A 144179-nucleotide genomic window follows, 5' to 3' on the forward strand; every position below is an offset into this window, starting at 1 on the left:
CATGGACTGTAGCCCACCAGTCTCCTCTGTTGATGGAACTCTCCAGGTAAGCATACTGGAGTGGGTTGCCATTTCCTACTCCAGGGGATCTTCCCGACCAAGGGATCAAACCTGGGTCTCTTGCATTGCGGGCAGATTCTTTACCATCTGAACAAACAGAGAAGCTCAGAAAAGGGGTTGAGAGTGCATTTTAGGCTGAAGAAATGAATGAAGCAAAAGCTGGAGGGCAAACCAACATATCAAGTTTAGAGAATAAGGTATGGCAAAGGCATGGATAGATTAGATATGAGACATCCTATAGGCAGGGTCTCACACAGCATGCTAAGTCATTGGTTCTTTTTTTTTTTTTTCCTAGAAAATATAGTTAGCAATGGGGAGAGAGGTGTCTTCATTGAATATATGGAGACTGGAGCCAAGAAGCCAGTTAGGAAAGTATTTTAATAGTCTGGTAATAAATGGTGGGGTGAGAGGGTACGAGCCTTGAATGGCCAGCTACTGGAAATACAGGATGATCTTCCAAGGGCATGGAGATTTTCTTTATGACCCTCCCTCCACAGTCTATGGTGGAAGACATGCTGAGGTTACTGCAGGTAAAATTAGGTCATCATCTCTTAAGTCAAAAAAATATAGGCTGTAAAGCATATAGTGAAGGCAGGGTCTGCTGCGAATCTGAAAGCTTACTGCTTTTGGCCCATTGTTTTCTAGTTTCAAGCAAAAGGGTTAAGTTAATGAAAGAGTCATCTCACAGGGAAGTGAACACAGGCAAGGGGCAGTTTTGGGGAAAGATGACATGCTCACTGAGATTCCTGTGGGGCATTTAGGAAGAGATACTTACAGGAAGAGATGTATTCTAATTAGTCTGTTATTAATATAGCCACCATCACTTCATGGGAAATAGATGGGGAAACAGTGGAAACAGTGTCAGACTTTATTTTTCTGGGCTCCAAAATCACTGCAGATAGTGACTGCAGCCATGAAATTAAAAGACACTTACTCCTTGGAAGGAAAGTTATGACCAACCTAGATAGCATATTCAAAAGCAGAGACATTACTTTGCAAACAAAGGTCCGTCTAGTCAAGGCTATGGTTTTTCCAGTGGTCATGTATGGATGTGAGAGTTGGACTGTGAAGAAAGCTGAGCACCGAAGAACTGATGCGTTTGAACTGTGGTGTTGGAGAAGACTCTTGAGAGTTCCTTGGACTGTAAAGAGATCCAACCAGTCCATCCTAAAGGAGATCAGCCCTGGGTGTTCTTTGGAAGGAATGATGCTAAAGCTGAAACTCCAGTACTTTTGCCACCTCATGCGAAGAGTTGACTCATTGGAAAAGACTCTGATGCTGGGAGGGATTGGGGGCAGGAGGAGAAGGGGACGACAGAGGATTAGATGGCTGGATGGCATCACTGACTCGATGGACGTGAGTCTGAGTGAACTCCGGGAGATGGTGATGGACAGGGAGCCCTGGTGTGCTGCAATTCATGGGGTTGCAAAGAGTCAGACCCAACTGAGTGACTGAACTGAATTGAATATAGTCACTCTTGTCTTATTTGGTGTCTGTGTGTTGTATTTTTATATTCCTTTATTTTTTATATTTCTAGAGAGTATAAAGTTGGGTCTTTTTTTAAAAAAAAATCAAATCTGATAATCTCTTCTTTTTGATTAGAATATACAGACCATTTATATTTAATATGGTTATTGATAAAGCTAGATTTAAATCTGCCATTTTGCTCTCTTATTTCTATTTACTCCCTCTGTTCTTTTTCTCTGTTTCTATCTAATTTTGGAATAATTGAATATTTTAAAATTTCACCTTATCTTCTTTTTTTGGGTTATTACCTATAAAAATATACTTTGTTTCGTTATTCTAGTGTTTTAGGATTTATAGTATACATTTTAAATTTATTACAGTTTACCTTCAAGTGGTGTTATGCCACTTCACCTACAGTATAAGATACTTACAATAGTCCACTTCCATCTTTCCCCTCCAAGCCTCTGTGCTACTGTTGTTTTATATTTTACTTTTATACATATGATACATGTGTTTAAATAGTCGATTATATTTTAAAGATAATAGTTTATTTTACTTTTATACATATATGCTCAAAATTCTCCAAGCCGGACTTCAGCAATATGTGAACCGTGAACTTCCTGATGTTCAAGCTGGTTTTAGAAAAGGCAGAGGAACCAGAGATCAAATTGCCAACATCTGCTGGATCATAGAAAAAGCAAGAGAGTTCCAGAAAAACATCTATTTCTGCTTTCTTGACTATGCCAAAGCCTTTGACTGTGTGGATCACAATAAACTGTGGAAAATTCTGAAAGAGGTGGGAATACAAGACCACCTGATCTGCCTCTTGAGAAATTTGTATGCAGGTCAGGAAGCAACAGTTACAATTGGACATGGAACAACAGACTGGTTCCAAATAGGAAAAGGAGTACGTCAAGGCTGTATATTGTCACCCTGTTTATTTAACTTATATGCAGAGTACATCATGAGAAACGCTGGACTGGAAGAAGCACAAGCTGGAATCAAGATTGCTGGGAGAAATATCAATAACCTCAGCTATGCAGATGACACCACCCTTATGGCAGAAAGTGAAGAGGAACTCAAAAGCCTCTTGATGAAAGTGAAAGAGGACAGTGAAAAAGTTGGCTTAAAGCTCAACATTCAGAAAACGAAGATCATGGCATCTGGTCCCACCACTTCGTGGGAAATAGATGAGGAAACAGTGGAAACAGTATCAGACTTTATTTTTCTGGGCTCCAAAATCACTGCAGATGGTGACTGCAGCCATGAAATTAAAAGACGCTTACTCCTTGGAAGGAAAGTTATGACCAACCTAGATAGCATATTCAAAAGCAGAGACATTACTTTGCCAACAAAGGTCTATCTAGTCAAGGCTATGGTTTTTCCTGTGGTCATGTATGGATGTGAGAGTTGGACTGTGAAGAAGGCTGAGCACCGAAGAATTGATGCTTTTGAACTGTGGTGTTGGAGAAGACTCTTGAGAGTCCCTTGGACTGCGAGGAGATCCAACCAGTCCATTCTGAAGGAGATCAGCCCTGGGATTTCTTTGGAAGGAATGATGCTAAAGCTGAAACTCCAGTACTTTGGCCACCTCAGGCGAAGAGTTGACTCATTGGAAAAGACTCTGATGCTGGGAGGGATTGGGGGCAGGAGGAGAAGGGAATGACAGAGGATGAGATGGCTGGATGGCATCACTGACTCGATGGATGTGAGTCTCAGTAAATTCCGGGAGTTGGTGATGGACAGGGAGGCCTGGTGTGCTGTGATTCATGGGGTGGCAAAGAGTCGGACATGACTGAGCGACTGATCTGATCTGATCTGATATTATACATATGTTTAAATAGTCGATTATATTTTAAATATAATAAATAGTTAGAAGAAAATCTCATGCATTTGCCCAGGTGCTGCTGTTTCCAGTCTCTCCATTACTTGGTGTAGGCCCATACTTCTGTCTGGTATCACTTTACTTTCACCTGAAGAAGGTTTTAAAGATTTCTTGTAAGTCCAAGTCCTCTCATCATAAATTTTCTAAGGCTTTATATTTCTGAAAATTTCTTTATTTAACTTTCAGTTTGAAAGATATTTTTGCTGGGTATAGGATTCTAAGTTAGTGCTTATATGACTATTTTAAAATTTCAGTACTTTAAAGATGTAGCTCCACTTTCTTCTTGAAGTTGTATTGCTTCCAACATGAAATCTGCTGCTGTCTATGTCTACGTGTCTGTTCTCTTGGGCAACTTGATTATTATATATTTTATTCATGTTTCTTCTGCTGCAGATTCACTGAGCTTAGAACCATGGGTTTATAGTTTCCCTCAAATTTGGACAAAAAGTCAGCTATTACTTCTTTCAACTTTTCTTCCTTTTCCTTTTGGGAATTCTAATCACACATATATTTGATAACTTCAAGTTTTCCCACAGCTCATTGTTCATTTTAAATTGATTGTGTTTTATTTTGAATTAGTTCTACTGGTACGTGTTCGAGATAATTGATCTTTCAGTCTTCTCTTCGGCAACGTCTAAACTTCCACCAGTCCCACCCCATGTAATTTCTACCTCAGATGTTAAAGGTTTCACCTGAAGTTTTGTTTGAATCCTTTTTTATAGCTTTCATATCTCTATTTAACTTTCTGGACATGTGAACTGCAGTCATAATAACGTTTCAATGCCCTCTGCTAATTTCAACATATGTACCAATTCTGCCCATTTCTTTTGATGAATGTTCTCTTCATTATGGGTCATACTTTAATGTTTCTTCACCTGTTTCATAGGCTTTGACTGGAAGGCAGTTGTGAATTTTACATCACTTGCTGTTGGAAGTGTGTGTCCAGTCTGGCTACTATGAACAGGCACTTTTATCAGTTCTGAGTGCTCTGCACTGTTTACTCTTCTTTGGGTGGTATAGCCCTGAGTCTTAGGTAGTTATTAATATCGCATGCAAATGTACTGACAAGAACTATTCTAAATAGCTAAGCATGGTAATGGTCCAATTTTTTAATTCCTTGGTCTTCTCCAAAGACTTTAGAAAACTTTAAAAGTAATTTTTGATATGCAGTGAATAGAGATGTCTGGTATGGTCAGGATAAAGGGCTCAAATGCCACATCATGTGCCCCATATCGCTTGCATTCACTAATTTATATTGGGATGGGAGATCTCAGTAGATAAAATACTTTGACCTGAGCCCCAATGAGGTTCAAGGATATAGTCACATATCGAGTGGACCACTGTAACTCTAACGGAGTCCTTTTCAGGAAAGAAAATAGGAACCCTGAGAGAGATTTCATGACAAAAGACATCTGAAATAGTGAGCCATGATGTTTCTCATACATCATGAGAAACGCTGGGCTGGAAGAAGCACAAGCTGGAATCCAGATTGCTGGGAGAAATATCAATAACCTCAAATATGCAGATGACACCACCCTTATGGCAGAAAGGGAAGAGGAACTAAAAAGCCTCTTGATGAAGGTGAAAGAGGAGAGTGAAAAAGTTGGCTTAAAGCTCAACATTCAGAAAACTAAGATCATGGCGTCCAGTCCCATCACTTCATGGGAAATAGATGTATTCCACATCTATTTCCCATGGGAATACAGTGGAAATACATGGGAATACAGTGGAAACAGTGGGTGACTTTATTTTTCTGGGCTCCAAAATCACTTCATATGGTTATTGCAGCCATGAAATTAAAAGACGCTTACTCCTTGGAAGGAAAGTTATGACCAACTTAGCATATTCAAAAGCAGAGACATTACTTTGCCGACAAAGGTCTATCTAGTCAAGGCTATGGTTTTTCCAGTGGTCATGTATGGATGTGAGAGTTGGACTGTGAAGAAAGCTGAGTGCTGAAGAATTGATGCTTTTGAACTGTGGTGTTGGAGAAAGCTCTTGAGAGTCCCTTGGACTGCAAGGAGATCCAACCAGTCCATTCTGAAGGAGATCGGCCCTGGGTGTTCTTTGGAAGGAATGATGCTGAAGCTGAAACTCCAGTACTTTGGCCACCTCATGCAAAGAGTTGACTCATTGGGAAAGACTCTGATGCTGGGAAAGATTGAGGGCAGGAGGAGAAGGGATGACAGAGGATGAGATGGTTGGATGGCATCGCCGACTCAATGGACATGAGTTTGGGTAAACTCCAGGAGTTGGTGATGGACAGGGAGGCCTGGTGTTCTGCGGTTCATGGGGTCGCAAAGAGTTGGACATGACTGAGTGACTGAACTGAACTGAACAGAGTGGGCAGAAGGGAGAAAGGCAGTACTGATTCTCATATAGCTATATGCCTGTCACCAGAACTCATTCTAATCCAGCCATACATGGGGTGGGTGAGAGGTAGGGATGGAGTGGGGGAAGACCTGAATGTAGCTACCTGCACACACTAATCAAAAAAGCTGAATGGATTTCAGACAACTTTGCTGGGGACACATTTTAAGGGAACATAAAATAATATTAACAAGGTTTCTTACTGTATTACCTTTGCCCAAGTGAATGAGTGGAGAGCTTCATAACAATGTAAAATAGGCAGTTTGATCAAGTAGCACTTTTTTTACTCAAATGATCACAGCGAGTCAGCAACACTAGTAGCAATGTTTGTGGTGTCATTGGTTCCCCAGCTGCAGCCACCGTGGTTGTGGCTGTGATGAGGGCTAATGCTGGAGGGAATAGTTGACAGCAGCCATGGTGCTAAGAGAGAAAGTGAAGCCACTCAGTCATGTCTGACTCTTTGTGACTCCATGGACTATAGCCTACCAGGCTTCTCCATCCATGGGATTTTCCAGGCAAGAGTACTGGAGTGTTTGCCATTTCCTTCTTCAGGGGATCTTCCCGACCCAGGGATCAAACCCAGGTCTCCTGCATTTAAGAAAGGAGAGTAAAGCAGGCAGATGCTTTACTCTCTGAGCCACCAGGGAAGCGCAGCAATGGTGCTAAGTCTTAGGCAATCAGGTACCAAAAAAGCAGTAGCAAGGCTAGATGGCTAGATATAAGTAGCATGTCTGTGGGACTAACAGAACCTGGACTGCCAAGCCATGGTCTTACTAACTGTGATGGTGAGTGAAAGTTGTTGATGGCTGCTATAAAACTTTGTGATTCTGTATTCTAATTAAAGGGCTCATGCCCACCCTGCCTTCACTTCCATTAGTTAAGCATGATGCAGAAGAAAGTTTCTCCTTCCCACTTCAAAAACCAATGAGAAGGAGTTGTGATCTCCCAATTATGGCAGTGGCAGCAATTGAATTAGGAATAGAATTCCAGCCTTGAAGGGCTCCTTAGTAGGATGGTGGTGCCTAGGCTGCATGATATTTACCAGGAAGCAGTTGCATGCAGTGACCATCACGACAGATTCACAGACATTTGTCGGCACTGTTGGAGACTCTCAGAAATAATGGTGTAAGAGAATTCTACAAATATTCAAGAGGTGAGGCTTTTATATTTGGAGCTTTGATATTTGAATGCAAACATGAATGGCAGAACATGTATATTCAGCCTAGGGAATGCTCCATACTTGATCTACACAACTTAATATATAATTAGATAATTCAATAAATTAGATAAACCTTGACTGAGGCCTGTTTTATATAAATCATGATAGGCCCCTTAAAGCATTAATCAGTGAATGTAATGCCCTCTGTCTAAAAAAATTTTTAATTTCCTAGAAAGCACTAGATGAGAGCACCTGAACATGGTGTAATGTCCAGAACAAAAATTTTCCCTCCTGGAAATTCTGGTTCTGTCCATGCCTGAATCATGACTAAGCCTGCCATTCTCTTGAAAAACTATGGACACCATAATATTCTCCATATCTGTGGGGTTCTGTCTTGCTTTCAGTGACCAGCCTCATGGCAGTTTCCATTTTTCTTTCTTTTTTTTTCATCTTATTTGCTAAAGAGTCATCCATCTTGGATTCGATTCATAAAATATAAAAATGATGAAAATACTAATTTGGCAGCAATGTAGGGGATGGTCTAATAGGAAGCAAGACTGTGGGAAGGCAATATGGGCCTGAACTCAGACAGCATTTAGGGGAAGGAAGAGATAGAAAGGAATCGTCAGGAGAGAGAATGGGACATATAAAGCACTTACTATTGCTGAATTATTGAAAAGAAATGAGAGATTTGTGAAATTAGAGTGATTCAGGACTTGGTAACAAGGCGCAGGGGCTGATGGGAGAGGAAGTGACCTGAATGAAGTTCACACACATGGGTGACTAGGAGAGGAGTGATCTGAGCTGTCAGAGCACTCAGTGGGAGACGCCAAGCTCAGAAAAAATGAACTTGGGAGCCATGTAATGGAGCTTGAATTAAACTACTCTCCTTTGAATAAAGTGAGAAACTGGAGAGTTTGGAATGGGACATATTGACCTTAGTGACATACATATAAATATATATGTATATATATGTAAGTATATTTAAGCTTGGAGGAATATTTGAGAAAGAAAGGGCAGGCCTCATTTCAATCCCAAAGAAGGGCAATGCCAAAGAATGTTTACTGCACAATTGCACTCATTTCACATGCTAGCAAGGTAATGCTCTAAATCATTCAAGTTAGGCTCCAACAGTTAATATGAACTGAGAACTTTCAGATGTACAAGCTGGATTTGGAAAAGGCAGAGGAACCAGAGATCAAATTGTCAACATCCGTTGGATCATAGAAAAACCAAGGGAATTCCAGAAAAAACGTCTACTTCTGTTTCATTGACTATGCTAAAGACTTTGTGTGGGTCACAACAAACTGTGGAAAATTCTGAAAGAGACGGGAATACCAGACCACCTTACCTGCCTCCTGAGAAACCTGTATGCAGGTCAGGAAGCAACAGTTAGAACCGGACATAGAGCAATGGACTGGTTCAAAATTGGGAATGGAGTACATAAGGCTGTATATTGTCACCCTGCTTATTTAACTTCTATGCAGAGTACATCATGAGAAACGCTGGGTTGGATGAAGCACAAGCTGGAATCAAGATTGCCGGGAGAAATATCAATAACCTCAGCTATGCAGATGACACCACCCTTATGGCAGAAAGCAAAGAGGAACTAAAGAGCCTCTTAATGAAGGTGAAAGAAGACAGTGAAAAAGCTGACTTAAAACTCAACATTCAAAAAACTTAGATCATGGCATCCGGTCCCATCACTTCATGGCAAATAGTTGGGGAAACAATGGAAACAGTGACAGGTTTTATTTTTGTGGCCTCCAAAATCACTGCAGATGGTGACTGCTGCAGCCATGAAATTAAAAGATGCTTGCTCCTTGGAAGAAAAGCCATGACAAACCTAGACAGCATATTAGAAGCAGAGACATCACTTTGCCAACAAAGGTCTGTTTAGTCAAAGCTCTGGTTTTTTCAGTAGTCATGTATGGATGTAAGAGCTGCACCATAAAGAAGTCTGAGCACTGAAAAACTGATGCTTTTGAACTGTAGTGCTGGAGAAGACTCTTGGACAGTAAGATCTAACCAGTCATCTATCCATTCCCCTAAAGGAAATCAACCCTTGATATTCATTGGAAGGACTGATGCTGAAGCTAAAGCAGCAATGGTCCGGCCACCTGATGCTCAGAACCAACTAACTGGAAACTACCCTGATACTGGGAAAGATTGAGGGCAGGAAGAAAAGGGAGCAACAGAGGATGAGATGGTTGGATGACATCATTGACTCAAAGGACATGAGTTTGAGCAAACTCCAGGGCATAGTGAAGGACAGGGAAGCCTGGCATGCTGCATTCCATGGGGTTGCAGTCGGACACAACTGAGAGACTGAAGAGCAACATGGAGCATATATGTTGATTTGGGAATCTCAGATCTTGGTGTGATAATGAAAGTCATTGTGGTAGAGGAAGAGGTGAACTGAAAAAAAATAAAGCCTCTACAGCAAAATCTAAAAAAAAAACACAACAAAACACACATATATATTTTTAGTTATGTATTTGATAGAAGGAATGACTGGGATCAAGTGGCAAGGATGGCTAGGTGAGAAGAGCAGGAGGGGAGCATTCCAAGCAGTTGTGTGGACTAAGTAAAAACAGTGTGTGTGCTAAGCAAATGACGCTTCCCTGTAAATTTCTTACATGTCTCCACCCTCCACCAAAATAACACTTCTAAGTCTTATATAGAAATTCTGTTGTCTTATATAGAAATTCCATTGCTAACTGGCTTCCCAAGCCCCCAGAGTCTATGATTGTGTTAGACAACATAAAATTGCCATTTTAGTAGACTAAAAATGGTGGAGCACTTGAAGATTTTATATGGCTTCACCTAATAGGGTCATATAATTTTCCATATAAGTGAGTTTCCAATGGAGGCATGCACAACAAATAAACCTTGCCTGTTCTCAAAGCCCAGCTAGCTCTTGTATCCTGACAAATGGGCTGAACTGTTTGTGAAATCCAAGAGCTTATTTTCCTTGAGAGGAGAGATCACTGCCTTAGGCTCAAGTAGATTTCCGTTTGGTTCCACTCATTGCTGCCTTCCTGTATGTCATGACCCCATGCTTCTTTGTCTTGAAACCTCAGGTAATCAGGGTCCACTCATTGCTGCCTTCCTGTATGTCATGACCCTGTGCTTCTTTGTCTTAAAACCTCAGGTGATCAGGGTCCATTCATTGCTGCCTTCCTGTATGTCATGACCCCGTGCTTCTTTGTCTTGAAACCTCAGGTGATCAGGGTCCACTCATTGCTGCCTTCCTGTATGTCATGACCCCGTGCTTCTTTGTCTTGAAACCTCAGGTGATCAGGGTCCACTCATTGCTGCCTTCCTGTATGTCATGACCCTGTGCTTCTTTGTCTTGAAACCTCAGGTGATCAGGGTCCACTCATTGCTGCCTTCCTGTATGTCATGACCCTGTGCTTCTTTGTCTTGAAACCTCAGGTGATCAGGGTCCTAGTGGTGCCTGTGGAGAATGGGGAGAGGGGTTGGTTCTCAAAGATTTATTTTAGTGGAGACCCAACGTATCTGTGGACCTGGATGAGCATCACCCCAGCTAGGCTATCTCTGGGCAAGTTGTTGCTTAGAAGTAAAGAGAAATTCTCTCCAGAAATAACAGAAAGTACTCCAGCCTGACAGTTGGTGCATGGGATGGCTGAGTGGTCTGCTGTGTTGATCTAGTTCCCAGACAGCTTCTGGATGCCCAGACCATGTCTGTCAGGAAGATACAAATGCTCCCTACCAGTCATGCTTGTAAAGCAGGCATCCACTCAGGCACCCACCCTGGATTTTCTAGATCTATCATAACAGCCCTTCCTCATTCTCTCTCTTTTCCTTTCCCTCAGCCAGGCAGAATCTCTTTCTAGGTTGACAAGGAAGCTCCTTTCCTCTCTGCTTTTGTCTAAGATATTTTGTTTAAGTATTTTGATCCTTTCTTTTTTGCCTTTTCCATAATACCTCACCATTGGTTTGCAACAGATTGTGCCGAGACTTTGTAACCAAAGTGAATCAGAAGATAATTTCCTTCTCCTTGAAGGCAAAAAACACTACATTTTAAACAAAATTCTGCTGCGACAAGGGAAGGAAAGAAAAAGTTTAATTTCTGAATCCAAACAAACTTTAATGTTCACAACGTGCCACAATAGGTTGTCCTGAAAATGGTTAGTAGCAACAACTACTTCATACCCTGTGGGCAAGGGTGCTTCTTCAGATACATTCTCTTGCACACCTAAGAGCTAGAAGAGTGTAGCTAGAAAAGTTTTCTCTAAGAGTTTACTAAATAAGTAGGGAACACAAGGACAATGAAATCTTCCTTGTGGTCAACTGTATTTATCATGTAAAGTTTGGAGAGACTCTGTTCTGTTTATTGAAGAGCTTTGTCATTCTTCCCGCTTCTACTGTCTGATTGGCTACTAGATGATGTCTTCTGGAAATTTTCAAAATTGCAGTACTTAAAGAAATTGCTGGGTATTTTTACAGCAAAACTGACAAAACACGAGGCTATTGTGTAAGCACCGATCCTCTCAGGAAATGCACAGGCCTGAGGATTTGGGCTTCAAGGGCTGAGAGGCAAATTGTTTCCATCCATCGCCCTAAATTTAAACACGCCTACCATGATGTGTTTCCTTAGAGGAAAGAAAATGTGGCATTTTAGTTCTGCTGGTTATCTGAAAGGAAAGGCAGGGTTTTTAATGGAGGGAGATAAGGTCTGCTTTATGTATTACGAAGAACTGAGACTTAAGCAGTTTAGCTATACTGCTTTTTGTCTGGGGGCGAAGGAGAAGAGCCAGCTCAAGTTTTATGTGGAGGAAAGGTGGTCCCCATCTCCCTCCTACTCACTTGTTCCTCTAAAACATACACGTGTGTCCCAGGACACTTCCGTGGTTCTCTCAGCCTTGCAGTTGATTTTAGTGCCTTTTGTGTGAAGTCAGATATACAGTGTTCATTATTATTAGCTAAAACAATTGATTCTGATGCACTGGAGCAAACCTGAGGGTAATTGGTTGACTTCAGAGCAGTTGGTCGCTGGGCTAAGCCACTCGTGTGGCACTATATCTTCCCTAAACCTTTTTATGACTCCTAGTCAGTGTGGTCACATCCTGGTATGCTATGCTAAGTCACTTCAGTCGTGTCCGACTCTGTGCGACCTCATAGACGGCAGCCCACCAGGCTCCCCTGTCCCTGGGATTCTCCAGGCAAGAACACTGGAGTGGGTTGCCATTTCTTTCTCCAATGCATGAAAGTGAAAAGTGAAAGTGAAGTCGCTCAGTCATGTCAGACTCCTAGCGACCCCATGGACTGCAGCCTACCAGGCTCCTCTGTCCATGGGATTTTCCAGGCAAGAGTACTGGAGTGGGGTGCCATTGCCTTCTCCGGGTCACATCCTGAGAGCCTCCTAAATATTTTCTGTGGGACTTATACTCCTTTTTCTCAATCGTGTTTCAGTTTCCCTTTGGTCCTGGGGAGTTGGGCTTTGGTCAGGGAAGACAGGATTGAGAATGGGATTTTACCACATCTGGAACTCAAAACTCTCCACCAAGCCTACTGCAGTTACTGAAACCCCAGACATGTTTTATCGCGGGAATAGGCCACAGAAATCCAGTAAACAACATAGTCATCACAGGGACAATTTTCTGGAAAAGATGTTTTTGAAGAAGGTAAGATCTATGATCAATCAAGTTTTTACCTCTCAAGCAAAACAATTGTTTTCTAAAGCAGGAATGTGGCTTCCCCACCCCCAATATTCCCATATACTCTTAAGTGGCTGAATTCCAAATATTCTGCCATTATCCTTGAGTTTACAAATGGACCTTTCTGAAGGTCAACTAAATAATCCTTTTGAAGCTAAAGAAACTAGCAAACTGTAGAATCATTTGCAGTAAAAGGTAGCATCAGCCAAATTAAATGAAGCTGCATAATGGGGGGATGACTCCATATGAGGGGATGACCCCACATGAGGGGAGATGTATTAGATTCGTTCAGCTTGTGCCACTGCCATGAAGCAATAGCGATCTGGCAGCATCTCAGATGATGCTCTTCTTTGGCACATGTTCCTCTGGGGCCTCTGGATGTGCCCTCTCCTCCATATGGACTTTAGTAATTATTTGCAGAGCTAAACTTTAATCTTAAAATGAGGCAGGCATCTTAGGATACTAATATGTTCCTAAGAATGCTCCTAAGAATTGCTGGCTTCTCTCTTGTCTCAAAATTTTCTCTTCCAAACAGAATGGTTGTGGGGAGGGCTGATGGGGCTTGCGTGCGCAGAGGTAAGCATTGGAGATGGGAAGGGTAACTGGGAAGACAGTTCTTTTCTTTTTCTCCCAAGATGCTGACAGTGCCTGGATATTCTTCCCAACATAGTATGGTTCCTGAGAAAGATATTGAAAATAGAAAAAGGAGAGTTCTAGAAGATACTATAGACAATTTCTAGTCCATATGGGCACGCGTGCTCAGTTGTGTTCTACTCTTTGAGACCCCATGAGGACTCTAGCCTGCCGGACTCCTCTGCTCATGGAATTTTCCAGGCTAGAGTGGGTTTCCACATAGTTGAGTAAATCAAGGGAACCAAAGCAGCTAGGAGTCTAGTCTGGTGTCTTGTCTCTTGTTCATAGCTGAGTCACTACAAGAATAGCAGTCTGTTTTCTCCCAGGATGATTTTTTTCTTTTTTGTTTTTTATAACTATAGTAGCCTACTTGGAGAAAGGTAAAGAAAATGAGTTGGCTCTACTACTGTGAACGAAATGATTTCAGGCAAAACAAGTGGCTCCTCTGAGCTTGCATTTTCCATTCCGAAGACGGAAATCATTAATGACCATCTTAGAGATCTCCTGCTACTGTGGTGATGATAAAAAGGCATGGTGTGAAAGCAAGCTTTTCTGAAGACTTTAAAATGCTGTACGGATATTAGAATCCCTTGCTTCAATTAAACCTTTTGGGTACTGGGCATTTTGGGGATCATCTGGAGACTGTGTTTGAGCTTTTGAAACAGAATCCTTGACAACATGGGTAAGCAGCACCAATCCTCAATGTGTATTTGAGGCAGTATTTCAGGGTGTGTGTCTGTGTGTATGTACAGGGATGAAAGTCTCAATCCAGCCCAGCTATCACACAGACATGGGCACCTAAGAGTAAGATGTGTCACTAAAGTGAAAGCCTTACTTAAAAACAGAGGGCGAGGGGAAAATGCAGGTCTCTGTTCTTTCTTGGCTAAGTGGGCTGAGTGTTTTCTAGGCCTGTGGGTTTCCTTGGAGCTATGCCTCTTAGTGGCCATCAGTACAGCAAAAGCAGCTGGGAACATCAGACACTGGCATGTTCCAGATGGGGGATGATAGACAGAAGCATCAGAGGGCAAGTTTTAGGATAGCTAGAGAAACGGGTGTAGTTTAAAAAAAAAAAAAAAAAAAGATTTGAAAATCTTTTCATCTACTCAGTTTTATCCAAGCATGCCAAAAGGCAGGGCTGTCTACTTGCATGTAGAGTCAAAATCCTGGAAGAGAGTGCCATTTCCAACTCTAATATGAAGACACCAAATACAAGTAAATGCTCAGGCAGGCAGAGTTCACAATGACTAAAAGAACAAAGGGAAAAAGGAGGAAGAGCAGGGCGTTTTGCAAGCAAACAGCTTTTATACCTTTTGCAGCAACTATCTCATGTGAAGACCTTGGGGTATATGCTATTTGTTTATATTGAAACAGGCAGTAGGGCATTTCATATATAAAATGTTTTAGTGATGAATTATAAACAGGGAAGGAATGGAAAAGGCCAGTGGAACTCTTTTGTTGCCATCGGATGACATATAAAATATTCCTAGACATCAATTCTCTTGGAAAGTCTCCAATTTGGAAGATTATTTATTGGGGAGAGATGAATACTATTAGAAACAAATAGAGTCGGGAAAACCGTAGACTGGGAATGAATACTATTAGAGTCAAATGGAGTCAGGAAAACAGTATTGCCATACTTCTCCTCCTAAATTTAAACTACACTCTCTGAATATGAGCAGAAAATAGAAAAGATGGCATGCGGAGAGCAGGCATTCGCCCGACCATCCTGATCCATTCGCTGTAAGAAAGCACCGGCTACACGCCATAAGATCTAATTACCCAGAATTGCCTTTCCTGCCCCACAGCAATCATTTTGATGACAGGCTTCTCTGCACTGTAAAACAAGATGGGGAACCTGTGCTGTATAAACTGCCTCGCGCTTCCTTCCCTTCCTCTGCTATCAGCGTCCCCATCTCATTTATTTTCCACACATTAATGGTAGCAGTCACCTTGAGCCGGTGATGCAGAGTAATTTTCACAGAAACCTTGATCAGAAACCATAAATCAGCCTGATGTGCTTTTATGGTCTAATAACATTCCGGTTGCTCCTACAGGCCTTTATGTAAAACTGCATTGCAGTGAGTCCTTTGGTTACCACCCCCACCCCCCACCCCCTCCTTTTGTACAGCGCATGCGCCTGCCCTCTCCAGCACCCCGCCCCCACTATCCCTTCTCTTCTCACTCTCTTATCTCTCTAGGTAGATACACGTGTGCATGTTCACTTAAGTCACGTGGATTCAGTTCATTTGTGACAAAACCACAATTGAATGGCATTATACATACTCCTCACGGTGGCAGGAGACGAAAATTCTTTCAGGAGCATAAAATGATGTATTCCTTGGATTTCTCAATGCTGTATCTTAACAAATGAAGGGTCTGTAACTCAAAATTACATAACATTTAGGGGCTTGGGTCTGTTAAGTGATTCTATATATATATTTCTTATTAGAACAATGGATGCTGCATCCAGGTAGACTCTTGCTCCATTGTTGGCAGATACGCTGAGGCTTGGCTGGCTCGAAGCTCAGTGGTATCTGACTCTTTGCACTATGGCCTGTGGTCTGCGGTACCACTGACCACCTAATGGGCCCGCACTCCCACTACTCCCTAGGAGGCTGAATTAATATGGAGCAGTGGGATTAATGGAGAGGCAGGGAGCAGACTGGTGGGTTTGCGTTAGCGCGTGTTGGGGGGCTCTGCTGGGAGATGGAGTACTGGACCTGTCGCTAGGGGATGATGGTGATACTGCAGCTGGCAAAGAAGCTCCAGTGTCTAACTGAACCAGTATGGGATTCGAGGTGGAATTAAGCAATGCATCTGAGTTCATCATCTGGGGTGCCTTCACTCCCTCCAGCCTGCCTCAATAATCTAATCGGATCTGTGCACTTCAGCTCAGAGCTAACAACAACAGCAAACCAAACCCATCTCAGGTCCAATCCACACCTCCTTCACCTATCAAGAGCCTGCGAGCTAGACATCCCCTGGGTGTGTGTGCCTGTCTGGAGCACACAGAAATTTTTGGTTTAGAATGGTTCAAAAATACAGCTTCTCAGAACTGTGTTTTCCTCAGCATGGAAATACCTGCAACAGAAACCAGTTATTCCTGCATTGCCACTTGGTGAATTAGTGCAAGAAATTAATAAAGACCATTTGACTCAATCTGAGGGAATGTTTAGCCTTGCCTTGGAAGTGAGGAAAGCTGGCAATGATCTCTGATTTTTCACTGCTAATGCATTGAGTGATAATTACTCCCCAGTAGACCTACATAAATTCCAACCTTCTTAACTGGTGCTTCATGAATATACCAAAGGGAAAAAAGAACCCTGGGGCATTAATCAAATTTGCCAAGATACTACTCCATGCTGGTTAAAAGATACATCTGCAATATTTATACATAAATCTATTTTTATATGTCCACTAACGTTGCTCATGCATGCACTCACATGCTCATTTGTCGTGACAACATGGCCAGCATTTGTAAGGATGCTCCAAACGTCAATGCAGGGGTAATTGCAGAACCTGGCTCTCACCTTCATCTAAGACTCTTTGTTTTCAACTGTAAATTGTGATGTCTAATTTCCTCACTTTATATATAATGGTGACCAGGTTAGGCAGTGGCCACAGTGTTTGTTAAAATGTGTTTACTGGAGACTTAAATTTTTTATTTTTTTGCTGCTAGTATTTCAGAAGCTGCAACCAGTTCAGCACCCCAAATCTTCAGTGAAAGCTCAGTATTGAATTTTTTAGAAATTGACAGGCAATTTCTCCTTTTGCAATGGCCTGAGGTTTTCAGGATTGCAGTGGCAAAGGCTAAATGTGAAAAGGAAATGGGGGTGAGCAAAAGCCCTTTCTCTCCACAGTGTCCACTGCCCTTTGATGCAGAGAACAGCATTTGTTGTCTGTTTAGTAGCCATTTCTAAACCCTCCTAGCTGGAGGCAATGTACACCAGACCAGAGGGGTGGGAGCAATAAAGGAGAAATGCAGTAAAGAACAAATCCTTTTCAGATCAGCTGATTGGCAGTTGTGAATCACGCAGCTCTAGCACTGAAGCAAGAAAGAGCAGCTTCGCCCTTGGCACTCATTCTTTTGCTGTAAGCCTTTCTTTGCTAGGAACATTTTTCTCTTTCAAGTCTTAAACTATGTTAACTCCTTATGATCCAGCCATTTGTCCAAAAGGGTGAACTATAAAGACCCTTTGTAGAAACCTCTAACTTGTGGATGTGAATTGATAGCAAGAAACACTGGCATTTTCAAATATTCTTCTACCTGCACTGAAATTATAACAGAAATTCACCCTGTGGGTTAAATACCTTTTATTTTGCATCAGATCTGAAAAACATTTTTGAAAAAAAAAAAAGGATTAAAGAAATGAGGTACATATTTGGTTTAAGTATATGGCTACATAAAGAACTTAGATCATTAAAAATGGGGAGAAGGTATATGAAATGATCATTTGGTGATTTCTAAAGATACTTTCATTCTTTGCAGTCATGAAGATATAGCCCACCAGAGTGATCTTTAAATCCTGTGACCTAGTTCTAAAAGTAAATTATCAGAACAATTATAGGCTGGATTTATTTCAAATTGTTATAAAAGAAGCACAATATAAATTAGTCTTTTTTTTCTGAATTCTTTCTGTGATTTAACAATAATACATTTGTGTTCAATTAGGACATTTATTGAGAGAAGCAATTTTTTTAAACAAAATTATTTGTCTCTTCATGTATTCTCATTGTTCATTTTATTAAAATATTTCTTTCCAAATTGTTAATTTTTATCCTTTAGGTCCAGTGATTATGTTATAATTTAAAAATGCAGCTGTTGTTTTCCTTATTATAAAATCAATAAATGTTTTGATAAAATACTAAATGGCAAATATATTTGTCTAAAAGAAAATTTGAATTCTCAGATCCTTCAATTGTTAAAAATAAGGGATTACCCAGTTTCAATGCTGTTAGTGGCAGTATTTGTTGAAACAATGGATGTTTCCTTAGTAAAAACCTTCCACTGTGTTTGTTTTTTTCCCCCTGCATCCTAAATTGTGAAGCTTTATAAGCGGGAATCCTATCTCAGTTATCTTCATAATCACCTCAACCTTTTTTAAAGCCTGACTCATATTTGGCATTCAATATGCCTGTTTTGAATAAACACATACATCAATAATAGGATAAGTAGTTAATTGCTAGGATAATATACTATGTATTCTTAAACTATGCCAGTTTTTTTTTAATTATACAATACAATAAAATAACACATTTCTAGAGATCGCACATAAAAAGCAACTTGGGAAAAATATCAAACTTTTCTAAAACTATATTGTGGTATTGTGATTTATAATAAGAAATATATATTTGACCTTTGTCCCATTTCTGTCACAGAACTCTCCAAACCCTTGGGATTTTCTAAGTGTTGAGAGTGATAAAAGTATCTTTTGCTATATCAATGAACAGACTTTTGGAAAGCACCTACTTTCCAAAGTAGTTGGGGGTTGGCTGCCAATGGAGCCAAGCATGTGATGTGAGGGTTAGAACTTTTGTTCCACCCTCTGACATCTGGGGAGAGGAGAGGGGCTAGAGGTTGAGCTGATTGCCAATTGCCAACGACTTAATCAATCCCACCTATGTAAGGAAGCATCTGTAACAACCCAAATGGACACTGTTCAAAGAGCTTCTGCCCCAATGAACACAAGGAGATATAGGAATAATGGTATGCTTCAAGAGGGCATGGAAGCTCCCTGCCTTTTCGCCATGCCTTGCCTTCTGCATCTCTTCCATTTGACTGTTCCTGAGTTACATCCTCTTATAATAAACTGGTGATCCAGTAAGGAAAATATTTCTGAGTTATGTGAGCTGTATTAGCAAATTAATCTAATTTGAGAAGGGGGTCATGGGAACTTCTGATTTACAGCCAGTTGGTCAGAAGTACAGGTAAAATTTAGGCTTTTTACTGCCACCTGAAGGGAGGCTGGGTGAGAGGGAGATGGCAGTTTTGTAAGAGCTGAGCCCTTAACCTGTGAAATCTGATGCTATTTCCAGGTAGATAATGTCACAATTGGAGTCGAATTCTCGGACATTCTGCCAGTGTCCAAGAATTGCTTATTGTGTGAAGAAGCTCTCCAACATACACATATTGGAACTGGATCCAAGAACCTAATTTATTTTTGATCAGGCTCCTGTCTGGTATGGTTGCTAAGGAGTTTCAAAGCTCTGGTTTCTGTGAGCTAATGTGCAAATATCAGAGAAGGCTCTGAACTTATTTTTAGTTTGTAGCTGATATTTAGTATAATTTATAAGGCTCACTAGTCTGTCAATAAATAATTATTTAGCACTTGGTATATAACATAAACTTCTCAATTTATGAAGAATGCAAGACATATATACAACTGACTCAAACTCCTTCCTCCTAAAGAAACCCATTTGAGGTTTTAACCACCAGCTGGTGTCACACAGGGGCTTCTACAGAAAATCTAGGAAGAAGTATTCATTTCTTGAGGTTCAGTGGTGGCACAGCTTCTGGGATTCTAGCTTTGATAGAGTCCTATCAATTTTCCACTCCAGTCTCCTGGCCAAGCTAACAACTCAAAGGACTAAGCCCTTCCTTACATTCCCCTGCGTGTCAAAACTTCTGATGGCCCTAGGTTTTTTTTTTTTTCCTCCATATGCAAGATTACATTTCTATCTTAATGACATTTCATTCATCCTTGCAGGATCATTTAAAATAACACCTCCTTAAAGGAATTCCCTGACACTCCAGTGATTAAGACTCCTTGTTAGCAATGCACGGTGGGGAGGTGGGTAGTGGGAGGTGGGGTACAGGTTCGATCCCTTAGTTGGGAACTAAGATGCCACATAGTGTGGCCAAAACAAACAAAACAAAAAGCCCTTCCCTCAGCCAAACACGCTCCATCTCTCCCTCTGAACTGAAAAAGCTGTTCACTGCATACTTACAGCTCATGTGTATGGGGCTATGGTGCACTCACGGTAGATGTTTGTTTCCTTTGGAGTTGACTAATGTTGTCTTTTACATACGTGCCCATAATTACACACACAGGAAAGTGAAGAATGACTCATAATATGCTTGAGTCTAATTCTTGTTCTAACTCTGCCCCCAAGCCAAAACTTTCATCTTTATTACAGTTAGTGCACAGTTTATTTTTCCCTTTAGACTTTTCTAAAGACAGCTTTCTTTTTTTTTTTTTTTTTTCCTGGAGCGTGTAGCACAGTGTCTTGTACATGACTGGAGTTCTAGAAATATTTAGTTTAAATAAATCAAATACAGTTTTTGTAGAGGACATAAGGGAAGACACCAAAGACATCAGTTCTTCAATTGTAAGTTACTTTCCAAAGACCTACTATGGTGATCAGATGGTTAAAGGTACAGTAGTACATAGAATATAGTAAGTTCTTGAAGGAAGGAGGCTATCTAATAGAAGGAGGCATGCTGATAATTCTGCAGCTGCTGTGTCGCCTCAGTTGTGTCCGACTCTGTGCGACCCCATAGATGGCAGCCCATTAGGCTCCTCTGTCCCTGGGATTCTCCAGGGAAGAACACTGGAGTGGGTTGCCATTTCCTTCTTCAATGCATGAAAGTAAAAAGTGAAAGTGAAGTAGCTCAGTCGTGCCCAACTTTTAGCGACCCCATGGACTGCAGCCTACCAGGCTCCTCCGTCCATGGGATTTTCCAGGCAAGAGTACTGGAGTGGGTTGCTATTGCCTTCTTCAATGCTGATAATTCTAGGCAACTACAATTCAATGCTAATATTAAGATGCTGGGACAAACTCAGTCCTTTACTGCAACTCATAGGGGCACATGTGTTGGAATTGTTTTTCATTTATTCTCCTCTCCTTTTCAAACCCTCTAAAGGTGCTTCAGGCTTGTGAAAAACAGAGTGGAAGAGAATTATGAAAAATATAAGAAAAAATAATAAAGGAAATAATAAAAGGATGAGTGGGCAAAACCAACCTTGGGGAGACCTGCACACACTGTGTTCATGAGGGAGAGAGTGAGCCCAAGTACCAAAAACCAAGCCTCTAAGTCAGACTGTGTGGAAGCCATCCTAGGAAAAGGCTCACTCCTGAGAACTCAGCAAGAACAGCTAAGCAGAGCAGCTACCGCACTGTGATTTTGCATCCCTGGTGTCAATATTTCCTTCGGTTGCTGATAACAACTTGGAGCTGTGTGTCTATTCCCCATGAAGGTTTGGTATGAAATTAAAGAGTACCGTTACCTTCCCAAGGCCTTCAAATTGTATCCGGGAAAAAAAAAGTTCCCTTCATGGCTTGATGATTATCATCTTTCACGTGCTGTGTTTTGTTTAGGCTAAATTCCAAGCAGCCACAGCAAATTCAGCCCTGTACCAAATGCTTTGCCCATAGTGCCATTTAAGAAATACATGTTGAAAAAAATAAATAAATGAATGTAAAGATGAGACACACCAGCCTATTTAAAGGGGTAATGCATACATTTTCCATCTTGGCACAGTTCAGGTTGTGGGAGAGAGGAATCCAGTGTTCTTTATAATGCACCTAGCAGTCATTATGATTGCAGGCAAGTGTGCATATGGCCATTTCTCAGGATGAATCAGGCCACGTTTTAATAGTTAGTTCCGGCAGTTCAAAGTGGAATGGATTTATTTCAAGAGGCTCAAGAAAACCTCATTTTGAAGGCTCTAATAAAAAGTAAGGATGATAAAGAACACTGTTTTTCATGATAAGGAAAATTCTGCCTTTCAAGAGAGACATCATAATTTCTTCTAATTATAAGAAAAATGTTGCTGCCTTGAGTGCTCTTATTCATGTGTACAGCCAAAGGGATTTTCTGCATAAAAGAATAATTAGGTTCTATCCCTTCATACTAAAAAAAAAAAAAAAATCAGCTATCTTTCTTTTCCTTTATACCTTTCCCCCCTCATATTCTTTGACCTCTACTCTGCTGAATCTTTTATATGTCATGGAAGGAAGATTTAGAAGGGCTTTGATTTCTCCCATTCCTTTGGTGGCTGGCAGGGTTTGCTGTGCTGAATTTGGAAGTGCCTAATTTGGGAGTTCTATTCATGTTGGGCTGTAAACTGATCAGATTTCATTTTATGTGTGAAGATCATTTTCAGTCTGTGGATTTAAACATTTTTATTTGCCTGAAATACACAGTACATAATACACTGTGGGCTTTTATTTAGGAAAGCTCTAAAGCAACTTCATTTTAAGAGACAAAGGACATTCTGGGAAGCTTTGCCCTTTAACCGTGTGAACAGTTAAGAGTCGGGGTCACCCCACTGTTCTGGGATGGTGGCTGCAATCACCTCTGTTGTTACCACATTATAAAGGAAGGTATAGAAAGAAGACAGCTGAGCACAATTAGAACTTTTCATTGACCTGATTTGTGTGGTCCATAATTCTCAACTGCGTGGATAACGGCTGTGAGAGGAAAGATGCACAGCAGTAATGGAATTAATTCAACCCCAAATGTCAGCAAAGTAGAAAGAAAGATGGCTCAAACTCATAGTGAATGATAATATTGTTTGAACCTTCTGAGAGATTAGAATTTGTTAGACTTCAAAATGGAATATGATCTTTGGCTTTAAAATAGAAAAATCAATGTTAAATATAGACAGGAAAAGAAGTCTTAGGGATTAGATTTTTCGAAGAAAGTTTAGTGGCTTTTTGAAATCACGTTGATAATAGCCACCGTTTCCTGACTGCTAATTCTGGAACAGACCTGGTTTGGGGATATTAATAACATTATCCAGCAGCTGTGGACAGTGGAGAAACTGAGAGGGAAACAACTGGTTGGCTAAGAGCACATGGTCAGACACTGGTGGGCAGACTTCACTTCTAAGTGGTTATACATCAATAGACTATCCAATCTGGCACCAAAAAGAAAAAAAGAAAGAAAGCTTGAGGTTTTTTTCTTATAAAGAGTTTCATCACATTAGCTAGACGCTACCATATAGATAGGCAGAAACAAGTTTATTTTGGTTTAAGGGCTCTTTGAGATATTAACTGCCTAAGATTATTAGTCGACCATTGAGTAACATCCAGTTCAATCATAAACACGACCCCTGCATGTGCTTGGAGAGGGGATGACTTCCAACCAATTGTTGAGGAGGGTAGATTCTTCCTTCCATAGCTGCCCTTTAAAATTTTTTATTCTTCCATCTCACAGAATTTTTTCTTACTTATTAAGCTAACAGTTACCTGTAGTGTTTCAGGGGCTATTCCTTGCATATGAAAAAGGGAGATGAAATAATTTTGCCCACAAAAAGGACGAGACCCACTTGGGCGGCAAGGTGGCAGCCTTAACACACTGAGTGCTATGCTTAGTGTGGCAGCATAGCATGGCCGCTGACAGAGGGCTTAAGAGCCAGACCAGCCATGGCCGCCGGTTATATACATGTATGAATTTGTACAAGTTATTTAATCTCCTTGTGCCTCAGTGTCTTCACCTGTAAAATGACTATGATGACAAAAATAGCGTCTACATCATAAGCTTGTTGGGAGGATTAAATGAGTTCACACATGTAAAGGGATGAGAGCATTGAAGGCATATAGCATGATGTCAGAGTAAGTAGGATATAAATATGGGCAGAGTACTTCAGGCACATTCTCTTCATTTAACCTTTACCATATCCCTGTAATAAGGTTATATTACATTTATATTACAGATTAGTAAATGAGTCTAATAGAGATTAACTAACAGATTCATAGTTGCTTTATGGATGTGAAAGTGAAAGTCACTCAGTCCTGTCTGACTCTTTGCGAACCCATGGACTGTATAGTCCATGGAATTCTCTAGGCCAGAATACTGGAGTTGGTAGCTGTTCCCTTCTCCAGAGGGTCTTCCCAGTGCAGGGATGGAACCCAGGTCTCCTGAGTTGCAGGCAGATTCTTTACCAGCTGAGCCACAAGCCCTATGGATAGGCAAAGGTTAAATGAATTCTGCCAAGAGAATGCATTGGTCATAGCAAACACTGTTTTTCAACAATACAAGAGACAACTTTACACATGGACCTCACCAAATGGTCAATACTGAGATCAAACTGTTTACATTCTTTGTTGCCAAAGGTGAAGAAGCTATGCACAGTCAGCAAAAATAAATAAATAAATAAATAAAAATAAAACAGATCTGGAGCTGACTGTGGCTCAGATCATCGGCTTCACATAGCAAAATTCAGGCTTAAACTAAAGAAAGTAGGGAAAACCACTAGGCCAGCCAGGTATGACTTATATCAAATTCCTTATGAATATGCAGTGGAGGTGACGAATAGATTCAAGGGATTAGATCGAGTAAACAGTGTGCCTGAGGAACTATGGATGGAGGTCTGTAATATTGTATTGGAGGCAGTGAACAAAATCATCCCAAAGAAAAAGAAATGTAAGAAGGCAAAAGGGTTTTCTGAGGAGGCTCTACAAATAGCTAAAGAAAGAAGAGAAGCAAAAAGCAAGGGAGAAAGGGAAAGGGAAAGTTTAGTTCAGTCGCTCAGTCGTGTCCGACTCTTTGCGACCCCATGAATCATAGCACACCAGGCCTCCCTGTCCATCACCAACTCCCGGAGTTCACTCAAACTCACGTCCATCGAGTTGGTGATGCCATCCAGCCATCTCATCCTCTGTCGTCCCCTTCTCCTCCTGCCCCCAATCCCTCCCAGCATCAGAGTCTTTACACCCAATTAAATGCAGAGTTCCAGGGAATAGCAAGGAGAGACAAGAAGGCATTCTTCAATGAACAATGCAAAGAAATAGAGGGAAAAAACATAAGGTGAAAGACTAGAGATCTCTTCAAGAATACTTGAAATATCAAGGGAACATTTCACCCAAAGATGGGCACAATAAAAGGCAGAAATGGTAGAGGCCTCATAGATGGAAAAGAGATCAAGAAGAGATGGAAAGAATACATGGAAGAATTGTACAACAAAGATATTAATGAACCAGATAACTATGATGGTGTGGCCGGTCTCCCAGAGCCAGACATTCTAAAGTGTAAAGTCAAAAAAAAAAAAAAAAAAAAAGTGTAAAGTCAAGCAGGCCTTAGGAAGCACTGCTGTCAATCAAGCTAGTGGTTGTGATGGAATTCCAGTAGAGCTTTTCAAAACCCTGAAAGATGCTGCTATCAAAATGCTGCACTCAGTATGTCAGCAAATCTGAAAGACCCAGCAGCAGCCACAGGACTGGAAAAGGTCAATCTTCATCCCAATTCCCAAGAAGGGCAGTACTAAAGAATGTTCAAACCACTGGACAATTGCACTCATCTCCCATGACAGTAAGGTCATGCTTAAAATCTTGCATGCTAAGCTTCAGCATTATGTGAACCAAGAACTTCCAGACATCCAAGCTGGATTTAGAAAAGGCAGAGAAACTAGAGATTACCTTGTCAACATTCTCTGGATCATACAGAAAGCAACGGAATTCCAGAAAAAGATCCACCTCTGTTTCATTGACTGCACTAAAGCCTTTGACTGTGTGGATCATAACAAACTGTGGAAAGTTCTGAGAGAGAAGCGAATACCAGACCATCTTACCTGTCTCCTGAGAAACCTGTTTGTGGGTCAAGAAGCAACAGTAAGAACCCTGTATGGAACAACGGATTGGTTCAGGATTAAGAAACAGGGCTGTCTACTGTCACCTTGTTTATTTAACCTATACACAGAGCACATCATGAGAGATGCTGGGCTGGATGAGTTACAAGCTGTAATCAAGATAGGCAGGAGAATTATCAACAACCTCAGATATGCGGATGATACCACTCTAATGGCAGAAAGTGAAGAGGAACTAAAGAGCCTCTTGATGAAGGTGAAGAAGGAGAGAGAAAGAGCCAGCTTAAAACTAAATATTAAAAAAATTGAGATCATGTCATCCAGCCCCATTACTTCATGGCAAATAGAATGGGGAAAGGTGGAGTAGTGACAGATTTCCTTTTCTTGGGCTCTAAGATCACTGCAGATGGTGACTGCAGCCATGAAATCAGACGATTGCTTCTTGACAGGAAAGCTATGACAAACCTAGACAGTGTATTGAGAAGCAGAAACATTCCTCTGCCAACAAAGGTCGGTATAGTCAAGGCTATGGTCTTCCCCCTGGTCATGTACAGTTGTGAGAGCTGGACTGGAAAGAAGATAGAGCACCGAAGAACAGGTACCTTCAAACTGTGGTGCTTGAGAAGACTCCCGAGAGTCCCTTGGACTGCAAGGAGATCAAACCAGTGAATCTTAAGGGAAATCATCCCTGAATACTCTCTGGAAGGACTGATGCTTAAGCTGAAACTCCAGTATTTTAGTCACCTGATGCGAAGAGCCCACTCATTGGAAAAGATGCTGATGCTGGGAAAGATTGAGGGCAGGAGGAGAACAGGGGAATAGAGGATGAGATGGCTGAATGGAATCACTGATGAAACAGACATGAACTTGGGCAAACTTTGGGAGATGGTGAGGGCCAGAGAGGCCTGACATGTTGTAGTCCATGGGGCCATGAAGAGCTGGACATGACTGGGCGACTGAACAACAACCATAGTCACTCAACTTGTAATAATTCAAACCTTGGTAAGTTGAGGTACTAAGCCAGACTGAGATATGAACCCAGGCTGTGTGATGTGTGATTTTATTCTTTATATTCCTGGTTGAGAATTTTGCCTTTGTGGTTTTAATATGCCCAGTATCAATATGTTAATATATTCATATATGATTTGATATATACATATATGATACTGTATTCTGACTCCATAGAGGGCGAGAGTGCCAGCTTTACTAAATGTACAGAGTCCCTTGTCTAATTATCCGCACCTTTAATAGTGGGGTGATGAGGTACAAGCCCTCTGATTCCCAACTGCCTAAATTTGAATTCTTGCTCTTCTACTTACTCTGTATATACTGGGAAAGTTATTAAATTTCCCCTTGCCTTAGTTCCTTTATATTAAAATAGAGATAGTGCTAATAATCTTTGTCATAGAAATAATCTTTGTGATCATAAAATGAGTTTATGTTTAAAGCAGTTGAACCTGACACATAGCAAATGATGCATACTTTGTATTATTATTTTTACTATTCTTCTTCTATGATTTCAGATTAGGATGGTTTTTAGAAGCCTTGGTTGACTATGCTAAGATCTCTAAAGCAATAACAATAGGAATATGAGAGAATTAAACAATGTTCCATGGCTGGTAATCTGAAAGATTATGAAAGAAGGAGGCAGACTTAATTCAATAAGGTTAGAATCAAAAGCTTATTCATGGGATTATTTTTTGGTTAAGAATTATCATTTTTTAAAGAGTCTTGGGTCCCTTCCCTCTACCAGAATTTAAACTATCAAACAATTGAGTTGAATCAATATATTTTCAGGGAATTTTCCTAGATTTTTATCAAGTATATTTAAAGGGAATTTCAGATTCTCTACAGCTAGCCAAAGAGATAGCATGAGTTAGGAGACAAGGGAGAGAAGGGATGATAGTGTATATAATGGGAAGGTATACAGCCTATTGAGGAGGGCATGGCAACCCCCTCAAGTATCATCGCCTGAAGAATCCCATAGACAGAGGAGCCTGGCAGGCTATAGTCCATGGGGTCACAAAGAATCAGACATGACTGAAGTGACTTAGCAGAGCATACATCCTATCCTTGGAGTTTCCTCCTAATGATAAAGATTGTCCTCTACCCATATTTAGCTGTGAAAGTAAATATTCCATGCTCTTCTCTTCACCTCTTCTGTCCAGCAGTACTGCCTATTTCTACCTTTTAGCTTTTTGTATAGCCTAACACTGTCCTCCTGTACAAGTCAGAAAAATCAGAATATATTAATTTTTTCTTCCCCTTCACTTGCCATGTCACCCCCAGGAATCAAGTCTTCTCCTTTAATGAAGCTTTACTTGGTATAGCTCTCCTTTCCCACCACCATTACTTTAGATTACGGCCTTGTTAGGTCTCACTGAAATAATTTCCCCTCCTCAGTATTCTCCCTGCCCCCAGAATTGCTCTACTCCAAAGTATATACAAAGTAAATTTTATATTCATCATGTGGAATCTAGTATTCAATATATTTCCATGGCAAGATTTCCATCTATGGCTCAGTTTCGGACTTCACTCGTTTCTTCCTCTCTCTCGCCCACCATTCTTCACCCCTGAACAAATGTAAACCAATTGTGTTAAAATTCTGGTGACTTATCATGTGGGTCGATACTCTTATCTTTGTCATTGCTGCTGCTCCTGTCTGGAATACCCTCGAGAACTTCCATTTCTACTCATAAATGATCACCTAACTCCTCTTACTCATCCTTCAAAACTCTGCATGCTATCAGTTCCTTTAAGAAGATATCCCTGATCCCTTCAGCTTCCACCAACTACATCTACTAAATCTTCGAACCTTGTAAGTCCATACGGTAATTATTTGACCATCTTCTTTCTAGGATGTGTGCGGGCGTGCTGACACTTTGGTCATGTTCGACTCTTTGTTACCCTTTGGAATCTAGCCCACCAGGCTCCACTGTCCATGGGATTCTCCAGGCAAGAATACTGGAGTGGATTGCCATGCCCTCCTCCAGGGGATCTTCTGGACCCAGGGATTGAACCTCGATCTCTGGAATCTCCTACATTGGTAGGTTCTTTATCAATAGTATGACCTAGCATGTAAACCTCTGAAACTCAGCTATTGGATACTTCCTCTCTGTTTCTTAGGATGTAGCTCAGTGTCTTTCACTGATAAGTGCTCAATAAATGTTTGTAGACTAAGATCTATAGCAATAAAAAAACATAATCTTGAGTCACCTTAAAGTGAGATTTTTGTAGGTAATTCAAATAATTTAATAGCAATACATTAACATTTTCTGGTCAAAAGTTTGGGATGTCCAGAGTGTTCATATACTGATATAAAAAATAAGTTTGTTAACATCTCCTATGAGTGAAATGAAGTGCTTAATATTTTACATTTTAAAAGAACTTTCTAGTTATCAAAGCGTTGTAACATGCATTATCTTTGAGGCATATGACAGCTGTGAAGTAAATAACACAGGTATTATCCTCATTTTACAAATGAGAAAACTGAAGCTCAGAAAGAACTGCCATATATAAAATCACTCACACTGAAATAAGGTAATTTGAAACCTATTTTAAGGCTCTAAAAATATGAACATTTAAGCCTTTACTACATACATTTGTTATTCCCACTGTATCATACTGTTCTCACATTAGTTACAATCAAGCTGGGAAAATACAGAAAAAAAAATGTGTATTAATTTACAGAGCAGTGTCATGAACTTTATGCATATATTCTAGCACAATCCTCAAAATAGCTCTGGCAGATAGAAATTATTAATCCATTTTACAGATCTAGATTTTACAGATCTAGAAAATGAAGTCAGAAAGGACAACTTTTTAAAGGTCTCAAAATGATTAAGCAGTAAAGTCAGATTTTAACCTGAGATTGGTCTAACCCCCAAATTCAAACATGCTTAATGCAAAAAGGGGCTGGCCAGTGGGCCAAGGAAGCCTGAGAGTCTTGAGTTCAATCTGGAATGGTATTTATAGCCATGGTTTGTGGAAAGGACCCAGCTCTAGGAGTTTTCAGAAAGAACTTGAAGGTAGCTTCATCCCAGGAGAAAATGACTGGGTTGTAGCAGGACTCCAGTCATCAGCTGATGATAATGGAAAAGTGCCCAGTCTTCTAAAAAGGGACTTGTTTGGTATGGGCTTACTGACTTTTTGGTTACCAACAAGGTAATCTCAGGGCTTAGAGCAGGGCAACCATTCAAGCAGGGAACTGGAATGGGAAATGGGAACCAGGACAGGAGACGAACCATTCTGCCAAGATAATAAGGAAGAGTGGAGGAAGATGTACTTCCCAAGATAGACTTCTCTCTCTCTCTGCACAGGCTTCAAGTTTCCTTCTATCTTTATTCTCAATCCTCATGACTTCATTTACCATCTCTATGTTGACAACCTCCAAATGTCATGGTTCAGACCTGAGTTCAGACTCCTAGAACCACTACCTGATGGACTGCTCCACTTGGGATGCCTGCAGACACTTCAGTGCTGCTGTTGCTGCTAAGTCGGTTCAGTTGTGTCTGACTCTGTGCGACCCCATAGATGGCAGCCCACCAGGCTCCCCCATCCCTGAGATTCTCCAGGCAAGAACACTGGAGTGGGTTGCCATTTCCTTTTCCAATGCATGAAAGTGAAAAGTGAAGTTGCTCAGTCATGTCTGACTCTTCACGACCCCATGGACTGCAGCCTACCAGGCTCCTCCATTCATGGGATTTTCCAGGTAAGAGTACTGGAGTGGGTTGCCATTGCCTTCTCTGACTTCAATGCTAAATGTCCCCAAATTGAACTTAACCTATTCTGTCTTCATAAAACCTACTGTTCATATAATATATATTTCAGTAAAACATAGCACCATTTACCCATTTGCCCAAGAAAGAAACTTGGCGTTTTTTACTTATACATCTGGTTAATTTTCCCTCACCATATCTGATCTATCCCTTAATCTTACAATTCTGTCTCTTTAATAACCCCTGAAACTGTCCCATCCCTTCTACTACTCCCAAGGCTTGGGCTTTTGATAGACTAGATGATTGCCTTCAGCCTTGCTCGTTTCCACACCATGCTCCACAGTGAACTCAGCGTTATTCCTAGCGATCCCATCTGGTCATGTCTTCCCTGTGCTTTAAACCTTCCGTGTATTCCCTGTTGCTCTAAGGATGAAGTCTGGGGTATAAAGGGTTTTCTTGTTTGGTCTCTGCCAACCTTCTCACCTCACAGCTTGCCTCCCAACCACAGAGTTCAGCCATACCCCTGATGCTTCAGTAAAATATTTTAAAGTCCTTGAATGTGTTCCCAGACCATTCCTTCCCTACCCCCCAACTTGGTTGGGTATCCTTCATATTCCTACAGCATTCTTTGTCACACTTACCTCTAACATAGCACCTGCTATATTTTGTTAGAACTGTTCAAATTTTATCTCCTTAGTGAAATTACAGTTCTTTAAAGGAAAGAATGATAAGTTTTTCACTGTTGTTTCCCCACAACCTCTCAAGGTAATTGGCCCATAAAGGTGGTCAACAAATATAAGATGAATAAATGAGTCCCAGGGGGATCATCTGAGCAGGAGATCATGGGCCAATTCCAAAGTCACTGTTGGTGGGAGGATAATAAGTCTAATGACAGACACGGTTTTCCCTGGCTCTGGACCTTCGATTAAATCTGTAGCTAGAAGATATGCAGTACCAGTGCCTGGCCAAAGATGCCCAGGCAGGCACAGCTGATTTTAGGCTCAAAGCTGGAATCTCTGACCTAACTTCAGACTTTTATTCCTTTGTGTTTATCCCTAGGATGATGAACACAGTCTTGCCCCTTCTTGGGGCCCTGATCTGTGCAGAATCTAACAGGCTTCTTTGGACTACCTTCCTTTGGCTGTCTTATCCTTGGTAATGAAACAAGGCCTGGAGAATTCCATGGAATGTATAGTCTATGGGGTCGCAAAAAGTCAGACACAACTGAGTGATTTTCACTTCACTTACGGACCTCACAGGATTTATTTTATTTGGACAACTTTTATTATTCTCTTCAGATTGATTCTCAAATAATAAATTAGTAGGCTCACTTAAAAATAACAGATTGGTATTTCTAGTTTATTAGTGGACCATATATCCAAAATCTGACTTTGGTACACATAAAAGCACCATGGAGAAAATCCATCCATTGGCACTGGGTAGCTTATGAGTTTCCTTTTTTTTTTTTTTGCCACATAATCCCTTGGCTGTTCCTTTGATCAGCAGCGCAAATCCTAATTAAGGTTTCATCTGATAATTTGATTTCACGATAAAGATCTATTCTCAGTCAGGAGCTTTGCCTCCTTAAATTCCCGAGGTTAATGAAAATCACTAATCCAATGGATAAACAGGCAATGGAAAAGTCAAATCATAACTTTCATATTTTCAAAAATACTGTGACTTAAGGGTTTTTGGAGGCTCTTACAAGGAAGAGAGATTGAGATGCAAATTTCACTGAGAGGGAACAGAAAACTTCCTAAGTGGGAAAGGGAATTATGTAAATGACACTGCTGTTTTAAAAGTACAGAGTTTTCTAGTGCCACAGATCTCACAGGTGTTGAGGCAGTTCCCTTCCTAAATGACAGGAGAGGACAAGAAGGTGAAGTCGAACCTTGCAGAACAAAAACACGGCAACGGATTCTGAAAATGAAAACTAGATTCTTGCTTCAAATCTGTCTGTTGTGTGGCCCCTGACTTTCTGGGAAGGCCCCTCAACTCTGAGTCTAATCAATGTCAAGTTCATCAAGAACAGGTCACTTTCTTTCATCAAGAAACCAACAACGAACAAACCTGGGAAGTAAATGGGTGGATTTTTCTTTTCAAATCCTATTAGTTCTGGGAAAATTCCACAAGACTTTGACAACATTCCCCAAATGGTCTGCGCTAATAGCAGAGTTCAACATATTACCATTCAGCAGGATGAATCCATATTTATTTCATGAAATTTAATTATACACCAGAAGAAAAAAAAAAAAAAAAAAGGAACCAAGAGGGACATAGAGGAGATAATGCCAACGTACTGAGAAAATAGAGAAAGAAGAACAGTTACATACATAGATGAGAAAAGGCAAGAAAGAGAACAAAACAGAAGCAGAATTTAAATGTGCCTGTGACCACTTATTCTGAACACTACTGCTCTGAAATACCAGAAGTCATCTCTTGAATTTAAGGAGAATCTGTTCTACGTTTGTTTTATATCATCGAATTACAACAAACCATCTGTGCAGAAAACAACATATACAATACACACGCACAAATGTGCCCTCAATGTCCAGATAAAAAGTAAACTAAGTCTGTTTTTGTACCCTTTACCCAGAAGGTCATTGGTTCTCATTTTTCTAACCCTCTCTTGTAGTAAGAATGTCTATGATGCTGCTGCTGCTGCTGCTAAGTCGCTTCAGTCGTGTCCAACTCTGTGCGACCCCATGGACTGCAGCCCACCAGGCTCCTCCGTCCACGGGATTTTCCAGGCAAGAGTACTGGAGTGGAGTGCCATTGCCTTCTCCGAAGAATATCCATAGATAGTTCCAAATCATTTACTAGAAAACTGGTTTTTTTTGAACAGAGTGGATGGGAAATAGGATACCAAGTACAATTTCTATTTAGAATTATCGAAAGATCAGTAATGATGGCAAAGCTGCTGCCTACTGCCAACCCTCAGGTATGCTTTTTGAAAGAAGTTCGTGGCTCCAGGCTATTTTGAAGGGAAGGCAGATCATCAGTCATTGAAAAATCAAGTACTAATTGAGTCTCTAGTCAAAATACACAGTTAAGAATCTCACTGCTTTCTTATTTAAAAATAGTGGCTCTCTCCTAGCAAGGTAAAGAGGAAGAATATCTGGAGTATTTGACCCGGTAATGAAAAGGAATTCATTCTCATTGTTATCATTCATCAAGCTGAAAGATAGCCTTCACTGTGAACTTGAAACTGAAAACAATGTGTGTGTGCGTGTGCGTGCGTGCGTGCGTGTGTGTGTGTGTGTGTGTGAGATGTAATGCGTTTGGAGAGTGCAGAGGAAGGGGTATACATACACATCTTTCTGAGCCAAGGGCTTAGGGTCCTGTCTTTTATGGAAAGAAAGCCACAACAATTTTGTTCACACAGCACGTGCAGAAGTTTAGCTCTCTATTTAAAAAGGTGGTTTTATTTTTCTTTCTCTATCAGATACAGTCCAGGGCCCATCTAAACCTAAAGGACTTAAATCACATACAGTGGGCCTAAATAGCACACATCTAAACGCAGAATGGTTATGGGAAGGGAACAGCTGGGTTGTATAATAGATCCTTCATTTCAACCTAGAAGTAAACAACTCCCATGTAAATATCAGGTCTGTGAGAGCCATCCCCTGAACCACCCTCCACCCCAAGAAAAACTGCTTACATTTTAGATGTAAGAATATTTGCAAATTGAAGAATTTTCATAAAGTTTGAATAATTGATACAATGACCTGTGTATCAGTATGAGAATAAAGTGAAATAATCAACATTTGCTGAGATTTTTCTATAGACGAAGCATGCTACTGGCATGAGATAGGAATAGAGAGAGTACAGTGTCAGCAACGTTCATCCTCTAATGAGACAAGTTTGTTCTAAGGCAAATGCTGTTCCCAGTTACTACAGTGGCTATACAAATAAAAAGAAAGAAATACAGCAGGTGTACACTTGTAAGAAGTATACACACACACACACATACATACATAAAAGCTACGTAAGAGGATATATAGTAGAGGTCTGATAGCACATCCTTGAGACAACTGCCTTTATTTGAATTACAGCTCCACAGCTTTGTGATCTTTTGGCAAGTTATTTAACCTCTAAGCATCTCGATTTCTTCATCTGTAAATCAGACACAATAATATCATCTATGAGATGAGAGTGTTGTGCATAAATAAGTTAACCCATGTGATGTGTTTATCTCAGTGCCTGGCATATGTAAGTGCTCATATTATTATAATCCCACGGCAAATACCATACACACATACATACATGCCACACACAAGAGCATTTAGGACAGTATGTCCATTTTACAGAGGTTAAATCAATTAAAAAAAGAGATGCTATAAAGACAGAGGCTTTAAAAGAAATCTAAATTTAAAAATGAAACCTAACAACAGTTAGAGATGGCAGGCTGAACTCCTGTATTTATTTCTGTACCCTCGCAAAAATTCAGTGAAAGGCATGTAAAGTATTTCTAAAAAATATTAATCAACAAGGACAAAGAGAAAGGGAAGAAGAGGCAAGGTATCTGTGTAAGTAGAAACCAACAAGAGCAAGCCAGCTAATGCTGCAGAACTCCAGAAAAACTCCAAAGTTGAGAAAACCAGGAATACAAGAAAGGCTAAAAGTATATATAAGGAATAACAGGATCCCCCCTTTTTCTTCTCCAATACTTGAAAACAGGTGACCAGCCTTTTCCCATTTTCTCCTCTAAGACACATACATAAAAAACAGAACCAGAAAAAGCCAGAAATAGAACCAGAAAAGCCATGGACTTAGCACATCTAACATACTGCAGGGCAAGTGAAATGAGGACTGAAAATGGGTATAAATCAGTCTACATATTGAATCATGAGCTTCCTAGCTCCTTATACACAATCTTACCTTCATCATCCATAGTTCTGCTCCCAGGCTTATACCCACAAGTGAGAAGTTATAGGATCCCTCACTCACAAAATGAAATTGAAGATAACGCTGCCAAGAAGGCCTCCAATGAAACGGGCAAGTTCTGTTGGTAGAAAGCTCTAGGGACTGACACACACCTTCCAACTAGCTTTTGAGTACTCCACTTTTCAAATATAAATGGGGAGCTAGGTTTTACCAGGTAGTTGAAGAATAACTCTACTAGCTATGAGACAACCATAATGAAGAAACTTGGATAAAATAGAGCCAAGGAAAGGAGTAAGAAAAACCTTCAGGAAAGTATACATATTCTCAGAATGATGAGAAAAGATATTTCATTTATGAAATAGTAACTGACAATTGCGTACGTAGAAGGCAAAAATAAAGCTAAACACAAAACAAGGCAATTATGGAATTAGAATCTGAGGATTAGTGGTGAATATTCTCAGCTGGCACTTCCACTGGGATACGAAAATCACTGTTAACAAAATGCACAGCCTTTCCTTCTCCCTAACCCCAGTGCATGCAGCCAAAAAGAGTGAACATGCAGAGATATAAATCACAACATCTGTCCTAAAGTTTCTGGAGAGCCAAAAATACTCTTATGTGTACCTCCAAACAGAAAATTTACTTCCTAAGACAGGGGTAAAAATACATTTTAAGTAATGAAGACATTAGTAGAACTCCTTCCTTTGCAAAGGAGTTTTAAGAGAGGACTGATTCTTTGAATGGACTGTTTTAGAGATAAATTATCAATAACCTCAGATATGCAGATGACACCACCCTTAAGGCAGAAAGTGAAGAGGAACTAAAAAGCCTCTTGATGAAAGTGAAAGAGGAGAGTGTAAAAGTTGGCTTAAAGCTCAACATTCAGAAAACGAAAATCATGGCATCTGGTCCCATCACTTAATGGGAAATAGATGGGGAAGCAGTGTCAGACTTTATTTTTCTGGGCTCCAAAATCACTGCAGATGGTGATTGCAGCCATGAAATTAAAAGACTCTTACTCCTTGGAAGGAAAGTTATGACCAACCTAGATAGCATATTGAAAAGCAGAGACATTACCTTGCCTACAATGGTCCGTCTAGTCAAGGCTATGGTTTTTCCAGTGGTCATGTATGGATGTGAGAGTTGGACTGTGAAGAAAGCTAAGTGCCAAAGAATTGATGTTTTTGAACTGTGGTGTTGGAGAAGACTCTTGAGAGTCCCTTGGACTGCAAGGAGATCCAACCAGTCCATTCCAAAGGAGATCAGCCCTGGGTGTTCTTTGGAAGGAATGATTCTAAAGCTGAAACTCCAGTACTTTGGCCACCTCATGCGAAGAGTTGACTCATTGGAAAAGACTCTGATGCTGGGAGGGATTGGGGCAGGAGGAAAAGGGGACGACAGAGGATGAGATGGCTGGATGGCATCACTGACTCAATGGACGTGAGTTTGAGTGAACTCTGGGAGATGGTGATGGACAGGGAGGCCTGGAGTGCTGTGATTCATGGGGTCGCAAAGAGTCGGACACGACTGAGTGACTGAACTGAACTGAAGGAGATATTGCTGGTATGAACCTGGCAGCTGCCATTAGCCAATGTGAATAGCTGTCCCTAGAAAATGGGTAGCAGGCAACCTTAAGTGTTTATTTCAGTGACAAGACAGGAAGGTGTACTTCTCTGTTTAAAACAAGACCATGGCTGTGTCATAGTGAGAGCTATCACATCATAGTATGTGATATAGGTGTCATTAAAAAAAAATAAGAACTAAAACTGCTATACTCATCACTGCCAAATTATACTTGTTGGGGAAAACTTGATTCAATTGATTAAAATAATTTCTTTTCCCATATAAACTTGTAAAAAAAAAATATTTTCCTGGATAAGATGACTTTATTCAAGACTGTTGCAATAGGGGAGAGAGATTAATGTTACAAGGGAGAGACTGAACTCAACTCCACTGACACAAGGCAGATGGTGGTTTAGTCACTAAGTCACGTCCGACTCTTGAGACGCCATGCACTGTAGCCCGCCAGGCTCCTTTGTCCATAGTATTTCCCAGGCAAGAATGCTGGTGCAGGTAGCCCTTTCCTTCTCCAGGGGATCTTCCCGACCCACAGATCAAACCTGGGTCTCCTGCACTGCAGGTGGATTCTTTACTGACTGAGCCACCGGTGAAGCTGTGACACCAGTCAAGAGGAGTTTTTAAGTGTCAAGGTGAGTTGGTGGACAACTACTGGAGGAAGTTGACAGGGAAGTTGGTTCAGGTGTTTGCTAACTGGCACGTATTGAATTTAGGCTCCTAACCTCCCACAGAGAGTGGAGGGGGCACTATCTTTCTTGATGACATTTTAAAGAGATGGTTCCCAGTCCTTGAGAAAGCCACTTCTGGATTGTAAAACTGGCAAGAGGCTGGAACAAGAGTTACATCCCAAGGGGTCAGAAAAAGAATTCACAATTTTAAATTTTCTAAAGTAAATACTGAAAGAAAAGGCAGGTGGGGCCTAAAGTTAGGAAGAATCTATCTGAAATTTAGTAAAACTGAGGGGAACATCAAGGTTGTCTTGGTCAAGGCTTGTTTTCAGTACTTAAAAACTCCCTTTATTGTAAATAAAGTGAAAAAAGCAAGGCATTTGGAACAAAAAAGACAAGGGGATCAAATTCCAGACTTTTATCTCACTAGTTGTGTGAATCCCCATTCAGTTAGAGTGAAAACAAATATGGAAAATTAAATTAGATAATATATAGAGAGTGTTTAGCTCAGATGCAGACATACAGCAAGAATTCTTTAAATGTGAGAACTTATTACTAAAATGAGACTGAATTTAGATATAGAACATTTCTGGTGTTTCACTGTAAAGAACACAGTTTCATGCCTTTGATATTTCTGCCAAAATGTATAATCTGAATACAATCATGAGAAAACAAACATACCCAAATTAAGAGACATTTTCCAAAATAACTGACCTGTACTCTTAAAGTCATCCACATCATAAAAGAAAGAATAAGGAACCATATCAGATCAAAGGAACCTAAAGAGACAAGTTAGACAGCATGATCTGAGCCTATGATCTGGCATCTTTTATTGTAAAGGACATTATCATGATAACTGGCAAAATCTGAAATAGACCTTTAGACTAGCTAGTAGTACTTTACCAATGTTAATTTTCTGATTTAACATAAATTTGGTGGTTGCATAAGGGAATAAACTTGTTCTTAGGAAATATACACTGAGTATTCAGGGGTAAAGTGGTATCATGTCTGCAATGTATTTTCTAAAGGTTCAGGAAAAAATACTATGTATATGGAAAGATAGAAAGGAAGAGAAATATAGAGACTAATGTGGTGAAATTTTAACATCTGGGGACCCTAGAAAAAGGATATACAAGAATTCTTTATTCCATATGTGGTAGCAGAATAATGCCCAATCCTCCCAAAAGATGTCCACATCTTAAACTTAACATGTGGTTATGTTAACTAACTTGGCAAAGGGGACAATGTAGTTGTGAATAAGTTAAGATCTTGAGATAGGAAGATTATCCTGAATTATCCAGATAGGTCCAATATAATCACAAACATCCACAAGCGAAAGAGGGATTTCAGAGGCCAGAGTTAAAGACAGATTGGAAGATGCTGCAATGCAGGCTTTGAAGATGTAGGAGGGGGCCATGAGCCAAGTAATGCAGGTGACGTCCAGAAGCTGGAAAAGGAAGAAAACAGATTCTCCTGTAGGTTCTTCAGAAGGATTGTAGCCCTGCCGACACCTTGGGCTTCACCCTGAGACAACACATGTGTTGTTGTTGTTGTTGTTGTTTTGCTAGGAAATGAATACACTATTCTTATCACTTTTCCATAAGTCTGAACTTATCTCAAAATAAGTTTTTTTAAAAGCTAATGGCAGGTATTTCTTAAGAGAGTATAACCTTTTAGCTGTTTTGGTCTAAACATTCAGAGGTGGAATTTGAGTTAAAAATCATGGAATAGCCATAAAAACTAAAAAGTAATTACACCAGAATCTCAGTAGGCAAGTCAGTAAAAGTCTACATTGACATGTAGCACTAAGCATGTTTTTCAGCTATTTTTAATTTATTTTAATATAAACCAGCATGCTAAAATTATGGACAATGGATACTGCCATTCTAATTAGCATATCAGAGGTATTTATAACCATCTTATTATATGTTTTCTATTTCTTTCAAAAGAGAAACTGCTTGGGATAAAGTTCCATTTACCATTACCAATTTCTCTTTCTTCTCCCAACCAAACCTTTTTTTTTTTTTTTTTTTTTTTAATCAAAGCTGTTCTTTTCAGCACCAGTTAAAACAAACAGCAATTTCTTACCCTCTCTTTTCAACCAAACAGGGGAGATTATATAATCAAAACTACACAGGTGAATACTAAAGAGATAAACAGACACAAGGGTAAAATAATTGTTTCAATATGTTAAAAAAAGGTGGGAGCAAATTCTCAATATTAACTGGGCAGGGTTTTTAAAAAATGTTAGCTTTGACCTATGACTTGAAACAGATTAAGAGTGTGGTTTAGCATCTAATAAGATGGTAAATTGGTGAATTTTATATAGGCTTGGAAAAATGCTGAGAGGTGGCTGAAAGAATTGAGTTTAGGAGAAGATAAGGTTAGCTGATTCTAGGGTTTTACAGGCGTATATCCAAAGATAAAAGCAAATACAGGGTGGGATTAATGCCAAAAGAGACTTAAAAGTTAGAAGTCAGGATTGATTTAGAGGTCAATGGGAATTTAAAACCTGGAGATTATTTCAGCTTCTGAAATCATATCGAAGTATTGACCGCATCAGGAGATCTCATTTGTACTAAAAGTCTAAATGGCTTTGTTGTCATTTTGCTATTTCGTCCTAGAGTCACAGCTAATTACCTATTAATTACAGGGGACTGAAACGAAAGTATTTACCAAGTTGGTCTGTGGAGAGTAGCAGGCTACTACTTCTTTAGCGTGCACTTCAGCTCTGTCTCCTTGAAACCTGGACAGGTTCTCAACAGTGCCTCTGACCTCCCAAAGTAACCTTGGCCCCAAAGAACAAATGTGAGCAGGAACAGTTTCGCTTTCTATGGGGATGTTTGAGTCTTTGTTGGTTTAGGCTAGACCCTTGATATTATTTAACGTGGTTTATTGTACATAATTAGATTCTAATTTCTGGAGGGAGAGACATTTATTTTCAGCACTGAATTGGTAATTCGGGTGAGGGTAGTTTTAAATCCAGTGTGAGCGTTATTCATGCTGTATACTAACATACTTTAGAGGTAATTGTTTCTACTGCTTTTTAGGACACAGCTTGATGAATAAAATAAATTTGGAGAAGGAGAGACACAAAATGCAGAAATATAGACCATTAAAAAGCTTATAAACCCACAACAAATACTTTAATTACATTGGATGAATGTAAATCATGAATGCCGAGCAGCTGGATGCTATGAAAATGTAAATGCAAACTAATCAGTGGAAGTCGAATAAAGCTGGAAGCGGTATAAATCAAAATATCCATTGGGGAAAGCAGAGGGGCTGCCATCAGGCATTTTTATATAACCACGTACTGGACATTCCAGCACATATAGACACACACATATGAGATAAAGGAAAGATTTTGGATCTAGCATCAACTTTAAAATGGCTCTGTGGATTCCTTATTTCCATAATGAGCTTACTCAAAATGTGTGCCTGATTTAATTTTTATGAAGCCACTAAGCCACCCCAGCTATTTTAATGATTTGGCTGGACCTGAAATTTAAAAATTGACTTTTCCTTGTGGTACCCTGAACTATGTGAAGTGAACAAAGGAAGAAAGCGGGGAGGGTTTTGGAATATTCTTTATCTCATCAGCACACCTTTGTAAATGCTAGTCATAAGGGGAATCTAAATAAATATGAGGGTTAACAAAATTCTTGTTAGCCTCTCCTGTGTCATTTTAACCTTCAAAACAAATTCCAGTTCTTCAAAACCCAAATGAGATCTCTACATGAGCCCCTCTCTCCAAAACCTTGCTTCTCCTCTGCTTTTTAAGTTTAAACCTTCTTCCTTCCATCAGCACAGGAAGCTATTTCCTTCTTTCCCTTGTGCACCGAAAAGTCGATCTTTCCTCCCCTTGTCCCTCAGCCCTGGCTGAAACATAATGAGTGAGAATAAAAACAAACACCAAAACCTGTTAGATTTCTGCCTTACCACACTGAGCGCACATCTTTCCCTCTGCATTTCTGCAGTACTTAGTGACTAAGCAACAACAAGGTAATCTAAGTTGTGTCTGACTCTTCGCAACCCATGGACTGTAGCCCACCAGACTTCTGTGTCCCTAGGATTTTCCAGGCAAGAATAACTGGAGTGAGTTTTCATTTTCTCCTCCAGGGATCTTTCTGATCCAGGGATCGAACACTTGTCGCCCATTTCTCCTGCATTGGCAGGCAGATTCTTTACCTCTGAGTCATCTGGGAAGCCACTTACACTGCCTAGTGATTCCCAAATCTGGCTGGACATTAGAGTCATTTGGGAAACTTTTACAATTACAGATGTTTGGACCCCATCCATTAGAGACTTTGTTATCAATCAGTCTGTTGTAGGGCTTAGAAATCAGACATATATTTTTTAAAACTCCCTATATGATTCTAATGTGCCCTGGAGTTGAGAAAACTACTTTGGGTCTTGTGTCTTACAGCCATGCTTATGAAAATTATGTTTGTAGTGCATTCCGGAGAAGAGAAACTTCATTTTCCTTCTGATTTCATATTCCTAGGAAAGATGTTTCTACCTCTGTCCAAGATATTTCAATCCTTTCTCTTTGTCTGTGTTTCTGACAAGCAAACTTTGTTCCCTATGCCTAAAATGACTTCCATTTTTTTATTTTCATTTTTCCTAAGCACATCAGTAACCCAGGATCTAGAGACCCAGCCAATAGATGCTTTGATATCTATCACAAATTATACCTACTAAATACACTTCAGTACCAGCCGGGACCTATTACCATATTGGCTTTAGGGATCTTGCTCCCCGGAGTCACTTGGTTCATAAGGATGTAAGATTTGAGGATGTCTTTCCTTTCTCCTCCCTTCTAGAGCTCTGACCAGTAGGGTTTCAAAATTTTTATTAATAAGCAGGCGAATGCCTTATAACTCCTTAACTGCTGTGCTTCTGTTAAATTTTGCTTGACCAAGAAGCTTAATCCTAAGGTTATTATGAGGGCCTACCCTTATTATTTTGAATCTAAGAGTTCATTTAACATTGCTGTTTGTTGTTCAGTCACTTAAGTCATGTCCGACCCAACCCTTTGCAACCCCATGGACTGTAGCATGCCAGGCTCCTCTGGACTCTACCATCTCCTGGAGTTTGCTCAGATTCATGTCTATTGAGTTGGTGATTCTATCTAACCATCTCATCCTCTGCTGCCTTATTCTCCTTTGCCTTTTATCTTTCCCAGCATCAGGGTCTTTTCCAATGAGTCAGCTCTTCCTGTCAGGTGGCCAAAATATTGGAGTTTCATAATTAGTCTTTCCAATGAATATTCAGGGTTGATTTTTTTAGAATTTACAGGTTTTGAATATGCAATAATATACACCATAGATCTCCAGAAGACAAACCCTGGGCCCTGTTTGGGCATGTGGACTTGGGGGACAGAAAGTGGCCACAGGCACCTGGGCACAGGAGGTAAAAGAGTCGACAAGTACTCCCATTGGTCTTTAAAGTGAGGGCCATGAGCACTGGTGAAATATGGTTCAGAGAATATTCTGGACTTTGGCCACTTAGACCAGTTGCTCCTTCTATGGGAAGGGCTAGACGATTGGCAGAAGTTTCCTCCTCTGTAAGATGAAAAAGTAGAGGAATGAGGAGCCTTGTGTCTTACATAGTGGACAGCCAGGATTTTGAAAAATGATAAAACCCTTGACACATTTGAACATGCAATACGTATTTCTCTCAAAGAGCATAGAGGAGTTGATAGAGCAGGGAAAATAATCCTTTGAGCCCAAGATACAAGACTTAAAAGTTGTAATAAATTACAACTGAAGGAGACCTTAACGTTGACCTATTTTAGTGATACTTCAATCTGATCTACTGAGCTGTAGGGTCTCCAAGAAACTCATTCTGGGAGACCCCAGAGAAGGAATGGATGGGTGCTAGGCCCCTTAACCCTCTGTTTTAAGTAGAGCTGCTCCAAAGTCAACTTCAAGAATATCTCTTCTAAACAGGGATATGTCTTTTAAAAGGAATTTGAAAGACCTCTATTGAAGAATGCCAAGCTAACTATCAAGAAAGTTAGAAAATGAATTATTCTATCAGGAGCAATAGAAGACTCTGAGGGACTCTGCAGTGCATGCCAAACATGGTTCAACATTAAAATACCGAGCACCACTTGCCCACTTCAGTCAAGGAACAGTAAGGAGGCAAGAGATAAAGTCTCCTAGTTTGCCAGAATCCCATTACCTTCTGATTGAGGGAGCAAGATGGACTTTTACCTAGATGAAATCATAGGAGGGTGTGAGGTATAGCTCTGATAATACAAAGAAATCTTAGTGAAAAAAGCTGATTCCATCTAGAAACAGTTTCTTCCTTTGATTTACAGGAATTATACCATCTTGGCACTTATTCTTGCTACATAAGATGAGCTATGGCATATATTTAAGATACGAGATTTCTAAATGATGCTTTTGGGGCATTGTCCATACTAGGAATTAGCAAACTTTTTTCTCTGAAAGGTCAAACAGTAAGCACTTCAGTTTTGCAGGCCACATGGTCTCTACAGCAACTACTCACTTGTATGGCAGTAGAGAGATGTGGAAGAGAGTAAGCATGGTTGTTCACATGGAAGAGTACGGACATGGCAGAACTTGGCCATGATTTCTGCTGTTGATGCTGCTAAGTTGCTTCAGTTGTGTCAGACTCTGTGCGACTCCATAGATGGCAGCCCACCAGGCTCCTCTGTCCCTGGGATTCGCCAGGCAAGATTAATGGAGTGGGTTGCCATTGCCTTCTCCGTGGACATGATTTTTGACCAGATTACTATTGGCCAACCCAGACAAACCTGGCATGTGTTCAGTTCAGTTCAGTCGCTCAGTCATGTCTGACTCTTTGCGACCCCATGAATTGCAGCACACCAGGCCTCCCTGTCCATCACCAACTCCCGGAAATCACTCAGACTCCTGTCCATCGAGTCGGTGATGCCATCAGCCATCTCATCCTCTGTCATCCCCTTCTCCTCCTGCCCCCAATCCCTCCCAGCATCAGAGTCTTTTCCAATTAGTCAGCTCTTCACAAAGGTGGCCAAAGTACTAGAGTTTCAGCTTTAGCATCATTCCTTCCAAAGAAATCCCAGGGCTGATCTCCTTCAGAATGGACTGGTTCGATCTCCTTGCAGTCCAAGGGACTCTCAAGAGTCTTCTCCAACACCACAGTTCAAAAGCATCAATTCTTCGGCACTCAGCTTTCTTCACAGTCCAACTCTCACATCCATACATGACCACTGGAAAAACCATAGGCTTGACTATATGAACCGTTGTAGGCAAAGTAATGTCTCTGCTTTTCAATGTGCTATCTAGGTTGGTCATAACTTTCCTTCCAAGGAGTAAGTGTCTTTTAATTTCATGGCTGCAATCACTATCTGCAGTGATTTTTGGAGCCCAAAAAAATTAAGTCTGACACTGTTTCCACTGTTTGCTCATCTATTTCCCATAAAGTGATGGGACCACATGCATGATCTTAGTTTTCTGAATGTTGAGCTTGAAGCCAACTTTTTCACTCTCCTTTTTCACTATCATCAAGAGGCTTTTTAGTTCCTCTTCACTTTCTGCCATATGGGTGGTATCATCTGCATATCTGAGGTTATTGATATTTCTCCCGGCAATCTGGATTCCAGCTTGTGCTTCTTCCAGCCCAGCATTTCTCATGATGTACTCTGCATATAAGTTAAATAAGCAGGGTGACAATATACAGCCTTGACGTACTCCTTTTCCTATGTGGAACAGTCTGTTGATCCATGTCCAGTTCTAACTGTTGCTTCCTGACCTGCATACAGGTTTCTCAAGAGGCAGATCAGGTGGTCTGGTATTCCATTCTGTTTCAGAATTTCCCACAGTTTACTGTGATCCACACAGTCAAAGGCTTTGGCGTAGTCAATAAAGCAGAAATAGATGTTTTTCTGGAACTCCCTTGCTTTCTCCATGATCCAGCAGATGTTGGCAATTTGATCTCTGGCTTCTCTGCCTTTTCTAAAACCAGCTTGAACATCTGGAAGTTCATGGTTCACATACTGCTGAAGCCTGGCTTGGAGAATTTTGAGCATTACTTTACTAGTGTGTGAGATGAGTGCAATTGTGCAGTATTTTGAGCATTCTTTGTCATTGCCTTTCTTTGGGATTGGAATGAAAACTGACCTCTTCCAGTCCTGTGGCCACTGCTGAGTTTTCCAAATTTGCTGGCATATTGAGTGCAGCACTTTCACAGCATCATCTTTCAGGATTTGAAATAGCTCAACTGGAATTCCATCACCTCCACTAGCTTTGTTCATAGTGATGCTTTCTAAGGCCCACTTGATTTCACATTTCAGGATGTCTGGCTCTAGGTGAATGATCACACCATTGTGATTATCTTGGTCATGAAGATCTTTTTTGTACAGTTCTTCTGTGTATTCTTGCCATCTCTTCTTAATATCGTCTGCTCCTGTTAGGTTCATACCATTTCTGTCCTTTATCGAGCCTATCTTTGCATGAAATGTTCCCTTGATATCTCTAATTTTCTTGAAGAGATCTCTAGTTTTTCCCATTCTGTTGTTTTCCTCTGTTTGCATTGATCCCTGAGGAAGGCTTTCTTATCTCTCCTTGCTATTCTTTGGAACTCTGCATTCAGATGCTTTTATCTTTCCTTTTCTCCTTTGCTTTTCGCTTCTCTTCTTTTGACAGCTATTTGTAAGACCTCGTCAGACAGCCATTTTGCTTTTTTGCATTTTTTTTTCCATGGGGATGGGCTTGATCCCTGTCTCCTGTACAATGTCACGAACCTCGTCCATAGTTCATCAGGCATTCTATCTATCAGATCTAGTACCTTAAATCTATTTCTCACTTCCACTGTATAATCATAAGGGATTTGATTTAGGTCATACCTGAATGGTCTAGTGGTTTTCCCCACTTTCTTCAATTTAAGTCTGAATCTGGCAATAAGGAATTCATGATCTGAGCCACAGTCAGCTCCCAGTTTTGTTTTTGCTGACTGTATAGAGCTTCTCCATCTTTGGCTGCAAAGAATATAATCAATCTGATTTTGATGTTGACCATCTGGTGATGTCCATGTGTAGAGTCTTCTCTTGTGTTGTTGGAAGAGTGTGTTGGCTATGACCAGTGTGTTCTCTTGGCAAAACTCTATTAGCCTTTGCCCTGCTTCATTCTGTATTCCAAGGCCAAATTTGCCTATTACTCCAGGTGTTTCTTGACTTCTTACTTTTGCATTCCAGTCCCCTATAATTACCACATACTAATGATAAAGAGTCTCCATTAGTAAATACTGTCAGAAAATCTGATTAGCATATTTGCAAAAAAAAATCTTGACCATATCACTTCTTTCTTTTCCTTCCTCCATTCTCCCTACTGAGCCCCAACTTGTCTCTAGGGTAAGAAGGATGAATTACAGACCAGTTACTAACATTTGTCTTCCTATACTGCTAGGATGTGAGCTCTGTGAGGTTAGGCATTTTTCCCATATGGTGTTACCCATATGGTGTTGTGGGTGTTGGTGATTTGTGGTTTAGTCACTCAGTCTTGTCTGACTCTTTGCGACCCCATGGACTGTAGCCTGCCAGGCTCCTTTGCCCATGGGGTTCTCCAGGCAAGAAGACTGGAGTGGGTTGCCATTGCCTTCTCCAGTGTTGTGGGTAGGAAATGTAAACTCATACCTGGACTATGTGTCAATTCCATTCAATATGTATCACTGCCTGTTTCAGAGTACAAGTGGCTGGTTGGCCTCCTCAGTGGATGGTGGCATGCTGGGACATCACTGTCAGAGTCTGCTGCTGTAATGTTGGATACTTAACAGTGGCAACAGCTAAGTCATCCTTGGTTAGTGGGAGTCCTTGCTGGCTGACCCATGGCACCTCCATTCATACATCCAATTTTTTAAGCACTGGAATGGCTAATAGGGTCTGGCTGACACCAACTGGTCAAGCCATTCTTTTGACTTCTTGGTTGTTTAGTGCCTCTTCCATGATGGTATTAAATTCTACACAATGGAAGAGTGTTTTACTGTCGATAAACTCCCTCTCTCCAATTTTATATTCTGCCCTTGTTGATATATCAATCTCAGGATTCAGTCCCATTATATGCTTCCTTAGTTTGTGTTGACACATGTTGCTGAGGTGCTGAAACTTCTTCAATTACAGTCTCTTTCTTACGTTAGCCAGCCCAGTGTTTCCCTAGCTAAGCATCCTTGGGACTTAATTCTAGTTACTGGTTTGGTGGCAAGAAGATATGAAGAGAGAGATCTTGAGTTGAAGGTGTATATATATTTTTTCATTAAAATAGATGTTTCTGCATCATTTTCAAAGAAGAGAAGGAGAATGCTAGCCTATAGCGGGGAGGATGAGGCCACTGCAGCCTCAAAGGATTCAGAGAATCTGGGGGATTAAAGATTTGAGTGCATTGACTAGATATGCCTATCCCAAGTGTCAAGGCCTCAGAGTTTCCCAACCAGTGCCTTGAAACCTGCGTAGCAGAGTTACAAGGGCTAGGAATTCAACTTTACCGAAGCACCACTATCTTTATAAGTGATTCTAACCTGATCCAAAGATTATCTGCCTTTACCAAAATCAGATTGATTCTATTCTTTGTAGACAAAGAAGAAGAAGTTCTATACAGTCAGCAAAAACAAGAGTGGGAGCTGACTGTGGCTCAGATCATGAACTCCTTATTGCAAAATTCAGACTTAAATTGAAGAAAGTAGGGAAAACCAATAGACCATTCAGGTATGACCTAAAATAAATCCCTTATGATTATACAGTGGAAGTGACAAATAGATTCAGGGGATTAGATCTGATAGACACAGTGCCTGAAGAACTATGGATGGAGGTTCATGACATTGTGCAGGAGGCAGTGATCAAGACCATCCCCAAGAAAAAGAAATGCAAAAAGGCAAAATGGTTGTCTGAGGAGGTCTTACAAATAGGTGTGAAAAGAAGAGAAGCTAAAGGCAAAGGAGAAAAAGAAAGATATAAGCATCTGAATTCCAAAGAATTCAGTCGAGTTCCAAAGAATAGCAAGGAGAGATAAGAAAGCCTTCCTCAGGGATCAATGCAAACAAATAGAGGAAAACAACAGAATGGGAAAGACTAGAGATCTCATCAAGAAAATTAGAGATACCAAGGGAAATTTCATGCAAAGGTGAGCACAATAAAGGACAGAAATGGTATGGACCTAACAGAAGCAGAAGATATTAAGAAAAGGTGGCAAGAATATACAGAACTATACAGAAAAGATCTTCATGAGCCAGATAACCATGATCATGTCACTCACCCAGAGTCAGACATCCTGGAATGTGAAGTCAAGTGGGCCTTAGGAAGCATCATTACAAACAAAGCTGATGGAGGTGATGGAATTCCAGTTGAGCTATTTCAAATCCTAAAAGATGATGGTGTGAAAGTGCTGCACTCAATATACCAGCAAATGTGGAAAACTCAGCAGTGGCCACAGGACTGGAAAAGGTCAGTTTTCATTCCAATCCCAAAGAAAGGCAATGTCAAAGAAGGCTCAAAGTACTGCAAAATTGTACTCATCTCACATGTTAGCAAAGTAATGCTCAAAATTCTCCAAGCCAGGCTCAACAGTATGTGAACCATGAACTTCCAGATTTTCAAGCTGGGTTTAGAAAAGGCAGAGAAGCCAGAGATCAAATTGCCAACATCTGCTGGATAATTGAAAAAGCAAAAGAGCTCCAGAAAAACATCTACTTCTGTTTGACTAGGCCAAAGCCTTTGACTGTATGGATTAAAACAAACTGGAAAATTCTTCAAGAGATGGGAATACCAGACCACCTTACCTTCCTCCTGAGAAATCTGTATGCATGTCAAGAAGCAACAGATAGAATCAGAAATGAAACAACAGACAGACTGTTTCCAAATCAGGGAAGGAGTACATCAAAGCTGTATATTGTCACCCTGCTTATTTAACTTCTATGCAGAGTACATCATGCAAAATGCTGGGCTGGATGAAGCACAAGCTGGAATCAAGATTACCAGGAGAAATATCAATAACCTCAGATATGCAGATGACACCACCCTTATGGCAGAAAGCGAAGAAGAACTAAAGAGCCTCTTGATGAAAGTGAAAGAAGAGAGTGAAAAAGATGGCTTCAGATTCCACATTCAGAAAACTAAGATCATGGCATCTGGTCCCATCACTTCATGGCAAATAGATGGGGAAACAAACGAAACAGTGACAGACTTTATTTTTGGGAGCCCCAAAATCATTGCAGATGGTGACTGCAGCCATGAAATTAAAAGATGCTTGCTCCTTGGAAAAAAAGCTATGACCAACCTAGACAGCATACTAAAATACAGAGACATTATTTTGCCAACAAAGGTCCATCTAGTCAAATCTATGGTTTTTCCAGTAGTTATTTATTAATGTGAGTGTTGGACTTTAAAAAAAGCTGAGGGCTGAAGAACTGATACTTTTGAATTGTGGTGTAGAGAAGACCCTCGAGAGTGCCTTGGACAGCATGGAGATCCAATTGGTCAATCCTAAAGGAAATCAGTCCTGAATATTCATTGGAAGGACTGATGCTGAAGATGAAACTCCAATACTTTGGTCATCTGATGCGAAGAATTGATTCCTTGGAAAACACCCTGATGCTGGGAAAGATTGAAAGCAGGAGAAGGGGACAACAGAGGAAGAGAAGGTTGGATAGCATCACTAACTCAATGGACATGAGTTTGAGTAAGTTCCAGGAGTTGGTGATGGTCAGGGAAGCCTGGCATGCTGCAGTCCTTGGAGTTGCAAAGAATTGAACACGACTGAGTGACTTAACTGAACTGAAGCTGCAAGAGCTGTGAATTCCTTTATCAGCTATCAAGGAGACTGATTTTAACACTTTGTTAACCATCCTCAAGCTTTGTTTTCTCCAGTGAATACATAGCACCAGCAACAGTTATCCAACCCCATTGTCCTTATGATTACTCACTCTCAATCTCGCAAATACTTGAGGCACTGCATTATCTATCGTATTCCCTTCCAGAACCATACAATTTGAACTTCCCACTGGAGAGTCTGAACTATTGAACTAGTACAGTATGTCAGAGATAAGCCTACTTTCAGACTTGCCAGTGGACTGGTAGGTAATCCGGTTTGTAGATTCTGTCTCCTTGGTCTACTCTAAGCATCAATTATCCTTATGTCTGCAATCAGATTTCCTAGGAAACAAACTGTGAGATGAAGAGTTACACACAGAGAGTTTGGGTATGCTTTTGGCAACACCTGTGAGGGCTTGAAGGACTCAGGATTGGGAGACATTCAACTGCAATAGAATTACAACAAATTCTTGGTCATCCCATAGGGAAACTCAGTCACTGGGATGGCTGTTCCAAGTTGTTGCAGATTGTGGAAGGAGGGTCAAGGTCTTTGTACGTCTGCACCAACCAGTAGTCAGTGGATGTAAGTTGCTCCTGAGAAGGGGATGTAACCGTAGGTAAGGTAGCTAACTCCCTTTCTGGAAAATTCCTAATTGGAAGAGATTTTTTATCCATGAGCCATCAGCAGGCAACATCCTAGCTACCAAAAGGAATGAGTTCCTTAAGTCTGAATGTGGATCAGAGATGTGAATCACAACATGTAATTAAGGCAATAATAGTGAAAGTGAAAAGGAGAGGATATATTTGAGATTTACTTACGAAGTCAAAATGACAGGTCTTAGACATTGGGTTTGAGGAATCCGAGAGAGGAAAGAGTATGGAGTAGTGTAAGATTTTTAACTTGAATGGCCAGGAGAAGAGAGATACCATTCATAGAAAAGTGAAAAATGGTAGGATTAGTCAGGGTTGGGGGGAAAGACAGTAGTTAAATTTCAAACATTATTGGTCACCTGTGGAGCATTTAATGGGGATTATAAATTATTTGGAAATAAGGATCTGGTAATTATGGAAGATTTTAACTGGAAAATTATAGCTATCAATTTAAAGAACATAGTTTGTAAAAGATCTATGGAAAAAATATATAACAGAGAAGAAATAAAAACCAAGGTTGAAATCTGAAACATTTTAAAATGCAGATGAAGACAGCAAAATGGTTCTAACCAAGACCATAGACACTCTCCCAATGACAAATCTAACACACATTTTGAAGTTTTTGGCCGGCCAAACTGGCATATCACGCTTTTTACCTCTGGATGGATCCAGAGTTCCCCTCTAAGGAGAAATAGTTGGTGCCTGTTGGAGTATGTGGCCAGGAGGGTTTTATCACAGATGCATTCAAATTATGTAAATTTGTTCTTTCTCTTCCTTTTTCCTTCCTTTCCATGGACAGTTCATTCCTAAAGGCATTAAAGTGGGGCAAAACATTTCAGGTCTCCTTGCTCAAGGCAGGGAACAGTTGTGTTGGGCCAGAGTGTAGTACTGGGATCTGATCAAGGTGAGCAGGATGTTGTCCTAGGAAAGCAGTAGTGTGGGGTGTCAGAACCCAAGGAGGGGGAGATTGGGGAAGGTCTTCTGGGGTGATGACTTGGCCAGGGAGGTAGAACCCAAGCAGGATGAGGAGAGTGTTCATGCACGGGGTTAAGTTTTACATGGAGTATTAGAGACCAAATGGGTGAATAGGGCATTTTTCCCCATGGAAAACAGTTTTACTAATTATCAAATGCACAATAATATATTTGTATATTTGCAAGTTTTGATCATATTTCTCTTTCAGGTCACATTTGATACTACTGGTAACTGTCATACTTGAAACATTTTCTTTGCTAGGCTTCTAGGGCAGCTTTCCTCCTAAATAATTTTCCTATTTCCTTCATATCGCCATGCAGACTTCCATTCTATCTACTCTTCCTTGTATGATGGTTTCCTTCTCAGCCTTCTATTTTTTTCCTCTACCTACCCTTCCTGAGTGACCTTATCAACTGCCACCGATATACCATCAGTATTTTGCAAGTCCTGTATATACTAATTAACACTTCCCTGCAACAGTTTGGAACTAAGGGCTATTTAATACAAAAAACTTACAGAACCTTTCTTCCTGATTTCCCAGAACTAGTTATCTCAAACCACTATTTCAAGCATCTAGTTTGAAGAATGCTTCCAAGGTTCTCCAACTCATTATTGTCTCCTCCAAACCACAACTTCTTTATCATTACTCTTTTATTCTGTGAGATGGCACAACTCCTTACCCAACTCTCAAAGCCAGAAGCCATGAAAATAACAACTATGACCTCTCTTTTCCTCTCACACTTAGTCACTCACTAAGTCCTAATGATTCTGCTTTGTATATCTTTCTTGAAGTTCTGTCTCTATTTCTCTTTCCCATTCTCATGGTTATACTTCAATGCAGACTCTTTTCTTCTCTAAACAAGATTATTGAAAATGTCTTGGTCTCCAGTCTTGTTTCCTCCAATTCTTTCTTCATACTACTTCTGGCGATCTTTTTAACTGAAAATATGATTGTGCTATGCTCCTGCTTGAAACTGTTCAAAAAGTTTCCATTACCTAACAAAACATCCACGTTCCCTGGCATTGCCTGCATAATTCTTTATCACCTCAACCCTGATGCTTTTATACTTAGCTCCAATAACAGTAACATTCTACACATTTGGGTTTGACTGTGATGACATAAAACAGGCTTTTATTGAGGTATATCTGTGTTCTGCCAGGAGGTTTTCAAGATAATGAACTGTCTTCATTTGTGTGCAAGAAAATTTGCCCTTGAAATAAATGTGAAAAGTGTACAGACCATTTATATCCTACGGTCAATGAGCTTCTGAAATAATCAGAATTGCATTCTAGGAACAGGAGATGAAACACAGCACAATGACTGCAAACCTACCCATCTTCTGAAATTTGATTTTGTGAAGTTGATTCTATAAATAAGAAATCAAAAACGTTTCAAATCATTTTTACAAATGAAAAGAGACCGTTACTTACTTCTGCAGTTAAAAAAAAAAGCAAACAGTGGGGAGGAGTAGGAAGATATGATTGAGGTATTCCCCTGGTCCTCTTTATGGCCTAGATGAATCTTGAAATCCAAAATGTCTTCTTTTGAATATTATCTCCTCCTCAGGGATGTGTTCTGCCTCTCAAGTTTATGAAATAGCTTTAAGTAGAAAAAATAAGTGAGCCAGTCACATGTCGTGTAGGCAAGGCAGGTAGACAGGAAATTGGAAGTTTGCAACCATTTTACATTATTAAAATTTCATGAAAATTCTTGGCCATTAGGTGACATTAGCAATATTCCAATAAAAAGTACTAGGAAAATAAATTCATTTCTGAGTCTATTTTCACAGGCCTATACCTAGTGTTTCTCAAGGGATCGCTACCTAACCACTTCTGCTTAGCCAAACAGTAAGGCACAGAGAAGTTGAATTTGAGGATATAACTGTACTCCCCATCTGTTTCTGGGGACATCTTTACAATCTTTGAATCCATTTATATCCACTTCCTTAAATGGTGAGATATTAACACACAATGAAATCTACTTGCTGATTAGGACTATAGGTTGATTGCACTATGTCCTTTACAGAACATATGCCATTGCCTTGGGCATCTTAGATGTTCAATAAATAATAAATACTTGTGGATTCAACTTTAATTATATTTCATGTCATTCTGTAGGAGAGATTTGACATTGGGAGATTTAGCTGTGCAAAGCTAATTCTTCTATCAGTGCATTTCTATTATTCCTATCTCTGTGGATGCACAAAAATATAACAGCATATTTGGTATTTTTACAAGTCTACTTTAAAGCTAACATTAGAATTCACCAACTGTATTTCCAAAAAAAAGCTCTCTCTCTTTCAAAAAAGTAGTATTTCTGCTTTATTGATAACTTGACAAGCTGCATGAAATCAAAGAAATAGACCTAGGCAATGGGATTTGAAGGAGCCCACTCCAAGAAAATTTCTATTCAACAGAGCGTCCAGATCACCTAAGCAAGGATACTGAAATAGTGCATACACTTACATAACAAGCCACAGATGATGATAATTGAGGACCAGTGGTTCAGGAGAATGTGTCTGACCATTCTTGAGCCCATAGACACATCCAAGGTGCTGATTAGGCTTCATGAAAGACAGCCATTCTCATTGTATCTTTTTTTTTAACCTTAATTATGCTCCTTCAACTTTCATTTTCACTGTATTTGACTAGACAATGACAATCTAAGTACATTTCCACAGAATGTGCAATTTCCATAGGAATGGAAAGTGCACTTGTAGATTTAAAGTTCAGCTTCTTGCTGATCATTTGATACTTTATTTCCCACATGGACTTAAAGTGCCCCACTTGCCCATGGAGCTGGGAATGAGTATATCAAGACCAAGATTCCCCTCTTATCATCAGAAGAAAGTGCCCAGTTACTGGGAAAAATGCCATTAAAACTTTTACATCTTTTTGTTCTTTTATTTAAATAACCTCTGTGAAAGTGAGCTTTTCTTCTTAAGTTTTATGATCTGTAGTTTGAAGAGCTGTGTGTAATTATTTAAGACTAAATTAAAACATGACAGGATTTTTTAAAGAACATAGCTTATTAGGGTCAATTGTTTAAAAAATTATATTTTAGAGAACATGGATTAATGCTGGGTTCTCTAGAAGGATTGTCCAACAAAAAATGATTTTTTTTTAAGTTTCCAGTTTTTTTTTCTTTTGTAAATTATTTTGCCTGTAAACACAGACATTCTTTTCTACCATGACACCACCATTCTCTGTTCTCCCATCCTCACCTTACTAGAACATATCTGGTTTAAGATAAACAACAATCTATTAAAAAAAATAAAAAAACGTATACCTTACCTTAGTAAAGTCAGTCTAAGGTAGTAATTGTCATTGCCTATAACATGGAACTTGAAATACAGTTATCTTTGAAAGTATGCTGTAACTTTCAACATAAGACGGATGATTTCATCAAAATGTCCAAGGACCCTGCTTTCATCTATGGGCACCTTTCTTCTAACATAGCTCCAAGAAGAACATTCAAGAATGATTTACCAAGTGTGTGTTCCATATTAGGTACCATTTGTAGAAGTGGATAGGACAGACGTGGGAATTCACTTTTAAGTGAAGATGGTAACAGGGAGAGCTTCCCTGTTGGCTCAATGGTCAAGAACCTGCCTTTAAAGCAGTAGCTGCAGGAGACACAGGTTTTATCCCTGGGTCTGGAAGATCCCCTGGAGGAAGGCCAGGGGAGGCCAGCTGGCCAGCTCAGGGCCAGAGGAGCCTGGCAGGCTATAGCCCATGGGGTGGCAGAGTTGAACAAGACTGAGCAACTAACACTCACCCATAAGGTACTTTTAAAGACACCAGACATAAAAGCGTGAATAAGCTATTGTATTATCTCTGAATGGTTATATTCAAATGACAGAGTAAAATATGTAAAAGAATAGTGACAGGGCAATGCAGTAAGGTATCTAGGTGTTGTGGGATTACAGATGAAGGGATCCTTAAACCTGATGGAGAATTCAGATACGCCTTCTCAGAGGAGGCAAAGTCTCAGCTGCCATTTGAAAGGCAAATCTCTCAGATAAAGAAGAGAGAAAGTGAAGACTCTGGGAAACAGAAGCAAGGAATGAGTGTTTGCAGATACGAGGAGGTGCAGGGGAAAAGAAAAACCCAGCTGCAAGTTAACGGAGATGGCTTGGTTGGAGGCCATTTATGAACAGTGACTGAAACTGAGGCTAGAAATGAGGCTGTGTCTGGACCATGACAGACCTTCAACATACAGAGTTCAGTGGTGTGCCTGCTAAAGAGTCAGGAATTTATCCTGCAGGTAATGAAAAGCCACATGATATTCTACTTATGTCACTGGAGTCAGTGCCGCTAATAGAATTACACCACGTATGTAACATGTCTGTCCTTTTTTAAATGTTGAATGCTCAGTTGAGACCACAGCTCCTGGAATTTAAAACGACTGAGTTAAAATTCTGGTATCATGACTTGCTTAGCGCAATCTTGGATAAGTTACTTAGTCTCTCTGTGTCTCAATTTCCTTCTCTGTAAGATAGAAAGAACAGTCCCCCTTCTCACTGATTTGTTGTGAGAATTTACAGGAATGATTTCATGCAAAGCATTTAGAGCTTGGCATGTAGTAAGCACTCAGTGCTTTTAGTATTATTTATTATATTGTCCCAGCCCATGCCCATCTTCTGACCCCTCCTCTGAGTTAAGGCCTAGCCTGATGGAGCTCCCACACAGCTGAAACGGTCACCCCATGCTCCTGGAATTAAAATTTGCCATTGTAAAGAGTCAATTATAAATATAAATTAGAACATTTATCTATCTCTACCACATTTAACATAAACAAAGATAGTGTTTTGCCCATTAGAAAAACCTTCTGGGATGAATTATATTCTTCCAAACACTAAGTCAGTTTAAGCAGAGCTGGTAAAATAGACAAAGAAGCAACCAAAAAAAAAAGAAGTGTTTTTCCCTCTCTCACCCTGCCCTCTGAATACTTCTCCTTAAACCCAAGTCACATCCTATCCTTCCTTCCCTTCCTCCTTTGCCCCCTCCCTAGACTCCTTCATTGCCTCCCTCCTACGGATTCATTTCCCTTTCTTATATATAGCTAAAGAAAATCTATTAATATCTTCAATTAAAAAAAAAAGACCGTTCACTAGCCTTGTAGTTAGCTTCTGATTGACAGCAACTATTTTAATTTGAAGCTAAACTGCTCTCTCTCAGTTGCCAAGCAGCGCTTCGAATAAGAAGAAATCTTTCTTGTGAAAGAAAATGACCAACTTTACAGGAAAAAAGGCATTCCTCCAAATCCAGTTCAACCCAGCCATTTTAAGCAAATGAGGACCAGTAGGCAGAACTCCTGCCTAGCTTGCTGGACACTGTTGGTAACCAGAAAGAGCTGGGGAAGAACTCATGATTTCTCCATTCCAATACCCTCCTGTACATGTCTGTGCTCAGGTGGGGGCATACACGCCAGAGGTCATGGTGTGCAGTGGGCAGCTGGATCCGAGCCGTTCTTCTGAGGGCAGTGGCTTCTTTTTGTCATCCTGTGCACAGAGGAGTGTGTCTGCAGGCACGTGGAGAGAGCTGATGTATTCTGACCCTTGTGACAGCTGATCAGGATGATTGGCTAGTAGTGGCGGCTTTGTGAGTGTACAGTGTGTAACAGCCAGCAGGAGACAGACAGTGTTGGGAGAGGAAAAAGGCATCCGAAGCCAGTGCCATTAATATGGAGATTCAAAACAGCAATTTCTACCTCACTTTCTGAAATTAGAGGCTCTATATGGTGTTATTATTGTTATTTAACATGTATTGAATGCCAACTGTGAAGCAGGTTCTGAATGGAATATTAAGCAGCTACAATCTCTACCCAGTGGGTTGCAATGTACGTAAGCCAACACAATAAGAAATGGGAGGAGGGGACCGGCTCTCGCCTCCACAAGTTAAGGGTGCTGATTCCTCTTTGCTCCAGGAGTCCTTGCATTTTTCTGACTATTCTCTTTCCAGCCTCCATCAGTCACCTTCGTGGTGCGTGCACGCACCTCCAACCTCACTCCGAGTACATCAGCCATAATGAACAAGTGCTCCAGAGCAAAGTGGAACTGTTCAGTGCTGCTGGGTCTGGAAGTGCTGACATTGGTTTTCTAGGGAACACATTCTGTATTGATAAATGTCAGGACCCAAAGAACAAATTTAATTCAAGGCAAGTCCAATTTGACTTCCCCAGATAATGGCACAACACCCAACCTCACTGAAGAGTGTGTGGATGGAGGAGTCTCATTGTAAGAACGTGGTGTTTAATCATCTTGAAAAGATTCAAAGGTCATCTACTCCTTGCTCCTCATTAGCCACTCTGGGAATTTTTACTGTTGTTTGTCTTGATTCTCCCTTCACGTTTGATTTATCTGCTTGAATTTGAGATACATGTTTAAGCAGAAATGGCACATTTATTTAATGCAAAGCAAACTGACTCCTTATATTTATTATTTAGATCAATAAATGGACATCCTAAACACTCTTTGCCAAAGGGCACAAGTACAAACTTTAAAACACCAGAGTCAGCAGCATTGCAAAAATCCCATTTTAAAAGCAATTTCCTCAAAATAGCCCCTTCTCAAGGATCACCAGGTTGGAAAGTTATGCTCTGGGCTTTGCGAGTCACTTGACTAAGGCTCCACCCATGAAAATTAAAAGGGAATTCCATAAACAAGTGAAAGTGTAAGATATAAAATAAAGGTGGTTGTTTGAAAATGAATATTTAATACTTTCCAGAAATATGGGAACTAGGTTATATTATGGCTTGAAACATGGCTTTCCAAACTGCTATCTGTAGAACTACTACTAAGTGAATTCTCAAAGCTGGTCTATAGTTCTGATGGTGATGGTGATGGTCAGAATCTGTAAGTCGTACTGAACAAGCTTTAAGAAATGTCTACTAGGTCAGATTAGAAACCTCTCCTGAGCCAAGAAAAATTAACATAGAAAACCATTATATCACAAACAAACAAAATGTAGCCAATCTTTGCAGACAGGGAGCAGAATACAGCAGGGACTCTGTACAGAGGATTCCCAGGGGAAAGCTGAATTATGGTCATGGGTTTTTCTTCACTACCTCAGGCACAGAAGTCACACCCAGGAGTTATAAACAATGGCTTTGTAGGTGACCCACTCTATCCCTCATATTTTCAGCCCCATACCCCTCACTGTCTTGGCTATACCATGAATCCTTCTTCTAACTTGACATAGAATTCCCCAGAGCTAGACTTGCTTCATCCTTGAAACCATTGACTCTCATTTCTCTTTCAGCTTAGGAACCCTTTACTTCTTACAGGGATTCAGCTTCAACCTCACCAAGAGCTCTGTTTCCTCAATTCTAGATTGTTCTTCCAAACTACTTGCCTGCAAAGCTACTACTCGCTCTCTGTGGGTTTTTCTCTTACCACATTTAAACACACTTAAGCTTCTCTCGGGCTTCCCAGGTGGCTTGGTGGGTAAAGAACCTGCCGTAATGCAGGAGATGCAGGAGATATGGGTTCAATTCCTGGGTCAGGAAGATCCCCTAGAGGAGGGTACAGCAACCCACTACAGTATTCTTGCCTGGAGAATCCCATGGACAGAGGAGCCTGGTGGGCTACAGCCCATAACTCCCAAAGAGTCAGACACGACTAAAGTGACTGAGCATGCATGCAAGCTTCTCTCATCTCATAAAAAGCAAAAAAACAAATTCTTCTGCTAATCTTATACCCCTCCACTGCTGTTATTTACCCTTTTCCCTCTTCCCAACCTGGTGCCATGCAAGGTCTCCACATTGTTACCTCTTTAACCCATTGCCATGACCCCAGTGGAATTGTTCTGGTCAAAGACACTGATACCCTTTTTTGACTAAAAGATACTAATCTGAAAGGCTTTTGCATTCCACTGATAGTTCTGTTGGTGCATTAAAAATATATATATATTTCTGTTGAAGTATAGTTGATTTATAGCATTGTGTTAGTTTCAGGTCTACAGCAAAGTGATTCAGCTATATATATTCATTCATTGATACTTTTTCAGATTTTTTCCCCCATATAGGATATTACATAATACTAAGTAGAATTCCTTATACAACAGGTCCTGGTTGATTATCTATTTTATATATCGTAGTTCATTTCAGTTCACTCCCTCAGTCATGTCTGACTCTTTGCAACCCCATGAACCGCAGCACGCCAGGCCTCCCTGTCCATCACCAACTCCCGGACTCCACCCAAACCCATGTCCAGTGTGTCAGCGATGTCATCCAACCATCTCATCCTCTGTCGTCCCCTTCAACTCCTGCCTTCGATCTTTCCCAGCATCAGGGTCTTTTCAAATGAGTCAGCTCTCCACATCAGGTGGCCAAAGTATTGGAGTTTCAGCTTCAACATCAGTCCTTCCAATGAACACCCAGGACTAATCTCCTTTAGGATGAACTGGTTGGATCTTCTTGCAGTCCAAGGGACTCTTGAGAGTCTTCTCTAACACCACAGTTCAAAAGCATCAATTCTTCTGTGCTCAACTTTCTTTATAGTCCAACTCTCACATCCATACATGACCACTGGAAAAACCATAGCCTTGACTAGATGGACCTTTGTTGGCAAAGTAATGTCTCTGCTTTTAATATACTGTCTAGGTTGGTCATAACTTTCCTTCCAAGGAGGAAGCATCTTTTAATTTCATGGCTGCAATCACCATCTGCAGTGATTTTGGAGCCCAGAAAAATAAAGTCAGCCATGGTTTCTACTGTTTCCCCATCTATTTGCCATGAAGTGATGGGACCAGATGCCATGATCTTAGTTTTCTGAATGTTGAGCTTTAAGCCAACATTTTCACTCTCCTCTTTCACTTTCATCAAGAGGCTCTTTAGTTCTTCTTCACTTTCTGCCTTAAGGGTGGTGTCATCTGCATATCTGAGGTTATTGATATTTCTCCTGGCAATCTTGATTCCAGCTTGTGCTTCCTCCAGCCCAGCATTTCTCATGATGTACTGTGCATATAAGTTGTGTGTATATGTTAATTCCAAACACCTAATCTGCTGCTGCATTTACCCAATCTTCTCACCATCCATGAAGGTGGTTGCATGCGTGCATGCTCAGTCAGTCACTAAGTCATGTCTGACTCTTGGCAACCCATGAACTGTAGCCTGCCAGGTTCCTCTGTCCATGGAATTTTTCCAGGCAAGATTTCTTAAGTGGGTTGCCATTTCCTCCTCCAGGGCATCTTCCCAATCCAGGGATTGAACCCATGTCTCCTGCATTGGCAGGAGGATTTTTTGTTTTTATCACTGGGCCACCTGGGAAACTCATGACATGGAAGTAGTTAGCAGCCCCTAATAAAAGCTGAGTGCCAAAGAATTGATGCTTTTGAACTGTGGTGTTGGAGAAGACTCTTGAGAGTCCCTTGGACTGTAAGGAGATCCAACCAGTGAAGTCTGAAGGAGATCAGCCCTGAGTGTTCTTTGGAAGGAATGATGCTAAAGCAGAAACTCCAGTACTTTGGCCACCTCATGCGAAGAGTTGACTCATTGGAAAAGACTCCGATGCTGGGAGAGATTGGGGGCAGGAGGAAAAGGAGACAGAGGATGAGATGGCTGGATGGCATCACCGAATCGATGGACGTGAGTTTGAGTGAACTCCGGGAGTTGGTGATGGACAGGGAGGCCTGGCGTGCTGTGATTCATGGGGTCGCAAAGAGTTGGACATGACTGAGCGACTGAACTGAACTGAACTGAATAAAAGGAAACACAACTAGACATAGTGGGGGCACTGGAAGTTTCTCCCTTTTATAGATGACCTTTCCTAAGGAGCTCAAGAATGAGTCAGCCCAGGTTTCAGACCAGCACAGCTCCAATGTTGTGCTGTGTCTCATTGCCCTAGGCTGCCTTTGGCCTCCTTAGTACACACTCATCCTCTTAAGATTCCTTAAATTTCCATTGACATCATTTTGGTTTTCTTCATTCTTTCCTAGTTGCATATCATTATGAGAATAACTTCTGAAGGCAATATATAAAGAAAAACTTTCATATAGTTAAAAAAAATAAAATTACCCTTGATAATTACTGAAATTGCCAGTGAAATGTAAATGTGTCAAGATGTTCACACTGTTAGAGTCATATAGGAATTGAAACCTACTGAGAGAATAATGTATTCAGGTTTCCCTGCTCATGCTCAGTTAAGATTAAGTCAACTTAGTGACAGCACCTACATTATTTTTTTTGTCTTTTTTTAACTTTTAATTTTGAAATGATTTCAAATTTACAGAAATGTTGCCCCCGCAAAATGCCAATTACTCCAGTATTCCTTCACCCACATTTTCTCTGTGTCTCTCCCTCTGTTCCTTTGTCCCTCCCTCCCTCCCTCTCTCTGAATATATATTTTCTGAATCATTTGACAGTTATTTGGAGACATTGTGCTTCTTTACCCCTAAATATTACAGGTGTGTATTTCTTTTTTTTTTCACCTTACATATTTTTTTCCTTTTTAAAAAATAACTTAATTAATTAATTTATTTTAATTGGAGGCTAATTACTTTACAATATAGTAATGGTTTTTGCCATACATTGACATGAATCAGCCATGGGTGTACATGTGTTTCCCATCCTGAACCCCTCTCTCACCTCCCTCCCCATCCCATCCCTCAGGGTCATCTCAGTGCACCAGCCCTGAGCACCCTGTCTCATGCATCGAACCTGGACTGGAGATTCATTTCACATATGATATTATACATGTTTCAATGCCATTCTCCCAAATCATCCCACCCTCTCCCTCTCCCACAGAGTCAAAAGACTGTTCTATACATCTGTGTCTCTTTTGCTGTCTTGCATACAGGGTCATCATTACCATCTTTCTAAATTCCATATATATGAGTTACTATACTGCATTGGTGTTTTTCTTTCTGACTTACTTCACTCTGTATAATGGGCTCCAGTTTCATCTACCTCATTAGAACTGATTCAAATGCATTCTTTTTAATGGCTGAGTAATATTCCATTGTGTATATGTACCACAGCTTGATTATCCATTCGTCTGCTGATGGATGTCTAGGTCAGCACCCACATTATATATGTCATCTTCCTCTACCTTTTTCTTCCTATGTACAGAGTGAAATTTTTATATTTTTAAAATACTCAAAATAATCTCAAAGTTACAGAGACATTACAATATATAAATACAATATATACAAAATATAAAGAATTTTTTCCTCAATGATTAGAGAAGTTGCTCATATAATCATGATAAGCAACCCTCATCATCCTAATACTTTGGCATGTATCCAACAAACCAAGACATTCTGCTATATAACCATAATGTGACCACCAATATTAAAAAATTATGGGCGTATCAGACTTCAGTTAATTGAGTATATCTCAGTTTCCCCATATGGTCAATTATATATAACTCCTGGTTGAAACCTAAAGTATGACAGGATACAGAAAGCTCCTGACCAGCTGGTAAGAATCAACCGAATTCATCACAACTGGAACAACAAACGAGGCTTAGGCAAAGGACAAAAACTGACTCCACATGAACTCGCAGAAAATAAATTCATCTAAATATTTTATTTAATTGTCAACATGATTTTAGGCACTGGCTTGTCACACACTGGTCTTTTTTTAGTCCTCTATAAGCACAATAGAAGCTTTAATTGAGTGTTGGTATTTTGGGCTGTTTTCTAAGACTTAAAAAAATTTACATTCTCATTCATCTTTCCATCAAGCAGGCTTGGTTTGCATGTTTGGCTAATGACTCTACATCTAAAAATTAGAAAGTAAATTGGTACAGCAACTACAGAAGACAGTATGGAGGTTCCTGAAAAAATTATAAATAGAGCTATCCTATGATCTAGCAATCCTGCTTCTGTGTATTTATTTAAAGAAAATAAGACACTAACTTGGAAAAAATAAATTTAAATTCTCATTCATCTTTGCATCAGTTATGCCTGGTTTGCTTGTTTGGCTAATAATTCTACATCTAAACATTTTTTCTCTTAATTGAATCTATTAATGGTTTTCACCCAAGATCAATCTTGTCCCCAAGGGTTCACAAACATTTGTCAATGTCTGAAGACATTTTTGGTTGTCATAAGCAGGAGGTAGGCTCCTCCTTGCTTCTACTGTGTAGACATAAGAGAGATGGCTAAATAGTCTTCAGTGCCCAGGACAGCCCTCCACAATGAAGAGCTATCCAGCCCAAATGTAGAGTGTCGAAATTAAGAGATCTTGTTCTAAAGCAAATCGTTTCAAACTGAAGATCTTTGAACCTCAGTTTAACATGCTGATAACTTAAAGGCCTCGACAGCGCATTTTCAAATGAATTTTTCTGCTTTCTGAATTATTATTTTAAAAATTTTGTTTAGCGCTCATTCCCTATGGCTTATGTTGGCCACACCTGAGAACTCACAGGTGGGGCTCGTGTGGGAGGGCAGTCAATTTCAATTAAGACTTGGTGAGACATCTGTTTTTGGTCTAGGTGAAAAAATAATTTATTCAAATCAAAGGGGAGGCCAATCCTAAAAAGTAAACTGTGCTTCTATTTCTAAATGACAAATTTCTAAGTTTGTACATACACAGGAGGCAAAAGAATGGGGTATGTTAGGTGATGAGACATTGCCATTCATAAAGTCTATCAAAGTGCTATGTGTCTGTAAAGACAAAGACCCCAAACACCCAGAACAAACATTTCCCCATGGAATGGTTACCACTGGCAACAACATCCTATTGCTAGGCAAGTTCAGGTCAGCTCTGGGAGTAAACGAGCAGCCTCCAGTCATGGAGGTATGGCAATGAGTGATGTACAGCTCCCTGTGACCTATGGAGTGTATTTCAGCAGCCCCGGGTCTGTTACCACATAGGTGAGTGGAATAGGTTTCTTAGAGGTCCCCACTTGATCACACTCACCCACACTTTCAATTATGAGCTGGTTTGGAGGGCATCAAAAGTTGTTTTGACACAATGTCTTTTATTGGATGAAACTAGTCTGAGTTCTAGATTTAAAGCTGTTACGAGAAATCATTTTTTCATTAACTTATCAAACAGTTAAGAGGTTATTTTAAAAAAACATGGAAAAGCTTGAGAAGTCAGTGTGGAAAAAGGGTAGGAAACCTCAACCATAGTATTCAAGTTCCTAAGGCAAACTGTGATTTAGACAATAATAGTTTAACTGAGGAAAAAGAGTATTTTAGTAGCAGGGACCAAGCTAAGAGTAGGCCTGTATATAATACTATCTATCTTCATATTACTAATGGGGATGCTACTTTGAAATAAGGTGGTAGGCTGGGCCAGACCATCAAAGGGCTAACATAACTTACTTCCACTATTAGTCTCCCCCCTATAATATCTAGGCTTTAGCACAGCAGAGTATAAAATCTCCCAGGATATACCACATGCTCGCACATCTCCATGGTTTTGTACATATTGTGCCTTCTCTTATTTGGTTGGCAAACCATTTATTCTTTACAGTATATTTTAGATCATTTAACAAGATAACTACAAAGAATCATGGTCACTTCCATAATGAAGCCCTGAGTATCCCAGTTGTCATTCCTTATGTTCCATTATAATCACCTCTAGTTTAACTACAATGATGATGTCTGCCTCTAAATTTTCTCAAAATGTTCTAATTTTAAATAGTTGACCCAGAAATTATGGTCTTTGGTTTTATAATATTAGCCAATACATGGTCTCCTGTGCACAGTGGGGCCCCTCTGGAATATGGGCTATAACTCTCCACCTTTTCATCATCAGTGCCTCAAATATATCTGGATACAAAGTTCTGGCTTAATATATGTTTGTTGGATATATTAGTGAATAGGCAAATGCAAGAGAATTTCAGAAAAACATCTATTTCTGCTTTACTGACTACGCCAAAGCCTTTGACTGTGTGGATCACAACAATCTGTGGATCTAAACAATCTGTGGAAAATTCTTAAAGAGATGGGAATACAAGACCACCTTAACCTGCCTCCTGAGAAATCTGTATGCATGTCAAAAAGCACCAGTCCGAACCAGACATGGAACAACAGAGTGGTTCCAAATTGAGAAAAGAGTACATCAAGGCTGTATATTGTCACCCTGCTTATTTAACTTATATTCAGAGTACATAATGCAAAATGTTAGGCTGGATGAAGTATAAGCTGGAATCAAGATTTTCAGGAGAAATACCAATAACCTCAGATATGCAGATGACACCACCCTTATGGCAGAAAGCGAGGAAAAACTACCTATCGATGAAAATGAAAGAGGAGAGTGAAAAAGTGGGCTTAAAACTCAACATTCAAAAAACAAAGATCATTGCATCCGATCCATCACTTCATGGCAAATAGATGGGGAAACAGTGAGAGACTATTTTTGGGCTCCAAAATCACTGCAGATGGTGATTGCAGCCATGAAATTAAAAGATGCTTACTCCTTGGAAGGAAAGTTATGACCAACCTAGATAGCATATTAAATAGCAGAGATATTACTTTGCCAACAAAGGTCCATCTAGTCAAGGCAAAGGTTTTTACAGTGGTCATGTATGGATGTGAGAGTTGGACTGTGAAGAAAGCTGAGTGCTGAAGAATTGATGCTTTTGAACTGTGGTGTTGGAGAAGACTCTTGAGAGTCCCTTGGACTGCAAGGAGATCCAACCAGTCCCTCCTAAAGGAGATCAGTCCTGGGTGTTCATTGGAAGGACTGATGCTGAGGCTGAAACTGCAATACTTTGGCCACCTGATACAAAGGACTGACTCATTTGAAAAGACCCTGATGCTGGGAGGGATTGGGGGCAGGAGGAGAAGGGGATGACAGAGGATGAGATGGTTGGCTCACATCAGTTCAGTTCAGTTGCTCAGTCGTGTCTGACTGTTTGCGACCCTATGGACTGTAGCACATCAGGCCTCCTTGTCCATCTCCAACTCCCAGAGTTAACTCAAACACATGTTCACTGAGTCGGTGATGCCATCCAACCATCTCATCCTCTGTCGTCCCCTTCTCCTCCTGCCTTCAATCTTTTCCAGCATCAGGGTCTTTTCTAATTTGATTGACATGAGTTTGTGCAAACTCTGGGAGTTGGAGATGGAGAGGGTAGCCTGGCGTGCTGCAGTCTGTGGGTTTGCAAAGAGTCGGATACGACTGAGTGACTGAACTGAATTGAAGCAAATGCATACTTAGTTATAGTACCTTGCAAAGTCTCTACTATTTGTCCTTCTAAAATGTTTCATGTACTTTATTCACATACTGTTTGAGATAAGCACTAAGGGTTAGCGAGATTCGGCTAGCTATTTCACACAGCGCTGATGGTCAGTGCGCTTACGCCTGCTGTGGTCATCAATGTCCTGAGTGCTCTATGTAGGGTCAATACTAGGCAAACACAATGCGAAAAGTTAGCTTTCAATGGCCCTCCCATTATCTGTGTCCTTTTCCTACCTCACCATTTTCTGGCACTTAAATAGCTAAAAATCTTAGATTTTTTTCCTTGAATATCAGTTATACAGAATTGGATTAATCATAAATTTATTATATACCCTCATCATTGACCCATATATGCTATGCTTCCAGTTATTTAGCTGCAATAATCATTTTCAATAATGTAATAAGCATCCATGAACCCACCACACCAAAGAGGTAGGACATGACAATAACGTACATGTTTACCATATAGCTCTCCAATGTTGTTTTGGAAGCTCTCCAATCTCTATCACCAGCTGAATTTTATCATCCTGAATCTTGTCTTTGTCATTTCCTTGTTTCCTTTTATGTAGTGCTTTATTTCATTGCATTTACTGATTTCTAAAAAACAGAATTTTACTGTTTTTCTTTTCCTACAAAGTATACCATGCTTTATTGCAATAGGTCATTCTTTTGGCTCCTATTGATTTGCATTTTTTAAAATTTGGCTGCACCAGGCCTTAGTTATAGCATGCAAACTCTGAGCTGTAGCATGTGGGATCTAGTTCCGAGACCAAAGATCAAACCCTGGCCCCCTGCAATGAGAGCCTGGAGTCTCAGCCACTGGACCAGCAGGGAAGTCCCCTTCATATGCATTTGTATTTTTTCCAGGTTCTTGCTACTGTAAACAGTGCCACTGTGAATACTCCTGGGCATCTGCCCGGTGATGTTTGAGCAAGGCGTCATCTGCATACCTAGGAGTAGAGCTGCTAGGTTCTAAGGTACATGAATATTCAACTTTGAGATAGAACATTCTATTTTCCAAAGTGCTTTCACTAATTTACAAGTCAATGATCAATGTATAAGAGATTGTGTGCATCCATAATTTCTCTATCATGGAATTATCACACTTAATGTTTGCTGAATAAATAAGTTCAAAATGGAGCTTATTATCTTGAATAAAAGTGGGGATAATGGGCTTCTTTGTCTCCTTCCTGATTGTAAAGGCAATACTTCCGACATTTCCTTATTTAAGATGATGCTTGAAGAGTATCTATTTAAAAAGACAAGACCTCTCTATCAGGTTAAAAGAATTTCTTCTAATTTACTAAGAGGTTAAGTGTTTATGTGAAATACCGGTCCTAGATAAGCAGAAACATTGTACGACATCCCTTATATGCAGAATCTAAAAAGATATGATACAAACAAACTCATTTACAAAACAGAAGCAGACTCACAGACTAGAGAATGATGTTATGGTTGCCAGCAGGGATTGGGGGGATAGGTAGGAAATTTGGGATGGACATGTACATACCACTACATTTCAAATGGATAACCAATAAGGACCTACTGTATAGCACATGAAATTCTTCTCACTGTTACGTGGAAGCCTGGATAGGAGAGAGTTTGGGGGAGAATGGATACCTGTATATTTATGGCTGAGTTGCTTCACTCTTCACTTGAAACTATCACAACATTGCTAATCAGCTCTACTCCAATACAAAATAAAAAGTTTAATAAAAAATAAAGCAGAATGCCTGTCCTACATCTCTAACATGATGATAGGTTTTTTCTAATATTAATCCAGCCTTGCATGTCTGGGCTACACCCCACTTGATTGAGGTATAGTAACTTTATTATTTATCAGCTACAATTTAATTATGTTTACATTTTTTAAAAATATAGGTTTTAAAAACATTGAAATATGACTGTTGACAACACTCTATAATGCCCACTTTATTATGACTATACATTTCCCTTGAAATATCTTTTATTAGATTCTACAGTTTGACACATGAAACATAAAATTGTTGTGCTTGTTTCTATTTATTGTTTTCATATTAAATTTAAACTTTTCATATTAACTTTAATTGTTAAGACTATATAGATCAATTAGATCTCTTTCCTACATACCCATTATATGTATGATATGTATATGTCAATATGTATCATATATATATTTTGCACAGAACCTTTGATATGTCAATTAGATCAAGTTTTAAAATGTGTTCAGATCTTCTATATTGGTAATGAGTTCATGCCTGTTTCAGTTCAGTTCAGTTGCTCAGTCATGTCCAACTCTTTGTGACCCCATGAATCACAGCACGTCAGGCCTTCCTGTCCACCACCAACTCCCGGAGTTCACCCAAACTCATGTCCATTGAGTCGGTGATGCCATCCAACCATCTCATCCTCTGTCGTCCCCTTCTCCTCCTGCCCCCAATCCCTCCCAGCATCAGAGTCTTTTCCGATGAGTCAACTCTTTGCATGAGGTGGCCAAAGTATTGGAGTTTCAGCTTCAGCATCAGTCCTTCCAATGAACACCCAGGACTAATCTCCTTTAGAATGGACTGGGTAGATCTCCTTGCAGTCCAAGGGATGCTCAAGAGTCTTCTCCAACACCACAGTTCAATAGCATCAATTCTTAGGTACTCAGCTTTCTTCACAGTCCAACTCTCACATCCATACATGACCACAGGAAAAACCATAGCCTTGACTAGATGGACCTTTGTTGGCAAAGTAATGTGTCTGCTTTTCAATATGCTATCTAGGTTGGTCACAACTTTGCTTCCAAGGAGTAAGTGTCTTTTAATTTCATGGCTGCAGTTACCATCTGCAGTGATTTTGGAGCCCCAAAAAATAAAGTCTGATACTGTTTCTACTGTTTTCCCATCTATTTCCCATGAAGTGATGGGACCAGATGCCATGATCTTCGTTTTCTGAATGTTGAGCTTTAAGCCAACTTTTTCACTCTCCTCTTTCACTTTCACATCAAGAGGCTTTTAGTTCCTCTTCACTTTCTGCCATAAGGGTGGTGTCATCTGCATATCTGAGGTTATTGATATTTCTCCCGGCAATCTTGATTCCAGCTTGTGCTTCCTCCAGCCCAGCATTTCTCATGATGTAGTCTGCATGTAAGTTAAATAAGCAGGGTGACAATATACAGCCTTGACATACTCCTTTTCCTATTTGGAACCAGTCTGTTGTTCCATGTCCAGTTCTAACTGTTTAGTCTATCAACAATCAAAAGAAGTATGTTGATATCACTATGATAGTATTTATTAATACTCTGCAAACATACATTTTTTAAAAGAGTATTTAAGGCTATTTTGTTGGCTGTAAAGATGTTTAAAATTGCTATATCTTTTTGGTAAATTGAGATATTACCACGATGCCATGCTCCTTCGCAGGTATAATTTTTCTGTTAAATTTACTTCATCTGATATTAGGTTGCAGCAGTTTCTTTAGGTTAGCATTTGACTTATATGTTGTTTTCTATCCTTCTCTTCATTTCTGTCTTTAGGCTTTATATATGCTTCATCTGCACAGCTGTATCAGGTAAGTTTAATTCAGTGATATTTATTGTAGTTTATATAACATTTAACCAGGCTTTTGGGCATGAATGCCTGAGTTAGCCAATCTGCACTAGATTCTCTAAGCACCTTACACTTTGCCCTGATCTTACTTGTCATGGTAGAGATCAACAAGCACTTTTTTTTTGTCCTAAAGTAAGGATGAAGGAGAAGCCAGGATGACCTCTAACAGCTCTTTTCTTAGTAACCCCCCACAGCTTCGCCTTGCTGCCTCTAGCCTCAGGTCAAAGCTGTATTCCTCCAACACCAGCCAAAACAGCCCCTACACCCATGGGTTTCTCACAGAGGTGTTATGTGGGTACCTCAATTTAGTCTCAAAGGAGGGAAGCAGTCATTCTGCTATTTCACCATCACGGCATCTTATTAAAAAATATGTCAGTCTCATTAGCAATCAAAGAAACTGAATTTAAAAAAATACAGAGTACCACTTGTATTACCACCTTGGCAAGCATTGTATTAAAATACAAATTCCCAAATTTAACAAAGATTTGACTAAATGGGCCTTTTCACACACTGCTGGTGAGTTCTAAGGAGACATCACCCATTTTGTAACATGTATTAAAGATCTTGTTGTTAATAAATTCTTTTACACAGCAACACATTTATATTTAATGACAAAAGTATTTCTATTCTGTTTATGATCGTTAAAAATTGAAAGCAATATAAAGTTTTGTATAGGGATTTTTTTACATACTTGTGGTATGTCTAGAAAGTGGAATATTCTGTAGCCATTCAAAGAAATTTTTAAAGACCAAATATGAAATATAAAATAGAGTATATTAAAGTATAAGTGCTTAAATCTTGAGTGATGAAATTGTGAATGACTTACGTTTTCCTCTTTTTACTTAACTGAGTTTTCTAAATATTCTCTAGTGAATACGCACTATTATATTGTTCTAAAAGATTACTTCTTTTACATCACTTATCCTGAAAGTCCCCCTAACCACAGAAGACAGAACTAATATAATCAACTACTTGAAGTAAAGGACTAGTGGATTAGCCCTCCAGCATCTTTTGCATTTTAACTAGTAACTTTGTCTTGCAAAAGAAAACACGAAAATAGTGGACATACAGGTATTTTCAGGCTTCCCAGGTGACTCAGTGGGTAAAGAATCTGTCTGTAATGCAGGAGACGCATGTTAGATCCCTTGGTTGGGAACATCCCCTGGAGGAGGAAACGACAACCCATCCCAGTATTTTTGCCTGGAGAATCCCATGGACAGTGAAGCCTAGCAGGCTATAGTCCATGGGGTTGCAAAGAGTCAGTGATGACTGAAGCGACTGAGCATGCATGCATACACCAGGTACTGTCAGGATACAGAATAACCTTCACATCTCTAAATCATTTCATATGTCATACGCCATCTTTCTGTTCAGGAGAGAGCATATTCTCTCCCCCCTCTCAATTTCTCTCTCAAAATATGTGTATATACACACACTTACATACATAAATCATGCATTTATCACACATACACACACACACAATGGGAGACACAGAAGGGAAAAAAGAGAAAGGAGGAGACAGGGTGGTTCACCCTGAGATTCACTGGCTGTAAACTTGGCGCCAGAGAGGGTGAGAAAGCAAGTACTGCTCAGATAAACATTGAAGTACACGTGCTATATGATTCCTATCATGACAGTCTTAACTGAAACACACCTACTTAGAACCAGGCATCCAATCACCACTCTTTTGGAGTAGATGTTCTCTGGACCCTTTAATAGGTCCATGGGGCATCAGAATGTTCACAAAATACTAAAATGATGTTAACTAATCACTTGGAACTATAATAACATTGTCTTATCTTCTACCTTAAATATATTCATCTTCTTCACTAGGAATTTCATTTTTAAAAAGAGGTAATTTGGTACAATCTGGAAAGCAAGCATGAATTTCGATTAACTAATCCAGTTACTCAGTTGCTATGCTTTGGGTATATCTACTTCAGAGAACTGCTAGGCATTTTCTTTCCTTTTGTAGCAATATAACTGAATCTAGAGAAGCAATACATTAAAAGAAAAGGATGAAGGATGCAAAGAGGTAATCCATCCAGGGGCCTTTACCACATGGCCACCACCCCTAGTCAGGCCAGGATCATTTAAGATGGGACAACTGTAGAGAATGCTTGAGGACTTCTGCGAGGCTAGTCTTGGTACCCTACATCTTTCACACGCCAGCCAGATTTACCCTTTGCAAATGCACCTCTGATCCCATCACTCCTCAGTTTAAAATTCTTGAATGACCACCCATTGCCTTAGGATAAAATACAAATTGCTAATTTGTCTTATGAAAAGATCTAACTTCTGCCTGCATCTCCACTGTCAAATTACCCCATTCTGCCCATACCAGACTTGCTAGTTAGCTCCTGAAGTGCACTTTGCTCTCCGGTGTCTTGATTCTTTTCCGACTGGCGATGGTTCGTGTGAGAAGAGCTATAATTGAGGTCTGTATTAGCTATGAGAGTACAGAGTCTGTGTGTGCAGAAGCTGAGAAAAGCATCAGAAAACAGGTAACCCTTGAGAGGCTCTTAAGGCTCCTGTAAACACGGTACTTAATTCAATGCCAACATTTATGCAAAGATTCGCAGACTGGAAATTAAATAACATGTATTTCAGTTTCCTTATTATATAACATAAGGAGTTAAGCTCAGTGCTGTGCATATTTTCATCCAGTCAACATTTATTTAAGGAATATTTATCAAGGGCCGCTAAAACGCCAGATACTCTTGTAGGTCCTGGAGACATAATGAAATATTGAACAAGTCGTAGTCCCCGATTTCACATATCTAACATCCTCGAGTAGAGGCAACCAATCAACAAATAGGCAGCATAAGTCAAGTAGTAGATTATAAAGAAGAAAAACAAAACAGAGTACCAGAAGTATATATGTGTGGAGAGTTGCTGTTTTATATAGGATGTTAGGAAAGGTGCCTCTGAGAGGTCGCATTTAAAAGAGACCTGAATGAAGAGAAGAAAGGAGCCCTGAAGCTCACTGGGAGGAATGTTTAAGGCCATGAAGACGTCAGTTACTCTGAGTCTGAACATACTCAACAGGCTGAAGAGCAGCGGGGAGAACGGGGAGTGAGGAGGAGAGAGGCGGCTGGGGTTGGATCCACTCTAGGGCCATGCAGGCCTTGGAAAGAATTTTAAATTCTATTCTAATGATGAAGGAAAGTCAGAGGAACATTTTAAGAAGTCGAGTATCTTGATCTGATTATTCACCCATGAATAGTTTATAAATGGCAGACCCTGGGGGGAGAACTAAGATGGGTGTATGTCCAGGTTTTCCAGGGACAGTCTTAGTTTATATGCATGTCCTTCACTCTCAAAAGTAGGAAGACAGCCTATAATTCATAGAGAAATGTAGAGCTATGAAAGTAAAACCTACTTTATCGAGAAGAGAACTAATGGCTCACTTAGATGGAAAATTCCTACTCTATATAGTGAGGGAGACTGACTGCACAGTGTGACTTCACATACCTCTTGGTCAGACACTCTACCTGCCATCAAGCCTTCAATATAGGCTTAGGCCAGCTGAAACCAGTCTTAAAAAGACCATGGATGGTTACAATGTGCAGAAACAATTAGCTGTTCCTGAATGCAGACACTGCACTAATGCCTTGATTTTTCCCCAGAGCCAGGCACATTGTTAGGCATATATCAGATCCTCACTCAGTATTTTCCAAAAAATGGTTAAAAAATTTGAATGACTTCAGACTCTGAAATTTAAAAATACAAAAGTAGGGTTTTCTTCACTAATTTTATTAGGCTGATACAGTTTAATAACTGAGGGATAATATAACATAAAACATTTTACTGCATTCTATCATTTTAGTGAAGTGTGACTTATATTACATTGTTTTTGTACCTGGTATTTCTGTCTATAGATGTGCTTAATTTTTCAATGAATAATGAATACGTTAATGAACCACATTACTTTTTAAGACATAAAGCTAACTGCTATAGTTATAAAATTACTCAGATGACATTTTGTTATGGAAATTATTATAACACTGATTTCTCTCCTTACTGTTACACGTGTGAGGCCACATTCAATGGTTGTTCATAATAAGTGAAATAGTGGTATACGGAGACATCTGAATGGTAGTCGTGCTATATGTGGTCAAAGTTTAGTCAAATGTTCAACGTAACAACAGTCATGGGTTTTTACCTATTGTCTCCATAAAGTAATTATGTTTCCTTATGTTGGCAATCCCCATCTGTTCTTTGACTGTAAACTTTGATCTAAGTTAGAAGGTAAAGGAGCTCATCAGATAAAATGCTTGAGATATTACAGAACCAGTGACAACATACCATTGTAGTTTTCTTCTTCCACTAGTTTTTCTTAATTAATGTCATTGACACCTGTTCAGAGTGAAACATGTCTCTTTGCAAAGACTGTTGAGATGAATAGAAAAATCAATAAGAAGACCATGGGCTATTTAGCTTTTGTAACACTCCCAACTTAGGCTATTTATCCATTAACATTGGATTTAGAAAATTTGCTGGAATGACTTTTCTTTTGATAAACAGAGACATTTTCCTCCTCATATTCTACAGTCCAGTCCTCAGATTCTTTGCAGCGGTCATTCTGTCCACCCCTCCACTGACGCGCTTTCACACACAAGAGTGCTCGTCATCATTCAGGGCTGGCTAGATAGTGGATAGAGTACAGACTATTTTTCTGAGCTTCTAAAAGTAATACATTTGTTTTGAGAAAATGGATGAAACCCCTGGTGTCCATAGTGGGTGCTCTGGTGCTGTTTCAGGGTATGGCAGGGCAGAACGAGCTCTGAGCTGTTTGCTAAAGTGAGAAACCCGAGATTCTAACTAGATTCTCCCCCTGGCTGGCTATGGGACTTTGAATGAGTTATCGGAGTTCTCAAATTGTGTCAGCTCCCTCATTTCTAAAATAAAAAGGATTGCAATGTGTGATCTGTAAGGTCTTTCCTAGCTCTGAAAAATTTTTTAATGCTCTATTTAGTTTAGAAATAGAGGCCTTTCTTGTGGCTTTCCTATGACCTGGTGCTCTAAACCCTTTTGCCTTGCAGCTGAGGCTCTATAAAGTTAAATGTTCATTCTCACGTATGCCATGGTTTATTAGAAATGAGTGTCAGGAAATGTGGAGAATCCTATATTTAACATCTCAGAATTGGATACTAGTTTGATATAAATAGCAAGTTGTTATCCGAGTAGATTACAATGGATTTACTATCAAACAAATTAAATCACTGGGGACAGATGTGTTTTTAGAATTGTCTGAGACAATCAGTCTCTGAGGAGAAAATTTTTGGTAGCTGCCAAGCTGTCCTGTATAATTCAAAGATATGTCACCCAAGCACTTCCTTTTCGGTGGCCAATAGAGAGTGTTTGCCGGAAAGGAATGATCAGAAAAGGGCAGGTGTATGCTATTCTAAATCGTATACTACGGGCTTTGGGGAAATTGTGAAGCATTTGGAAGAATGAGCAAGAATCAGTAGAAAGTAAAACAGAAAGAAACATGATGGATAACAAAATGTGCAAGAAAGAGACAAAGGGGTGGGAAATAACTGAAAGTCATACTGCATGGTTAATGAAATATCTGACTTTTATGATAGAAGAAAATGAAAGCAAGTGGTAGGAAGGGACTGACCAAGGTCATAAGAAAGAAAGATGATCTGAACGCATTAGAATGGAAGAAATATGGTGGAGCTGGAGAACACCTGTGATGAGAATGTGGTAACTGCACAGATGTAAGAGTGACTAAGAATAGGAATGTTAAAAAAATATATATATATATATATATATATATGTTGAAGAATCAATGGAAAAAAAGGATACTTTCTTCAGAATGATTTCCCAGTGAGACTGACATAACTGGCATTGCATATCAATACTGCAGTAACCAAAATTTAATGACTTTTAGTTAATGCTTTTTCTCCCTTGGAGAAAAGTGTTATTTTAATAAAAGATGTTTTTCATTATTTTAAAGATCTAAACATGAAAAAGAAACATTTATACTAGAAGTAATTATAGGAAAATATTATGACCTTAGGAAGTGAAATAGTTTCCTAAAACACAAGACTGATATATTTTCCCATAATAAGTATAAACTCATCTATATAAAAATATACTGTTAAACATAGAAAGATGAGAAAATGTAAGTTATTTGCAACATGTATAACAGACAATTACTATTCAGAATATAAACAAATATTCCCTACAAATCAATGGAATAGACAAATTTTTTAAAGGTTCATATAAAATTATATAGAAGATATGTATGAATAAAAGGTTTTTTAAAAGCGCTTTTCCAGTGAGATTCGGGTAATTGCTACTCATGATAATAGTCAGGTCTTTAAATGAAAGACATGATAGTCTTTGCCCAATGAGAACCTTGTTTGTTCTCTGACCCAGATAATAAGATGCTATCACTAATCAGAGTCATTTGTATTTGACAGAAATGGAGTCAGCAACCTTATTCTGTAAGGACCAGATAGTAAATATTTCAGGCTTTACAGCCACTAGTTTCCTAGTGCTCCTATAATAAATTACCACAAACTTAGTGGCTGAAAACTACACAAATTTGTTTTTCAGTTTTGGAGGTCACAAGTCCCAGAATCCCAGTGTTGGCAGGGCTGTGCACCTCTTGGAGGCTTCAGAGGAGAATCCATTCCCTCACGATTTCCAGCTACAAGACCACCTGCATTCCTTAGGTTACAGCCCCTTCTTCCCTCTTCAAAGCCAGTAGCACAACATCTTTATATCCCTCTCCTCTCCTGATCCTGATACTGGGCTCACCCAGATAACCCAGGATGATTTTTCCATCTCAAATCCTTAATCACATCCGCAAAGTCTCTTTCACCATGTAAATTAACATTCACAAATTCCTAGAATTAGGACAATGGTATCTTTGGAGGCTATTATCCTGTCCACCATATGGGTCCTTTGTCTCTTGTTGCAATTACTCAACTCTGATATTGCAGAGGTAAAACAGCCACAGACAACACGTGAAATCAGTCGGTGTGGCTGGGTCCTTCTAAATCTCATTCACAAAAACAGAATCTTCAGGATTGTCCCATGGGCTCTCATTTGCCAACCCCGGGAAGATCCACTGGAGAAGGGTTAGGCTACCCAGTCCAGTATTCTTGGGCTTCCCTTGTGGCTCAGCTGGTAAAGAATCCACCTGCAATGCGGGAGACCTGGGTTTGAACCCTGGGTTGGGAAGATCCCCTGGAAAAGGGAAAGGCTACCTGCTCCAGTATCCTGGCCTGGAGAACTCCATGGACTGTATAGTCTATGGGGTCGCAAAGAGTCAGACACGACTGAGCGACTTTCACTTTCACTTTCAAGGTAGATGTGGCGGATTCATTTTGATATTTGGCAAATCTAATACAGCTATGTAAAGTTTAAAAATAAAATAAAATTAAAAAAAAAAGAAAAAAAAATAAAAATAAAAAATAATAAAATAAAATAAAATAAAATAAAAAGCAGGAACAAATCTATCAAAAAATTAGAGGTTTACATGAGCATTCAAAGAGCCAAAAGGAAGGAAGGAAAGTGAGGACTCGGCAGGCTTTCAGAATATCTAGAAGGGCAGGAATCCCAAGGAAAGAGATGATCTTGACTGTCTACAGTGTTGCTTTGGTTTGTATTTTGGAGGAAGCCTGGAAGCTGTGCATGCTCAGCCTTCACTCACACCTGCCCTCAGTTATACTGAGTTGGTGGAATATAATTTCCTGGATTTTAGCTCCTTCCTGATAGAGCTCAGAAGGGAGTGGGTGGTACTCAGCATCATTAGATAATACCTGACAAACATGGTGACCTCTGGTTTAAAAAAAATTACAATTTCAAATAAGCATGGAGAGATGCCATGAAATGGCAGGATTCATCAGAGAAATATTTGTTGGAAGATGAATGGAATTTTCAGCCAGACTCTTTTCCCAGTTCCACAGTTTGGCTGATTATACATTATAAGCATGTGACAGTATCTGTCTCTGTTTTCACCAACCGGACATAAGCAATCTGCTCTGACAGCTTTGAGATCAGCCACAATCCTGGACCTCAATCCTGTCTCTACCTCTTTCTATGTGACTTCGGTAACTGCCTTGGTATCAGATTCATCAGTAAGATGTTTGTGACAGTATCTGTCATATGATTTGGATAGGAAGAGAATAAGACAATATATGTAAAGTGCCTGGTATGAAATTGATGCTAAATAAATCTATTACTATTCACACTTCCTTTATAACTCATGGGACTGAATATCTTAGAGACTTTTAAATAAAGTATGGGTTCTCCATTAAATATTCTTACTAGAGAAAATTCCCCAATTTTTTTTCCCCTTTTTCCTTCACTGAATCCCCTTGCCCCGACCTGTTCTTACCCCACCCGTCCCTCAGGTACAGTGGCTCACCTATTTCTTCTGATATCTGGGTGATAAGCCACTACCAAGTTGAGTGGACCAGGTCATCCTTGAAGGAGATGGAGGTCTCATTTTGGCCTCAAGTCTCTGACACATTGTCCAATAAAGTTTTACTGTCAGTCAAGCTTTATACTCAGTCTAGCTGAAGTCTGATCCACATTTGATTCAGTTTTCCTGTATACACCCTGTGATGAAGACCAGGACTACAGAGGAGTGGTGAGTGGCACAATTCATACACCAAACCCTACCTTGTACTTTAAACCCCTGCCTTGAGACATGAGACATTTTCTTTCGATTTTTATCTTGGTTAATAATGACTTTAATTTAAAAGTTTATTAACATAAAGCTAAAAAAAATGCTTTACTTTCTGATTATTCAAAGATATATAAAAACTACACCAAAAATAATTGCTTGCTTATCTGTTGTGCTACACTGATTTGTTAAGAAGGTATGTGTCTTTATAACAATCTGATGGACAGTTGTAGTGCAGAGTTTCAATGGCTTACGATATAGAAAGGAAAGCTTCCATGTAAGAATATGTGTTTATGCATTTTACTTCTCTGGAACATTACATATTCTGTCAACTAAAGTCTCTACTTTTGTTACTTTCCTTATAGGTGAGAAAAACTGAAGATACACAACTTGTCCAAGGGTGTTACAATTGATCCTAACAGTGTGCTAAGAACTAGCCAGAGACAGAAACTGAAGAAATACTCGGCTTTGCTGTTTATGGCCCTCATCCTACATCCAGCTCTTTATCATAATTTTTGGGCTGGGCCCAGAAAGGTCTCTCACATATCCATACCCAGGAGCTCCTGACAGTCTCATGCACAAAGGAGTCCTGTGGTGAGTTGGAAATCAGCAGCAAAGCTAAATCCCCCACTGCCAATCAGCCCAGAGGCAAGGTTAAGTGAAGAATGTGCTGTCAGCCCCTGGCATTTCCCTTGTAGAGGAAACTTGAGTGCTGGCTAATAGAGGCCAGAGGTCTGCATGGCCTTAGGATGAATTCAGGGGGTTGATGATTGAGCAGTAGAAGGGAGAGAACCTAGCCTAAGGGAGGCTGGTAAACCTCTCCTATGAAGCAGAAAATCAGCTAGAACAACCCACTCATAAGTAATAAACTGGCATTAATAACTTAGCCCAGCTGACTCTGCATTACATTCTCTTAAGCTAACAGAAAGATGAGCTTATCTGTGGGCATATCTACAAGTATACACTGCCTACAAAAGAATATTTACAAGATCTACCTTTTTGCATTTATTTGGCCTTAATATGTAGCTAAGAAATCAGTAAGAAGCACCACAAGAGTTTTGAGAAAAATTAAAACTTATGTTACTGGGCCTTTATAAGATCTAACTTTCTCCCCCAAACACTAAGTTGAAGATATGGTAGCAGAAGTTCTTCCCGCAGATTTCTAACTTGAGGCAGTGTATTTCAACCAGTTAGCACACCAAATCAGGCATCAACCAGAATCCTAAAGCTGGAACTTTCATTAGCTTTCTGTAAATTAATTTCAGAGTCTCGAGCTCCTCATGAGAAATATAGAAATCTACCTGCTTTATAAGGTCACTGGTCGTTGAACAGGCCAAATTATAAAGGAACTGTGAGAACATTTAGAGAATTTCTAAAGTGTTAGAAAAGGGTAGGTTTTTCTCATAATAGAAATCTACATTAAACTGACTTGTACATGGACTGGTTAGGTTGAAAATGTGCAGGTAATGCAATCCACAGATGAGTTCTTGCTTCTGAGGGAGACTTCCAATTTAGATTTGCAAACCCAAATATGATGCAAGAACACTTTCTAGATGGATTGAGAATATCGTAAGAGGCCATGAGCAGATATAAAAGCAAACTGCACTTGAGTTCATTTAGAGGGAAGTGGCTACAGGGTGCCAGGCATTATGGTATTGAGCTCTATTTTATTCAACATCTTTATTCATCATCCAGAAGATGAGAAAAACAGCACATTAATTAAATCTGCAGATGGTGCTAAACAGAGAGACATTTCAGAGTCCACTGTGGGCAAAGTAACAATATTAAAAGACTCGATTTATAAGGATGCAGAGCAAAACACTAATGAGTATTTGTGTTGGTACAATAAAGGTTCAAAGTACACCTAAAGTGGAATATGAAATGCTGCTAAAGGCCTGGAACAGGCTGATAACAATTAGCGATGATAAGGATACAAATTAAAATATTATTGGCAGTAAAAAAGAGCTGTGTAACTCACTTTCTGTTTTTTTTTTGTTTTTTTTTTTGTTTTTTTTTTTTTTTTTCATGTCATGTTATCCCTTTGCTTGACATGCAGACAGAATTCACTTTACAGACGAGGCACGCCAGATGAGATCAGGGTGTACAGTCATCATGTGGGACTAGGAGCATAAAGGGACCTGCCTGGATAGCCCCTCAGATGTGCATTCTCAGACCATCTCACCAAGCCAGCTCCTACTGGCCTGCTAAGTCATGGACTTCTTCCTTCTAGAACCTTGCTCCACAGTTTACCCTACATAAAGCTACCAGAATCGCCTTCCTCTAACACTGTTTAACATACCATGTCCCTGGTGAATAAGTGAACAAACAGCTCTTAATTAAGACCTCTATCACTCTTTTTTCCTCATTAAAAAAAAGTTAATATAGTTGTCAGAGTCTAAACAAAAACTATTCAATGCTCCTCCAAATACTTAAAAAAAATTGTTATATGCCATTTCCTTTAATTTTCTTCCCATACCTCTTAATTTATACCAGGCAAGGGCCTAAAAAGAATTAGATGCTACACTCAGAATACTTCAAGAGGGTTTAATTGCAAAGGGGCTTCCCACTGAAGTTCAGGTTTCAGGGAGCCACGTATTTGGCACAGTTATCCAACTGTTTAATATGAGGTTGACTGTCAGGCCCTCTAGATCTGAAGGGATGAGAAACTTCTCAGAACCTAGAAGGAGAAGTCATGTAAGGCTGACAGCCTTGAGAGAAGCAGTGACATTCAGTTCTGAGCATCAGGCAGCTAGGGACTTCCCTGGTGGCTCAGACGGTAAAGAATTCACCTGCAATGCAGGAGACCTGGGTTCAGTCCCTGGGTTGGGAAGATCCCCTAGAGAAGGGAACAGCTACCCACTCCAGTATTCTTGCCTGAATTCCATGGACAGAGGATCTTAGTAGTCTACAGTCTATGGGATCACAAAGAGTTGGACACGACTGAACGACTTTCACATATACAAGTATCAGGCAACCAGAGACAATTTTGGTGGGGAAGAATGAAGGTGATGGATACCTTGATCTCACTGTTGTCCCTCCACCCAATCACCTTTTAGAGCTCTCAACTGACCCAAGCAAAGCAGAAACCAAAGGAAATAGAGGCCATTCACTTGGCCTTTATAGGTGACCCTCCCGTGGCAGGGAAGAGAACAGAGAAGGATGGAGGGGGGCAAGTGGCAGGTACCTGGCATGAGATTCTCACCTAACACGTTGAGAAGATAAGAAGTTGGGAATGAGGATACGAGTAAGTGGCCATCCTAACTATATCCTAGCTTCCTCCTGCCTGAGAATATAATCAACAGGACATATTAGGACTTGATTGTTTTAACAAAAGGTAGTCAACTTTGGCCAAATGTTCTGTTATAACATACGTAAAATACACAGAACATAAAAGTATATATGCAATGCTTGGGTAACTCATAAAGAAATACAAATGAACACCCGGAAGCTGTAACATTTTAAAGAGATCATCTTCCTTACAGTGAAGTTTCTCTGTGTACCATCCCTGGCAACACGCTCCAATATTCAACAAACACTACTCTGAATTGTTTCATTCTCTTGCTTTTCTTCATAGAGTTGATTTTAACCCTAACCAACATATATATATATATATATATATATTTTTTTTTTAATATTGCCAGTTTTTGAACTTGTTATGAATTCATATTAATGGGACTTGTTTTACAATCACTCAGTGTTCTGAGGTTCATCCATTTTGGTGCACAGAACTATTTACTTTTACTGTGATAGAGTGTTTTATCACATGAATATTTCATAACTATTTACTTATCCTCCTTTGATGGACACATTTCACTTATAGTTTATTGCTGTTGAAAATTAAGTAATTATGATTGTTTTTATTCATGTCTCCTGGTACACATGTACAAAAGTTTCTCTAAGATGTACTACCTAGGATTGATAATACTGGGTGACAGAATATGTGTATTTTAAACTTTATTACATAATTCCATAATTTTGCATCAATTTATTCTCCCAAGAGTAGCATTTAAGAGTTTCTATTGCTTCTCATCCCCACCAACTCTTAACTATGTTATATAGTTTTTTGAGTCCAGTGTGGGATGGTAGCTCATTTTGTGTGTACTTTTTTTTTAAGTTTTCAGGTGTGATTGCTAATGAGTTTGAGCATCTTTTTATTCTTGTATCTTCCTATGTGAAATATTTTTTCATATGTGTCATTTGGGGAATAATTTTTTTCTTAAATTGTGTAAGTTGTTTTTATGTTCGGGACATGAGTATTTTGGTGGTTATGTTGTAAATATCTCCTCCTTGGTTGTACATTTAAAGCTTTCTTTAATACCACTTTTCAGAACCAGAAGTTCTTAATTTTATTATAGTTAAATTTATTGATTGTTTCTTTTCTGGCTTATTCAATAAATCTTTTCCTTTCTCAAAAGCATAAAAATAATATTCTATATTGTTTCAAAAATTTAAGTTTTGCCTTTATATGTAAGTCTTTAATGCATTCTATGCATTCTTTTCAATAATAATGTTTTTCTTGGTGATTCTTCCATATAAATTTTAAAATTTCTGTTGCGATTATGACTAAAACTGCAATGAATATTTAGATAGAATTGGAAAGAATTAATATCATTAGGATATTTAGTCTGTTTAGTAAAATTATATTTTCTATCCTTATTCTGGCAGCTAAAAATGCAAATGGCTTTTTTGACACATTGATCTTTCATGTAGTAAAATGTAGTCTCTTATTAATTCAGACAATTTATAGAAAATTTGGGGTTTTGAATGTAGGAGAAATCTTTGAAAAATAGTTTTATTTCACTCCAATTCTTATAATTTTGCTCATTTTTTTTTTGTCTTATTATGTTGTTCAGGAGTTCCAGTATTTTGAATTAGATGAGACAATCATAGACATGCTCATCTTGTTCCTAAATAAAAAGGAATGTTTCTAACTTTTTACCATAGGGTAGAATTTTTACTCTAAATAAACCTAATATTTTGAGACTGGGATTTTCTAATTAATCTAAATCACTTATATGTCAATTCAGGAATTACTTTTGTTGATAAATATTGACAGTTAATATTGCAGACTTGTAGCTCAGTCGGTAAAGAATCTGCCTGCAGTGCAGGAGACCTGGGTTCGATCCCTGGGTCGGGAAGATCTACTGGAGAAGGAAATGAAAAGCCATTCCAATATTCTTGCCTGGAGAATCCCATCGACAGAGGAGCCTGGCAGGCTACAGTTCATGGGATCGTAAGAGTTGGACATGACTAGCGACTAAAAAGAGAGAGGGAGATTGCAGAAGTTGGTGCTACTGAAGCCTAAACTTAACCTTATGAATCAGTTCAGTTGCTCAGTCATGTCCAACTCTTTGCGACCCCATGAATCACAGCACTCCAGGCCTCCCTGTCCATCACCAACTCCCGGAGTTCACTCAAACTCAAGTTCATTGAGTCAGTGATGCCATCCAGCCATCTCATCCTCTGTTGTCCCCTTCTTCTCCTGCCCCAATCCCTCCCAGCATCAGAGTCTTTTCCAATGAATCAACTCTTAGCATGAGATGGCCAGAGTATTGGAGTTTCAGCTTCAGCATCAGTCCTTTGAATGAACACCCAGGACTGATGTCCTTTAGGATGGACTGGTTGGATCTCCTTGCAGTCCAAGGGACTCTCAAGAGTCTTCTCCAACACCACAGTTCAAAAGCATCAATTCTTCGGTGCTCAGCTTTCTTTATAGTCCAACTCTCACATCCATACATGACTACTGGAAAAACCATAGCCTTGACTAGATGGACCTTTGTTGACAAAGTAATGCCTCTGCTTTTTAATATGCTGTCTAGGTTGGCCATAACTTGCCTTTCAAGGAGTAAGTGTCTTTTAATTTCATGGCTGCAATCACCATCTGCAGTGATTTTGGAGCCCAGAAAAATCACTGGATAAAGTAGAAAAAAGTCAGTGGAAAAAGGCAGCCACTGCTTCCCCATCTATTTGCCATGAAGTGATGGGACCAGATGCCATGATCTTCGTTTTCTGAATGTTGAGCTTTAAGCCAACTTTTTCACTCTCCTCTTTCACTTTCATCAAGAGGCTTTTTAGTTCCTCTTCACTTTCTGCCATAAGGGTGATATCATCTGCATATCTGAGGTTATTGATATTTCTCCTGGCAATCTTGATTCCAGCTTGTGCTTCTTCCAGCCCAGTGTTTCTCATGATGTACTCTGCATATAAGTTAAATAAGCAGGGTGACAAGATACAGCCTTGACGTACTCCTTTCCCAATTTAGAATCAGTCTGTTGTTCTGTATCCAGTTCTAACTGTTGCTTCCTGACCTGCATACAGATTTCTCAAGAGGCAGGTCAGGTGGTCTGGTATTCCCATCTCTTTCAGAATTTTCCACAGTTTATTGTGATCCACACAGTTAAAGGCTTTGGCATAGTCAATAAAGCAGAAAGAGATGTTTTTCTGGAACTCTCTTGCTTTTTCCATGATCCAACCGATGTTGGCATATTCAAACAGATTTAGAAGAAAACTGGGAGAACTAAATATGTAAATCTTTTCCCTTCCACCCTCCCTCTCCCATCCCTGAGGGCCCTAATCCACTTCACTCTGTTATTATTATCACCACTTTATTTGAAGAATAGAGTTGTCATTGTTTGATATGGTAAAGATTGTGGGAGCAATAGATTTGAGGGTAAAACATCAGGAGTTCATTTTTTAAGTTTAATCAAAACTGCTTTTTAAATATTTAACTGGTAACATCAGATAGACAGCCAAGTGCCGAGTTTGGAGTTCAGACTAGACGTCCAGGCTAGCACTGAAATTTGGCTAACATCAGCTTTTATAGATGGCGTTTAAAACCATAAGACTGAATGGAATCACCCAGGGGCAAGTAAAGATGAAGTAGAAAGAATCAAAGACTGAGGACTGGGAACTCATATTTTAAGATGTGACATACAAAAGGAACAAAGGAGGCTGAGGAAGAGACGTCTTTGAAGAAAAAGAATGAGAACACATGGTTCTCTGTAAGTCAAGTTCTGAGTCCATTCCAAAGAGGAGGGTGCAGTCATCTAGGTCAAATGATGCCAACAGGTCAAGTAAGAAGAGGATTGAGAACTGGGCAGTGGACAGTTCACAACACAGAGGTCATTGGTAACCTTCCTATCATTTGGTAAAATCACTGATGACAGGTTCAAGACAGAACAGGGAGATAGGATATTATTCTGTGTATAGCTGTGTGACCTGATGTTTTCACTTATTAAAAACAGTTTCTGTGTGCTTAAACATTCTTTTATAACACCAGTTTCAATGGCTGGATAGTACTCAAGTGTAGATGTTCTGCAGTATATTTAATTAATTCCATGTTTGAATATATGAATTGTTTCCTTTTCTCCCCTCTTTGCTTGTTAACACATTGACTCATTTCTATTTCTGGAATTCTATTTATTTTCTTAGGTTAAATTACAAGCACACTTGCTGGCTTACAGGATACATGTAACATATGTCACAACATATTAAAGCATATTATGCTATGATATTTCACAAAATGAAAGTGAAAGAGAAGTTGCTCAGTCATGTATAATTCTTTGCTACCCCCATGGACTATACAGTCCATGGAATTCTCCAGGCTAGAATACTTAAATGGGTAGCCTTTCCCTTCTCCAGGGGATCTTCCCAACCCAGGGATCAAATTCAGGTCTCCCACATTGCAGGCAGATTCTTTACCAGTTAAGCCACAAGGGAAGCCCAAGAATACTGGAGTGGAGAATATACAAAGGCTAATAATGAAATCAGAAACTATGTTTATCTATTATCAATTCAATACATGCAAACTAAACATTTTGAGAGGAAGTTTAATCAGAATTTTGAGAGCTGTTACAAGAAAGTGAAAGTAGCTGAGTGAAAAGTAAAAGTAGTTGAAAGTCAAATCTGGTGTATATGCATCTTTTTCTTTCATTCAAATTTTTTTTTTTTTTTGAGTGATTACAATATGCTTGACCTTGGGGAGACAATGACTATACTATATAATCCTATTGAACTATATAGCCTATATCATCTAAAATTTCCTTAGCTAGTAATCAGTGTATGAAATAATATTACGTTTATATTTTCTGCCAGTGGATAAGTAGGATTTATGTAATTTTTGGCACATAACTGATCGTTGATGCCAGATAAGGGCCACTGATACCAGTGATTCAAACAGAACCTTGATTGAGCTCATAATTTTGAGGTTAAGTAGTCTCATCCCTTCTATTACTCCTAATAATTATCTTTCCATTTATCATGGGATAAAGATTTTTGTATTTTGAGGGTGTGGTACGAGGGATGAATGCCAAGGAATCATAAAATGGCTTTTATATTTAGTTGGGGCTTTCCAGGTGGCACTAGTGGTAAAGAACCCACCTGGCAATGCAGGAGACCTGGGTTTGATCCCTGGGTCAGGAAGATCTCCTGGAGAAGGGAATGGAAACCCACTCCAGTATTCTTGCCTGGAGAATCCCATGGACTGAGGAGCCTGGCAGGCTACAGTCTATGGGGTTGCAAAGAGTCCGACATGACTGAGCGACTGAGCATGCAAAGTAACATGTTGGTTATTGGGGATTGGTAGGATTACCAATTGGGGATTTGTAGGGGCGATTAATTTAAGATGTGGTTAAATGAAGATAAGACAACCTTTTGGACAAAGTTTGAAATCTACAGAGTCTACTCCCATGAGGCCAAAAGACAGGTCAATAAAACCTTCCAAGATTCTTCAAGGCAAATGGGTTTTTGTTCCTGTTACTAAAAGAGCCTAGTGGACTAAATATGGAGGAGTGTTTGGTTGTAACAAAAATAAGTGAGATATCATTATAATAGTAAAGGGACTGAAAGAGGAAGAAAGAATATACTATGCATATTTGAAAGGGTACAAGTGAAAGTGGCACCATCAATTGCTACCTCTCTCGAAAGTAGTTTGAATAAGTTTCTAGAGTCTTAAAATGTTCTACTTCTAGTAATTTATCCTAGGAAAATATTTGGAAGTGTCCTCAAAGATTTATGTATGCTGATGTTTATTATAGTGTTATTTATAAAAGTAAAGAGTTGAAAACAATATAAATGTCCGCCGATAGGCACTTGGCATAATAAATTAAGGTATATCCATGTAATTTATTTCTATGCAGCAGTTTATAATCATATTTTCAAAGACCATTTGATAGCATGGAGAAATATTCACAATATAATGCTAAATTAAAACTGTCAGGTACAAGCAAACAGCATTAAACAGCTACCACTTACTGAACATTAATTTTGTACTAGGATATGTATTCAGGGCCTTAGAAACACCTCCCTTAATAATCTGCTAACAAATCTGTAAGATGGCTATTGCTATTCTTAATTTATATACTGTGAATCTAAGGTTAGCGAGTTAAGCTGCATTACAAATCCCAGTTGTCCTAGGAAATAGACTAGCTTCAAGTATGTAGAGGCACTGGAGGAAAAAGGTTTTTCAGAAATCCAGAGACATTTTATATGCTTCAAGTTCAAGGGAGAAAGAAAGTGGCAGGTTATGAAATAAAGTTACAATCTGAAGAGTTTTATATCACTCATTATAGTTTAAATTAATCTGGTAGGTGACGAAAATACCATCGAAGTTTAAAGAACTGAGTGAAATGATCGTATTTCTTGTTTTAGAATGGTAACTGAAGGACTTGTACCAGGGATGGGATTGCCACGTGGCAATTGGCAGTTGTTCAAATATCAGTCAATAGAGGTTTTGTCTCTAAGGGCTGATAATGGAGATGGAGAACAAGAGACAGATTATAGAGACTCACTGTGGGTAAAGGACTAACTAGACTCTGAGACAGAGAAGACATGAAGTTCTAAGACAAAGGGAAGGGAAGAGACAATAATGATTTTAAGCTTCCAATAGCAGTAGTTATATACACAGTAATAAGTAATGAAGTAGAAACCAAGGGAAAATTCAATACATGGAGCAGCTGACCCTGAGTTTGATTTTGAGGAAGTTTTATGTGAGGAACCGCTTTAAAGGAGGCGACCTAGAGGCAGAAGGTTGTGGAGAAAAACAATGTTCAAGTACAGACTTGAGGGTTGTTTGCATATTAAAGTTACTTGAAGCCATAGGAGTAAATGAGATTTCCAACAGAAAGAATATAGAGCAGGGCTTCTCAAGTGAGTATGGATGAGTTCATCAGAATTGCCCAAAGAGATTTCCAAACTACATATTCAGTCATTGTCCACTCAAAAAAATTCTATTATGTTTCCTTTTTCTGTACAGGGTGGAGAGACTGTGGTTTGAAAAAGTAGGCAGAACTGAGCTCAAGATTTTTGTTTTTAACTGGCAGCCATATTGATAGATGTTTAATAGATACTTTATAAAAGAAGAATTGATGGATGCAATTCAAATTCTTGAAGCCATACTCCCTGCATGAAGAGCGGGGGTTAATATAATTCTGATTATATCCCTAATCAGTAATGATATATACCAAGAGTGATAATATTTCATTTGTAAGAGCAATAGGGCCTAAAATAAATCACTTGGCATGCCTGAACTTACATGTGGTTTACATTTCAACATTGAATTTGTAATTAGACACTGAATCTTTGAATTCATTTTCTCTCAGGAATAGTTTCCAGGCAAACTCATAAGAGCCTGTTTCATACCAATATATTCTAAATGGTGTTTATTTTCCAAAGAAAACTGGTACCAAATCATATTTTTGTAATTTGGTAAAGTTTATTAAAACAGAGGAATCACAAAACAGAATGGACTGCATATGCAAGGTGATATCTAAGCCATGAAGATGAGAAAAAAAAAAAAAAGGACGATTCATAATGAGTGAGCTATTAAGAAAAAAGAGATGAGATTTCCAGCCTCACTCCCAAGTGGTTGACTAGGTAATGACTTCAGCCTAGAGCACCATAAGTTTTTAGGGGAAAAGACATGTCAGCTATGAGTATGAAGGAACTGGATTTTGGCCAGTCAACCAATCATTTCTTCACACTGAACATTTGAAGATATGCTCCTTAATTCACAGAAGTTTTTTTACCTAAATTATAAAAGAAAAAACGTTTATGTGCATACCAAGGGACCAGAAGAGAAGGATCAGAGATGAACAAAAGTATACAATAGAATCTCACTATCCTCAGAATCTTGCCCATTTAAGCTCTTCTTGGTTTTAATGTGGCATGATATAAACAATCATGCATTTTCTGTACTGTATGTGTATTGGAGAGCTACAGTGAATTACAAGAGCTATAATCGCCTTGCTTTATAGTTCCAGTTATTCCTCCCAGGGAAGAAAGGAATTTGGATGGTAATTCAGCAAACTTTTGTGGTGTTAACATTTAACTAGATTAGGAAAAAAAATGATAGTTTTACCATTAAATTTTAAAAATCTGTTTTAAATAAGTCAGACAAAAAATCAGTAAAAGTACAATTAAATATGTAGTTTGTACTTGAGTCAGACAGGATACTATGTTAGTCCCACGTAGCACACAATCAGATCCGAAAGTTAGATTCTAGAATAGGAAGTGAACTGGTAAGGGCACTGTTACATTTCAAGTACCAGCGGATGGATGACAACCTGGACTTCTATCTCCATTATCATAGCAGAAGACAGACAGGGGTAGAATTAACTAGACTCAGACACACCTCCCACACAGAAGTTTAGAAAAACACACACACCCACCACTCAGTCCACACTTTTCTTTCATATGTGCATCAGAACACATATCCTTAGGGTTGCTGCATGCATACATGGTCTTGTCTGCCTAGACATGGGGCAGAGGTACTCAGCAGGTTCTCACAACTGGTCTTTCAAACTAAATTCTCCCATGAGGGCTTAGTTCTGAAACTGGATACGGCATACCTGGTGACCTGTTACTGAGAAGAATCGAAAGTAAATCTCCTTTGTGTTAGATGGGACAAGAAATGTAAAACCAGGATTCAAAGGAAATGAGAAAACCCATTTTGGAAAAATCTCTGGAATAGAGACTTTCGTCACTTTCCAAGGGTCCAGATAGACTGTATACTTTTATTTTTAAGATGGGCAGGTGAACTTATGAGATTGAAGAGAATTTTTTGTGGCAGAGAGAGGGGAGGTAAGAGGGGTGGAGTAGGAGGTAGAGAAAAAGGAAATCTTCCAGGTGCTGCTATAAGAAAGTAAGGTCCCTTTATAGGTGCTTGTGGACTTGGCCAAAGTAAGAAAAAGTCGCTACAATACAGAGACAAGGCATATGACTTCAAGGAGAAAGCATAGTGGGAGGCTTAACTCATAACAATACCACAGTATAAGGTTAAATAATGACTAAAAGTTATTTATTATAGATTTTCTTAAATCTCTCAAACGGTGAAGAAAAAAAATTCCTAGACTATATCAAAAGAGAAATACTTTTAGAGGTATGGAGACTCTCTAGGGGACATACATAATGTACGAAGTGTTTGCAAAGTACATATATTGTTTTTCAGGCATGGCAGTACTGGAACAGGTTTGATGGAAAAAAAAAAAAAGAAGAGAATACTTAGAAAATATCCTTGGGAATATAATTTCTAGGTGAGAATACACTTGTCAATGTCATCTCCACAAAAACTCAAGGTTTTTAAGTGTAGTTTGAATCTTTCTGATCTGGCCTTTTGCTCTAGTTCTGAAAGCCAGCCTCCTACCCAGATGCTCGAATCCAAATTGACCTGGTCAACTACCAATGCTTTCAGCAGTCACTGGACATACAACCAAGCTCAGAGTAGCAAAAAGTTAGACTACTTCTGCTATAAAAATTATCCTCATATAAAGAGAAATATTCAGCCATTAAAAAGAATACATTTGAATCAGTTCTAATGAGGTGGATGAAACTGGAACCTATTATACAGAGTGAAGTAAGCCAGAAAGAAAAACACCAATATAGTATACTAACGCATATATATGGAATTTAGAAAGAGGGTAACAATAACCCTGTGTACGAGACAGCAAAAGAGACACTGATGTATAGATCAGTCTTATGGACTCTGTGGGAGAGGGAGAGGGTGGGGAGATTTGGGAGAATGGCATTGAAACATGTATAATATCATGTATGAAACGAGTCGCCAGTCCGGGTTCGATGCACGATACTGGATGCTTGGGGCTGGTGCACTGGGACGACCCAGAGGGAGGGTATGGGGAGGGAGGAGGGAGGAGGGTTCAGGATGGGGAACACAGGTATACCTGTGGCGGATTCATTTCGATATTTGGCAAAACTAATACAATATTGTAAAGTTTAAAAATAAAACAAAATTTAAAAAAAAAAAAAAAGAGAAATATTCTGCAATATCATTGTTCAGTTGCTAAGTCATGTCCAATTCTTTGTGATCCCATGAACTGCAGCACACCACACTTCCCTGTCTTTCACTATCTCTGGGAGTTTGCCCAAACTTGAGTCAGAGATGCCATCCAACCATCTCATTCTCTGTTGCCCTCAACTCTGCATTCTGTAATACGTTACCAAAAAATAAACTCCAGTTCTTCTGCCCAATCATTAATATGGTCTACATCTTATTTTTGTGAGTTTAAAAGGAAATCTGTGCTCATTAGAGAAAAGTGACTATAGTAGAAAGCTTAAGTGGAGGTTTATAAGGAGCAGGGCAGCATGATTAGTTTCTTTCAATAGGAAAATTTTAGGATACAGAGGTTTTTTTTTTTTTTTTTTTTTTTTTTTTGGTGAACTTGATCTTTAGAAACTCTGAAAAAGCTGTTATAGTCGTCAAGATGTTGTCCCACCTGTAGGGAAATAAAAGCACTTTCCTCATCTTCCAAAGCATAATATTACCACAGTTCTGAAGTATCTGAGAGTATCTTTGCATGAAGAAAAGATTTTGAGATTTCCCAGAGGCCTGTGCCGTGCACTTCAGTGCCCTTCCTCTAAGAATGTCAATACCCTCGGCAAACCTTAGCTGAATCATCATCATTACAGCCCAGACAATAGGCATCGAACAACTCACTGCATTTTCTTCTCTGTGTATAAAGGAGACTATAAATTGGAATGGAGTATGTCATGGCTAGGGGTCAAAGAAGGCATTTTCGAAAAGGAACACTGAATCCAATATCTATCATAACACAGGAGTTGGAAAAGGAGTTTTCTGTTCAGCTTGTCCAAAAGTTCTTTACTGGTTGACAGAGGAAGAGAAAATTCCTACATGGCATTTTTTCAAGCAAGACTCAACCCCAAGTAGCAGGAATTTACAGAAGAATGGATGGGAGGGTTAGGGTTTGCCATACCATAGCATGCTGCTCTCCCAAGAGATCTTCATTTTCCTTATTTTGTACATTCAGAAAATTTAGTCTTAACCCCTCAGTAACTCTGAAATTCACTTAAGAATCTAGCAGTCTTGCAGCATAGGCTGTCTCCACTCCAAGAGAAGTGGAGGTGCTGGTGGTAAAGAACCACATAGGTTCTATCCCAGGGTCAGAAAGATCCCCTGGAGGAGGGCATGGCAACCCACTCCAGAATTCTTGCCTGGAGAATCCCAAGGACTGAGGAGCCTGGTGGGCTACAGTCCATAGATTCACACAGAGTCTGACACAGAAGCAGAGAGGCACCGACGCACCAAGACAAAGTACGTATTTGCTTGTATTTGCTTGAATATATGATACACTTGAATTTAGCCAACCTTCCCTGCAAGAAACAAAGAAATGCTCTCTCTCTCTTAAGCACTAAAGGGCACCATGTTAAACAACCCAGAGGGCAAGCTGTTTGTGTGTTATCTCAACATGTTTTGTCATCTCTGCTAAACTTGTGCGTGTTTTCTGTCAATAGATGGAACATTTTAAGAGGTGAGAAAGTGGTGTTTATAACTGCACACTGAATCCAGAATGAGTTCAAATGTATTATACGACATTGACGATCACCAACTTTAAGGACATTTGGAGTAGCTGATCTCTGGTTCATGAATAATGAGTTATCTTGGTTTTAATAATTTACTTTAAAAAACCTTTTCCCTCTACTCTTTATCTGTGAAGTTGCAAGAGCTCTCTACCTCACCTTAGATGATTACTTAGTTATATTCCTAGAGGGCAGATATAAGTTAATGAGCAACAAGGGAGGGGACAAGGAAGCAAGAACAAAAACAGCATATTGCCTTCAAGACTATTAACATCCCTTTGTGGAGGATGGCAACAGCTAATGTCTGGCAAGAGCAGTGGAGGAAGAAATTGCTGCAAGTTCAGGTGGGAGAGTGAGTCACCTTGAGGCTGGCACTGCTGATGAGGTTTGGAGAATAATCTTTCCATTAGGAGTGAGTCCTCCTTTGAGGATGGGGGTATTATTAATGTCCAGTACTTGAAATGTTTGATTTACTTCTTGTGTGTTGCACAGGAACAAAACATTAAAGCCCTACACATCACAGATCCATGGAGGGTTTCTGTTAATGCATCTGTTCTCAAAGATATTAGGAGATTTTTAGAGTTTGGAGCATTTCTTTTGGCATGTGGACATATTACAGAGATGCAAGCTATGTGAATGGAGAGATAAATAGGTAAACAGACAGGTAGGTGGGTCGATACAGAGACGTCATCACTTAGGATTTTTAGTTGAAAAAGGTCTTGCCTACACTGTGTCTCTCTGCAAAGTTCCTGTTTATGGGAAAACTGTTAAATTTAGATATCAAAATAGTTAAATCACTTCTAATGTACTTGCAACCACAGAGAGTGTCTAGCAGATTTTATTAATAAGTGATTTTCATAGAGCTGGATTTGGAATTGTGTGCTTGCTTTAAATGTCAAGTCATTGTAATGAGGTATTAGCTTGCTTTGGCTTAAATTTGTATATTTTATTCTTACTCACTTTTAAATACCTTTTCTTAATCCCTTATTTTTGGCTCATTTGGTATGATTATCATTCCAATTTCTTGCCTCCTGAATAATAGATTCTAAATCATTCTCATTTTGGTCTTTGATTCCTTATTAAAAATCCTGAAGCCTAACAGCTAATGATGCTATTGATGCATGGTAATGCTGCATTTAATCAAGGTTTCCCTCCCCCCTCCCCATTATTACACCACATCTTTCTCATCCCAGCAATGATAATTTTTGTATTTTTCCATTTCCCCTTGTTATTTAATTGAAGAAGCTGGGAACATACATTTACAGTCAGTAAGCCCCCAAATGACCTTATACCTAATAAGGTGTTTTCACTTCTAATCAATATAATTTTATGGTTGACACCTCTTTATTTGAGGTGGCTTTGGGTATTTCTGCATACAGCTGTTTTATATCCCTCTATTTATGTGGATTTTTACCAACTGAGCTATCTGGGAAGCCTATTTAAGTCCATAGGCATTTTATTAAAAACAAAGGAAAAAAACATTATGTGTAGAAGGCAAGTCCTCTAAGATACAGGCTTTCCAATGCTCTTACGAGATATCAGAATTCTTTTATGTGAAAAATGTGAATTTACAGAACATACTTTCTTTCCCAAAGAGCTAATCATTTAAAAGATGCCAGATTTCTCAGTGTGAGATAGCTGCCTTTTGGTTTTAAATTGGTCAAATAGGTTTCAAATTGGTCTTGTTTTACCGGTTACAATAGTTGAACAATAGTTTAAAAAAAGACTTCTGGTCAGCTGGCTGGTTGTAAAAGCAAAGTTTGCCACTCATTTGGAGATTTTGACTTCCTAAAGAATTACTCAAAAAAATGATCTATGAAAGATAAAGGTGTTTAATAAATACTGCTGCTGCGTCGCTTCAGTCGTGTCCGACTCTGTGTGACCCCATAGACGGCAGCCCACCAGGCTTCCCGTCCCTGGGATTCTCCAGGCAAGAACACTGGAGTGGTTGCCATTTCCTTCTCCAATGCATGAAAGTGAAAAGTGAAAGTGAAGTCGCTCAGTCGTGGACGACTCTAGCGACCCCATGGACTGCAGCCCACCAGGCTCCTCCGTCCATGGGATTTTCCAGGCAAGAGTACTGGAGTGGGGTGCCATTGCCTTCTCCGTTAATAAATACTAGTATGTGTGAATTTTGTGGCATTTGCTCCGTTATCTGAAAAAAAAAAAAAAAAAAAAAATTCCCCCATCAGTTATGAGGAAGTCCTGAGCTATCAGTGCTCATGAGGCCAAGTGTATTGGTTCAACCTGGGTTTCCTGGTTCTGTTCCCAGCTTCGAAATGCACAAATGTGTGCTGGCGTCACCAGGAGGACCACGTCACAGTGTGAAAAGGGAAGGAAAGTCTATTTTACACCACCGGAGGAGAGGGAAACCTGTGAAGTCACATTTTCTACCTTTTGTCAAATAGGCATTATGTCGTTTTATGAAGACAAAGAACTGACACAGGATGATATTAAGTAGGAATAAACTATGGGAAAGTCAAGAGATCATTTCCAGCTCCTAGAACTTCTTGAAACTTCTTGGTACATTTGTAGAGGGACAAGGATTGAAAAGGGGGCAAAATAATTAAACATCTCCTCTTAGATGTAAACTCCTAGTCAGTGTGCCTCTCTTCCAAAACTTAATAAAAACCACTAGAACTAAACAGGATTAGGTACATGCAAAAATGATTTTAAATTGAGTGGCTCCAAGAACAAGACTTGCTGATAGGCAAGGTGGTAATATCACATATCTAATGAGTATGTGAAAACTGCTACAAGTGCCCAGGTGTATTTGATGTGTATACAGGGAAGAAGGACAGTGACTCAGGCCTCAAGGGAGGAGTACTATGCAAGGCAGGCTATTTGATTGTATGTGTGTTTGTAATAAAAATATCTATTAAAATACTCTACCACCTTGGGCTCTGACTTCAGCTACCATCAGTCAACCTACTGATTACTAAGAATATCTTAGGAATAGGAGTGTTCTGGTTAAGAATAATTTTGAAAAGATTTGATTAAAAATGAATTGACATTCTAGCTTAAACTTCCATCTCTTAGAATACTGTTGACCTACTTCTGTTGAACCATAGTGACAGCTATCCATCAGGCATCTTTTCATTTGAAGAAATAACAATGAACATGGTCATGACTAATTTTCTCGTGGGTGAAGAGATAGTTATCATCTTTCTCTATGCCAACCTTGTCAACATTCTGTCAAGAGGTCTGCTGTCTCTATTTGCAGAAGGTATCCAGAGTCTGACTACATCTTCACCTCCCCCCTGCTACCCACAGTCTTCTCATGTGTGGATTTCAGCTATGGTCTCCAACAGGTCTTGTGCTTTTTTAGCCATGTCACTCTCACACATGGTCTATTCTGAACAGAGCAAGAATGATGCTTTCATAACACAAGTCAGACTGTTACTTCTCTGCTCAAAATCCTGCAACGTCTCCCATTTCACCGAGAGTAGGAGTTCTTACATTGGCCTAAAGGGCCTGGGCCACCAACTCATTTCTTCATTCTTTCTCTTGCTCATTCTCCAGCCACATCGACCTCCCTTTCCCTTCCACAGGCCACACACACCCAGACCTCCCTCAGAACCTTGGCATTTGTCCTGTCATGAGAACAATCTTCACCCAGTAATCTGCTCTGTTTTTGCTCAAATGTTACATTCTCTTATGAGGCCTTCCATGGCCATTCTCAAAGTTACAATCCATTCTCTAAGTACTCCCAATTCTCTTTACTTGGTTCTATTTTTTTCTATTTGTATTTATGTAAAAAAAATTTTTTTTTTACTATGGTAAAAGTCACATAATATAAAACATATTATTATGACCATATTTAACTATACAATTCAGTGGCACTAAGTACATTTACATTTTTGTACAACTCTCACCATCATCCATTGCCCTGATTTTTCACCTTCCTAAACGGAAACTCTACCCATTAGATATCAACTCCTTATTCTGCCTCCTCCCTCACCTCCAATCCCTGGAACCTACCAATATATATATTTTTAACTCCAGTATACTTTCTGACTATGAATTTGACTATTCTAGGTACCTTGTCTAAGTGGAATCAAACAGTATTTGTCTCCACATAAAGTACATTGAAATGCATTTTTAAGCTTAATATATGTTCTACAGATAGACTACCTTTTCTTCCTGTAGTGCTATAGAGTAGGTTCTCGTTACCTGTTTTATACATAGCAGTTATGTATATGTCAATTCCAATCTAATTTATTCAATCTCCCATTCTCCCCTTGGTTTTCATGTTTATTCTCTTCATCTGTCTATTTCTGCTTTGCAGATAGATTCATCTGTATACTGTTTTTCTAGATTCCACATATGTGTTAATACACATTTTTCAGACTTACTTCACTCTATGACAGCCTCTAGATCCATCCAATAGAATAAAAATTCTATTTTTAAGCATCGCTTTATCATATACTATATAATGTTCAAAGTTATTATTTGTTTTTATCTAGAACACTAGAACAGAAGTCTTTAAGGCAGAGATTTTATTCACACACACACACACACACACACACACACACACATATATATATCTGACCGTGAGCTTGGCACATAGCAGGTATTTACTAAATTGAGTGTTTAATGAATGAGCCAAGTAAAAATAAATGAATAATCAAAAGTTGTGATAATAATTGATAAATAATGCCCATGATTTAAGTGCTTTACATATAAACTTACATAAAATTACCTTGAAAACAACCCTATGAGACAGATGCATTATCTTCATCTTAAATATGAAGCAACTGAAACACAGAGAAGTTAAAAACATGTTACCTGCTAATATAACTTGAGTTAGGGTTGAAAGGCAGGCAGTTGGGCTCCTAAGAAGGCCACACTCTTAGTTGTGAAATGCTACCACTTTTCTGCTGTCAAGATGCTAGCACTGTGACAAAAAGACAGATACAGCAGGGGAACCGGATCTGGTTTGGAGTCTCAGGGGAGGCCTCCCAATGAAATGGCTTTAAACTGAGAAAAGACAAGTAGCACTTAGCTGGTTGAAAAGAAGGACCAGTCTAAGTCAGCTCAGCTTTTGAGCGCTAAGAAGGTGGGAACTTAGCAAGCTGAAAATGCAAATTCAGCTAATACCAGTGGGTGAGAGAGTTGCTGGACATACCTCCACCTTTCCACACTGTGGTGGTGGTAGAGAGGTTAGTTACTGACCAGTTTGGGTGGAGAATTGCTCACACTGACTACGTAACTTAATTATAGAGTCACTCCACTTTTCAAGGTGTAGGACAATGCTTGGAGAAAGTAAAGATAAGGAAAATCATATCCGTTCTGTTAAGTGGACCAAGGAGGACCTGTAAATAGGGTTGATCATGATCCCTATGACTGAGTGGGTTTCACTAGTAAGACTGGGGTAATAGGAAGAGACTAATTGGTTCCTGGAGGTGGCTTTGACTGCTTTACAGAAAGTCTCAGCTACAACTATTCCAAAAATTAACAGCATGAGGCAATGGATAGACCACTCATTTATATGTTAGTGCTTAACTGCAAATGGGGGAAGTAACTGGAGTATGCATATACCAAAAGTCTCAGATGGGGATGGCATCTGGATTCCTTTTTCCCAGTACCCACCCTAACTATGCTCTTTGTTTTCATGGAACCCTCATAAGCATTCACTTGTGGTTCCAAGCATTCTCCTACAGGCATAAGAGGTGAATTACAAGTAGGTTCCAGAACTGTATTATATCCCACACGCTTAAGGATCCCATCTCCATGTCACGTCACACGTCCTGTGGTTTATTTAATACGAACATGGCTATGAATCATGGGTAGAAAAGTTTATGCTTTATTGGGTCTGACAGAGCAGCTGATTTCTGGGTATCCTTCTCAACAAAACTGCATTTCAAACTGAGGCACTAAAATTCATGGGTATCAGTTTTTTCAGTCCATGTCTTCTTATGAAATTATTCACAACAACTCCTATGTAATACTAGCTTTTTAAAGATAAATTAAATCTTTAAAATAAATATTATATACACTTGGTAATATGCAGAGATTAATGCTTTACACATTGGTTTTTATTATGAAGGTGGTAAGATTAGGACTCTAAAGTCATTTGCCTTCCAAGTTTTATTTCTTTTTGTCATCCTAATGAATCCATTCTAATTAATTCTCTAGAAAAACAGGTCTAGAGAATTATAACTTTTGAATTATGAGTTTTATGTTCTAAACCCACGAGTTATGACTTTTATGTTCTAAACCCATGCCAGCTTGTCTAGAAAGCCCCCTTTCCCATCTCTGATTCTTAAAATTCCATCTCTTAAGACCCTTTCTGATCTACCCAATAGGAAATGAATGTCAGAAAGAATACAAGTATTTTCTATGCTGATTGTGATACTTATAATGCCTTCATTTTCCATTAAAGAAATATCTTATAGTCTTATTTTATTATACTATTACTTTAATACTACAATAGGTCTAGGGATATAGCAGTGAAAAAATTTAGTCTTACACTTATGAAATATAGAAATAATCACAGATATGTATAAGGAGAAATTGTGGTAAGAGTTGTATTGGAAAACTACAGGCTATCATGCAAAAGAATAAGGTTAAAGAAAATAATAGAGAAGCAAAAGTCAGAGAAGACTTCCCAAGGAAGTGACATTTCAGCTGAGATCTGATGGATGAATAAAAGTTATTCAGATTAAGGGAAGAGGGAAGTATTTGAGACACAGGGACTTGCTAAGTTCTTAGGTGGAAAATGTCTTGGTGCATTCCAGGAACTGAAAAAAGTCACTTGTCTCATACTGTAGTTATATATGGACACTTCTTATCTCTCAGATGGAAGAAAACTTTATTTCTTCCCCATAAATAATGTACACATTATTTTATACGTAGAAGGAACTCAAAAAGTATGTTAGAGAACTGTGGCTTCCAGAAACTGTAAGTAACTTGTTTTGAACTTACTCTCCTATGTAAATAATTATCAAAACAGGAAAAAATATGAGAATAACTTTCAAGCATTGGAAACTGAGCAGCCCTATTATCCTTGAGAGAAAGGAAAGTCCATGAGGTAGGCTTATTATTCCCAAATGTCTATATGGGACAGTTTCCACAACTTTGCAGTAATGAGGTAAGTCCAGGATAAAGCAGAAATCTCAGGGGAGGAGTTGTAGATTACATTTTAAGTGACCAAGGCAGGTGGAACTGGAGGAACACAGGATGGAAAGTGAAGTATTCTTCTTGTATCCTGTACAGGGAGCGCACCCTGGAAGTTTGCATGAGGGTTCACTTTCTGTCCTTGGCTGAGGGCCAAGTGCTCATGAACAGGACATTGTCCATGAGGTCTAGCAGACAGTGACTTTGAGGTGATATCAGACATTGCACAGGACTAAAAGAAGTCAGAATTTGGACCAGCTAGACTATAGAGACCTCACTGAACAATCTAGACATCCAATCAAGATTCTGGAAAAATCATGACCCAGAGGAAAGGAAATACCCTAGCTCTAACTGGGAAAAAAAGTCCTGAAATCAACGCTTCCTACAAAGCACAAAACCAAGTTTAAAGGATCAAAATAATCTATCAGTCAGTTGTCAGATAAAATAAAACTTAATAGGACTAAAATGAAGATAACGCACATGAAACTCTCCACAAAATAACATATACAGTGGAAAGTTATGAGACAAAAGCAGGAAAATGTCTCCCATAGTTAAGGAGAAAAATAATTTAAAAAATAGGTATGAGTGATAGCAGATATAGATTTTAAAACAGCTATTATAAACACATTCAAGGATTTAAATGAAAAGGTGGACAAATCTTAAAGAAATAGAAACTAAAAAGAAATGGAAATTCTAGAGCTAAAAATTAAGTGATATCAAATAAAAGCATTCTGGATGGTTTAAATTATCTATCTAACAAATTAGATGATATTAGACAATAGATTAGACACTATGCTAAGAAAGGATCAATAATATTATTCAAACTGAAGGGAAAGAAAAATATTTAAAATGCCAGCAAAATCTCAATTACCCGTGAGATGATATTGTGCAAACGTAAGTACAGAGTACCAGGAAGGAAAAATTATCAAGAATGCATCAGACAGAAATACTGAGTAAACAACTGAAAACCTGAAGTTTGGTGGAAAATAGGACCACAAAGATCCAAGAGTTTTAATAAACCCTAAGTAAGCCAAGTCTGAAAAATAGCATGTAAGCACATCATACTCAATTAAAGGAATATTACTATGTACAATTTAGCACAAATAAATTTGACAAGTTAGATGAAAAAGACAAAAATTCTAGGAAAAAAACTTTCTAAAACTGATAAATATAGAAAACCTGAATGCTTCTCAGCTTATTAAAGAAATGTAATTCATAAGTAAATATTTTCCCACAAAGAAAACATTAGGTCTAGATAACTTCACTGGTGAATTCTACCTGATATTTAATAATGATTAATATTTTACATGAATCATTTAGGAAAATAAAGTGTGGCAGTATTTTCTATGTCTTTTCATGAAACCAGAATAACTTTAAAACCAGCCTAAACAAAGACATTAAAATAACAATAAAATTACAGACCAATATTTCTGATGAACCTAATAAAAATTCTTAAACGAATATTAACAGCAAATGGAATCTAGCATTACATAAAAAGAATCAAATGGAGTTTATCCCCAGATTGTAAGGTTGTGACAAGATTAAAAAGAGAAAAGTCACATTAGCAGAGAATAAAAATCATAATTACCTTAATTGAAGCAAAAGAACAAGCAGATAACATTTAACACTCATTCATGACAAATTCTTAAACTAAGCATAGAAAAGCATTTCAATTATAAATGACATCTGTGAAAAACCATCCTTTAACATGATAGTTGAAACTGACATATACTCCACTTTTTCCCTACTATCAAAAACAATGTGAAGGTATTCACTTATACCATTCTGTCCAAAGCTGACTAAATCTCCTCAGTTCAGTTCAGTTGCTCAGTCATGTCCGACTCTTTGCGACCCCATGAACCGCAGCACGCCAGGCCTCCCTGTCCATCACCAACTCCCGGAGTCCACCCAAACCACATCCATTGAGCAGTGTGATATGGCACATAAAAACGAATGTATAAAGACTGGGAGAGAAAAAATAAATTTGTCTATGCATAGATGACTTGCTGCTGTTGCTGCTAAGTCGCTTCAGTCGTGTCTGACTCTGTGCGACCCCATAGACGGCAGCCCACCAGGCTCCCCCGTCCCTGGGATTCTCCAGGCAAGAACACTGGAGTGGGGTGCCATTTTGACTTAGTTACATCATCATGTATGTAGAAAATCCTATGAAACCCAGAAAGACACTATGACTAACGAGTAACAAAGATCCTAGAACACAAGGTCAACATACAGAAATCAACTGATTTTAACACCAACAAAGAACTGGAAGATATTAATAAGCCACACAGTTTAACAGCACCAAACAATCCCTCGAAATACTTAGGAATACATTTAATGAAAGATATATTTAAGTCTTCTATATTAAAAATTATAAATCTTTAAGAGAAAATTTAAGGACCCAATTAAAGAAGAAACATGCCATATTAATGAATTGAAAATTCAGTATTTTTAAGATTCCCATTCTTTACAAACATAGAGATTCAAAGTAATTGAAGTAAAAGAAAATTAAGACATAGCATAGACACTGACAACCTGATTCTAAAACTTAAATAAAATCAAAAGATCTAGAATAGATGAAGCAATCATCAAAAAAAGAGAGAAAGGTTTGGAGGCTTAATTAAGTAATTAATTAACACTACTTAATTTTAAGCATTACTATTAAGTGACAATAACCAGTGCAGCATTGAAACACAAATAGACAAATAGATCAATGGAAGCAAATAGAACATGCAGAAATAAATACTTACATGGTCTAATGACGTCACTGCAGTTTAATGGGGAAAAGTCATTTCAACAGTTTGCAATGAAAGTAAGGAAAACAGTGATTCCCACTTCATGTCACATACAAAAATAAAAAGCTAAAACTATAAAAGTTCTACCATACACTACAGAGTAATATTATGACCACGGGTTAAACAAAAAGGCTTTTTAGCCATGAAACAAAAAACTCTAAATACTAAACTATAAAGATAGATTTGATTCAAATTTTAAAATATCTGCTCATCAACAGATGCCCTAAAGAAAATGTTAAGACACGACACAGGTGGGAGGAACATACCGACAATACTTGTATGTGATAAAGGATTTATCTCTAGAACATACTAAAAACTCATACAAATAATAAGCAAACAATACAAACAGGTCAAGGTCTTGAACAGGTATTTCCCAGAAGACTTAGAAATGGACTACAAGTACATGAAAATGTGCCCAATAGCATTAGTCATCAAATCAATACTACAATATGATAATAATTTACTCCTAACAAAAAGGCCAAAATTAAAAAATGAACAACACTAAATGTTGGCAAGTTTTCGGAGAAACTAAATTCTTATGCATTGTTGATGGGAGAGAATGTAAATTAGTATGTTTGAAAAAATCCAGTAGCTCCTTATGAAGTTAACTATAGGCCTACCATATGACTCAGCATTTCATTCACTGATACAACTTTCTTATTGTTGGAACTATTGCAAACTTAGTGGCTAAAGTAAAAACACAGTTATTATCTTACTGTTCTGGAATTCAGAAGTCCAAAATGGGTCTCATTGGGCTAAAATCAAGGTGACGCCAGGGCTCCATTCCTTTCTAGAGGCTCAAGGAGAAAATCCACTTTCGTGCCTTGCCTTTTCCTTCTTCTAGGGGTCACCCACATTTCTTGGCCTTACAGCTTCCTTCTACCTTTAAAGCCAGCAACGTCCAGTCCCTTCTTTCCCACACCACATCTCTCCGGCACTGACTCACCAGCGTTTCTCTACCTTATATAAGGATGCTAATGATAATATTGGGCACACCTGGATACCCAGCGCATGCTCCCTTGCGCATCCCAATGCTCAGTCGTGTCTGACTCTGCAACCCCATGGACTCTAGCCTGCCAGATTCCTCTGTCCATGGAATTCTCCAGGCAAGAATACTGGAGGTGGGTTGCTATTTCCTCCTCCAGGGGATCTTCCTGACCCAGGAACCAAACCTAGGTCTCCTGCATCTTCTCCATTGGCAGGCAGATTCTTTACCACTGAGCCACCTGGGAAGCCCTGCTCCCTTTAGGTCAGCCAATGATTAGTAACATTACTTCCATCTGCTACCAGAATTTTCCTCGCCATGCAACTTATTCACTGGATCTGGGGATGTGGATATATGAGAGGCCATTACTCTGCCTACCACAAGTATTTTTCTAAAACAAATGAAAATATATGCTCATGATATACTTGCACAAGACTGTTTAAAACAGCTTTATTCAGAATAGCCCAGAACTAGAAACAACTCTGATGCTTATCATTGGAGGAGTGGATAAACCAATACTAGTAAGTTATTAGAATGGAAAACTGTTAAAAAGTTTTTTAAAAGAACATTTAATTGATGCACTAAACAATCCCTAAAAGGTTACAGTGAGCAAAAGAAGCAAGGCATAAAAGTAAACACAGTATGTTTCCACTTTTATGACACTCGAGAACAGCAAAGCCAAACTATGGTGATAAAAATAAATATACTGGTGACTTTAGGGGCAAGATTAATGAGAAGCGGGAAGAGTGAAATTTCTGAGATGGGTGATGGAAATACTTTATATCTTGTTGCTTGATGCTGTGAAATTACACATTTAATTTTTCAAAGTATACCCTTCAAGTTCAAATTTAAAGTCTATGTACATTTTGGGGACAAATTTAAACATGAAAACCCTACCTTTCACTTTGCTGGAGATAATTCAGAGATGTTTTTAAAAGTGCAAAGCAGATTTTTTTTCAGTTTTATTGAGGTGTAATTGCCAAAGTTATAATATGTTTAAAGTGTACATGATGATTTGATAATGCATACATTGTAAAAAGATCCCAACAATCAAATAAGACATAATTTTTGAAAGTTAGGGAGAAAAACTTTATGAAGTTTTCCCGCATGCCACAATGGGGTTACACTTATGTATAAAATGAAGTCAGTGTTCTCAATGTGTGCGTGCGTGCTGGGTTGTGTCTGATTCTTTGTGACCCCATGGACTGTAGCCCACCAGGCTCCTCTGTCCATGGAATTCTCCAGGCAAGAACACTGGAGTGGGTTGCCATTCCCTTCTCCAGGGGATCTTCCCGACCCACGGATTGAACTTTCCTGCATTGGCAGGTGCGTTCTCTACTGTCTGAATTACCAGGGAAACCCATATATGTGTATATATTACATATACATATATATGTAATATCAGCCAGGGTGCTGATGCAAAGAAGATGATAGAAATGATCCAGCAATGGGGTGTTCCTGAGATAACCTTCTTTAGCCAGTTTACTAAAGAGTCCATGATACTAGGGTGCTGGTTAGTCAGCACTGAAGCATCCCAAGGTAGAATCTTGGAAGAAACAGATGGTTTGGATGAAGTGAGAAATGTTGAAAAATTAAAGTTTTCACAAAATTCAGGAGCAAGTATCATGCATCCAAGATAGTGAATCATAACAGGTATAAAGGATTTGAAAGGTCTCAGGCATTCATCAGTGAATGAGGCTGCTGATGCAAGATCAAAAGTGAGCTCTATGACTGCAGAGTAGAAACAAAGAGGAAGCTGCAGTATTGAATTATCAACATAAGCAAAACGAAAGTATCTAAGAAATAAGGTAGAGATCAGAGGAGGAAAAATGACGGTGACACTGGCTGCCAGCAATGTACTGACGCGATGTTCATCTTGGCAAGGCAGCAAAGGCAGTGTTGTATAGAGGGATGATTTATGCATTTTTTTAGGGCATTCGCTTCACCTCTTTACCAATCTTAGATATAAACATCCTTCAAAACTTAGCTCAAGTTACTTCTCTGTGAGAAGTCTTTTATGGCTGGGACTCCGGCTAGTTTGTTAGCTTGTTCTTTTATTCAGTCACACTTTTACTCTCTTATTGAGGGTGCATCATCTGGCAGACACTGATGTCCAAACTCTTCTAGACTACAAGAGGCAACACCTCTGAACTTGACTTAGGTTCCTGGAGGCCTGGGCAGTTACAGACAGGGGCATATGGACCTATGAATGGACAATTATGGACCTATGAATGCAGAGCATGGGAGTGAGAAACCATCACAGAGCAAAGAGGAAAGAGTACGCCATGCACACAACCATGAAAGGCCAGTGGGGAAACACTTGCAGTGCAGACAAAATTCAGGTATAACATTGTCATGCTGCTGCTGCTGCTAAGTCGCTTCAGTCGTGTCCGACTCTGTGCAACCCCATAGACGGCAGCCCACCAGGCTCCTCTGTCCATGGGATTCTCCAGGCAAGAACACTGGAGTGGGTTGCCATTTCCTCCTCCAATGCATGAAAGTGAAAAGTCAAAGTGAAGTTGCTCAGTCGTGTCTGACTCTTAGCGACCCCATGGACTGCAGCCCACCAGGCTCCTCCGTCCATGGGATTTTCCAGGCAAGGGTACTGGAGTGGGGTGACATTGCCTTCTCCAACATTGTCATACTACTGCACAAAGGGTCAGAACAAGCGAGCAGAAGTCAAAGCTAGGAGACAACCTACACATTTTCCAACAGCCTATACAAGTGTGTTAGTCAGTCGTGTCCAACTCCATGTGACCCCATGGGCTGCAACCCACCAGTCTCCTCTGTCCATGGAATTCTCCAGGCAAGAATACTGGAGTGGGTTGCCATTCCCTTCTTCAAGGGATCTTTCTGACCCAGGGATCGACTCGTAATCTCCTGCATTGCAGGCAGACTCTACTGTCTACAGTATTTTTTGACTTATAAACCTTTCCACAGTTATATATACAGTCATGAGCTTCCTTAGAATTTTTTGAAGTGATTTGCTCACTTTTGAACAGTATCATCTGGCGGGATTCCAGTGGAGAAAGAAGGAGAACTAGACAACCACTCTTGTGTGGATTGCTAAGTGGAGACAAGATGGCTCATGATGGAAAGTTAAAAACAAAACAAATCCAAAAATTGTCCACCATAGCCCAGGGCATGACAGGGAGAGAGTTTCATTTTTTTGCTCCCATTGTTTAGAAAGATCACTGTTTGACAAGACAAAGGGGAGCGATCCTCTTTTAGCCATTTTACTTCGGGTTATGGTGGAGAGAAAGACAGATAAAGAGATAACAACAGAGACAGAAACTGCAAAAGGTGGGTGAGAGAGAAACAAAGATGGCCAGAGTGAGGACGCTAACAGCGTTTTGATTTGTAAGTGGCTTGGGCACAGTGACCCAGCTGTGTAGGGTGATAGCACAGGGTGGCAGGGACTTGTTAGTTCACCTTTTGGTTCCTATCAGCTGCTTCTCCTTCTCCCCAGTTTTTTATTTGAGACAATTTCTTACTCATAAATAGAATGCTATACAGTTGCAACTTGAAGACAAGATCCATAGTTCCTGCTTTCAACCAGACTGTCCCTTAAAAGCTTCCTAAATGGCTCTGGTTTCTGCTCAAGGATGTGAGAGCATTTCTCTCACCCTGACAATTAAAAAATAAATGAATAATTAAAAATCCAGAAACTGTGCAAATTTATGACTTTTTTTTCAAATCCACTGGAGAAAGGAGGCACAGGCAATACACGGGTCACAAATCCAAGGAGACACAGGCATCTAAGGGAGCAAAGGGATGTGAATGATTCCTTACGTGGAGTAGAGGCCCAGCGTCAGGAAGGAGAGTTCAGTTGGAGTAGATCACAAGGTGGTAAAGGGTGCACGTGGCTGGCAGGAGAGTGTGAAGGACATTCAGGTTTCTTCTCCATTAACCTCATCATGCTTTCACAGAATAATGAGGAAAGAACCCTTAAAAAGACTTTGTTGCGGCAGTCGTGGTGACAGGGAGAATAGAAGCTTATGCAGGATAGGTATTTTAAGACTCCATCTAGACAATTTCTCTTATCTTCCCTATAAAGAAAGCCTTAATTTGTGGCATGAAGGTCAACAAACATTTTTACCCTTAGGACCTAAGTGAAAATTCATGGACTCTGGGAAAAGCAACAGGGAGACAAATATCTCTATCATTCATGCTGCTGCTGCTGCTGCTAAGTTGCTTCAGTCATGTCCGACTCTGTGCAACCCCATGGACTGCAGCCCACCAGACTCCTCCGTCCATGGAATTTTCCAGGCAAGAGTACTGGAGTGGGGTGCCATTGCCTTCTCTGCTATCATTCATGAGGGACAGGAATACATGGAGGGCCCAGGACTAAGTGGTGGGATTGGGGAAAAGCATTAAAATGGCACCAGGGACAGTTGCCTGCCTCAGAGTCGGGGTTAATCAGAACAACAGAAAATGCTCCCCACTCCCTCCGTACTATGGCTCTCCTTTCCCCCATCCCACTGATGAGCTTGCAAGAGCAAGTAACAGCCAGATACCACTGATAGACCTAAAAGAGATCCTGTCTTGGAATAGTTGAAGGGAAAGACCTAAAAGGTAAAGTAGATATTGCTGTCAAATCAGCTCCTTGGCCTGCAAACAGTTACTAGAGGAATCTGATGCCTATGGTGCCCTAGGGATAACTATAGCAATATGAGACCTTCAACCCACACCAACTCCTAAATATAATACACCCAAATCTGCACACTAAGGTCCTATCAGAGAAGAAGGAATGCTTATTTCTAGGCATAAACTATTTATGTCAATCTCCAGTGACTACATAAGACATCTGGCTTTCAAGAAAATATGGTAGATAAAGTATACAGAAAGTCAGTAAAGATACAGAAGTTATAAAGAATAATTAGACCTAAGTCACATTTGTAGAAAACTCTACTGAATGGTAGCAGAATATATATTTTCACTAGAGCACTGGGAACAGTCTCCAAGATAGACCATATTGTGGCTGTAAAACAAACATCCACAAACTTAAAATACTAGAAAAAAATGCCAAGTATATGCTTGATTGTAACAGAGTCAAACTAGAAATATAAATAACAAAAAATTATCTGAAAAATCCCTAAATGTTTTTGAAAACACACAACATACTTCTAATGCCCCCATATGTTACTGAGGAAATTTCAATGGAAATTTTAAAATGTTTGACCTCAATGAAAATAAAAATATCACATTTCAAAATTTGAAGGATGCAATGTAGCAGCGCTTAGATAGAAACTGATAGCAATAAATTCTTCTCCTCACTTGAGCTTTGCTGCTGCCTCTGCTAAGTCGCTCCAGTCATGTCCAACTCTGTGCGACCCCATAGACAGCAGTCCACCAGGTTCCCCCGTATCTGAGATTCTCCAGGCAAGAACACTGGAGTGGGTTGCCATTTTCTTCTCCAACGCAGATGACACCACCCTTATGGCAGAAAGTGAAAAGGAACTCAAAAGTCTCTTGATAAAAGTGAAAGTGGAGAGTGAAAAAGTTGGCTTAAAGCTCAACATTCAGAAAACGAGATCATGGCATCCGGTCCCACCACTTCATGGGAAATGGATGGGGAAACAGTGGAAACAGTGGCTGACTTTATTTTTCTGGGCTCCAAAATCACTGCAGATGGTGACTGCAGCCATGAAATTAAAAGACGCTTACTCCTTGGAAGGAAAGTTATGACCAACCTAGATAGCATATTCAAAAGCAGAGACATCACTTTGCCAACAAAGGTTCGTCTAGTCAAGGCTATGGTTTTTCCAGTGGTCATGTATGGGTGTGAGAGTTGGACTGTGAAGAAGGCTGAGCGCGGAAGAATTGATGCTTTTGAACTGTGGTGTTGGAGAAGACTCTTGAGAGTCCCTTGGACTGCAAGGAGATCCAACCAGTCCATCCTGAAGGAGATCAGCCCTGGGATTTCTTTGGAAGGAATGATGCTAAAGCTGAAACTCCAGTACTTTGGCCACCTCATGTGAAGAGCTGACTCATCGGAAAAGACTCTGATGCTGGGAGGGATTGGGGGCAGGAGGAGAAGGGGATGACAGAGGATGAGATGGCTGGATGCCATCGCAGACTCAATGGATGTGAGTCTCAGTGAACTCCGGGAGTTGGTGATGGACAGGGAGGCCTGGTGTGCTGCGATTCATGGGGTCGCAAAGAGTCGGACAAGACTGAGTGACTGATCTGATCTGATAAGGCTATAGATAGAAATAATTTTATACTACCTTCACATTTTATTTGGTAAATGTTTTTCTCCCAGAAGTATGGTTTATCAGTTCTTAAACTATACATATACTAAGCAAGTAAGTAAATATGCCTTGATAATGCGAGTGAAGGTTCTCATCCTAGGAAAAAGAAGTTGTAGATAGGCAAAAAGGGGAGGCCCATATGAATCATGTAGTTGATTTTAGACTGTAGTCAGAGGTATGAACAGGAACTCATGATGGCCCAACTACATACAACTTCAACAACAAAATAAATTATAAGAGTATTGCCAGGGGAATGGGGGAGGGATAGTTAGAGAGTTTGGATTGACATGTACACACTGCTAAATTTAAAATGGATAACCAACCAGGACCTACTGTACATACAGCACAGAGAACTCTGCGCAATGTTATTCAATAACAGAAATGGGAAAAGAATTTGAAAAAAAAAAGCAGATACATATACATGTATAACCGAATCATTTTGCTGTACACCTGAAACTAACACAACATTGATCATCAACTATTTTGTTGTTTAGTAGCTCAAGCTGTGTCCGACTCTTCGCGACCCCATGGACTAACTTGTTGAGCTTCTCTGCCCATGGGATTTCCCAGACAAAAATACTGGGGTGGGCTGCCATTTCCTTCTCCATAATCAACTATACTCCAATATAAAATAAAAAGTTAAAAAAAAGAAAATTTAGCTTATTGCTGGTACTCAGTGAATATTAAATTAAAATCATATTGCTATGGATATTCAGGTTCTCTGACATGGTTACAACTTTCTATTTGGTTTTTGAAGTGTGCAAGATCCTATAAAAGATGTTTTCTGGAAGTAAAAATAATAATAACAATGAATATTGCTATATAACCCCAAAGCATAACATAGGTACACATGAATCCAAAGAGGTATACAAAGAAAGCTGAATACATAAATAAATGGGGAGTTAGGGATTCCACAGTAGTAATTGCTGCAAGAAAGATCCACCAAATGGCTGCTAAATACAGTGAGTGAAAATTTACACAGAAACCAGATAACTATTTTACCCAAAATATTTGTTAATTATGAAGTGTATCTCTTCCTACTGGAGTGGGTAGCCTTTCCCTTCTCCAGGTTTTTCTCAACCCAGGGATCAAACTCAGGCCTCGCGCATTGAAGGTGGATTCTTTACCAGCTGAGCTACCAGTGAAGCTGTATCTCTCCATAATACTTATTAACCGTAAATGGAAAAATAGTAATTTTACAGTGAAGAAACCTGACAGACACCACCTTATCTAAGTGATCAACGTTAATGTTACTGGAAATATATATTGCTATCATCTACTCCTGACAGGTACAAAGTACCTGTTATCCTTCCCAATATTACAGAGACTCAATCTAATAAAGAGAAAACATCAGGTCATAAAAGACAAGAAAAGCCTGATGAATCATCACAAATTAGAGGAGACCAAGGACACATGGCAACTAAATTAAATGTGAGATCTTGGATTGGATCTTAGAACAAAAAAAAAGGACATTTATGGAAAATTGGTGAAATGTGACTAAAGTCTCTAGTTTATAGTACTGTGCCAGTGTTAATTTCTTATCTTTGATAATTATCCTGTGGTTAGATAAGTGTAAGAGTATGGGTAAAGGGCATCCTGGGCAGTCTTGTGTACTACTTTGCATTTACAAATTTACATTAAGTCTAAAATTAGATCTAAATTAAACATTTAAAAAATGACCAAAAAGCTCTCTATACTTCAAGAGAGGCCATTAAACATATACAACATAAAAGTTTTCAAAGCTTTTCATGAACTTGCTTAGCATTCTACATTTTACACTTCAAAAATCAAGGGGCTTATAATTTCCACTCTTTAAAAATGGTGAAACAAAAAAATGAAGGTTTTAAACTGTGATTTATAAGCTCTTCTCTTCAAGTAACAGATTGTGGGTGGGGAGAGTTTTTATTCCCTACAAATGAAAAGCCAAATTAGATATAATCATCACTAGAATTTATCTGTTTAATTTCCATAGTACTAGAGGCATCTTTCGATACTGAGCAGAATTCAGAACAGATAAATGTAACATATGGAACTGGATCTTGCATAGAACCCATGAAGCAAATTTGTAGTTAGTATTGTTTTTATACTTCCCATCAACTGGTACTTTAGCACTGGCATCCCTTTATTTCTCTTTGATTTATCCAAATGCTCATTGTGGATATAAGTTAAAAATTAATATATTATTAAAAACAAATCATAAAACTAAAAATTATCATGATGACACTAACATTAAATTGGATGAGAGATCTACTAGATAGTTAAATCAACAGCCACCTCATTTTATTTGGGCTTTACTAACTGCTGGAAATCCTCATCTCAAAAGAATTCGGAGGTTCTCCAGTTTCTCCATTTTAAATTTTTTAAAAAATGCATTTTTCCATTGTTTAATCTTAAAAACTAGCAACTGGAACAGATCACAGTGCTGACTTTAACAACTCCGTGAATAATATTAAATCTCTGATATTTTGTGTTTGAAAAACCCAGGCCTGGTGATTAACTGGGGAGTCAACCATTTTGAACTCCTTAACTTGCTTATACAGAACAAAACAGGAAAAATGAAAGAGGCAGTTTTGTATCACTTTGGATACTTCCAGCTGCAGGTTACAAGATGCTCCTAGGCAGAGTGACTCTAGAGTTTGTTATTCACCCAATTAACGAAGACTGAGAAAACCCAGCTTCTTTATATATTTCTGTTGCCACATTTTCCTACAGAATTCCAGCCATAATGAAGTCCAAAGAAAGACTCTGTTCCTCTGTCACTTTTCAAATGAGAAGAAATCTCTTCAGGAGTTTTTTGCGACCCAGTTGACAGTCTTTCATGTCTTGTCGGCCAGAATTGTGTTTCCTTTCCATCCCTAAACCAATTACTGCCAGTAAACCAATATACTAATCTAGGATTGACTCCTGAAATGAGAATACACTTTCCCTGAAAGATGAATACTTAGTAAAGCTAGTTTGTGTTGACAAGGAAGACTGAGTTAATGAGTATTGAGTGGGCAGCCTACCGTGTCTACTAAAAATGTCTCCTGGAAGAATTTAAGTTTACCAAATTGCACAGAGAAGGAGAGTGCATAAATAATAAGAAATGCTTAATTCAGTGTCATGCGAGCTATGAGAGAAATACAACCAAGATTCCATGAGTGTACTCAAATGAGGAAGAGTGGCCATTTATGTCACCAGAGACGGTTTCTTGGCAAAGGTAACATGTGGGTGGGATGAGGTTGGAGTAATACAGGGTTGGGTGGGGTATGGGATGGCAACAGTAAAGACAGATGCGATCCAAAGGGGTTTCCTATTCTAAACCTAGTTTGTGGATCACCCTAAAATAAACTGGAAGCAGTTGAAGGACTTTAAACATTTAAGGAACATTATGAGATTTGCTTTTAAGAAAGATTGCATTATACGGCAGGGACAGACATTTTACATTCTTTATTATCTGATCTTATTTAGCACTTTAGCATTCATGTTCTGCTATGATTTAGTTTTCGTGTGTGAGAGAAAGAGAATCTCATCTCCTAAACTTCGTCATAAATGCTAGAAGGCAGAAATGAATGGCTGGTTGCTTCTTAATACACAGAAAAGTGACTAGCATCTAGAAACCGCTCATTTTGGTGCCGATTGTCAACTACTTCTGTCACATTCCATCGACAAAACTGCACTAGCCGTAGCTCTGGATGTCAGTGAAGGATGTAGAGAAAGGGTAGGGATGGACTCCGTTAGATTACAGTGTGCGCTGCAGTTTCCTCGTCAGGAACACAGATGACTATCATCTTTCTCTTTCAGAATTTCAAGGATTAAATATATTTCAGGTAGAACATCTGCACACTGGGGACAGGATGAATACAATTTTATCTTGTTCCTTTCTTTATTTTTCTCTCCCTCTATGGAACATAAAGTTTTTGCTCATCTAGCACATCAAACTATCCAAGGGAAACACTCAGTAAGATACCAGAATAAATAAATGAATGACAGTCTGCAAAAATGACTTTCCATATGATAGTTAATGGCACACTGAAGAGAGCCTTGGGCAGAAAGACAATGATCTTAGGCCTTCAATTTGGTAAGCTTAGATGAAATACAATTTTTTAAAGGGTGTTTTATTTTCATTTATTTAGGCAGGACAGAGCCGCAGGTGTCTACATTACATCCTAACTACCTCTGAATATTGATTGAATTTCCTCTCCCTTACTCCCATGCTTTCCATACATCTTCCTCCCTCACCTTTTTGCAGGGATCTTCAGGACCAGAGCCTGAGCTGCTCGCTGAGCTCTTTCCTATTGCCTGGTTTACCTATAAGTGTAGGAAGTTAGAAGAATTGCCCCATAGACCAGAGTAGTGGTTCTTAATCCTGGATGTACCTGGTGAGAATTACCTGGTGAGCTTTTTAACTAAAGATGCCAAGCCCCACTTAATACTACAATCTCTGGGAGTTAGACCTCTGACAATATTTTCATGTGATTTTTATGAGCATTAAGTGTTGAGAATCGCAGATATACATGATAAATTGTTTCAGTCGTGTCCAACTCTTTGCGACCCTATAGACCGTAGTCTGCCAGGCTCCTCTGTCCATGGGATTTTCCAGGAAAGAATACTTGAATGGGTTGCCATGATCTCCTCAAGGAAATCTTCCTGACCCAGGGATCGAACCTGAGTCTCTTGTGTCTCCTGCATTGGCAGGCAGGTTCTTTACCACTAGCAGAAACTGAGAAGCCCCCAACCACAATATAGTACTTCCCAAAGTGTTTTGGTTCATCTATGAGTTCAATTGTGGAGAAAAATCCCTGTAACATGCCTATCACTATTCTATTCAACAATTTCATTAGCAATTTGAAAGATGTTGAAGGCATAACAAATTCACCAATGGCAGCAGAAAAGACCCAGTGAATCAAAGCCAAACATAAGGTTTCAAAAAAATAAAACCATTGCTTAATTAGCATTTCATATAAAATGGAACCAAGGATCTAGTTGCTAACATATTAATGTGACCCAACAATATGATAAAGGCTATCAACAAAGTAAGTGCTATCTTCAGATACATGAATCAATGTGGCACATCTTTCTATTTGTCCACTCAAGATTGGTTCAAGATGGCAGAGTAGAAGAACGTGTTCTCATCTTCTGTGAGAGCACTAAAATCACAGCTAGCTGTTGAACAACCATCAACAGGAAGACACTAGAACCTACCAAGAAAAGATACTCTACATCCAAGGACAAAGAAGAAGCTGCAGGGAGATAGTAGGAGGGGTGCAATCATGGTAAAACCAAACCCTGTAACTGCTGGGTGAGCAACCCACAAACTGGAGAACAATAATATCAAAGAAGTTCTTGCACTGCTGTGCTAGGCCCCACATTGGGCTCCCAGCCTAGGGATCCGGAAAGGGAGTAGGAATCCCCAGGGAATCTATTTGTCTACTCATGGTATATAAGTTGGCAACTGGGTTAAATCTGGCTGCTGCTTGCTTTTGCAAATAAAGTTTTATTGGGACACAACTACATTTATATATGTATTGGCTATGACTGCTTTTGCACTGCAACAGCAGAGTTGAGTATTTGCATCTGAGATCTAACCTTTTGCAGGAAAGGTCTGTCTGTCAACACCTATTCTACTCTAAATCTCACCCTCCCCATCTTCCTTAGTAGTAGGGCCTACAACTGTTATCTGCACATATGGCTGCTTAACGACTGCATTTCTCAGTATCCTCTGCATCAGGTATCTCATGTGACTGTATTCTGGCCAGTGAGACATGTATAGAAGAATTTTGTTCCAGCTTTCTGAAACCTTTATTAAAGGATGCTCCTTTCAACCTTCATGCCAGTTGGAAATGAAACCTGATAGCTGGAGCTCAAAGAGCCATCTGCGTCCGTGTAGATAAAGGCCTAGGTTTGGCAGCCTGGAACTGAAAGGGGCCTAAGATCCTGAGTCCCTGATGACTTTGTAGAATTTCCATAATAGCCCTCCACTGCCATCTGCCAGGCAGTTTTTACATAAAATTAAAAGAAGTATTGGTGTGTTTAGGCTACTATTCATTGGACTGGGATGCTCTGTCATCTACATATGAACCTGCCTGATAGATACAGATGTATGATGTCCAGATTCTAGGACTGATTCTGCTAGTTCAACACATTTGGACCCTTTCTTTCCTTGTGAAGTTACAGAACTCTCCGTCTCGGGAGGGTTTTAAGTTGATCCTGAGTAACCACCTGTCAGACAAGTGATGCAGAGTTCCCTGAATTGGATGGAGGTTAAATTATATGACCTCCAAGATTCTAAGTTGGTTATTCCTGGACCACATTTTTCTTTATTAATGGAAAGTGTTAAATGGGTTCTTAGTTCAAGCACTTAAAATGATTAAAGTAACCAGCCAGAAAGCCAAGCTGCCAAAATGGAAAGTGCAGAAGGAGTAAAATATCAGCACAATTTTAACTTTCTATTTGCAGCAAAGCAATGAGTTGGATGGTACATTAGGCTCTCATTGAGGAAAGCACTGACAGTACATCAGATGACAAACTCTCCTGTCCAATAAGCTAGAGCTATCCATTTCCATAGAAATGCTGGAACAAGGGAAATATCACTCCATATGGGCGATTCCTTTAGCATAAAATGTGTTTTGTTTTATGCTTATTTTTTTTTACAATGTAGTTAAATTGAGTCCAGCCTGAACACCAGTAAATACCTTTACATATCCTTTATTAAATACACATGAAGGAACAGGAAATTCTTGAACTACCAGAGGATAATAGTCAGGGATTATGTGACTCTGGCACAAACATACCTTCTCAGTGTTGATGCATCTTTCTATTTTCGCAGGATTCATTGTAAATATAGTTCCTCAAGGATCATGCCATGACCCAGCAAGACAAGCCATGTTTTCTCATTATTTGCTTTCATAGTGTCTTCTATTTATCCTTCAAGAAATGGCCACAAATATAATCAATCATGAGATCCTCTCCTAGTAGACCGTAAGGTCCTCAAGCACAGTGGCCATGTCTGTCTTCCTGTGCTCTTGTCCTTAATGCAATGACTGGCAAGAGGCAATCAATAAAAACTTGTGAACGATGATGATGATATAGCTAGGAAAGGTAATCCTGTTGTTTATTATATGCTACCTTCACACTGGGGTGTAGCTGAAGGTTTCTCAACTTTAAACAACCTGAGGTGGGATTATTGTTTTTGAAAGAAGTTATTGCATTTTAAGCAAAAATGACAGCCATATCAATGACAAGAAACTGGAAATCCTAGCAGTGGAAACTTGTCATCTTCTTTTTGGGTTGTGAACATCTGAGAATGCTTTCATGTTTGGGGAATTCCCAAACCAGTGATACTGCTTTGGGTATCAGCTTTGGGATATAGCTGAAAGTAGCAGACACTTCTCTCCTGGGCTCTCATCCACCTTGGGAATAAGTAATTGATCTAGATTCTAGTCATTAACAAGCTTTTGACTTTGAGTCAGGAACTCTGACAGCTCTCATGGCTTGAAAATAAGACCTATATAAAATTCGGTACCATAAGTTGGTACTCCATAACAGAAAGAGAGAAAAGGTTTGAAGTGATGATGCTGGGAAGAATGAAGACTTGGCATGAGTTCAATAATATGGATTTCCTTTAGGGGATTTCCTTTTGGAAATTTCCATTAGGTCAATCAAGCTGCTGCTATCGGTGAGTTTCCATTTGTCAACAGCACCAACCCTAACTCTTGATGGACATCTAGATGCTGGATGTCAGGCTGATTACATGTGATTTATTTAACCATGAAAGGAACTTCAATTTTTCCATATTAGAACAGATAGCTGATAGCTTATGGTGAACGATGTTGGATTCGTGATCTCCGAAGAAGATTTAGCTTCAGGACCAGAGACCAGGGTTGACCACCCAGGGATCTTCTGTGGCAGAAGTTTTATTACAGTGAAAAGGGACAGAGAAAGGGGGCATAGAGTGCCCCCCTCGCTAGTCTTAGCAAGGGAGCTCTACACTTTTTTAATTGGTTATTACAATAAGTCAAAAGAATGTCTCAAAGTTGTAAAGGTCTCACCAGACCCAATAATATACATTTTAAGATGACAGGAATAGTCAGAAGGTTCTCAAGAAGGAGAAACATGTCCTCAAACAGGACAGATTATTGTTATACAATCATAGGTACAGAGTTTAAGGGAAAATATATCCTTGAGCAAGATGAGTTGTTTTGTTGTGCAATCATCAGTTCTGGGCTTAAAGAAAAAAAAAACAAAAACAAATGTTTGTCCTTTTCTCCTCCTTGAGAATTCCAGACCCCTATCTCCTCTTCAAAAGCCCCAGACCCATCTCTCCTCCTTGGGGATCTGGGACTTCTTATCAACCTACCTTGAAATTGACTATCTCATAGCTATTATTGGTTTGAGCTTTTTCCACCCACCTACCATGTTTCTTTCAACAACCATCCATGGAATTACTGACACCCTACACCACACAATAGTGTCTCACATAGCACTGGTTACTTAGACTTATGCTTAAAACATAATTAAGGCAATAAAATAATTATTGTCATAATTTGCTGCTTGACCCAGAAACAACCAGTGGAAATATACCAGTAGGATGTTTTATTAAAGTATATTTGAGTGTCAGCTGCAAACAACTTGTGAGGCTGAGGTATCATCTTACAAAGTGATATATACTCTGAACAAGAAACCAACACACTTATTCCTTTAGTCAAGACACAGAGTTCCCAAAACCAAGGTACGGGAATATAAGTAATTCATATCTTAACTTGGGTATCCTTAAAAGCACAGCTTGTGGAGAAAGCTGTATATAGGCTGTTTGGTAAGTGTACTTGACAGGAGGAGGTTAAATAGAAGGAATGAAGTGGAATAAATGTCACAGCTGATACAAGTTTGTATTTTCCAGTTCACCACCACACCGGGCAAACGGTACTAAGACTTGCATCTTATGAAAAGCATCTTATGATGTTCTTTTTGGGGAAAACATTCCCTACCCCCCACCCCAACATGGACTAAGGTGGCTCCTAAGCTTCTGGTCTGCACAAGCATGACTGCTGAGGAGGTTCGTATATTGTTTGTGACATAGAATGAGAGAGGCTCTGGAGGAGGAAACCAGAGGGACACAACACAGACCCAGACTGCACCACGCCCAGAGCTTCTCAAAGCCCGTACGGGCCTGGTCATCGCTGAGGTGACTTGAGAAAGACATGGGGCTGAGAGGATTTGAAGGGCACACAAGTGAAATGTTTCAAACATTTCACTAATGTCTTTAATAGAGTTACTGTCACTGATTAACATGACAATCCAGGAGGTGGAAGTGTTAGTTACTCAGTCTTGTCAGACTCTTTGCGATCCCATGGACTGTAGCTTGCCAGGCTCCTCTGTCCATGGAATTCTCCAGGTAAGAATATTGGAGTGGGTTTCCATTTCCTTCTCTAGGAGATCATTCTGACCCCAGGATTGAATCCAGGTATCCTGCATTGCAGGCAGATTCTTTACTATCTGAGCCACCAAAGAAGCCCTACAACAACATAAGATCCTCAAAATATTTTTGCTCTGAAGACTATGATTCTTGGTGTTAACAACTTAGAAATCTTAACATCAAAGAGGAAATTCTTCCACCAGGGGATGAAGAATAAAGTAAGAAAAAAAAAAAAAAATATATATATATATATATATATATATCCTGGAGAAGGCAATGGCACCCCACTCCAGTACTCTTGCCTGGAAAAATCTCATGGACAGAGGAGCCTGGTAGGCTGCAGTCTGTGGGGTCACTAAGAGTCAGACACGACCAAGCGACTTCACTTTCACTTTTCACTTTCATGCATTGGAGAAGGAAATGGCAACCCACTCCAGTGTTCTTCCCTGGAGAATCCCAGGGACAGGGGAGCCTGGTGGGCTTCCGTCTATGAGGTCGCACAGAGTCGGACACAACAGAAGTGACTTAGCAGCAGAAGCAGCATATATATCTCCATCCTGCTGGTTCTGTTTCTCTGGATAACTCTAACTAATAAAGCGTACACTAAATAAAATTGTCTTAGCGTGATTTCACAGCCTCCCTTTCTGCTATGACATAGGCTACTTATCCAGATACTACCAGGAACATTTGCCCTAACTTTGAATGAGGAACCAAAGTTCTTTTTGGCTGACTACAATTAAGACTGTTATGATCATAATGTTGGGAAGATAAAAAGAAGTTATACTTTGACTGACTGAACTTCATATACATACAAAATTTAAATATATAAAGATATGTACTTTATAAATATACATACACACACATTAAACTTTAGTCATGATCATTACTGGTGATGGCCTACAGGTTGTGTTCAGCCCTCTCTCTAAGGAATATTTGCTGTTTTATTTCCTATTATGCCTTAGCTGAGGTTATCTGAGAAGGTAGCTAGCCAGTTCACAAGACTGGAGAGTAAATTAGATTTATAAATAAACAATTAAAAATGCCAGAGAAATGCTCTGCTATTCCCATGAAGCAATGACATGCTTATAAATTTAAAAGAAAGCAGGTTATTTGTGGTATGAACAATGCTAATTAAAAGACTCATACACCAACTACATAGAAAAAATTTTGAAAGAAAACCTAAGGACAAACCGTGCTCTGTCCCTCTCTTTGTAACAGCTTATAATACTGTTACTTTGACTTACTTTTCCTAATTCTATGCACAACTAACTAAAGATTCTATGTATTTAAATGCTTAATAATAATTCTCATTACAGTTATCACTTTACCCACTTTTTTGTGGAAAGTAAAAACATCAAGATTATCTTTGGAAGAAAAAGGAAGATGAAAGAGAACTACCCTGTAACAGTCATTAGGATACCCTCAGAAATGGAGCAACAGGAATAAGAAACTGAATATGGCTTCCATTTCAGGAAGGCACTGTCTGGTCAAAGCTCACTGGTATTTTCCAATTCATCCATAAATAATAATAATTTTGCCTTCTTCATTCAAATTCTGACACCTATGTTTACAATTTCCTTCCTACCACATTGGTTGTGCAAAATATTTGCGGTGATAAAATCAGAATTGCTTTTTGACTAGCCATGCCAAAGATGGATCAAAGAACTGATGGAGAGGTGGCCAAGCTGGGACACTGGGCGGCAGTTAGTTTAGGTGTGATGTGCTGATGAACTCTAGAAGGAACAGTAATGAAATGAGTAGGAAGGGACATGACTGAGAAATATTTTAGGTATTTCTCTGTGAAGAATTAAGGGGGAAAGAGGAAAAAAAAAAAATTTAAGCCTTCCCTGCAGCAAAAAGTTCTAATTGTTATTATGTGCAACAGGGACTGAAATTGATAATAACCCATTCATCTAAAAAGACGTGAAAAAAAAAGTACACTAATTCAACTTTGTGGTATGTAGTTCTACATAAGTGATTTCAAGATAAATTAAGAAATATTTTCATTCTTATACATTAAATGATCTGACAATCTAGCTATATTTGAAATATGATAATTACATTAACAGTATTCTTCTACAATTTCCAAAGAAATTTTACATGGATTATTTCAGAAAGTTTGCATGAGATAGAAGTGTTTTAGTTTATGTAGCTCTTAAGTTATTTAATATTCTTATACCTATATGCTTCCTTTTAACTCACTGTATTCACTCACTGACGAAACCTTTGAACTTAAGTTTTTATAGAGACAACCTACTCTCTAACTTTATTTCCTAGCCTATCTATCTAGAGGATATCTAACTAATCCTTTAAAACCTGGTTACTGCAGGAGAGGCTTTCCTCTGCTGGGTGTGTATGTTTTTTTTACATGTGTTGGGTAGGTGTAAGTTATCAAGAGGGCAGAAACCCGAGTGTCTTGTTTGCTTGGGTCCATGAAGTCAACCAGTCATCTTTGGCTTCTATAGACTATCCCCTGCAATACCTAAGGTCATGATGAGTCAAACCCACACAGAGGTGGGAAATCACAGCTGAAAAAGAAGAGCAGCTTTATTAAGATACTCCGCTTTATTAAGATAGTTGAGAGGCCCAATTTCGATAAGTTACACCACAGGTATTCAGACATGTGCTGGCCAATGAACTGAATTTTTTTTTTAATTTCACAAAAATAAAATGTTTTTAATTTTATTGTTTAGTTATAGCAAAAAACCTGAAAAAGATGTCTGAACTTTGTTTCTTCAACACAATAGATATTAACTCTTAAAACTTTTTTCTTAAAGTTATGATCATAGTTGGAGTTCATTTTTGTTTAAACTGTGTACTTCATTAATAGTTTAAGGTTCCAGGGAGTAAAACTGAGTCCGTTTTCTCAAAGAAATCAGAAGAAAGTGCTTATGTGATGTAAATATCAAACAATTTGAAACCTTTTTGATTGTAAAGAATAGTTTTCAAAACTTACACTTACTTTCATGATGATTTTACAAAAGAAATTGATTAATATGTAAACAAAATATCCTATAAAAAAGATAAATGATGTTCAGAGTACCAAAAAAATACATCATGGAGAACTGATAAATCCAAAATGACTACTTGTTAACTCAGCTATTTGTCAGTCTTTTCTAAATTACCTAACCAGTGGGGTTGGGTCTATCGTTCAGGACACTGAGTCAGACACGTCCCATGCTTAGACTCAGACCGTATTTTATCATGTTTCATATCTGAAACATGCCCTTATACATGTTTTTTCCCCCTCTTCTTAGAATTTTTAACTCCCTAGCTCTCTTCTTATTCTCTACAGAAAAGGCATATGCCTTCCTCTCTTAATCACTAATCATAATCATCTCAATCAAAAAACCCATGTAAAGGTATCAATTTTATTGTCAAGAATTATTCATAGGGCTTACTGACTTTGGGTTCTAACATGTACCAGCTGAATTTGTAAATCTACATCTGCACCAATTTCAACTGTAAATCATGTTTCTTAGTCTAACATCTATCCTTGCCTATGTTCCTTGAAGAAAAAGGTCATATTTGTTGCTGTTATTTATTTATTTATTTTAAAGTAACAGGGACTTCCCTGGTGGTCCAATGGTTTGGAATCCACCTGCCAACGCAGGGGGCACAGGTTCAATCCCTGGTCCACAAAGATTCCACTTGCTATGGGGCAACTAAGCCCATGCACAACAACTACCGAGACCATGTGCTGTAACTACTGAAACCCGTGTGCCCTGGAACCCGTTCCTCAACAGGAGAAGCCACCACAACGAGACACCTGCACACCACAATGAAGAGTAGTGTCCGGCTGTCACAACTAGAGAAAGCCCGTGCACGCAATGAAAAACCAATGCAACCAAAAAAAATTTTTTTTAATAAAAAAAATTCAAAAAATTAACTACATAAAAATTTTTAAAAGTAACAGATTTATTAAGATATTATTGATGTAAAAAAACTGCACATATTTATTGTACACAGTTTGATGAACTTGGACCTGCTGCATACACTCAGGAAACTTTCTGTTTTCTCTTAAACAATCATGATAATCTTATTCTCCTTGCTAGTGATTGGTTTAGGGATATACAAATACTCTATTCTGACCAATGATAAATAAAAGTGAATATGTTAGAGGCTTCTGGGATATTTTATCTACTGAATAAAAGTGGAGAGAAGGGGGTGAACACAGAGGAAGAGACTCCCTTTTCTCTCTCTCCCCTACCCTGCTGGACTTGCTCACATCTAAATGTGACATCTGAAATGCATTGGCCATCCTGTGATCCTAGCGGGGAAATTTTCAGAAGGCGGCAAAGTAGAAAATTGAAAAGAAATTGGATTCTTGGTGACAAAATTGAACCAATGAATTAATCAACCCTGGTGGTTCACTAACTCATAATGTTCTCATTTTTGAAATAACAAATTTTCTTATTGTTTAAACCAGTTAAGACTTTCTGCTATGTGTAACTTCTACTAACAAACTGTCAGTTCATAATATCCTTTAATGACAATCTAGGTTTATTCCCCAATTCTTCATCTCTTATATCTTGCTTTTATTTCAATTCCTTTTTTTTTTTTTTTGCCTAAGCTTATCTTCAAAAAAATACATCTGAGTTGTGTGACGTACACTTTTTAAGTCATATGCCTGCAAATATATATGCGTGTGTGTGTGTGTATTTATTGCCACACTTGATTGATATTTAGCTGGACATACAATTTTCTTTCAAAGTCATTTTCCTGAAAAACTTTGAAGGCAATGCATCATTGACCTCTGGCTTCCAATGTTGCTCATGAGAAGCCTCAAGCAAGTTCGATTTTCATTCATGTTTAGGTAAGCTGTAGTTTTCTTCTGAAAAATTTCAGAATTTTTTTTCCTCTTGATTCTTATATTTATGAAATTTAATAAGACTGTGTTTCTTTTTAAATTTTTTTTATTTGCATTGCAAACGCACAGGAATAAAATTTTATTTCTTTGTACTTGGGAATCTCTTTTAATTTAATAACAGATATTCAACTCAGGGACATTTTCTATTTCTTTCACAATTTTCTCACTTTCATTTGCTAGTGGAAATCTGACTACATAGATGAACCTATTTTCCACATCTTTTAACATTCTCAATTGTCTTTTCTTCTTTAATCTCTTTTATTTCATAATTTCTCATCTGTGTTCCTATTTTCTTACACTAAGTTTCTCAACTCTTCCTTTCAAATTAATAATCATAATTCCATTATAATAATAAAAAAACAGACATACAGTACTTATCTATGTGCTGAGTACATATACTAGTTTATAAAATGCAACAACCCTAGTAGTAGATACTAATATAAATCCATTTTACAGGAAAGGACATTGAAGTAAAAAGAGCTTAAGTAATCATGTAGTGTTGCACAGCTACTAACTTGGCAAAGTTTAGATTAAATCCAGAGATTGTGACTTTGGACTTGGTCCTTTAAGCAATTATTCTATCCTGGTTTACAATTTGATAGCAAAAATGTTGTGAAGAAGAGGTAGAGGTTCAAGAGATGGAGAGAATAAGTGAATGGACACAGCTGGATTGTATCACAACTTCCCCACTCAGGCTTCCTGAGGGTCAGTGGTCAGTGCAGCTCTCCAGAATGCGAGTACTGCTACGTCAGGAAAGCCCCAAGTTGTAGCTTCTGCCTTTATACTATCACAGCACTCCAGTTTCCATACTAACAATATTTGAAACATGCTGTTGTATCCCTGCTGCATTCTTCCAAATTCTTTTTCTTGCTATCACCAGGCTAGGGTATTGCTGACAACGTTTACTCTGCCTTTTTCTTTCTTTCCTTTTTATACCCTAATTAAGACTTCCTAGGCTTCCCTGGTGGCTCAGCGGTAAAGAAACTACCAACCAACACAGGAGACCTGAGAGATACAGGCTCAGTCCCTGTCAGGAAGACCCCCTGGAGAAGTCAATGGCAACCCACACCAGTATTCTTGCCTGGGAAGTCCCATGGATAAGAGGAGCCTGGTGGGCTACAATCCATGGGGTCACAGAGGAGACAAAAATGACTGAGCGACTAAACAATGAGGAACCAGGCCTATGCGCTGTCATAATTTTTTGCCATATGGATTTTGGGTCGCTTTCCAGTTTCCAGACATTGTTTCAACTGTCCTAGACATTTCAGGCAGTCTTTCTTATTGCCACAAATGTTATAGATTTATTAATTTCTTGTATAATTTTATTGTTATCATTTTAGTGGTAGGGGGAATGGATGTGTTCAGCCACTTATTTCCAATCAAGTGCGTGGTAGTCTGAATTCTTCCAGTTGCCTGAAATACTCATCCTAATACTCACCTGCTGCTGCTGCTGCTGCTGCTGCTAAGTCACTTCAGTCGTGTCCGACTCTGTGCGATACCATAGACGACAGCCCACCAGGCTCCGCCGACCCTGGGATTCTCCAGGCAAGAACACTGGAGTGGGTTGCCATTTCCTTCTCCAAGGCATGAAAGTGAAAAGTGAAAGTGAAGTCCCTCAGTCGTGCCTGACTCTCAGCAACCCCATGGACCTCAGCCTACCAGGCTCCTCCATCCATGGGATTTTCCAGGCAAGAGTACTGGAGTGGGGTGCCATTGCCTTCTCCAAATACTCACCTACTCTCTATGAAATAAGGAAAGTCTTTCCAGGAAACCCACTTCTGACAATTTTTTTGTTTTTGTGGAAGGTAGTAAGTAGGCACATTTATGAACCCTGCACAAAAGCAGTGCATCCGCTGGAGTGCAGATCCTGTTGAATGTATCCAGGTCTACCAGATAGACTGTCCAATTTTCAGAGTGCACTTTGAAGTGCAAAGATTTTTATCATTCTACTCTTGAGTGAAGAGGAGGCATACCTAGTGCTTGCTTTAAAACATGATTGCACAATTTGTATGGAAAAACAAAAAACCTCGAATAGCCAAAGCAATCTTGAGAAAGAAGAATGGAACTGGAGGAATCAACCTACCTGACTTCAGGCTCTACTACAAAGCCACAGTTATCAAGACAGTATGGTACTGGCACAAACACAGAAATATAGATCAATGGAACAAAATAGAAAGCCCAGAGATAAATCCACGCACATATGGACACCTTATCTTCGACAAAGGAGGCAAGAATATACAATGGATTAAAGACAATCTCTTTAACAAGTGGTGCTGGGAACTCTGGTCAACCACTTGTAAAAGAATGAAACTAGAACACTTTCTAACACCATACACAAAAATAAACTCAAAATGCATTAAAGATCTAAACGTAAGACCAGAAACTATAAAACTCCTAGAGGAGAACATAGGCAAAACACTCTCTGACATACATCACAGCAGGATCCTCTATGACCCACCTCCCAGAATATTGGAAATAAAAGCAAAAATAAACAAATGGGACCTAATTAACCTTAAAAGCTTCTGCACATCAAAGGAAACTATTAGCAAGGTGAAAAGACAGCCTTCAGAATGGGAGAAGATAATAGCAAATGAAGCAACTGACAAACAACTAATCTCGAGAATATACAAGCAACTCCTACAGCTCAACTCCAGAAAAATAAATGACCCAATCAAAAAATGGGCCAAAGAACTAAATAGACATTTCTCCAAAGAAGACATACAGATGGCTAACAAACACATGAAAAGATGCTCAACATCACTCATTATCAGAGAAATGCAAATCAAAACCACTATGAGGTACCATTTCACACCAGTCAGAATGGCTGCGATCCAAAAGTCTACAAGTAATAAATGCTGGAGAGGGTGTGGAGAAAAGGGAACCCTCTTACACTGTTGGTGGGAATGCAAACTAGTACAGCCACTATGGAGAACAGTGTGGAGATTCCTTAAAAAACTGGAAATAGACATGCCTTATGATCCAGCAATCCCACTGCTGGGCATACACACTGAGAAAACCAGAAGGGAAAGAGACACGAGTACCCCAATGTTCATCGCAGCACTGTTTATAATAGCCAGGACATGGAAGCAACCTAGATGTCCATCAGCAGATGAATGGATAAGAAAGCTGTGGTACATATACACAATGGAGTATTATTCAGCCATTAAAAAGAATACATTTGAATCAGTTCTAATGAGGTGGATGAAACTGGAGCCTATTATACAGAGTGAAGTAAGCCAGAAAGAAAAACACCAATACAGTATACTAACGCATATATATGGAATTTAGAAAGATGGTAACAATAACCCTGTGTACGAGACAGCAAAAGAGACACTGATGTATAGAACAGTCTTATGGACTCTGTGGGAGAGGGAGAGGGTGGGAAGATTTGGGAGAATGGCATTGAAACATGTAAAATATCATGTATGAGATGAGTTGCCAGTCCAGGTTCGATGCACGATGCTGGATGCTTGGGGCTGGTGCACTGGGACGACCCAGAGGGATGGAATGGGGAGGGAGGAGGGAGGAGGGTTCAGGATGGGGAACACATGTATACCTGTGGCGGATTCATTTTGATATTTGGCAAATCTAATACAGTTATGTAAAGTTTAAAAATAAAAAAAAAAAAAACAAAAAAACATGATTGCATTTGGCAGCAGACATATAAGATAAAAATCTTAAAAAAAAAACACAAAAAACTTTTGGCCATTTTGCAAATGGCATTATTAGTTTTTATTAGTTCAGGCAGCACTTGTAGAACTATGATTCATCTGTTGCTCATATAGGAAAAAAAAAGATTAAATTCAATAAATGAAAAATATGAACCCTCAACAAAAAAGGAAACAATATGTCATTTAAATCAACAGTGGCTTTGACTTATTATTACCAGAACTTTCACCATAATCTGTGGCACATATGTTATATATTACATTTTTCTCCAGCATATGAAATAGTTCAATTTAGTTTTGGCATTTAATCTACTGGAAAGTCCATTTATTTCTACTTCTATGTATGCCCCTGAAGTCATAGACATTGTTCTTTAAGTAACTTTCCTTTTGAATCCAAATTGAAGATACAGTTAAGCATATTTAGACCACTCTGTTTGAAATGTTTCTACAAGTTGTGACGGGGGATCAGAATCAAACTTGATAGAAAAAGATCTTGGATAATAGGCAAGGATGGTAGCAGGTTAGAGAGAGAGAGTCTTTTCTACCTGCCTCAAGAACGCTAAGGAAATTTTTCACCAGCAATCCTGCTCAATGTAGACTATCCATATTGGCAAAAGGGAGCTGTCACCCAAATTAATAGCTGGAACCCCTTAGACATGGAGCACATGACTGTTGCTGCCTGTTGCAAGAATGCAGCTACTAACGCTCAGAACTCTGTCTGCCAGACCACATATTGTAGGATATGACATCCATTACATCTTTTAATTTTTGTCCTTGTGTGGACCCCAGGTAACTTAGCCAACTAGAAATGAGAATGAATTGTCTGCTCCATGAGCGTTCTCCCTGAGTTCAGCGCCAGTGATTTAGAGTTGGGCACTGTTGTCTCTTTGTCCGCTGATTGTACCGTTTGCAGTGCTCAAAAAGAGCGATGCTTCAGTATGAAGCAAAACAGTGCGTCAAGACGTACAGCAACTGTTGTAATAATCTTAATGACAAACAAAAATAACGCTGTCACTTTATGCTTAATCTGGTTGCCCTGCCCTTTAAAAATGAACTTCTTATGACTTTGTTTTCTCAAATACTGCTTTTTAACCTTTATTTTACTCCTCATTTTAAAGTAATGTAAAACCCAGTATGACAATATTCATCACAAGATAATTTTTATTATATTTTTGCTGCTTTATCAAGACCATTTTCTCTGCAAAAACGATAGGTAGTGTAAGACCATAGAAATAGAGTTAATTTTAATAATTATGGACTCACATTTATATTAAAGTTTCCTAATGCTCTGAGATGATGTTTGAGTTCTGTATGCATATTTCCTTTGTCTATTTCTTATCCATTGCTACCCTAGGCTTAGACTTCATTTTCTTTCAAAGTATATATGATATTTTGTGCAGCTGTTCATATCTATTTATTATTTTCCTCATAAATATTAATTATTTATATCTGAACAGAAAGAACCCAGGAGGATTGGAGATTATTTTTTTCACTAATGCAATACCTTCTTTTATTGAAGTATTAAATATTTGGATAACCAAACTACTAGAAGTAAATTACCTGTCTGCCTATATTTTATTATAGTATAATTTTACTATATTTTTATATAGTATATATAATATAGTATAATATATAATATTTATAATAGTATTATATATAATATTTATAATAGTATCATATATAATATATAATAATATAATAGCATTATATATAGTATAGTAATACTATATATAATTATATATATATATATAAAATATATAATACTATATATAATATAATTTAGTACTATGAATAGGTTTTCTGCCAGAAGACAGAAATTGGATAAAAGGTTGGAGACACTTTTACCTTAAACTGTTAATACTGAAGTTGCCCCCTTTTCCTTGCTTGGCCCTGAAATAAACCTTTATCTCCTCCAAAACAAAAAATTAATACTGAGCCAAATGACTGTCCAAAATACAAATGTAATCATATTAATAATGACAATAAATATATACATTGCAGCTTGGGCAACATAGGTGTTGGCTTTTATAGTAATGTTTGATTAATCATTATTTTTACCCTTCCCACTAGAAAATAATTGTGGAATATATTTTTTTTTCCATAATGATCCAGTCTAAGAAATACAAATCTAAGAAAGCAAAACTACATCATTTCTAAAGTCTATGAAATCTAGAACTAGAAGAGTACTTAAAGTCATCATTCTGTGCATACATATTCTTTCTTCCTTCTCATCTGGGAGCTAGAGACCATTAACAGTCATTCATATCTAGCTTGTGCTTCCATGGTATAAACACACTTGTTGTTGGTTGGCCGGTTGACACTTCCTCCAAAAAAAATTTTTTTTAAACTTTAAAAGGCACAAAAAATGCAATTAGGTAGTATAGGAACAAAGAAAAATAAGAATTGAAACAAAATAGAGTCAGGAGTGAGGTTAAAAATTCATGACAAAAACAATCACACAGCTGACATCAGTGTGTATGTAGCAATTACTGAGAAACCTTTAGCATAGGTTTTGGGGGGAAACAGCTATTTTTTTTCAATATTGAAGATACAATGTCAAGAAAGATTGTGACTTGAAAATATTAGATTTAAGTGTTGGTGTAACTAACCAAGGGAACAAAAAAGTTGTAAAGAAATCAGGAAAGTATGTATTTCTGTATGTCTCCTTTAAACAGGTCTATCTTTTGAAAACCTGAAATATATATTTTCATTCAAAAGAGTAAATATTTTTAAAAATGTTAGTGCGAAAGATTATAATATTAACAAATATCATGAGGGAAGAATACACCCAAAGTAAGAAACCACCAAGAAATAATCAAGTAAAGTTCAAAGATATACCAAAATATTATCAGTTTTTATCTTCGAGTGATGTGATGACAGGTAGTTATTTTTAACTTGCCTTTTTATGATTATTGCTATTTTGCACATTTTCATTCTTCTACTGAGGTATAATTGACATAATATATTAGCTTCAGGTACAGAAGTTACTGGTTTGATATTTGTATATATTGAAAAACGATCACCGCAGTAAGTTTGGTTAACGTCTGTCACTATTGTCTCCAGTGAAGTTGTATTTTTTATAAAAAGAGACAAACAACACATGTTTTTTCCAAAATGAGTGAAAAATAAAATGATTGTAGCTTTGGCTTCAAGAAGATTCAGAATACATATCAGACATAAATTACATACAAAAATACTAAATAATAATAGAAAGGAAACACAGGATAGCATATGTAAGTAATACAAAATTTGCATGCATAATCTCATCATATTTCATCTTTAGGTCAACTCTGTTGAACATTGTAAGATTTACTATTCCCATCTTATAGCTGTATTCCTCCAACTGCCTATATATATATATATATATATTTTTTTTTTTTTTTTAGCTTGGATGCCTAAATGAAATCTCAAAGTCCAAGTAGGTTCAGAACTGAATCCCTGATGTTTGCCTTCCTCTCCAAATTGCTTTACCCAGTCTTCCCCGTCTCAACTGATGATGACTCCATTGTGCCATTTTGCCAGAAATCTCGGAATCAATCTTGACTCCTCTCTTTATTTCCATATCACATTCAGTCCATAAGGAAACCTTGAAAATACATCCAGGTTTTGTCTGCTTCTCCTTACTTCCATTGTTATTGCTCTCACTTAAACCATCAGTGTGTCTTGCCATATTCGTATATACACTCCTGACTGATCTCCTTGCTTCCACTTTGTCCACCACAGTCACAACAGAGAAGTCAGAGTGACCCTTCTAAAATGCACATCAGATTACTTGGATATCCAGAAACCTGAAGTGGCTCCCATTTCACACTGAGCATAAAATAAAAAGTCTTGCAATGGACTGCAAGGCCTTTCAAGTCTCTTCTCTGTTCTCATTATCTCTTTAAATGTTTCCCTCTTTAGTCTCTTCCTGACTCATTCCACTCCAGTCAGTCCTAATTTTTTGCACTGGCTGTTTTCTTTGCTGGGATTGCATTTTCCCCAGACAGACATGTGGTGAACTCCTTTACCTCCTTTAAGACTTTGCTTCAATACTATTTTTGTAATAAGGCCTACCCTGATAACTTGCCTCTGCCTCTCCCATCTTCTGTGTTCTTTTCTGCTTTTTAAAATCATACTAAGGATCATCTTACAACATGCCATACCAGTTATTCACTAACTTTGTACATTTTGAAATGTCTGCAGGTTTGTCTCCTCCTCCCAGAATGTAAGGTATTTGTTTTGTTCATTGACACATTCCAAACATAGGGTTGATTCTTAATAAATATTTGTTGAATTTGACTGTCTAAACTGAGATTTTTAAAAGGTTACATGTCTTGCCCCAATTCATAAGAGACAAAAGTAGAATGGATCTTCTTATTCTAAGTCCTTGTAATCTTTAAACTGTTCCATGGGGTTATGATCTGTGCCATAAGAGAGGTATAAATAACAGAGATAAATTATGTTCAGTAGAGGAAAGTCAGGGAGAGCTCTATGAAGCGTTTCATGACTGACCTTGGAGAATGGGTTGGATTCTGAGCTAAAGTAAGGGAAAAGGACATCCCAAGAAGAAGGAAAAGAATGAGCAGAAACACAAATGGAGCTACTCAGGAAATGTGGCTTAGGATTGACTCACAGTCTAGACTGACCAGAGCATAAGGGGCATGGAAGACTAATGGGATAGGCACAAATGAGCAGCTAAGGCTTACCCTCGGGAGCCTTGAACGCTAGGGTGAAAACTTAGTATTAATTTAGTAGTCACTGGGAAGCCATCTGACATTTTAGAGCAAGAGGTGGACATGATTAAAGAAAGACTTTAGCAGGATTAATATGTCAGTTGTGAGTAGACTGCACTCGTGTTTGGAAAGGGTAGGTGAGGAGACAGTTAGCTATTACAGTCGTCCAAGTGAGGAGTAATAAGGGCTTCTGTGAGGACTGTGTAAGTGGGAGTGGAAAGAAAGGAAGAGATAAAGAAGACATTGTGAATTCGCTGGAAGCAGAATGAATATAAACTGGCAAGTAATTTAAGGGGTCCTAGATGACCAGATTAACATGAGGATGAAGGTTTTAAGCTGGAGTGATGGAGCAAACAGAAAATCAGAAGCACCTGGTTTAGGAGGAGCTGCTGTATTCTCTTTCGAGATGTGGCATTTAAACTACTGAGAAGTTTGGACTGGCAGAAATTCAGCCCTCTGACATGGGAAGGTACCAGTCTTCCAGCATTTTTCTACCCACACAGTCACTTCTATACTGTCCCCTATGAATAGCAAAATGTCTCTTACAGGACTGTTTTTAAGCCCTGGTGTGGCTTACTGGCTACCCAAAATGCAAATTCACTTTCTGACATACAGGGAAATGTTTCTGGGGGTTGTTTTTTATTTGTGCTCTTTTTTTCTTAGTCACTTGCAGTTGAATGCATGAACTCCCAACTCTGTTCCAAACAGCATTTATTTCTAAGGATTTTTAACTCAGCCATAGTTGCCCTCCTGCCTGGTACTGCTGTTTATTACCTGGTTCCTCAACTAGGTCAGGACAGCATACAAAAGTGCCTTAATTGCCACAATATTGGGAACTGAATTAATCTACAGCAGATGAACGAGGATAATGAAATCAATTTCTTTTCTCTCAATGGTGTGTGCAGCATCATCTCTTCTGATACACTTCAGTGTCTGACCTTTTAAACTGACAGGATGTTCACTGCTGAGGCTTTTTAAAGACATCTATCTCTCCCCAGAAAAATGGAAGCCAGACATCCAAGACCGACTTATATTTGTCTGTGAATCAAGCTGTCATTTTTGTTCTGCCAGAGTCTGTTATCACGTCTGGACAAGTAATTATTCTCTAGGTTAGGTTCTTACAACCTTGAATTTTTAGGAAAGTCCTTGAAACTGAAAGCAGTCACTTTCTTGCTGCTACAGTTCATGCATATTAGTGAGTTATGTAGTGACTTGGCAGTTATTACTGCTATTAAGCATTTAGTCTATTAAGCACACTATTCTTTTAACTTTGCAAAAGCTTCTAGCCTCCATCTGTTTCCCCTATTTATTAAGATCCTATTTAGTTCTCTGACCGCATTTAGGTAACTGGCAGCATATTCCTTGTAGAGCAGGTGTGAGCTGGGACACAGAAGGACGAGATGGAGCAGAGACAAACGACTAGCTTCTTTAGGTTCGTGTATCTTCTGGCAGGAATCATGCAAGTAGGGAAGAGAGGGCTTCCTACTCAGTACTCATTTCCGCTGGAAACCCATTTCATGCTGCTGAACAAAGCACAGCCATGGCACAGTGAGGTGGGGCTGGCAGAGGACAGAAGGTCCCAGATTTTTCTGGCAGACCCTGGAAACACACTTTAGTATGTGGAACAGGAAATCTAACTCAAACTGATGCAGCTCATCTAAGTTGCTAGGCACTCCAAATCAACTCAGAATTCAACAGTTTCCAATGAAAACCTTAGGTCAGATTTCAGGGGAAAAAATCCTCAGTGAGAGATTTAATAATGTATAAAGAGACCGGCACCTCCTACAGAATTCTGTTTGAAATAGAGAATTGCTGGAATAAAATTCTCATTACCTACTTCTGCTTGGAGGAGAAACCATTTGCAAGCAGTTAGACAGTAGGTCAGTCACAGATATTACACAGTGTAAATTTAAGCTTGGTAGTTTGACAACAGTATTTCGACTATATTTTGAAAAGGTGTTTCTGCTTTTTCATGCTCATTTATCCATAGGAAGTCACATCCGTGGGCAAAAGCTCACTCAGCCCTCTCTGACTCCCCACTCCCAATTACCCTGCTTCCGGGGCTGTCATGATAAGTAAGATATGGCACATTGTCCAGAGTCTTAATCTTTAAAACATCATTCATAATATAAAAGCACAGCCCAGCACACACAATAAAGACTGTAAGGAACCAAAAGAATCAGAGTGCAGGCTCTCAAGTCTACACTGCAGATTTATAGGAAAGAAGAGAAAAGCATGTTTTCCACCTCTGAAGGAGAACAGAACAGGTGAAGGGGCTACCCACATCGCATTACACTTTTTTGTTTCCAAATAACATGTGATCCTGACCATGCTTCAGGCTTCAGGATGAATGATAGCCATTTCCTCTCCGGTCCTTTATATACAAATGGTCTGAAGAATCTTAGTATTATTAGGAAAAAATATTAAAAGAAAAATATGCTTATTTACTACTTGTTTTCCCCTACAATTATTGGAAAGACACAACATTTGAGGAAATAAGCATGCTCCTGAGAAGAGCACTTTCTTATGTAAAATCTCACCCCTTCTTAAGGTGTGGAAATACATTATTTATTTTGTATGGGGTTATCCTCAGCTGAATACTTTTAACAAAATAAAGTAAGAATGCAGGGCTCCCAATTCATTAAAAAATTGGCATAAAACCTGAATACTACTATGGGTATCCTCATAAACATACAAACCAACAACCACCATTGAGTTGACATCAGTGTGACACAGCTTCATGCTTATCATTTCTTTCTGATCTTCATGGAGGCGTCTCTTCTGTGGCATTTGGAGTATGGTGGACCTATTTCCCTTGGCTCTGCTCTCACTCATACCTCTTTCATTTAGGACTGCAACAAGGATAACCGCCCTTGTCGGTGGTTTTATACTTAGTCATTGGATGTGCAGAACAGTGATTATCAACACTGTTGTTGTTGCCAAATCATCTGTTGAGTTTATAATGTTGAGAGACCCATGGTAGTTCTCATGGGTAGTCACTGTCTACCAATATGTCCAACTGAAACAAATAGGAAATTCTAAGAGCAAAACTATTTATGTACCATGTGATCTAAATAATTTGATGACTGCACCAATATGAGAAGAGAGACTACTTTCCATTGTCTTTTAGGCTTAACTTGGGTGACATCAAGAAATAAAATGTTTCTTTTTACTCTTCCTCTTTTGGTTGGAGCTTTTCTAAATATTGGACTCTCAAGGCCTTAATTATCAGAAAGAAAATTCAATTTCTTTAGGAAATTATCTCCCTCTTGCTTTTAAGAATCTGAGCTCTGCCAAACAGAAACAATAAATAGGAAATAGTGAGTCTTTTAGATCCGATTGGAAAAGCCAGGATGCCATCTTTCAACTTGCATGTACATTACCAAATGGGGACTGTTTTCTACAAAACATTAAAGGCTCTTTTCCATGTGTTACTTGGCTCAGTGCTTGGGGAAAAAAAAAAATTCTTGCATTTAGAAGAAATGCATTAACTGAATCTGCAGTGCGTTTCATCCAATCCTTAGGAAAATGCTCTATCTTTGCAGTAAGGGCTGGGAGTGCAGCAGTTATATATAAGGTGGGCTAAACAAAGGAATGTGCATCATGAGATACCATATACTGGTTGGCACTGTAGCAAGAAGGAAACTGAAATAAGCTTCAGGACAGATTTCTCTAATCGGCAACTTCAAAAAATATTTTTGCAGTTGAAAGCTGCTTTCAGAAAACTGGAGGCACAGACCAAATGCTTTTCCAAGGTCATTATGCTCGAGTTCTGTTCTCAGTTTTGGTGTTGCTTTCTTTCTTCTTAAATTCTTTCCCTGAAATATGGAAACACACAGAATGCATTACCTTAGAACACAGGAAAACCCGACACAGCCACTCTGTTCTTAAAGCATACACTGGGCATCCCGTGCTGGTAGTGGGACTCAAGCCCGGTGTCCTCAAAAGAGATTTTTCCTTGAGCTATCCGGATTAAAAGAGGTTCTTTTAATACACATAACTGAGTTTTACCTAAAGCTACCTCCTCTAGTGGCTATTACCTAAGCCTATTGTGTAACCATTACCCTTGGTTTGCAGAAGGACATGTCTGTCTCTGCTCTTGATCATACCATCTGCCACTGAAGGAACATTTCCAGGCCAGTAATTATGTTTTGCAACATCCACATTTTTACCATTCCCACTATGTAGCAGGCAGAGAGCGATTGTTACAGCGGAGATTACCATTTACAAATCTGTTCTGCCTGTTAGGGATTGTTCCCTTTAGCAGGTGGTGGCTAATATGGAGAGGCTGCCATTTGGAATTCCCTACTTGCTAAGGCAGAGGCAGGTTCAGAGGGGCCAGAGCTATTTCTGACTTTGAAACTTGGTTGACTGGTCCAATTGGGATGGACATTCCAGGAGTGTAAGTAACTGGTACAGAGACGCCCTTCTAATCTTTTACAACACTGCCCACTGAGCTGAAGTCAGAGCACAGTGGGCTCCTGAGGGGAGCCAACGACATTTTCTGGACAGTGCTCCCCTATGTGCAGAAATCCTTCAGAATGCCACCCCACCCCTATGACTTAAAACTAGCTTCAAATAAATAACTGCACTCCAATCAAGTCAGAGGAAGTTAGTCAACATCTCTCTCTCTCTCTCTCCAAGACACTGGGGATTTTCTCGTAAGTCATAATTCAATCCTTCATTAGAAGGAAGAAAAAAATGTAAATTAAAAATATCTCAGCCAAGCCATTCCCAGAAGCAATAACTGAAATCTCTGCTGGCTAAACAAGAGGCCGCCAGGCTGCTATCAGAACCTCTCTGTTTGCTATCAGTTTAGGCCACAATTAATTTAAAAATTTTACTTCCAATGTAAAGTGAGGGAATACAATAATCCCAATTTACTTTTTTAATAAAAAGCTTAAGTGGAAAGGGTCCTTTGGGAAGGCTCAGCCCAGGCCAAGGTAATTCTCATCATGAGGAAAGGCCCCTGTTTAAGATGCAGAATCACAGGACCGCATGCGTTCTCTTCCCAGAATGCTTCCTCTGAGCTGAAGCCAATTCCTTTATCTTTTTTTTTTCCTTTTTGGTTTTGAAAAAAAGTAAAGATGAACTTGCAAACACCAGCAGTAACTGCCTTATAAAAGCAATTCTAAGGAGTCAGGAGGCTGTGCTGAAAGAATACTCTCCAAAAGTGATAGGGACAGAGGAACGAAGGAACAGGTCATGAAACAGAATGTATCAAACATACAAAGCATCCAGAAAGGAGCAGGGATCTCCTTCCAGAAGCAGCAGGATAAGATGCACAAAGGACAGCACTGGGAATCAGAGAAAAGGGGGCAGTAAGCAGAAGGTCATAGAAGGTTTGTTCAAAAAAGTGGTCTGGATTAGAGAAAATCAACCTCAGGTCACAGAGGGCATCTGAAAAGGTGCTGATTTAGCATGAGATTCTACTCTCTGGGCTAACCATTAAGAGCAAACAAGGCCCTTCTCTGCTCTAACAGAACTAGTGTAGCAGGCGGACTATTCTGGGTCATGCTTAGGCACAGCTGAAAAAAGGATGTGTGTGTGTACTAAGTCGTTTCAATTGTGTCCAACTCGTTGTGACACCATGGACTGTAGCCTACCAGGCTCCTCTGTCCATGGGATTCTCCAGGCAAGAATACTGGAGCAGGTTGCCATGCCCTCCTCCAGGGGATCTTCCCGAGCAGGGATCTAACCCATGAGTCTTATGTCTCCTGCATTGGTAGGTTGGTTCTTTACCACTAGCTCCACCTACGAAGCCTGGAGCAAGAGATGGGCATAACTAAATCAATGAAAGTTAATTTAAGATGGAGGTACTGTCCTAGGAATAATTCCCCAATAACATTCTAATGCCCAAATCAGATTAATAAAATCTTTATTTGAACATTCTATGGCTGATAACAATCATATTTTTGTTTCTATGACAACACAGATTTGTTTCTCTTCCCATCCCTCAGCCTCTTCCCAGTCTCTTTCACTCTTTCTCTATGTATGGGCCATCTCAGTGTTCCCATGGGATCCATCTGTGGCCCTCTTTTTATCACACTTGTTCCTTTATATGTATACAAGCAATAAATAAATACTTCCAAATCACATCTCACCCCTCACTCCCCTATCACTTTCTGAAAATTCTAGTTACATAACCAGCTGTCTGCCAGAAATCTTCACCTGCATTTCCTAAAGGCACTCAAAATTAAACACCATCATATCCAAAACTAAACTGATACTCTTTAGCCTTAGCCCCTATTCCTCCTGGGCAAATTGTCTTTCTCCTGTATTTCTCTTCACATTTTCATATTAACATCTGCTAAAGAGTGAACTGTGCCCTAAAAATTCATATGTTGAACCTCTAACTCCAAAGTGATGGTATTTGGAGGTGGAGCCTTTGGGAGATAATTAGGGTTAGATGAGGTCATGAGGGTGTGGCCTTAGTGGTGGGTTTAATGCCTTTAAAAGAGATTTCAAGGAGTTTGCTCTCTCTCTTTCTCTCTCTCTCTCTCCTTCAGGTAAACAAAAGAAAATGTCATGTGAGCCTGTAGCAGCCACCGACAAGCCAAGAGAAGAAACCTCAGAAAGAATCCTACCTTGCCGGCACCTTGCTCTTGGACTTCCCAGCAGAAGACTAATCTATCATTTAACGAACCACCCAAGACAGAGATCAAACATTAATTCCAGGCCCTTTCTTCTCACCTGCTTTCCATATTTAATCAACTGTGATGTTCTCATTCACTGTCATTTCTCTCCGACTTTCAAATTTGTCCTTTCTCTAATTCGACTGTCTCTCTTCTAATGCAGGACATACCATATCACATCTGGATAATTTCAATAGCCTCATTCTTGATCACTGTGCTTTAGACTGGTCACCTCCTTAACATGCCCATCTCTGCAACTATCACTCCTTCATGATGGTACCATAATGATCCTTCCAAAATGCAAAACTGATCCTGTCATGTACCTGTTTAATATTCTAATGTGTTATCAGTAACTTTAGGGTAAAAATCTGAGAAATTCAGTATTTTTGAAAAGAAAAATCTTCAATGTCTGATTGAACAAGCAGAACCAAGCAGAACCCAGGTTGGGGGTGGGGGCTTTCCCAGGTTCCCCATCTATTGTTTGCAAGAACTGAAGTCTCTTAAACCTTCTCTCTGAATTGCAAAGTGTAGATTCAAAGGGTTTCTGCTTAGGGAGGTGAAGGAATGCAGAAACAAAGGAAATGTAGTTAAGAAACAATAGATTAGCAATAAAGCAGAGCCCTAGTTCCCCCTCAAGGAATATACATAATATATATCTTTGAGTTCTTCTAAAGGAACTAAGGCCCCCATCCTGGAGGCAGGATGATAGCTTCAGGCTGAGCACAAGGTCCCTGGAATACCACCCTCCCTGCAGCCCTAACCCCAACTTCTGCCTTTGAAAAATCTTCCTTAAATAAATAAATAAACAATCTCCCTTAAAAACCATTAGGGAGTTTAAGTATTTTGAGCACAAGTCACATGCTTTCCTTGCTAGGCCCTGCAATAAACTTTTCTCTGCTCCAAATGCCAATGTTTCAGTTTGCTTGGCCTTACTGCATGTCAGACACAGAAACATAGGTTAGACAACATGATCACCACTTATTTTCCAATTTTATCCCCTGACACAATGTCTCATAATACCAGATTACTTGTGCTTCCGCAAACACATCATGTTCTTTAATATTTTGCTGACTACTTACGTTGCTCCCTTCACTTCAAATGCTGTCCTCCCCAAAATTATCCTGACAAATTTCTATTTATTCTTCAAAATGCAGCTCAAGTGTCAATTTCTCTTTAAAGCATTTTTCTAATCCTTACTTTTTCTCAGTATACTTTTCCACTTTTACAAAACTTCTTTTATTTCCAGTAAGTATTTCCCTATATTGGAATTTTTTCTTGTTTTTTTTTGAGACTCATCTATAAAGTTTTATTAATTGTAATTAGTTTAGCATGATATCTTTAGTATTCCATTTTTTAAATTTTTTCATTTTTATTATTATTATTTTTTACTTTACAATATTGTGTTGGTTTTGCCATACATTAACATGCATCCGCCATGGGTGTACACGTGTTCCCCATCCTGAACCCCCCTCCCACCTCCCTCCCCATACCATCCCTCTGGGTCATCCCAGTGCAGCAGCCCCAAGCTTCCTGTATCCTGCATCGAACCTGGACTGGCGATTCATTTCTTATGTGATATTATACATGTTTTAATGCCATTCTCCCAAATCATTCCCCGCCCCCACCACAGAGTCCAAAAGACTGTTCTATACATCTGTGTCTCTTTTGCTGTCTCGCATACAGGGTTGTCGTTACCATCTTTCTAAATTCCATATATATGCGTTAGTATACTGTATTGGTGTTTTTCTTTCTGGCTTACTTCACTCTGTATAATAAGCTCCAGTTTCATCCACCTCATTAGAACTGATTCAAATGTATTCTTTTTAATGGCTGAGTAATACTCCATTGTGTATATGTACCACAGCTTTCTTATCCATTCATCTGCTGATGGACATCTAGGTTGCTTCCATGTCCTGGCTACTATAAACAGAAGCTGCGATGAACATTGGGGTACACGTGTCTCGTTCATTTCTGGTTTCTTCAGTGTGTATGCTCAGCAGTGGGATTACTGGGTCGTATGTGAATAAACTTTAATAGATGCTTTGCACAAGTTTTGATTTGTAAATATTTTATTGTTGCCAAGTTTAAAATATGTAATTTTATTATGGTTTCCTCTTTAGTTCATTGCTTTTTAGAAGAACACTTTTAATTTTTAAACATAAAAATGCTACCACCTTTGAATTGTTGATTCCAAATTTAATGAAATTGTAATAAATATGTTCTATTATTTACTCTTTGAAATATGATAAGACTTCTTTTTCTGAGCTACTAATTGGTGAAATTTGTAAATATTTTTTGTGAGCTTCAAAATGTTTTTATGTCCTATTGAGTCAATAAAAAATTATTAGTTTAAGTTCACTGATGCTGTTTTATATACTTGATTTATAAGTTTCTGATAGAAATGTGTTAAACTCTCCTTTCAGTTTCAATAGAATTGACTTTGTACTTTTTTTGAGGCAGTATTATTAGGTGTGTGCAAACTTGTGATATTGATATCCTGAGAACTGTTTCTTTTATTATGCGATATCTTTTTTTTTTCTATTAATGCTTTTATACCTTGGTGCATTTTGCAGTAAAATTTGAGTATTTTTTTTCTGATATATTTGTTTTTTCAATCTCAGTGCATATGTTGTCTATTTTTTTCTGATTAGTATATTATGGTATACGTTAACTCTTAATTTTCAAATCTTGTGTATGAAGAATAATTGGAAGCAGATACCCGGTAACATTTTTTACCTTTGAACAGGAAAATTTTTTCCATTCCCATTTCTTTTTTACTGCACTGTGATTTACTCATATATACTCAATGGTTTCAGGATCTAGCCTGTACCACAGCACGAAAACTGACTGTGCACATCTCTCTGTTTTCAGCGACATCACAGTAGTACTGGAAATAGGCCATGGCAGCATGGTAGAATTATTTACACCACAGAAATTTACAAACTCTACAAACCAGGGCCTTTTATTCTTCCAAAGAAAACAGCTGTTAAACATATTTTAGCATACCTCTAGCAGAAGGAAATGGCAACCCACTCACTCCAGTATTCTTGCCTAGAGAATCCTGTGGACGGAAGAGCCTGGTGGGCTGCTGTCCATAGGGTCGCACAGAGTCGGACACGACTGAAGCAACTTAGCATGCATGCATGCATTGGAGAAGGAAATGGCAACCCAGTCCAGTATTCTTGCCTGGAGAATCCCAGGGACAGAGAAACCTGGTGGGCTGCCATCCATGAGGTCTCACAGAGTCGGACACGACTGAAGTGACTTGGCAGCAACAGCAGCAGCAGCATACCATTGGACATATTTGTTATGACTATCATTATATTTTGTGTTTTTTATATACCATTCTTTTTCTGCTTCTTTTTACTTTTGCCTTCTGTTCAATTGAGAAGAGTTTTCAATATTTCCTTTGAAGGCATTTTGTTTCACCTCTCTAGATTGGATGTTCATTATTTTTAAATTCATTTTTAATGGAAGT

At 39.0% G+C, this 144179-nt stretch overlaps 1 long non-coding RNA gene across 1 annotated transcript; it reads right to left on the reverse strand.

Moving 5' to 3' along the window:
• Positions 1–9420: 9420 nt before the first annotated feature.
• LOC129634342 (uncharacterized) lies at positions 9421–105146 on the reverse strand. The gene is made up of 2 exons (XR_008705565.1): positions 104897–105146; positions 9421–10401 (listed from the first exon to the last, which is right to left on the reverse strand). It is a non-coding gene; the product is annotated as an uncharacterized LOC129634342 (long non-coding RNA).
• Positions 105147–144179: the final 39033 nt, after the last annotated feature.

The sequence above is a fragment of the Bubalus kerabau genome, chromosome 19, assembly GCF_029407905.1.
Source record: "Bubalus kerabau isolate K-KA32 ecotype Philippines breed swamp buffalo chromosome 19, PCC_UOA_SB_1v2, whole genome shotgun sequence".
In the NCBI taxonomy this organism is placed as follows: Eukaryota; Metazoa; Chordata; class Mammalia; order Artiodactyla; family Bovidae; genus Bubalus; species Bubalus kerabau.